This window comes from Pristis pectinata, chromosome 14, assembly GCF_009764475.1.
Source record: "Pristis pectinata isolate sPriPec2 chromosome 14, sPriPec2.1.pri, whole genome shotgun sequence".
Lineage (NCBI taxonomy): Eukaryota > Metazoa > Chordata > Chondrichthyes > Rhinopristiformes > Pristidae > Pristis > Pristis pectinata.
In genome coordinates this window covers 48,832,549-48,958,757 of record NC_067418.1, presented here as the reverse complement: position 1 = coordinate 48,958,757, position 126,209 = coordinate 48,832,549, and the positions used below count along the sequence as shown (strand labels likewise).

The following is a 126,209-nucleotide window of genomic DNA, read 5'->3' as shown; positions in this document are numbered from 1 at the left end:
TGCAAGCCAATGTGATATTGGAACCAACCAAACCAAACACATCAGTTCTGTGCCCCAGTGTTATACAGAGACCCATGCCCACTCAAACTGTATCCGTGAGATAATACAATCCTAGACCTGTACCCAACAGTACTGCATCTCAGTGCTACACATTGACAGACTTGTACTATCACTGTACCATTATACACTGACAACCCCATGCCCAGTAACGCTGCACCTCTTTGTTATGTGGTGAGACGTCTGTAACCTCCAGCATTGAACCCCAGCACCTCAATGACCTATACTGTAATGACCTATACTATAATGACCAATGACCTATTCATACTGTTTGACAGTAAATGGTGTGTGCCTACCAGCGTTATTCAGTGAGATCCATGTCCAGCATAGTGTTCCACACGAGCTATGCAATGACTGACTGTCCACCAGTGTTATATACAGTGACAGACCATCCACCAGTATTGTACCCTAGTTATACACCAAGAAACCTGTCACCGGTATTACATTACCCAGTGTTATAGATCTGTGTCCACATGTATTGTACCAGTTGCAGAGTGGCAAATCTCTGCCTCTAGAACCATACCTCAAGCTATATAGTGCCAGCTGAGGACCCATTTGTACTAGATCCATGTTATCATAACATTGCAATACTGTACAATGTTATACAGCAACATAGCAGAGCCCACAAGTACTGCACTAGTGTTATACAGTAACAGACCTGTTCCCACTAGTAATGTACCTGTGTTATATGGAGTCAGACCTGTACTCCAGTGTTGTACAGTGTCAGTCTCGTGGCTATCAATTCTGTCCCACGGGGTGACTTACGCTCACCCACCAATACTGTACACCTGGGTTCAGAGCTGCATCTGGATAGGACCCAACTGGTCCTGACACGGTGCACGGAACTCTAGTCAGAAGCGCAGACTGAACCAATCCCAGACCCTGATGGGTCTCAGGCAGTGCCTTGAGCCTGGCAACAAATGGGCCTCAAAGACCTGGTGGACAGTGGGGGGGGGGGGGGGGGTGGTGGTGGGAGGGGGAGGCATTACCTCTAGTCTCCTTGGTTCCTGTGTGCGTTTCCCCTGACATCACGGGCCACTCTTCAAAGAGTTGGGACTCTCCCAAGGATTTCCGGGAACCACTGGCAAACGTGTGGCAGGGATAGCCGGAGTGGTGAGCGACTTGGTGGGACCGGAGCAGCCCACAGGCCATTCATTCTGCCCATGAGCGAGCATGTTCTACCCCTACTGTTCCAGTCCTCTCAATATAAAGACTTAGTGGTGTTCACAATGATGCCCCAAGTCTGTTTGGATTCCACTGTTGGTAGCATTTCAGCATTTTTAGAAATTATTCTGTTCTATCCTTTTTAGGTCCAAAGTGACTGACTGCACATTTGCCTACATTAAAGTTTTGAAAATCTATTTAATCTAATCGCATTTCTTAGTAACGTACATTCCTTATAACTCCGTCCACCTTTGCGGCCTCGGCAACCTGGGATGTGGCTTTCCCAATGACGTTACATAAGCAGCCTGCCAACTCGAGTGCTGCCCACTAGCACAACACTGTCTCAGCTGCTTGGCCAACTACACAGGCAGCTCTTCCATTCTATGTTACAACTTTAACCAACATGAGAGTCCACTGAGGGCTCTCAACAGCCAATGAAAAGTACGTCCATGGACTATTTTATTCACCTCTTCACCAACCACTGAAGCAGGTTCATTGGGCACTCACCTGCCTTTTTCAAATTCACGTTGGCTCAATGATCAAATAAACAAGATTGAGGCTCTTTCACTCTAACATTTCTCTGCTGATGAGCGCTCTGGATCAACCCTTACCCATTTCACCATGTGCCTCTCCCTAGAATGCCAGTCTTAATACCCTCCTCCCAGTGTAATGTGTTTAAACCTCACCCACAAGGCCAGGTATACCTGGTACACTGGGAATAAATCTCTCTTGGTATCGCCGGGTTTAAATCCTCCCCACCCACCGTACCACTACGTATAAATCCCAGCCAGGACCACTGGGTTTCACTCTTCCCACGACCCTCTTCCCTACCACAGAGGCAGGTTTAATTCCCTCCAGGTTTAATATCACCGGCATCGCCTGGTTTAATACCCTGGGTTTAATTCCCCTGGGTACAGTCCGATTTAATTCCCTGGGTTTAACTCCCTGGTACCACGCAGTTTAATCCCTCAGTGATGACCTGTTTAATTCCCCTGGTATTGCCCACTTAATTCACTGATTTAATCCCCTGACGCTACTGGGTTTATTTCCTCCAGGTTAATCCCCCACGGGTTTATTCCCCCTGGTACTGCCTGGGTTAATCCCCCCGGTACTGCCCCGGTTAATCCCTCTGGTACTGCCTGGTTAATCCCCCACGGGTTAATCCCCCACGGGTTTATTCCCCCTGGTACTGCCTGGGTTAATCCCGCCGGTACCGCCCCGGTTAATCCCTCTGGTACCGCCCGGGTTAATCCCCCATGGGTTTATTCCCCCGGTACCACCCAGGTTAATCCCCCACGGATTTAATCCCCCCAGTACCACCCGGTTAATTCCCCATGGGTTAATCCCACCGATATCGCCCCGGTTAATCTCTCCCTTTACCGGATACGTGTCGCCCGGACCGCGGTAAGTACCGCCTTCTTCATTGAAGGCCAATCGGAAGGAAGGGGGGGTGGATCCCTTTCGGCGGGACTGACGGTGATTGGCGATGGGGCCCAGTGGGTGGGCGGCCTGCTCTCCCTGTCCTGGGCCGGGGGCCTCCCTCCCTCTCCCCGCCCCGGACTCGGCCTGTTGCCCCCCCCCCCCCCCACCTCCCATGACTGTCCGAGTCCCGGGCTGTGGAAATCCAGCCGCACCACTGCCCACAGTTCCCGCCTGGGCTGGGCTGGGGAGCAAGAGGAACGAGCCATTCGGCCCCTCATGCCAGCCCTGTCCTTCAATAAACCTGGCTGATCTTTTACCTCAGCACCATCTTCCTGCAGTAACCCCATGCCCCTGATCCCCTTAATAAAACAATTCAATAGCTCATGGAGTCAGACAACACAGAAACAGGCCCTTCGGCCCACCACGTCTATGCTGACCTTTTTTGCCTGTCTACACTAATCCCATTTACCCACAGTAGAACCATACCCGTCTATGTCTTACCTATTGACATAGAGGCTATCTAAATGCCTCTCAAATGTAGTAGTGTAGTAATCTACCACCTCCTCTGGCAGTGAGTTCCAGATAACAACCACTCTGCAAAAAAAAACCTACCCTCGAATCCTCTTTTAAGACTTCTTTCTCTTAAACTTGTGCCGTTGTGTTTTTATACTCCTACCATGGGAAAGATATTCTGACTAACCCTATCTATGGCTCACAAATTATGAACTTCTGTCAGATCACTCCTCAGCTTCCTTTGCTCCAGGGGAAACAAGCCCAGCCTATCCAATCTCTCCCCAGAACTAAAACCTTCCAATCCAGGCAACACCCTGGTGAATCTCATCCGCACTTTCTTCAGCACAACTACATCCTTCCTATAGTGTGGCAACCCGAGCTACACACAATGCTCCACGCGCGCTCCAACTAGTGTTTTGTAAATTTGGAACATGACGTCCCAACTTTTATATTGTATGCCCCAACCTATGAAGGCCAGTATGCCATAAGCCTTCTTTACCACCCTATGGAACTGTGTTGCCACTTTCAGGGAACTATGAACGTAAACACCAAGGTCTCGCTGTTCATCAACCAGGTGCAAGAAGAGCTACTTCCCTTCAATCATTCGGTTCTTGAACCAACCTGCTGAACCCTATTCACTACCTCAGTATAACAACACTATGACCACTTTGCACTACAGTGGACTTTGTTTTATTTTGTTCTAATTGTGTTCTTTCTTGTGTAATTTATGTATAATTTATGTTGTTAATTTATGTTGTGAATGTTGTGTATCTGATGCTCTGTGCCTGTGATGCTGCCACAAGTAAGTCCTTCATTGCACCTGTGTGTACATGGACGTGCATCTGACAATGAACTCGACCTTGATATTCCTCTGTGCTCTACGCTCTCTGTCTTTATTTTACTTGATGACTCTGCCACCACAGCCCTCTTGGGGTGAAAGTCCCAAAGATTTACCATCCATGGGTGAGAAATTTCTTATTATCTCTGTCCTGAATCTCTGTCCTACCCATTCATCTGAACCCTCACCCCCGACCCTCTCCCCAGATCGATAACCCAGCCAGGGAGAACAGTTTTTCCCTACTCCCTGTTCTCTGCCTAAATCTTTCCTATTTATAAATCTATGGCACCATTTTCCCTGCTGTAACCCTAATTGGAGGTATGCACTTGCGTCCATTTTATGCACTCTCAGACCTTCATTACCTGTCACTATCTCTTTGACCTTTTTTCCATTTCATATTTCCTCTCAGGAGAAATATTCCACACCCCCAACCCTTCCACCATTTACATTATAGCCCCGGTTATTTGATTTGCCCAGACACTGGTTCCAGACTGATTCAATGGAACAGCCCCCTCTTCGCCAGTGCTGGTGCCAGTGCCCCATGAGTTGACACCCATTTTTCTAGCACTAATCTTTGAGCCACGCATTCAACTCTCTGACCTCCTTCACCCAATGCCAACCTGCACATGGCTCAGGCCGTAATCTATAGATCACAAGATCGCAAGACAAGGGAGCAGAAGTAGGCCATTTGGCCCATCGAGTATGCTCATTGAGCTAAACTAAAACTATTCCTATCTAGCCCCAATTTCCAGCCTTATCCCCATATCCCTTGATACCTTGACTAATTAGATGCTTATCAATCTCCTCCTTAAATGCCCCCAATGATTGGGCCTCCACAGCTGTACGTGGCAAAGAATTCCATAATTTCACCACCCTCTGGCTAAAGAAATTTCTCTTCATTTCTGTTTTAAACCGGTACCCTCTAATTCTAAGACTGTGCCCTCTAGTCCTGGACTCACCCACCAAGGGAAACAACTCAGCCACATCTACTCTGTCCAGTCCTTTCAATATTCTACATGTTTCTATGAGGTCCCCTCTCATTCTTCTGTACTCCAGTGAGTACAGTCCAAGAGCCATAAGTAAGCCCTTTCATTCTGGGAATCATCCTCGTAAATCTTCTCTGAACTCTCTCTAACATCAGCACATCCTTCCTAAGATAAGGGGCCCAAAACTGTGCACAGTATTCCAAATGAGGCCTCACCAGTGCCTCATAGAGCCTCATCAACACTTCCTTACTTTTATACTTTATACTTCTCGAAATGAATGCCAACATAGCATTCACTTTCTTTACCGCCGATCCAACCTGGTGGTTAACCTTTAGGGTATCCTGCACGAGTACCCCCAAGTCCCTTTGTACTTCTGTACTTTGAATTTTCTCCCCATCTAAATAATAATCTGCCCGTTTATTTCTGTTTCCAAAGTGTACAACGGCACATTTCTCAACATTGAATCTCATCTGAACAGAGAACCTTTGTGAATTTTGCTTTCTAATTTGGAGCATAACTGTTCATATTATTTTAGTAGAACCCCCTTCTTTGTCCTGTCTACATAACAAATTCTCATTTGGATCCTAACAACAAAACCTTCTCTCCTCCCATCCCAACCTTGTCCATCTCCAAATGGACGGCCTTAACCCTGGTACTTGCAACATCACCTTCTGGATCCTCAGACCTGCCTTACACCCTCCTCACTAACCATTTCTACAGTCCTTAGTCTAAGGGGCACGACTGATTCTTGGAACAAAGTGCCCAGGTAATTTCACCCTTCCCTGATACTTCACAGCGTCTGGATCTCAGACTCCAGCTTAGGGCAGGCATGGTAGTGTAGCGGTTAGCGTAACGCTATTACAGCGCCAGCGACCCGGGTTCAATTCCCGCCGCTGTCTGTCAGGAGTTTGTATGTTCTCCCCGTGTGTCTGCGTGGGTTTCCTCCGGGTGCTCTGGTTTCCTCCCAGATTCCAAAGACATGCGGGTTAGGAAGTTGTGAGTGTTCTACGTTGGCACCAGAAGTGTGGCGACACTTGCGGGCTGCCCCCCAGAACACTCTACGCAAAAGATGCATTTCACTGTGTGTTTCGATGTACATGTGACTAATAAAGATATCTTATCAACTCTGAGTCAAAAGCCAGGTATTAATTAGTCACCATGGATCCCAATAATTTCCAATAAACTCCCACATACTGCAGTTGTAGTACATCACCTGAAAAACATCGCCAGTCCTGCTGAGCTCCTCCAGCATCACCGTGTTTTTCTTCTAGATTCCAGCGTCTGCAGTCCTTTGTTTCTCTAGTAATACATCACCTGTTCTGTCATGCCACATCTGCATTAAAGTTATTACTTAGTTTGATCAATTTATTTAATTCTGTCACTGTCATTTTAAGCTTACTGCAGTCTTTCACCAAAGTCCGCACTCCATGGACACTGTCCCCACAGGACACTGTGTTTCAGCTGGGCCCACAGATTTATATGGAGACATAAGGGAAGAGATGCTGGGATCTAGAGCAAAAAAAAAGCTGTTGGAGGAACTCAGTGAGTCAGGCAGTCAACAGTAAAGCTCAAGACCCTTCACCTGGGCTGAAAGAGTAGAGGGGAGATAACTAGCTAGACCCATGTCGACTGTCCATATCCCTCTACAGACACTGTCTGACCCACTTAGTTCCTCCAGCAGCTCGTTTTGTTGGCACAGATTTCTATCCCCAGGTAACCACACGTCACCTGACTTTGTTAGCCTCTCCAGATGGTTACCCAGTTACCTGGGAGACCAAGGCTCCTTGTTGAAAGCTACAAAGTAAAGAGAATTTAACTGCCAAACTAAATTAAACCAAGAAGTTTAAAAGGAAAGTAAGATCACTCCATTTCTCATCATCATCCACGCTCTGTGGACATTGCACTCAGAGGATTCTGTGCTAAAAACATTCCGTGTTTTAGCTGGACCCACAGGTTTATAGTCCCAGGAGAGAGAATTAGACGCCTGATTTCAATTACAGCAACTAGTTCCAGGTACTTACCCAGTGACTGCTTGCAACTGGCTGGAGCAGTTCGAACTAGCCTGGGTTACCCCAGTGCCCAGTTCAAGCTGGCCTGGGTTACCCCAGTGCCCAGTTTGTACTGTTCTGATTACCCCAGTGCCCAGTTTGAGCTGGCCTGGGTTACCCCAGTGCCCAGTTTGTACTGTCCTGGGTTACACCAGTGCCCAGTTTACACCTGTAACCAGTTTGCAATACCTACTGATCCCAATTGGATATCTGACAGGAAATGAAAATCAAAAGAACTACAGATTCTGGAAATCTGAAATAAAAACAGAAAATGCTGGAAACACTGAACAGGTTGGGCAGCATCTGTGGAAAGAGAAACAGAGTTAAGGTTTCAGATTAAATACCCTATGTCAGTTCTAATGAAGGTTATTTGATCGGAAACCTTAGCGCCTTCTCTTCCAAAAGACACTTCCTGACCTGATGAGTGCTTTTCCAGCCTTTTTTTTGTCTTTTTTATTTTGGATTTCTCACAAGATTTTCTTTGAGATTTGAAGCGCCTGCCACATATTAGATCCTGTCTCAGGAGAGCCATCTGCCTCTGAATCTGTTGGATATTGTCCCAGAGGACTTCATTGTGTAGAAACTCTTGTCTGATATGCTAAACAGGACCCTGGCTAGCATCACTACCACCCAACCAGGTGACCGGCAATAAATGAGGAAATTGGCAAAGATAAAAAAGCCTGAAAGCACGTACCACCAGGCTCAAGGACAGCTTCTATCCCGCTGTTGTAAGACTATTGAACGGTATCCTAGTACAATAGGATGGACTCTTGACCTCACGGTCTACCTCGTTATGACTTTACACCTTATTGTCTACCTGCAATGCACTTCCTCTGTAGTTGTGACACTTTACTCTGTATTCTGTTATTGTTTTTACCCTGTACTACCTGAATGCACTGTGTAATGAATTGACCTGTATGAACATTATGCAAGACAACTTTTTCACTGTACCTCGGTACAAGAGATAATAATAATAAACCAATTCATTAAAGAGACTTTCACCCTCACTTATGTGTGAAAACTACCTACAGGTGTGAGTTCAGATGTGCAACAATCTCAGGTGCATGCACACAGGCCCAAATTCAGGTGTGTGCATACAGGCCCCAGTTCAGGTGTGTGCATACAGGCCCAAGTTCAGGTGTGTGCATACAGGCCCAATTTCTAGTGTATGCACACAGGCCCAAATTCAGGTGTGTGTATACAGGCACAAGTTCTGGTATGTGCATACAAGCCCAATTTCTGGTGTATGCACACAGGCCCAAATTCAGGTGTGTGCATACAGGCCCAGGTTCAGGGGTGTGTACACACAGATCCAAGTGGAGATGTGTGCAGATGCATCTAAGTTCAGTTTTATGTTTACATGCTTGCATTCAGGTACATGCAGACCTGCTTGAATGTGCATGTGTTCTCACAGACCTGAGTTCAGCTGCACACAGACAGACCTGAGTTCAGTTGCACACACACAGACCTGGGTTCAGTTACACACACACAGACCTGAGTTCAGTTACACACACACAGACCTGGGTTCAGTTACACACACACAGACCTGAATTCAGTTGCACACACACAGACCTGAGTTCAGTTGCACACACACAGACCTGGGTTCAGTTACACACACACAGACCTGAATTCAGTTGCACGCACACAGACCTGGGTTCAGTTACACACACACACAGACCTGAGTTCAGTTGCACACACACAGAGCTGGGTTCAGTTGCACACACGCAGACCTGAATTCAGTTGTACACACACAGACCTGGGTTCAGTTGCGCACACACAGACCTGGGTTCAGTTGCGCACACACAGACCTGAGTTCAGGTGAGACCCGAGCTGAGGTGTGTACACAGAAACTCAAGTTGAAATATGTGCATGCAGATCTGGGGTCAGATGTATATACATACATTCAAGCTTAACCGTGCTTCCAGAAGCTTGCAATGAGGCGTGCATACAGTCCCGCTTTCAGAAGCTCATACAGATAGCCTGAGCCCACACAGGTACAATGCCATTTATTATTTGAACTCAGTGGAAGGAAGAAAAGTGAGTTAAGGTGCTGAATTTATCACATATAAAACCAGGAAACCAATTAACTTGGCAAGGGAAGTGCTTGGGACTTATCCCATTAATTATTAAATTAGACTTACTGTAAAAGAGAAGCAGAAGTAGAAGAGAGTGGTTACTAAACCCGTGCAGTGGGAACAGGCAGTTAACAATTTTAACTCAATGCAACTTTACAGCTTTCCCTCTGTGTTACTGTACTGGTTTATCTGCAAATGTTATACACGGGTCTTGATATTATACCTCCCCGATTTTGCTGTCTGCCTGTAACTCTTTGCACCACTGATTTTACATTCTGTGCATTGTACATAAACCTCTCCCTCAATGACAGCAAAACAAAAGAGCTGGTCATTGACTTCAGGGAGCAGAGCAGAGTCTGTATCAATGGGGCTGAGGTGGGGATGGTTGAGACCTTCAAGCTCCTTGGTGTAAATGTCGCCAACAACTTGTCCTGGTTCAGCCATGTAGACGCTATGGCCAAGAAAGCAGACCAGTGCTTCTACTTCCTCAGAAGGCTAAGGAAATTTGGCATGTCCCTGATGACCCTCACCAATTTCTACAGATGCATCGTAGAAAGCATCCTATCCAGAAGCGCCATGGCTTGGTACGACAACTGCTGCCCGAGACCACAGGAAACTGCAGAGAGTAGTGGACACAGCCCACTCCATCATACAAACCAGCGTCCCCACCCCTTGACTCTGTCTACACTTCCTGCTACCTCGGGAAAGCAGCCAATGTGATCAAGGACACCTCCAACCCTTCCTCTCTCTTCCTCCCCTGTCCATCAGGCAAAAGGTACAAAAGCTTGAGAACATGTACCACCAGGCTCAAAAACAGCTTCCAGCCTGCGTTATAAGACTCTTGAACGGACCTTTTGCTTGATAAAGATGAACTCTTGATTTACCAATCTACCTCATCGTGACTCTTGCACCTTATTGTCTACGTGCACTGAACTTTCTCTGTAACTGTAAAGCTATATTCTGCATTCTGTTTCCCTTTTGTACTACCTCGATGTACGTGTGTATAGAATGATCTGTCTGGATGGCACGCAAACTAAAGCTATTCACTGCATCTTGGTTAGCGTAACACTATTTCAGTGTCAGCGACCCGGGTTCAATTCTGGCTGCTGTCTGTTCTCCCTGAGTTTGTACGTTCTCCCTGTGTGACTGTGTGGGTTTCCTCCGGGTGCTCCAGTTTCCTCCCACATTCCAAAGACGTATGGGTTAGGAAGTTGTGGACGTGCTATGTTGGCGCCAGATGCATGGTGACACTTGCGGGCTGCCCCCAGAACACTCTATGCAAAAGATGCATTTCACGACATGTTTCGATTTACGTGACTAATAAAGATACATTTTCTTATCTTAATAAACCAATTATCAATTACCAGTTACTATTATAAATCCAAGCCTGATTATGCTCTTTGCCAGTTTGATTACCACTCTGCTCTGACTCCACGTCCATTATAAATGCCACCCTGAATTTACCTGTCTTCTATTCTAGACAGCACATTGGTGCGGCTAGCAGAGTCACTGTTTCCCAGCTCACACACATCCTGACCTCAGGTGCAGTCTGTTCTTGCACATTCTCCCTGTGACTGCATGGGTTTCCTCCGGGTGCTCCCAAATCCAAAGGTGTGCAGGTTGAATGGTTAACTGGCTGCTGTAAATTACTCCTAGTGTGTGGGTGAGCGGTGGAATCTGGGGAGAGTTGTTGGGAATGCGGGAAAATAAAATGGGATTAGTGTAAGATAAGATCTCTTTATTAGTCCCATGTGCATCGAAACACACAGTGAAATGCATCTTTTGCGTTGAGTGTTCTGCAGGCAGCCCACAAGTTTCGCCACACTTCCGGCACCAACATAGCACGCCCACAACTTCCTAACCCGTACGTCTTTGGAATGTGGGAGGAAACCGGAGCACCCGGAGGAAACCCACGCAGACACACGGGGAGAACGTACAAACTCCTTACAGACAGCGGCGGGAATTGAACTCGGGTTGCTGGCACTATAAAGCGTTGCGCTAACTGCTACACTACCATGAATTGGGTGGTTGATGTCCTGGAACCCCCTCCCTCAACAGCAATGTAAGAGCAACTTTACCAAAGGGACTGTGGTCATTCAAGAAGGCAGCTCGTCATCACATTCCCAAGGGCAATTAGGGACAGGCAATAACTGCTGGCATTGCCAGTGATGCACAGATCCTGAAAATTAATATTTAAAAAAAAAAGAAAGCACTATGGAAGAGCAGCGTGCAAGGGACCAGTGTTCAGGAAAGTACCAGGCAGGATGCAGGGGGCTGTTTGCAGGAGAACAGTGTGTGAGGGACCTGTGTGTATGGAGGTAACATGCCGGGGGTAAACGTGCAAGATGAATTGTAGAAGAAAGCAGAATGGAGAGTGAGGAAATGTGGAAAGGGGCCACATGCAAGGAGGCAATATTGTAAACATAGCCACGTGCAAGGAAGCAGGGTGAGGGGAGGCGGGACGCAGTTGAAGAACGTGAAGGAGGAGCGTGGAGGTGTGGGAGAAGGCAGCCGGAGGGTTGCCAATAGGGCAGTCACCAGAGAAGTCTTGAGAGGTCGTGAGATATCATCCTTTAGGTATCCCTCAGGTCAGTCGTCTGGTGGGGTGGAGCTGAGATCAGCTCAGCTGAAAACTGGGAGGTGCGCGGATGTGTCAGTTATCTTTCGGCCAAACATACATTTCACTTTTCAGCTCTATCTGCTTAAACATCTGTTTTATCTTTGGTATTTGTAAAAAAGAATAAAAATACATACAGTATGCAAACGAGTGCATGTTTAACCAATGGCAGCTCACTGACACAACAGTTATATTTTTAAAAAAGCCTATGGATTATATTAAGCATAATAACAATAAACAAAGGCAAACATTTGGAAAAAGGTTCCACATAAATAATGTTATATTGCTAATTATATTAGAAGATTTACTGTATTCTATGTTAAAATTAGCCAACTGCCAGAAAGATGGAAAGATGTAGTTCTACTTAAAGCAAAATAGACAACAAAGCAGGGTCACTGTTATGTCGGAGGAGGGAAAGAGGCCATTCAGCCAGTTGAGTCCATACTGGAAACATGGAAGAGAGATCCAGTAGCCTCGCTGCCTCCCTTCTCTCCCCAGCCCTGCAATTCCATTCCTTTCTCATACTTTTCCATCTCACCTTTAGAACATGACACTTGAATTTTTCCTCATGTTACTTTTGGTTCTTTTGTTAACCACTCTCATTCCACGTCTCCTGGTTCCTGTCTCCTCCACCAATGGGAGCACTTTCCCTCTGCCTACACCCCTCATGAGTTTAACTACCTTTATCGGAACCCCTCATAAACTCCTCTTTTCTGAGGAAAACAACCCCAGCTTCCTTGATCTATTCATGTAACTGAAGTCCCTTGTCCCTGGAATCATTGTGGTAAATCTGTTCTGCACCCCCTCTCAAGCCTTTACATCCTTCCTAAAGTGTAGCACTCAGATCTGGCAACCATACTCCAACTGTGGCCAAGCCAGTGTTTTATAAAAGTTTATAATGACTTCCTTGCTTTAGAGCTCTATGACTCTATTAAATATGCCCAGGCTCCCATCTACCTATAGAAAACTTCCTCAAACTCCCTGGCCACTTTCAATGAACTGTGCACACAGCATCTCTCTACTTCTGTATCCTTTTTAGTGTTGTCCTCTCTGGTTTATATTGCCTCTCGTCCTCCCACAATATAAGATTCCTCTGCATTAAATCTCATCTGCCACCTATCCACCCATTCACCAGCCTGAGCATATCTCCTTGAAGTCTATTATCCTCCTCACAGTTCACAAAGCCTCCAAATTTTCTGTCTACTGCAACCTGGGAAATTGTGCCCTGCACACCCATGTTAAAATAGCTTAAGAGACCCTTGTACACCTCCTTCTACTCTGAGAAACAGCCTTTCACCACTATTCTGTTTCTTGTTACTCAGTGTTTTTATCCATGCTGCTACAGCCCTTTTTATTCAATTTTAATGACAAGGTTACTACATGGCACCTTATCACTTTATTAGATTGGCCTTCTGAAAATTCATACCCACTACTTCAACCGCATTTCCCTCTCGGTGAATGAATCCAGAAACTCTATAAATTAGTTAGACACAAGTTGCCTTTAACAAATGCGCGCTGACATTCTCTAAGCAATCCACACCCGTCCAAGTGACAGCTAATTCTGATCCTGATTATTGCCCCTAGAACTCTCTTAGTACAGTGATTAAACTGACTGGTCTGCAGTTACTGGTCTACACCCCTTTTGGAACAAGGAAGTAACATCTGCAATTTTCCAGTCCTATCTCGATAGTTTCACAAGAAGGATTAATTTTGATTTTAATTTACACCACCAGCATAAATAAATCGACCAGAGAACTTGTTTGTGCTGATGGCACCGCTTCTCAGGAAGTTAACTGATTTTTGATGGAATGTTTGAACACAGTTATGGTGTACAGTGCTACGGGTGTGGATTGCTTAGAGAATGTCAGCGTGCATTTGTTATAGGCAACTTGTGTCTAACTAATTTATAGAGTTTCTGGATTCATTCACCGAGAGGGAAATGTGGTTGATGTAGTGGGTATGAATTCTCAGAAGGCCAATATAATAAAGTGATAAAGGATAAATTACGATGAAGGTTGTCTAAGGTTACAACAGGATTGAGATCAACTGGCAAAGTGGGCCAAAGATGGAATTTAACTCGGACAAGTGCAAAGGGATGCATTTTAAGATATTAGTCATATGTACATCGGAACACACAGTGAAATGCATCTGTTGTGTAGAGTGTTCTGGGGGGCAGCCCGCAAGTGTCGCCACGCTTCCGGTGCCAACATGGCACGCCCACAACTTCCTAACCCCTACGTCTTTGGGATGTGGGAGGAAACCAGAGCACCCGGAGGAAACCCACGCAGACACACGGGGAGAACGTACAAGCTCCTTACAGACAGTGGCCAGAATTGAACACGGGTCGCTGGCGCTGTAATAATGTTACGCTAACCGCTACACTACAGTGGGACCAGGGCAGGCCGTACAGAGTGAATGGTAAGACACTGGGGAGTACGTGTATAAAGTTCCCTGAAAGCGGTGACACAGGTAGAGATAGTGACGAAGAAGGTGCATGGGATGCTTGCCTTCATCGATGAGGCATTGAGTACAGGAGTTGGAATGTCATGCCACAGTGGTACAAATCGTTGGTTAGGCTGCAGTTAGAATATTGTCTGCAGTTCTGGTCACCACACAATGGGAAGGATGTGGTTAAAATAGAGATTCACAAGGATGTTGCCGGGACTGGATGGCTTGAGCTATAAGGAGAGATTGGATGGACTGGGACTGTTTTCCCTGGAGCGAAGGAGGCTGAGGGGTGACCTGGTAGAGGTTTATAAAATTATGAGGGGCAAAGGTAAAGTGGATGGTCGCAGTTTTTCTCTCAGGCTAGAGGAGACTAAAACTAAAGGGAAAAGGTCTAAGGTGAGAGGGGAAAGATTTAAAGGGGATCTGAGAGGCCAGTTTTTCACACAGAGGGTGGTGGGTACATGGACGGAACGGCCGGAGGAACCGGTAGAGGTGGGTACAATTATGTTTAGAAGACACTTAGAGAGGTACATGGATAGGAATGGTTAAGAGGAAAATGAGCCAAACGCAGGCAAATGGAACTAGCATAGATGGGCACCTCAATCGGCATGGATGTGTTGGGCCAATGGGCCTGTTTCTGTGCTGTATTCCTCTGGATTAAATCTGAAACTCATGGAGAACAGAGCCAACTTTTGCTTCAAAGCTTGATCGTCATTTCCAAAGCTTGAAAATAGCTCACACGAGGGGGCATAATTTTAAGGTGATTGGAGGGGGGATGTCAGGGGTAAGTTTTTTACCAGAGAGCGGTGGGTGCGTGAAACACACTGCGGGCAGAGGTTGTGGGGGCAGATACATTATGGATATTTAAGAGACTCTTAGCCACATGAATGATAGAAAAACACAGGGCTATGTGGGAGGGAAGGGGTACATAGGAGAGAGCTTTTGAGGGCAGGGGGAAACCTCCAGGATTTAGACCCACAAATGATGAAGGACCAATGATATTTTTTGAAAATCAAGGTGGTTTTCAACTTGGAGGGGAACCTGGAGGGGGGGGCGGTGGTGTTCCCATGCACCTGCTGCTCCTGTTCATCATAGTCGGAAGAGATCAAGGGCTAGGGAGGTGCTGTCGGAGTAGCCCGGGTGGGTAACTGCAGCGCATTTTGTGACCGGTGCACACTGCAGCCACTGGGCACTGGTGGCGGTGGCTTTGAGTATCTAGTGGTGCCAATCAAGTGGGCCAGCTGGTGTCAAACTTCTTGGACTCATCCAGGCAGGTAGAGAGAAATCCCATCAAGCTCCCGACTTGCGCTTTGTAGATGGTGGAAAGGTTTTAGGGTGTCCGGGAAGTGAGTCACTCACCGCAGGTTACTCAGCTCTTGGAACCATGGTATTTACGTCACTGTTCTAGTTGAGTATGTCGTGATTGATGACTCCCAAGATATTGACGGCGAAAGACTTGGAGACGGTGATACCATGACTCGATTGTTGCAGATAATCATTGCCCAGCACTCTTTTTGCATGAATGCCGTGTACCACTTATCAGCCTATGCCTGAAAGTTGGCTAGGTCTTGCTGTGTGCAAGCAAGGTCTGCTACATTTGCTGAGGAGTTGCAAATAGAATTAAACATTGCACAATCGTCAAAGAATATCCCCACCCTGACCTTATGGTGGATTGAAGATCATTGATTAAGCAGCTGATAATGGTTGGCTTTTTGTTTCAGGTTTCGAGCATCTGCAGGGTTTTTGTTTTGGCTCTGATTTACGACTGGTGAGTTTGCCAAATTCCTTAGAAGGAATGGATTCAGACATACGCACCCTGCCTCAAACCACTTGGCAGAAAGGGGTGCTTCAGGCTGTGGCAAGTGCACCGAAAAAGATGGAAAGAGGTGAAATTGAGACAATTGAAACTGGTCCATTAATGTAGTGGGCTAATTAGGATAATGGCGGGCAAAGAATTAGGTATTTATTACATGAAGGTAATAATTACACAGTCCAGTAGTAGCGGTCTAGGTGTTAAGGGAGGAAACAGTAGAAGAAAATATAAAATCAGAGAAATATTTGAGGCAGCATTCTTCAAATTAAAAGATAAGTTACTTATTTATCAGTCATATGTACATCGAAACACACAGTGAAATGTATCTTTTTGTGTAGAGTGTTCTGGGGGCAGCCCACAAGTGTCGCCACGCTTCCGGCGCCAACATAGCACGTCCACAACTTCCTAACTTGCACATCTTTGGAATGTGGGAGGAAACCGGAGCACCCTGAGGAAACCCACACAGACACACGGGGAGAATGTACAAAGTCCTCACAGGCAGCGGCCGAATTGAACCCGGATTGCTGGCGCTGTAATAGCGTTACGCTAACCACTACATTATTGCCTTTAGCTCCAGCAGACTGTATCCCTGATACCTAGACAAGACCAGGACACATTCCCATGAGAAGATAAACACGCTATGGATGTAGTAAGGGAAAGAGAAAGCTGGTGTATGTACTATTAGATATACAAGAAAGCAGAGTCAATGAAGGTTTGCAGCCCAGACAGGTCATGGCGTAGTAGCAGTTTAAACAGGAAATACCTTTGAGTTTGAGTTAAGGCCAGTGACAAGGAAAACATGACTGCCACATTGTTTATCAGCGAAGGATAATTTAGGGTACTTGTCTGTTTGTGATCAGTCCAATAATGTGGCGGGCTAATTAGGATAATGGCGGACCAGGTGCAGTTACCAACACCTCGATATAGGGGGTTTAAAATTCTGCTGAAGAAGATGAAGACCAAGAGAAAATTAAGACCACTGGTGCCTACAGCCAACCCTGGGACATCTTGCGTCACAATATTGAACCAACTGCAAACAGACAAGATCCCTAAATTATCTTTTCCTCATCATTGGCTTTTATGCAAATGCATTTGGTGTTTCCTGTTTAAAACTACTACCCTACGATCTCTCTGGGCGGAACAACTTCATTAACTCTCTCAACTATCTAAAAGTACTGACAACAGCTTTCTCTTTGCCTTATCTGGATCCCAGTTAGCATAGTGTGTTTATCTTCTCAGTGAATGTGGCACTTAACTGACCAATCTATGGCTAGTGAGTTGTCATATTTGTTGCATGCTTTATGTCTGTTTTATGTTGTTAAACCATCATTGGTACTGATACCATCATTTATTAATCAATAAACTACCCATTTCCTTTGCCCTCCAGCAACCCGTGATCCTTGAAAAAAGTTAAAATTTTACTGAATGCAATGTGCCAGAATTAGAATTATTATCACTGACTTATATGACATAAAATTTGTTGTTTTGCAGCAGCATTAAAGTGCAAAGACATAAAATTACTATAAATTACAAAAATAAATAAATAATGCAAAGAAAAGGAATAATGAGGTAGTGTTCATGGGGTCATGGACCGTTCAGAAATCTAATGACAGAGGGGAAGAAGCTGTTCCTGAGTTGTTGAGTGTGGGTCTTCAGGCTCCTGTACCTCCTCCCCGATGGTAGTAACGAGAAGAGGGCATGTCCCAGGTGGTGAGGGTCCTTAGTGATGGATGCTGCCTTCTTGAGGCACCGCCTCTTGAAGATATCCTCGATGGTGAGGAGGGTTGTGCCTGTGATGGAGCCGGCTGAGTCTGCAACCCTCTGCAGCCTCTTGTGATCTTGTGCATTGGAGCCTCCATACCAGGCTGTGATGCAACCAGTCAGAATGCTCTCCGTTGCACATTTGTAGAAATTTGTAAGTCTTTGATGTGTTCAAATTAGATTTACTGAAGACAGGGCTTAGTGATTCTGTGTTCCAAAACAAAAATCAGGAGGAATAACATGACAGTGGAGCTTGTGATCACCGACTTGAAGTATATATTCTGTATTTGTACAAATCGTCACATCATTGATTACACTGGACTGGTTTTATTCGTTGCTTGTCTAGATGACGGTCGGGTGATGAAATGTCCTCAAGAACACACTACCACGGTCATTAAGTGAACCAGGTGAGGACTTGCTGGAGCCAGAGGCTTCCTCACCTGCTGCTAGAAGGAGGGTGCACCACTGTGCTCCAGCACAGCCCGACCTCTGTCATTGCACTGGGATGAAATTGTTGGATTGGGCGACTTGTGAATGTGGGAAGATTACACTTTTGTTGCCATTATGGTCATTGGTTTATTATTGTCACATGTAGTATGAAGTGAAAAACTTTGTTTGCATGCCATCCAGACAGAGCATTCCAAACATAAATACATCAAGGTGGTACAAAGGGGAAAGCAAAAACGGAATGCAGAATGTAGTGTTTCACTTACAGAAGGGCCATGGCAAGGTAGGCTGAGAGATCAAGAGTTAATTTTAAGTCTTACAACAGCGGGATAGAAGCTGTCCTTGAGCCTGGTGGTATGTGTTTTCAAGCTTTTGTATCTTCTGCCCGATGGAAAGGCGGTGGGGGTGGGGAGAAGAGAGAATGACTGAGGTGGGAGGGGTCTTTGACCAAGATGGAAGGGGTCCATATGATTGTATTTTTATATATTTTCATCCAAGAGGAAGAACTTTGATAATCTATGTTGAGGACACTTTAAGAATGGTGAAAATGTTTCATTCCCGTTGTTAGCAATGCTCTTGAATGGACGTGGTGCACGAGAGCAGCCTCTTACAGAGTACAATACATTAAACGCTGAATAACAAGTGTTGTTCCTTGATGTTTGAGTACATTAAACAGTGCTGTTGTACTAGGAGTCCCATCACCAATTAAGAAGCAGGATTACAACTGTTCAAAAGCATCACACTGCAGGCAGCTAAAGTGGACTCCAGAGGTTGCTGCTGATCTGCTAAGGGAGACCACTTTGGGTGTTCAAGTGTCTTTGTGCAGACTGGAAATGCCTTAAGAAGTTCCAAGCACCTGCACACAGTTTCTGCTGTGTTGATGGGCACAGTAAAGCTGGTGTTTCTCAAGATCTGAGCACTGATGTTGACATTGCCATTCTCTAGTCCTCCTTGGCCTAACCGTAGAAATGTGACTTTGCAAACAATGCTTCATTGATTGGGTAGGTCCTGAGTGACTTAAAAGGAAACTACACCTCCCATCCTCAAAGGGAAAACCAAAGGAAGCTCAGCCAGTGACTCAGCTAATGCCAGAGTAAATATCTCCTGCACATAAAATTAAATTGGCAAATTGGTTTATTATTGTCACATGTACCGAGGTACAGTGACAAAGTTTGTTTTGCCTGCCATCCATACACATCATTTCATCACATTAGTGCATCGAGGTCGTACAAGGGAAAACAATAACAGAATGCAGACTAAAGTGTTACAGTTACAGAGAAAGCACAGTGCAGGCAGACAATAAAGTGCAAGGTCACAACGAGGTAGATTGTGAGGTCAGGCGTCCATCTTATCAAACCAGGGGACAGTTCCATAGTCTTGTAACAGCAGGATGGAAGCTGTCCTTGAGCCTGGTGGTATGTGCTTTCAAGCTTTTGTATCTTCTGCCTGATGGGAGGAATATGAACATGTTTTTCCTTACACCCCCCATATCCTGTGCCCAGCACTTTGAATCACTGTCCACTTGTCTTTGAGGCATCTGTTACTGTGTGCTTCCCTCTATTTATCCCATCCCAACCCCTTATGGTCCAGTAGGACTCTATCAAATCACCTTTCAACATTTTATGCTCCACAGATTGTCCGGTGTAATCATGCAGATGGGAATCCACATCACAGGAGTCATTCCAGTAAAGTTCTTTGGCACCCTCTCCAAAACCTTCACATCCTTCCCAAAGTGAAGTGTCTAGAACTGGGTGCAACGCCCCATTCTTTGCCTAACCATTATCTTAAGGTTCACCTTTTATACTCTTTATGAATCCGAGTATTCCAAATGTTTTATTAACTGCTCTTTTAACATGCATAAATTCAGAGATTTATGCATATGTACATCAAGATCTTTCCATCCTGACACACCATTTAGAACTGTGTTTTTTTACCCTACATCGTCCTTGTTTTTCTAACACTTTTCCACATGTCAGCTCTCTGTGGCCCCCCACTGGCTTTTCAAGAATACCTTCACATGGGCTTCACAGCCAGCAAGCCCAAAATACTGGCCCTCAAGCCAAAGTGGTGGATATGGAGAGGATCTTTCCTCTCGTGGGAGAATCTAGAACTAGGGGCCGCTCTTTAAAAGAGGTCACCCATTTAAGACAAAGATGATTTTTTTTCTCTCTGAGTATTGCACGCCTTTGGAACGCTCTTCCATAAAGGGGTGATAGAAGCAATGTCTGAATATCTTTAAGGCACAGGTAGATAGATATTTGATATGCAAGGGGGTGAAAGATTACTGTGGAATAGAGGGGAATATAGAGCTGAGGTTAATCAGATTGACCATGATTTTATTGTAAGGCACAGCAGACTTGAAGGACAAAGTGGCCCACTCTGGCTCCGAATTAGTATGTTCAGTTTGCAAAATACATTTTCTCTAGTGATAGTGATTGATTTAGGTTTCACCTTCTCCTTTGCCCAGGAATTTTTTTACTATTATTGACATTCTTTTGGCATCTTCTATGGTGAAGACATATGCAAAATATTTCTTCAAAGTCTCTGACCCATTATATATGCAGCAGACGTTATGTCTGTGTTTGTATTTCTTGCTAGTTTACTCTCTCAATCTGTTTTCTTTTACTTTTTCTTAGTTATGCTTCACTGGTTTATATAATTTCTCCAATTTTCAGACCAACACTCATTTGATCCTAAATTTCCTTGGTTAGTCACGGGTGGATTATCATTCTCTGTGTCTCTACTTATAAATTCAGTGCATTGTTATTGGAAGTTGTAGGAAATCTCTTTAAATGTCTTCCACTGCTTGTCTGCATTCTTAATTTATTTTCCGTCCACTATAACCAACTCTGCCTTTGCAACTACCTTTATTTAAGTTTAAGTCACCAGTTAAAGGTTTGATTCTCACACTCAAACTGAATATGAACTTTCTTGTTACCATCAGAGAAAGATACCATTGGTTAATCCTGTTTCATGGCTAAATCTAAAATAGTCCATTTCTTGGTTGGTTTTACAATCGATTATTCTAAATATTGCCCTAAATATGGTATGGTATTGGTTTATTGTCACATGTACTGAGATACAGTGAAAAACTTTGTTTGCGTGCTATCCAGGCAGATCATGCTGTATGTAAGTACACTGAAGTAGTAAAAGGAAAACAGAATCCAGAATATAATGTTGCCGCTACAGAGAAAGTGCAGAGCAGGTGAGTTCAAGGGCCATGACGAGGTAGATTGGGGTATCAAGAATTCACCTTAGTGTATGAGAAGTCCATTCAAGATTCTGATAACAGCGGGACAGAAGCTGTCCCTGAGCCCGATGGTATGCGCTCTCAAGCATTTGTATCTTCTGCCATTGGGGAGGGGAGAGAAGAGCGAATGACTGCGAAGGGAGGGGTCCTTGATTATGTTGGCTGCTTCCCCAAGGCGGCGGGAAGCGTAGACAGAGTCAATGGAGGGGAGGCTGGTTTTGGTGATAGACTGGGCTGCGTTCACAATTCTCTGCAATTCCTTGCGGTCTTGGGCAGAGCAGTTGCCATAGCAAGCTGTGATGCATTCAATTAGGATGCTTTCTCAGGTGCAGCTGTAAAAATTGGTAAGAGTCATCGGGGAGAATGCTAAATTTCCTTGGCCTTCTGAGGAAGTAGAGGTACTGTGTGCTTTCAACATGATTGGACCAGGACAAACTGTTGGTGATATTTACACCAAGAAACTTGAAGCTCTCAACCATCTTCACCTTAGTACCACTGATACAGTCAAGGCTGCGTACTCCACCCCACTTCCTGAAGTCAATGACTAGCTCCTTTGCTGATGTTGAGGGAGAGGTTGTTGTCTTGACACCATGCCACCAGGCTCCCTGTCTTCTTCCTGTTCTCCGTCTCTGTTGTTTGAGATACAGCCCATTATGGTGCTGTCATCTGCAAATTTTTAAATGGAATTAGAGCAGAATTTGGCCACACAGTCAAAAAAAAAGTAGATTTATTGCCATACGCACAAGTCCATGTGTGCACGGGTACAATGAAAAGCTTACTTGCAGCAGCATCACAGGCACAGAGCATCAGATAAGCAGCATTCACATGAACAACATAAATTATACACAATTTTTACAGGAAAGAACACAATTAGAACAAAAAAGAAACGAGGTCCATTTTAGTGCAAAGTGATCAAAACTGCAGTTGATCAAAACAAGTGTTGCTGAACTGTAGTGATACGGGTTGTGCTGGATGGTTCAGGAACCGAGTGGTTGAAGGGAAGTAGCTGTTCTTGAACCTGGTGGTGTGGGGACTTCAGGCTTCTGTACCTCCTGCCCGATGGTAGCTGCGAGAAGATGGCGTGGCCTGGATGGTGGGGATCTTTGATGATAGATGCTGCCTTCATGAGTCAGCACCTCTTGTAGATGGTAGGGAGGGATGTGCCCTTGATATATTGGATAGAGTTCACGACTCTCTGCAGCTTCTTACATTCTTATGCATTCGAGTTATCATATCAGACCATGACGCAACCAATCAGGATACTTTCAACGATACATCGGTAGAAGTTTATTAGAGTGTTTGGTGACAAGCCGAACCTCCTTAACCTCCTGAGTGTGTACAGGGAGTAAAGTAAAGCGGCTGAGGACGCAGCCTTGTGGGGCACTGGTGTTGAGGGTAATCTCGGAGGAGATGCTGTCGCCTATCCTTACCGATTGCGGTTGTTGGTCAGGAAATCAAGAATCCAGTCGTAGAGGCAGGTGCAGAGTCCTAGGTCTAGGAGCTTGGAGATGTGTTGGTTTGGAATTATGGTGCTAAGATGGAGCTACGGTCAATAAATAGGAGTCTGACGTAAATGTCTTTGTTATCTGGATGTTCCAGAGATGAGTGCAAGGCCTGGAAGATGGCATCTGCCATGGACCTGTTTTGGTGGTAGGTGAATTGCAGTGGGTTGAGGTTGACTGGAGTTGATATGTGCCACAACCAGCCCCTTGAAGCATTTCATGATGATGAATAGCAAAGCCACCGGTTGGTAGTCGTTAAGGCACGTTACCTTGTTTCTCTTTGGCACTGGGATGACGGTGGTCCTCTAAGTGCAGCTGGGAACCTCAGATTGGAGTAGGGAGAAGCTAAAGATGGCTGTGGATACCCCCGCCAGCTGATCCACACAGGATCTGAGGACACAGCCGGGGACACCATCCAGGCCAGACACTTTCCGTGGGTCCCTCTCAGAAAGGCTGATCTGATGTCTGTGATGGTGACCATGGGTACAGGTGCATCAGTCGGGACAGGTGACATCATTTCACTGACCTTCTCTTCACACTCTGTGAACTCAGCCTCAAGACTACCTCTGCCAAGTTGATTTGTCCAAACTATTTCTAGATAAGAGTTGCCCATAATAATTGTAATACTTCTGTGGAAGCTGCAATTCTTTGACTTATACTCTATCATAAAGTGCTATCATGACATATAATTACAACCAAAACAATTCTACACTTTGCTCTTCTGAACCAAGATAAGTTTTTTAACTACTGTACTGATTTACATTCATTAACAGAACTATCCACCCCTTCAGGAAGCAAAACAAAAATGTAGAGGTTGGAAATTGTAAATACAAACCAGAAGACGCTGAAAGTACTCAGAGAATATGGTGGATATACTCAGTGGTCAGGCAGCATACTGTGGAGAGGGAAACAGAGTTAAGAGTATAGGTCTGTTGAAAGGTCAGACCTGAAACATTAACTGTGTTTCTCTCTCCATAGATGCTGCCTGACTACTGAGTATTTCCACAATCTTCCATTTCACTCTGCCTACGTTGTTGTATTTTCTTATGATGTAAGAGGCCATTTGGCCCACTGACTCTATGCCAGCTTTCAGAGCAACTGCCATCAGTCGCAATCCCTTTGCCTCACTTATTTCCCTGTAACCTAGTCTCTCTCCTAACTTTATAAATTGCACCTTGACTCTTCTACCACCCACATGGACTAAAGGCAATTTACAGTAATCAATTAACCTACTAACACCTTTGGAGTGTGGGTGGAAACCGGAGCATCACGTGGCGAAAGGAAGGGTGTGCAAACTCCACAGACAGCACCAGAGGTCAGGATTGAACCTAGCTCGCTGGGCTGTGACAGAATAACACTAGCTATTCACCCACTATTCACTCTCTGCTTATCCTTCAAAAGTGTCAAGGACTCCAGAGTATTTAGCTCTCAGACTTGGTCACAATGGCAACCATATTTCTGCATTAGCTCTCAGATCATCTCCATTTATTTCTATTCGAGCATTAATTCAATAATTCCTCCAGCATGATTATTCTCAACACTGGTGCACCTCAAGGCTACATCCTCAGCCCTCTACTCTACTCCCTATACACTCATGACTGTTGTGGCCAGATTCTGCTCTAACTCCATCTACAAGTTTGCAGATGATACCACTATTGTAGGCCGTATCTCAAACAGCAATGAGTCGGAGTACAGGAAGGACATAGAGAGCTTAGTGGAATGGTGTCATGACAACAACCCTTCCCTCAATGTCAACAAAACTAAACTGGTCATTGACTTCAGGAAAGGGGGTGGTGTACATGCACCTGTCTACATCAATGGTGCTGAGGTCGAGAGGGTTGACAGCTTCAAGTTCCTGGGAGTGAACATCACCAACAACCTGTCCTGGACAAACTACGTGGATGCCATGGCCAAGAAAGCTCACCAGCGCCTCTACTTCCTCAGGAGGCTAAAGAAATTTGGTTTGTCCCCTTTGACTCTCATCAACTTTTACCGATGCACCATAGAAAGCATCCTATCAGGATGTATCACGGCTTGGTACGGCAACTGCACTGCCCAGGACCTCAAGAAGCTGCAGAGAGTTGTGGACACAGCCCAGCGCATCACGGACACCAGTCTCCCATTCTTGGACTCTGTCTTTACCTCTCATTGTCTTGGTGAAGCAGCCAGCATAATCAAAGACCCCACCCACCCGGGACATCCTCTCTTTTCTCCTCTTCCATCGGGTAGAAGATACAGATGCCTGAGAGCACGTACCACCAGGCTTAAGGACAGCTTCTATCCCACTGTGATAAGACTATTGAACGGTTCCCTTATACACTGAGATGGACTATGACCTATGACCTCATGACCTCACAATCTACCTTGTTGTGACCTTGCACCTTATTGCACTGCACTTTCTCTGTAGCTGTGACACTTTACTCTGTACTGTTATTGTTTTTACCTGTACTACATCAATGCACTCTGTACTAACTCAATGTAACTGCACTGTGTAATGAATTGACCTGTACGAATGGTTTGTAAGACAAGTTTTTCACTGTACCTCGGTACAAGTGACAATAATAAACCAATACCAATGTCTGCTCCTTCCTTTCTTGGGTTGTTATCATGATCCATGCCACTACTCTTGTTCCTCAGTTTTGTAAATTTCCCCCTCACCAGAACTCTCCCCTCAATATTTTAGTTTAAAGGCTTATCTACAGCCTCAGTTATTCAAGTTGCCAGGAAACTGTTCCTAACTCCGTTCAAGTGAAGGCTATCCCAGCTGAATGGATCCCCTTTTCCCCAGTACTGGTGCCGATGCCTTATGAATTAAAACTCATTTTTTGTTTAGTAACCTTTAAGACATTCAGCTCTCCGACCTTTTAACCCTTTACTAATTTGCAAGTGGCTTTACGCAGATGCAGGACTCTAAAAGTGCTGACATCTGCTCGGGCAGAGTATGCAAAACAAACACACCAGCTAAAAACAATTGATAAAGGGCCTCTACAGATGTTGCCTGACCCACTGAGTTCTTCCAGCTCAATATTCCGGTTCAAATCCGGCCGCTGTCTGTAAGGAGTTTGTATGTTCTCCCCGTGTCTGCGTGGGTGCTCCAGTTTCCTCCCACATTCCAAAGACGTACGGGTCAGGAAGTTGTGGGCGTGCTATGTTGGCGCCGGAAGCGTGGTGACACTTGCGGGCTGCCCCCAGAACACTCTACGCAAAAAGATACATTTCACTGTGTGTTTCGATGTACATGTGACTAATAAAGATATCCTCTCCTATCTCTGTCTGTAATAAAAGAATGACAATTAGTAAACCAGACCACCAGCTTAGCCATCCATAAAACCAGTCAAACATTTCTTTCTGATTGCTTCATTCAAAAGCTATTAAAAGAATTTAAACTGTTTAAATTTTAAAGATTGCACCAATAAAGATGAACAAAAGAAGATAACTAGTCCACTTCTCCTCAAGAACGGTTCCTCTTCATTCAGATCAATGGTCCTGGTGTTCCAGCTCCAGACAACCCAGCTGTTGCCAATTTCCAACAGCAGGAAAACTAGCGGTGATGACCAGCCTGCAAACCCAGGACTGCTGCACTCATACAGCGAACGCAAACTTTATGGCAATGATACAATTAAACGCTGACCACTCACGGCAAGGGAACCCAGAACTCGGAGGGAAGCGGCACGCTGCCGAGGCCTAGGCTGAGCAAGACCGATGGAAGGAGACACAAGAGACTGCAGATGTTGGAATTTGGAGCTAAGCATCTCAGCAGGTCAAGTACCATCTGTGGACATGCTGCATCAGGACTGAGAATGTGGCAGGAAGATAGCCAGAACATCGAAGTAAGAAGGAGGGGTGAGGCAGGGGCTGGTAGGTGATAGGCGGAATCGGGTAAGGGAGGGGCGATGGGCAGATGGAGCTGGGTGAGGGAGGGGTTGGGCAAGAGGAAGAAATCCCGGTGGACAGGTATGTGGGTGAGGGGGCAGGTGGAACAGATGCGGGGCAGGGGGGTAACATGGGGGGGAGGGAGAGATGGAAGAGGTGAAGGCAGGGACGGACCGGGTTTCCCTGTGGAACACATTTTGCAATTTCAAGTAATCATTTACCCCTGTGGCTTCCCCATTGCCACTGGCTGCGGGCTGGGGCTACGGTCAGTGGGCGCGGCTGAAGGCAGGGGGAGGGGCAGAGCAGGGGCGGGGCCTAAGGCAGGGGGCGTGGCTGAGGGCTGGGATGCACCCAGTGGGCGTGGCCACAGACAGGGGAGCGTGGCTGGGGCTGGAATAGTGGTCAGCGGGCGTGGTCTAAGACAGGGGGGTGGGCTGAGGGCTGTGACGCACTCAGTGGGCGTGGCTGGGGCTTGAGCTGCGGTCAGTGGGCGTTGCCTAAGGCAAGGGGGCGTGGCTGAGGGCTGTGACGCGCACAGTGGGCGTGGCTGGGGCTGGAGCTGCGGTCAGCGGGCGTGGTCTAAGACAGGGGGTGCGGCTGAGGGCTGCGACGCACACAGTGGGCGTGGCTGCGGCTGGAGCTGCGGTCAGTGGGCGTGGCTGAGCGCCGGGGTTGTTGTCGGTGGTCGAGGCGCAGGGTCGGTGTGGCGGCTGGTTGGCATCCGGATCCGTTGCGGGACGATGATGCCGGCGGTGACCAGAGGGGATGGGATGCGAGGCTTGGCTGTCTTTATATCGGACATCAGGAACTGTGAGTACCCACGGCAGCCAGAGGCTCAGCACCGTAACGGGGAGGGAGGAGGGAGGAGGGAGAGGAGGGAGGAGGGAGAGGGGAGGGAGAGAGGAGGGAGGGAGGGGGAGAGGAGGGGAGAGGAGGAGGGGAGAGGAGGGGGAGGGAGGAGGGAGAGGAGGGGGAGGGAGGAGGGAGAGGAGGGGGAGGGAGGAGGGAGAGGAGGGGGAGGGAGGAGGGGGAGGAGGGGGAGAGGAGGAGAGGAGGAAGAGGAGGAGGAGGAAGAGGGAGGGGGAAGGGAGGAGGAAGAGGAGGGGGAGGGAGGAGGACGAGGAGGGGGAGGGAGGAGGAGAGAGGAGGGGGGAGGAGGGAGGGAAGGGAGGGAGAGGGAGGAGGAGGAGGAGGGAGGAGGGAGGAGGGAGGAGGGAGGGCGCGCGCGCGCGCTACTCCCTGACTCCCGCCCGGGACGCGTGAGCGCCGTCCCTCCAACGGTCATCAGCAGCGCGTGCCGGGCTCGCGCTCACCCCCCCCCGGGGTTCCTTTTCTCCCCCCTCACCCCCTCCCCCCCTCTTTCCCTCTCCCCCTCCCCCTCTCTCCCCCTCTCTCCCCCCCCTCTCTCCCCCCCCCCCTTCCCCCCCTCTCCCCCCCTCCCTCTCCCCCCCTCCTCCCCCCCTCCCCCTCCTCCCCCCCCTCCCCCCCTCCCCCCCTCCCCTTCTCCCCCCCCTCCCCTTCTCCCCCCCCTCCCCCTTCTCCCCCCCTCCCCCCCTCCCCTTCTCCCCCCCTCCCCTTCTCCCCCCCTCCCCTTCTCCCCCCCTCCCCCCCTCCCTTCTCCCCCCCTCCCCCCCTCCCCTTCTCCCCCCCTCCCCCCCTCCCCTTCTCCCCCCCTCCCCCCCCTCCCCTTCTCCCCCCTCCCCTTCTCCCCCCTCCCCTTCTCCCCCCTCCCCTTCTTCCCCCATCCCCTTCTCCCCCCTCCCCTTCTCCCCCCTCCCCTTCTCCCTCCCTCCCCTTCTCCACCCCCTCCCCTTCTCCACCCCTCCCCTTCTCCACCCCCTCCCCTTCTCCACCCCCTCCCCCTCCCCTTCTCCACCCCTCCCCTCTCCCCCCTCCCCTCCCTTCTCCCCCCCCCTCCCCCTCCCCTTCTCCCCCCCTCCCCTTCTCCCCCCTCCCCCCCTCCCTCCCCCCCTCCCCCCCTCCCCCCTCCCCTTCTCCCCCCCTCCCCCCCTCCCCCCCTCCCTTCCCCTTCCCCCCCTCGCCCCTCCTCCCCTTCTCCCCCCCCCTCCCCCTGCTCCCCCCCTCCCCCTTCTCCCCCCTCCCCTTCTCCCCTTCTCCCCCCTCCCCCCCTCCCCTTCTCCCCCTCCCCTTCTCCCCTCCCCTTCTCCCCCCTCCCCTTCTCCCCCCTCCCCTTCTCCCCCCTCCCCTTCTTCCCCCCCTCCCCTTCTCCCCCCCCGCCCCTTCTCCCCCCCTCCCCTTCTCCCCCCCTCCCCTATCTCCCCCCCCTCCCCTCGCCCCCCCGACCCCCTTCTCCCACCCTCCCCTTCTCCCCCCCTCCCCTTCTCCCCCCTCCCCTTCTCCCCCCCTCGCCCTTCTCCCCCCTACCCCCCATCCCCACCTCCCCCCTCCCCTCTCCCCCCTCCCCTCCTCCCCACCATCCACTCTACCCACCTCCCCTCTCCCCCCCTCCCCTATCCCCCCACTCCCCTCTCCCCCCCTCCCCTTCTCCCCGCTCCCCCCCTCCCCCCCCTCCCCCCCTCCCCCCCTCCCCCCCTCCCCCCTCTCCCCCCTCCCCCCTCTCCCCCCCTCCCCTTCTCCCCCCCTCCCCTTCTCCCCCCTCACCTTCTCCCCCCATCCCCTTCTCCCCCCTCCCCCCCTCCCCCTTCTCCCCCTCCCCCCTCCCCTTCTCCCCCCTCCCCCCCCTCTCCCCCTTCTCCCCCCTCCCCCCCTCCCCTTCTCCCCCCTCCCCCCCTCCCTTCTCCCCCCCTCCCCCCCTCCCCTTCTCCCCCTCCCCCCTCCCCTTCTCCCCCCTCCCTCCCCCTCTCCCCCCTCCCCCCCCTCCCTTCTCCCCCCTCCCCCCCTCCCTTCTCCCCCTCCCCCCCTCCCCTTCTCCCCCCTCCCCCCCTCCCCTTCTCCCCCCCTCCCCCCCTCCCCTTCTCCCCCCTCCCCCCCTCCCCCCCTCCCCTTCTCCCCCCCTCCCCCCCTCCCCTTCTCCCCCCTCCCCCCCTCCCCTTCTCCCCCCCTCCCCTTCCCCCCCTCCCCTTCTCCCCCCCCCTCCCCTTCTCCCCCCCTCCCCTTCCTCCCCCCTCCCCTTCTCCCCCCTCCCCTTCCTCCCCCCTCCCCTCCTCCCCCCTCCCCTCCTCCCCCCTCACACGCCTCACCCCCCCTCCCCCCACACGCCTCACCCCCCCTCCCCACCCACCTAATCTGTCCCATCTCGCCCATATCCACCACGTTCTCCTGCTCCTCCCCCTAGCTTCCCACCCTTTTCCATCCACATCTCAGCACCCACCAGCAATGTGCTCCCTTGACACCCGCTCCTCACCTGTTTCATGGTGCAAATTCTGATCAGGTAGCATATACTTCTCATTATATTCCACCTTGTAGGTAAAAGTAAAGAAGCAGAAATAAAGAGAATCAACAAAGAGCTGGCAAACATCCGCTCCAAATTTAATGGTAAGTATTTCAGTCTCTAGCTTGGGAGTATTCAGGGTGATGTGAGAATGTGCTGGCAGCGGCATAGGTCACTAAAGTTCAGAAATAAGTATAACGTGAGATTATGGAAGAGTACATGCTGGTTTGGGCCCATGACTAATGGTCTGTGGATGTGTCCCTAAAAAGGTTAAGAATTTTGCTGTTCATTTTGCACTACAGAGAGCTAGTGATTGCCATGATAGATTAGCATCTCAGAGGTAAAGAGTGCAAATTTGAAGCACCACGAGGAAGAAAACTGAAAACTCTCTGACATCCTTGAATTTAGTTGGGGAAGGTACTCTGGTGTGTGTGATTGTGCTTTTCTACATATGGTTCTAGTCCTATGTCTTGGGGTACCCTTTCTTTATCCTTTAGGCACAAAGTGGAATCCCCTCTGCAATGTGCCATTAAATACTCTTGGGCAGGTGCAATATATATTAAATGTAGAATAAAGCTCAGTAACTGCTTTTACATTTTAATTTTTAAAAAATTGTTAGGTGGGAGCTGAAGGATGGAAGGATTTTGGAATTTTTTTCTGCAAACAACAATATCTTGGTCAGTCGTTCATTTTGATTGTCAACCAAAGTTATTCAAGAACAAAAGGTTTTTAGGTCTCTGGTCAATCATAACCTCAATGAATGGTGGAATAGTCTTAAGAAGTGAGGATCACAAGATCACAAGACAAGGGAGCAGAAGTAGGCCATTTGGCCCATTGAATCTGCTCCAAGGAAAAGGGAGAAAAGAAAAAGAAATGAGAAATTGGCGGGGGGGGGGGGGGGAGGGTGAAAAAAAAACTATTCTAACCCCAATTTCCGGCCTTATCCCCATATCCCTTGATACCCCAACTATTTAGATATCTATCTATCTCTTCCTTAAACACCTCCAATGATCTGGCCTCCACTGCTGTACCTGGCAAGGAATTCCACAAATTCACCACCCTCTGGCTAAAGAAATTTCTCCTCATCTCTGTTTTAAACCTGTACCCTCTTAATTCTAAGATTGTGCCCTCTGGTCCTGGACTCACCCACCAAGGGAAACAGCCTAGCCACATCTACTCTGTCCAGTCCTTTCAACATTTTAAATGTCTCTATGAGGTCCCCTCTCATTCTTCTGTACTCCAGTGAGTACAGTCCAAGAGCTGACAAACGCTCATCATACGTAAGCCCTTTCATTCCGGGAATCGTCCTCGTAAATCTCCTCTGAACCCTTTCCAACATCAGCACATCTACAGTATTCCAAATGAGGCCTCACTATTGCCCCGTAGAGCCTCATCAACACTTCCTTACTTTTGTACACTATACCTCTCAAAATGAATGCCAACATAGCATTCGCTTTCTTTACCACCGATCCAACCTAGTGGTTAACCTTTAAGGTATCCTGCATGAGTACCCCCAAGTCCCTTTGTACTTCTGTACTTTGAATTTTCTCTCCTTTTAGATAATAATCTGCCCATTTATTTCTGTTTCCAAAGTGTACAACTGCACATTTCTCAACATTGAATCTCATCTGCCATTTCCTTGCCCATTCTCCTAAACTATCTAGGTCTCTCTGCAACCTTCCTGTCTCCTCAATACTCTCTACTCCTCCACCTATCTTGATGTTATCCACAAACTTAGCCACAAAACCATTTACTCCATCATCCAAATCGTTAATGTACAAGGTAAAAAGAAGCGGCCCCCACACCGACCCCTGCGGAGCACCACTAGTAACCGGTAGCTGACCAGAACAAGATCCTTTTATTCCCACACTTTGCTTCCTGCCAACCAGCCAATGCTCCACCCATTCAGTTATTCTACCTGTAATTCCATGACCTCCCAATCAGTCTCTTATGCGGCACCTTGTTGAAGGCCTTTTGAAAGTCTAAATACACAACATCTACCGCCTCTCCCTTATCCACCCTACCTGTGATTTCTTCAAAAAACTCCAATAGGTTGGTCAGGCAGGATCTTCCCTTCACAAAACCATGTTGGCTAGGACCTATCTTGCCTTGCACATCTAGGTATTCCATAACCTCATCCTTGAGAATCGATTCCAATAACTTTCCCACCACTGACGTCAGACTAATAGGTCTGTAATTTCCTTTATGCTGCCTCCCACCCTTTTTATACAGTGGAACTACATTTGCGACCCTCCAGTCCTCCGGAACCATGCCGGAGTCTATCGATTCCTGGAAAATTATCACCAGTGCCTTCGCTATCTCTAAAGCCACTTCCTTCAGAACCCGGGGATGCACCTCATCCAGTCTGGGAGACTTATCAGTCTTTAGCCCATTTAGTTTTCCTAGCGCCTTCTCTCTAGTAATCTTAACTGAACTCAGTTCCATTCGGTGAGACCCCTGACTAACCGGTATATTGCTGATGTCCTCCACAGTGAAGACCGATGCAAAATACTCATTTAGTTCTTCTGCCATCTCTTTATCATCCATTATAATCTCTCCCGCACCATTATCGATTGGTCCTATATCAACCCGTGTCTGTCTTTTACTCCTCATATATTTTAAAAAACTCTTCGTATCCTTTCAATGTTATCTGCCAACTTCCTTTCATAATTCATCTTTTCTTTCCTAACGACCTTCTTAGTTTCTTTCTGCAGGTTTTTAAAAGTTTCCCAGTCTTCTGTTTTCCCACTAATTTTTGCTTCCTTGTATGCCCTCCCTTTTGCTTTTATTTTAGCCTTCACCTCGTTATCCACATTTGTGCCTTTTTTCCATTCAAAACCTTTTTTCTTGGAATATATCTATCCTGCATTTTCCTTATTACGTGTAGAAATTCCTTCCATTTCTGCTCCGCCGTCCCTCCAGCTAGCTTACTCTTCCAATCAATTTGGGCCAACTCTTCTCTCACCCCTGTAATTTCCTTTGTTTCACTGAAATATCGATACACCAGTTATCAGCTTCTCCTTCTCAGATTTGAAACTGAACTCAATCATATTGTGATCCCTAGTTCCCAATGGTTCCTGTACCTTTAGTTCCCTAATCACCTCTGGCTCATTACACATCACCCAATCCAAAACAGCCTGGTGGGTTCATCAACAAGTTGCTCCAAAAAACTGTCCCGTAGACATTCCACAAACTCACTCTCCTGAGATCTACTGCCTTGCTGGATTTCCCAGTCCACCTTCATGTTAAAGTCCCCCATAATTATCTTCACGTTTTCACTCTGGCATGCTTTTTCTATTTCAAACTGCAACTTATGGTCCACTTCCTGACTGCTATTAGGGGGCCTATATATAAGTGCTTTTATTGTCCTTTTACCCTTGCTATTTCTTAGCTCCACCCATAAGGATTCCGCCTCTTCTGACCCAATGTCCTTCCTTTCTATTGATTTTATATCACTACTAACCATCATGGCCACACCTCCCCCTCTGCCTACCCGCCTATCCTTCCTGTACACTGTGTACCCCTGGACATTCAGTTCCCAATCACATCCGTCATAAAGCCATAACTCGGTGATTGCCACAATGTCGTATTTATTAACCTGCAGTTGTGCCACTAGGTCATCTACTTTATTCCTAATGCTATGTGCATTTAAATATAGTACATTTAGTGCAGTATCTACTATTGATTTTGTTGTACTCCTATTGTTCAGCAAATTATCCTGACTTTTCACCTGCCTGTCCTTCTTACCATCCTCACTACACACTATCTTAGACATGTTTCTATATACCTCGTCCTCCATCCTAACATCCTGTATCCTAACATCCTGATTTGTTGTACTTCTGTTGTTCAGCAAATTATCCTGACTTCTCACCTGCCTGTCCTTCTTGCCATCCTCACTGCACACTGTCTTGGACTTGTTTCTATAAACTTCCTCCCTTACCCTAACATATTGTATCCCAACATCCTGGTTTCCATCCCCCTGCCAGATTAGTTTAAACCCTCCCCAACAGCTAAATTAAATATTCCCGCCAGGATATTGGACCCCTTGGAGTTTAGGTGCAACCCATCCTTAGCGAATAGGTCATGCCTCCCCCAAAAAAAGGTCCCAATGATCCAGAAACCTGAAGCCCTGCCCCCTGCACCAGTCACTCAGCCACGCATTCATCAATAGACGCCAGAGCTGTCTATTCTTTCTACCATTGGCACATGGCACAGGTAGTAATCCTGAAATTACCACCCTTGAGGTCCTACTTCTCAACTTTCTCCCTAACTCCTTGTATTCCTCCTTCAGGACCTCTTCTCTTTTTCTACCTATGTCGTTGGTACCTACATGTACCAAGACTTTTGGCTGTTCACCCTTTCTCCTCAGAATATTCTGGACCCGGTCCGTGACATCCTGTACCCTGGCACCAGGGAGGCAACGCACCATCCGAGATTCATTGTTGGTTTTGCAGAATCTGTTATCTGTACCCCTTACTATAGAATCCCCAATAACCACTGCATTTCTCTTTCCCCGCTGGACCACAGTACCAGGCACAGTGCCAAGGTCTTGGTTGCCGTGGCCTTCCTCTGTCAGGTCATCCTCTCCAACAGAATCTAAAATGAGATACCGATTTTCAAGGGGGACCGCCACAGATGTACTCTCTACAAACTCTTTATAACTCCTGTCTATTTCCTGCTCGCTCTCCCTAATCAGCACTCATTTGCTTCGATGTTTAAACTTGGGCATGACCTTGGGCAGCGGTTCATGTGTATGGTTGGCGATTTTTCAGATGTTGCAATGCCTTGACCACTGCTCCCTTGTTCAAGCAACAAGAAAGGTCCTCGGTAAAATTTTCACTGACGAGTTATTCATCCTTTCATGTGATTTGGAACATCTGCAGGTTGCAGGAGATGCAGAATACACAAGGGCTGAGAAATTCTGTTTCAACTTCAGATCGGTAAATAAGCATTATGCTAGTTTTTAACAAGTTTTGAGAGAATTGTAATCTTCCTTCCCTGACTTCCTTACGGAACATTGCCCCTCTTTTTACAATGCTCTGGCTTATATGGCAACTGGTGCATGCAAATAAACTAATCGAGAGGAATATCATGCAGCTGTTGGGACTTGTGACCTTAGGCTCCAGGTAACCTGCATCATATACTGCTGCAACTTCTAAATGTGGATTTGTCTGGAAATGGGTAACAGAGAGGAAATGAGAAGGAATGGTTTTGCCAGGACTAGTCACTTCCAGACTTTATCATAGCAGGAATCCAAATGTGGACCAAGAAGCTGAATTACAGAGATGAAGTGAGAGTCACTGGTCTTGAGATCAAGGCAGCATTTCATTGAATGTGGTATCGAGGAGCCCTGGTAAAACTGGGGAACAAGGGGAAGGCTCTACAGTGGTTGGAGTCATAACTAGCACAATTGAAGCTTATTGTTGTTCTTGGGCATCAGTCATCCCAGCCCCTCTACATCATGCAAGAGTTCCTCAGGGCAGTGTCCTAGACCCAACCATGTATATTTATTTGTCAATGACCTTTCTTCCATTCTGAGGCTAGAGGTGGAAATGTTTGTTTAAAATTGCAGTGTTCAAATGGGTTTTCAACTCTAGAATATAGAGCGGTCCATACCTGTATGCAGCAAGACCGAAACAATATTCAAATGTGACTAGCATTTGCGTCAGGCACGACCACATTCAACAAGAGAGAGTCTAGTCACTTATCCTTGATGTTTAATGGCATTACTGAGTCATTCTGCAGTGCATCACCATTGACCAGAAACTCAGCTCAGACTAGCTAGAAAAATATAGCCACAGAAGTCTACACAAGCAAATCAGAGATTCTGTATTCTGTGCTGAGTGACTCACCTGATGGAAGCCTTTCCATCATCTACAAGGCACAAGTAAGGAGCATGTTGGAACACTCTTTTTGCCTGGACAGGTGGAACTCCGACAACAGTCAGGAAGTTCAACGTCATCGAAGATGCTGCTTGATTGAAGCTCCCACTCAGTTCCTGTTGGAAAAGTAAGTTGTGAGGGGACCTGACTGAAATAGTTAAATGATAAAGATTCAAGGCAAAGTAGATAGGGGGAAGCTGTTCAGAATAAGTATCAGATTTATTATTACTGACGTATGATATGAAATTTGTTGTTTAGTGCAGCAGTACAGTGCAAAGACATAAAAAATCTATAGCTTATAAAAATAAATAGTGCAAAAAAAAAAATGAGGTAGTGTTCATGCATCGTTCAGAAATCTGATGGTGGAGGGGAAGAAACTATTCATGAATTGCTGAGTGTGGGTCTTCAGGCTCCTGTACCTCCTCCCCAGTGGTAGAAACGAGAAGAGGGCGTGTCCTGGATGGTGAGGGTCCTTTAATGATAGATGCCGCCTTCTTGAGGCATCACCTCTTAAAGATGTCCTTGATGGTGGGGAGGGTTGTGCCGTGATGGAGCTGGCTGAGTCTATAAACCCTCCGTGGCCTCTTGCAATCCTGTGCATTGGAGCCTCCATACCAGGTGGTGATGAAACCAGTCCGAATGCTCTCCGTCGTACATCTATAGAAATTTGTGAGATCCAAATCTCTTCAAACTTGTAAAGAAGTAGAGCTGCTGGCGTGCTGCCTTTGTGATTACATCAATGTGTTGGGCCCAGGATAGATGCTCTGAGATGTTGATGCCCGGGAAGGGCCATTAATGGAAGGGCAAAGAAACCGAGTTATTTGCAAAAGAAAAGAACTAAAAGTAACAAATGGTAAAACTCTTTTATCTGCAGGTGGTTAGGATCTGGTATGCATTGGTGGGGTGAAGGGTGGTGGTAGAAGTGATGGAAGTGAATGGTTATGCAGACAGTTCCATCAGTGTTCAAAAGGGAGTTGTTACCCCTTGAGAGGAGAAAAGATTGCCGGGTTATTGAGAAAGGGCAGGGCCCTTTTGCATTTGTACAGGGCCCTGGTGAGACCACTTCTGGAGTATTGTGTACAGTTTTGGTCTCCAGGGTTAAGGAAGGATATCCTGGCTATAGAGGGCGTGCAGCGTAGGTTTACGAGGTTAATTCCGGGGATGTCGGGACTGTCTTATGCTGAGAGGTTGGAGAGACTGGGATTGTACACGCTGGAATTGAGAAGATTGAGAGGGGATCTGATTGAAACATACAGGATTATTAAGGGATTGGACAAGATAGAGACAGGAAATATGTTCCAGATGTTGGGGAAGTCCAGGACCAGGGGGCATGATTTAAGAATAAGGGCTAGGCCATTTAGGACAGAGGTGAGGAAAAACTTCTTCTCCCAGAGGGTTGTGAATTTGTGGAATGCACTGCCTCAGAGGGCAGTGGAGGCCGATTCTCTGGGCACTTTCAAGATGGAGCTAGATAGGTTTCTTATAGATAGGGGAATCAAGGGATATGGGGACAAGGCAGGAACAAGATATTGATTGTTGAGGATCAGCCATGATCTCAAAATGGCGGTGCAGACTCGAAGGGCCGAATGGTCTACTTCTGCTCCTATTGTCTATTGTCTAAATGGGACTAACTGAATTGCTCATGCACAGGACCAGCAAAACTTGATGTGCCAAATAGTTTCTTTCAGTACTTTAACCTTTATGAAATTCTGTTAAGGCTTGCAATGTAGAGAGATGACAAATTATGGAAGCACTGTTTCGAGTCATTTGATTTCATCCCAGTAAGTGAGGTGCTGACTGAATGATAAGGATAGTGCTCTGGCTGATGTCTGCACATTAACCATCGTTGGGGAAATTGCTCTCGCCTCTTATTGCACTGGACTATGGAAGGTTGCCCTCTGTCAATGGAAAATATGTTCTTTCACAAAAAAAAGACTCTTGGTGACTCTGATAGTCAAAGAGCTGCCTATCAGGAATGGTTTTTCATGTTTGGAAGAAGTACAACTCTCATGTATTATTGTTAAAGACAGCAAATGCATGATTACTATAGAAATGAGAGCTGTTTGTAGTTTGACCTGGGGATTGTGTACCTTGAATGAGACTCTGCCTTGTTGCATTATATCTCCTTAGCATGACCTTCTCTATTTTGATAAATGGTTCTTAAGACCTAACCATCATCTTGAAAGGTCCATGGCCACCACAATGGCTTCACTCAATGGTGTGTCATTATTATTGCTCTAAAGAAAGGTCAGACATTTAGTCAAGTGTACCAGTTGAAAGATGGACTTTATAAACACACATCCGATGAACACCAAAGTGATTTCTCTTGTTGCCATATTAGCTCAGCACAACTGTCTGAGTGTGTGGTCTCTTGCGTGTAACCTTTCAATTCTGCATGAAGAAAATGAAGACCCATATGGCATAAAGTCTTAGGACTTATCCTAGGGTAAGCAAATGGGTGAAGTTATTGGTGGTAGTTGGGAATGTGGAGTTAGAAACATAGAAAATCTACAGCACAATACAGGCCCTTTGGCCCACAAAGTTGTGCCGAACATGTCCCTACCTTAGAAAATACTAGGCTTACCCATGGCCCTCTATTTTTCTCAGCTCAATGGCTCCATGTACCTATCCAAAAGTCTCTTAAACGACCCTATCGTATCTGCCTCCACCACTGTTGCCAGCAGCCCATTCCACGCACTCACCACTCTGAGTAAAAAAAACTTACCCCTGACATCTCCTCTGTACCTACACCCCAGCACCTTAAACCTGTGTCCTCTTGTGGCAACCATTTCAGCCCTGGGAAAAAACCTCTGACTATCCACACGATCAATGCCTCTCATGATCTTATACACCTCTGTCAGGTCCCCCCTCATCCTCCGTCGCTCCAAGGAGAAAAGGCTGAGTTCACTCAACCTGTTGATTTGATAATCAGATCAACCATAATCTAATTGAATGGCAGAGCAGACTCAAAGGGGAGGGTGGCCTACCTCTGCTTTTAATTTGTATGTTCGTATTTATCTTGGTGATCCCATGCAGTCACTGAGGTTAAATGTTGCTGTTTAAGAGATCAGCATTCATCCATTGGGACTGAATCTAGTTGGACAGAAAGTGCCATTATTACAGTTCATTATTTGTTCCTTGTGTGGATTTAATATGGCCAGAGATTTATTAAGCTAATTGATTACATGGTCTTAGAGCTGACCATGTGGTCACCATCTGGAAGTCTGGTTCATGGAATGAGCGGCTTGCCATGTGGGTATTTAGTCTGTCAGGAGATTATTTATATCATCAGCAAGTGATATATTTGTCCCGGTTGTTGTGAATGCAATCTTGTATTCCGAGTAGCCGTCACAGAGAGCACCAAAGTGTTTGGAGAGTAGAAATAGGACAACAAGGCAGATGAATGTGTGGCTGAAGAGCTGGTGGAAGTGGGAGGGCTTCAGCCACTTGGACCATTGGGATCTCGTCTGGGGCAGAGGTGACCGTACAAGAGGGATGGGTTGCATCTGAACTAGAGGGGGACTGATATCCTTGCAGTGAGGTTTGTTCGTGCTCCTTGGGAGGGTTTAAACTAGTTTTGGCAGTGGGGTGGGACCCAAAGTAGTAGTGTATCAGATGAGGAAGTTGAAGCAAACATAGAAGTTGAAGTAAGCAAGTCTAGTGGTCAGGACAGAGAGCGTGGAAGATCTGATGGGCTAAACTGCATTTACTTGAATGCAAGAAGCTTCACCGATAAGGCAGATGAACTCGGAGCATGGATTGGCACATGGGATTGTGATATTATAGTTATTACGGAAATATGTTTGAGGGATGGGCAGGACTGGCAGCTCAATGTTCTAGAGTACTGGTGTTTTCGGCATGACAGAGGTAAGAGAGGAGGGGGAGTTGCACTATTGATTAAGGAGAACATCAAAGCCCCCATGAGATATCCTTGACAGATAAGATCAAGGAGAATCCTAAAAGATTTTGTGTATTGAGAGCAAAGGGGTAACTAGGGAGACAGGTCCCCTTAAAGATCAGTGTGTTAACCTATATGTGGAGCCACGGGAAATGGGCGAGGCCTTAAATGAATACTACTTGTCTGGTTTTACCATGGAGAAGTACGTGGAAGCTAGTGAGTTCAGAGGAGGGAACAGTGCTATCTTGGAGCATATCAACATTACGAAGGAGGACATGCTGGATCTCATGAAATGCACAAAGGTGGATAAATCCCCAGGGTCTGACCAAGTGTATCCAAGGATGTTAAGGGAAGCAAGGAAGGAGATTGCTTGAGCCCCGGCAAAGATTTTTGTATTTTTTTGTTAGCTAATTAGGTCCTGGAAGGCTGGAGGGTAGCTAATGTTGTACCTTTATTTAAGAAGGGCAGCAGGGATAAGCCACGGAACTGCAGCCTAATGAGCCTTATATCGGTGGTGGGAAGGTTATTGGAAGGGATTCTGAGGGACAATTTATTTGCATTTAGAAAGGCAGGGACTGATTAGAGATAGTCAGCATGGCCTTTTACATAGGAGATCCTGTCTTACGAATTTGAGATTTTTTGAAGAGGTGACCAGGAGGATTGATGAGGGCAAGGTGGACTTTAGCAAGGCTTTTGATGAGGTCGTGGTAGGCTGGTCTGGAAGGATAGAACACATGGGATCCAGGGTGAGCGAGCCAATTGGATACAAAATTGGGCTTGGTGGTAGGAGGCAGAGGGTAGTAGTGGAAAGTAGTTTCTCTGATTGGAGACCTGTGACTAGTGGTGTGTCGCAGGGATTGGTGCTTGCTCCCCTGTTGTTTGTTATACGTATATATTAATGATTTGGATGAGAATGTAGGTGATATGATTAGTAAGTTTGTGGATGACACTAAAATTGGTAGCATAGTGGACAGTGAAGAAGGTTGTCTAAAGTTACAAGAGGATATAGATCAACTGGGAAAGTGGGCAAAGGAATGGCAGAAGGAATTTAATTGTCTGAAGTGCAAAGTGATGCATTTTGGGAAGTTAAACCAGGGCAGAACATGCACAATGAATGGCAGGGCCCTGGGGAGTGTTATTGAACAGAGGACTAGGGGCACAAGTACATAGTTCCCTGTAAGTGGCAACACAGGTAGACAAGGTGATGCAGAAGGCATATGGCATGCTTGCCTTCATTGGTCAAGGCATTGAGTACAGGAGTGGGGACGCCATGTTGTAGTTGTACAAAATGTCAGTTAGGCTGCACTAGGAGTATTGTGTGCCGTTCTGGTCACCACACTATAGTAAAGATGTGATTCAGCTTGAGAGGGTTCAGAAAAAATTCACAAGTATGTTTCTGGGACTGGAGGGCTTGAGCTATAAAGAGATTGGATAGGCTGGGATTGTTTTCCCTGGAGCGTAGGAGGCTGAGAGGTGACATGAGGTTTATAAAATCATGAGAGACATAGATGAGGTGGATGGTCACAGTTTTTTTTACATGGGTAGGGGAGTCTCTACATGGTTAGTGGTGCATTTTCTCAGGTGAGGCTCAAAGCAAAGGCCCCATCTGCTTCATAATGTGGATTTTAAATATCCATGACACTACTTGAGCACAATTGTAAGAACCATTGTTTGCAGAGCAATTTGATAATCTTTTGAACCTAAAATATAATTCTTGAAATAGTTTTATTTTAAATTTGACCTCTTAATAATATTTTTGGTTCAATCAAGCTGACTGTCCTACCTGTTAAATTTCTGGGATCATGGTGTAAATGTGATTTCCACATTAGCATAGCTGGTAGTGACCATTTGAAGTGTAACACTGTTCAATCATCTCTTGGATGTGTAACGCAGAGGCCTCTGGTTGAACAGTTATCCATTCATTAAATAATTGGAATGTGAGTAAACTCAAAATAATAGGTATCAGCCCCATCAATACAGCTTTTAAATGACAATGACTGAACATTTTACAGCATCAATCCATGTACTCATCTTTGAGAAGTATTTGGAGTCTTTAATAATTCATGAGGATGGATTTTAATGTGGCCAAGAGGGATGACCCCCTCATGCACTGAAACCACCTTCTCTATAATTGGACCAATAAATCCTTAAATGGTGGAAGCCTGTAGTAATGTAGTGCTGTAGTAATGTCCAGTGATGCAATAAGACACAATATTGGAATGTTACTGCATTCATTTGCGAGATCACAGGACTTAGAAGCAAGACCACTTGATGGAGGCACACTGACCACATGCAGGTTTGCTTGTCACTATGGTTGGAAGGAAGTTGCTGACTTGGAGCCAACCCAGACCAACAGCTGAGAGAGGTTGTATGTAAACCAAATGCATAGTTATTGTGATTTTTGTTAAGATACTGGGCATATTTAATTTTCCTCTTTATTAAAATAGTGGATGTAAACGTTGCTATTTTCATTAACATTTTTGGTGTAATTATTACTGATTACTAACTTTGTACAAATAACCTATGTTTTATTCATTGAAAAATAAAGATTGAATTGATGGATTTAACTCTTTGAATCATTATCTTAATAATTCTTGGCCTTGACCTAAATGAGACAAATGTTATGCTATCCTGGAAAAGATGTCCTTTCTTTCAAAGTACCTTGATCCAAAAGCAAACTAATTGATCATTTATATCACTGCTTTCCGTATGATCTTAATGTACACAAATTGGCTGCAATATCTTTCTGTAAAAACCTCTAACTGAGATTGCAATTTTCCACTTGTTCAATGGTCTAGAAAAATACTAGGGCAACCAAACAATATGGAGCAACACACACAAAATGCTGGAGGAACTCAGTAGGTCAGACAGCACCTATGGAGAGAAATGAACAATTGATGTTTTGGGTCGAGACCCTTCATCAGGGCTGGAAAGAAAGGGGCCAGAAGCCAGAATAAAAGAGTGGGGCTGGGGGGAGGAGCACAAGCTGGCAGGTGATAGATGAATCCAGGGGGGAGAGGGTGGGGGAAGATGGAGAAAGTGGGAATGATGTGAGAAGCTGGGAGGTGATAGGTGGAAGAGACAAAGTGCTGAAGAAGACAGAATCTGATAGGAGAGGACAGTAGACCATGGAATAAAGGGAAGGAGGTGGGGGAACCAGAGGGAGGAAGGTGTGGGTGATGGGCATGTCGTGAGGGCAGGGGAGGGGATAGAGAAGGAGTAAAGGGGCCGGAGGGATAAGAGAAAACAAAAGAGGGGGGGAAGTGGTTACTGGAAGTTAGAGAAATTGATGTTGATGCCGGCATCAAGGCCCAGCATTTGAAGACAGTGGCAAAACGATAGTTTCCTTCCAACCATGAAAGAAGATCTGCTCCAAACCTAGTAACTCCCTCTTGTGGGAATTTCCCTTTTCCATCAAAGATTTATTGACACTCAGAGAAAATAGGTGGCCTCATTGCCTTAAATTGGTGACCGCTTATTTTAAACAGAAACCCTCGGAGTCTTATTTTTCAATGAACATGCCTCACATTCTTCTGACCTCCAGCCAGTCCAATCTTTTCTCATAAGACAATTTTCCAATTCCAGATGTTAGCCTAGGAAACTTCTGGACTGCTTCCAATGCATGAACATCTTTACTTGCATAGGACTTGGTGAGACCATAGTGTTATTTAACTCATTAACCTCTATATTTGTATTCAATTCCATTCTCAAATGATCACTTTGTGTTACCCTTCCCTATTACTTTCTGTATCTGCAAAGTAGCTATTTGCAAATCTTGCACGAGGACAACCAGATCCCCCTGCATCTGAGTTCTACAGTTTCTCACTATTTAGATAATATGCTTTTTCATTTTCCTGCCATAATGGACAACTTCAGTTTCCCACATTATCCTCCACTTGCCAAATCTTCGCTGACTGGCAACTAACCTCTACCCTTTTGTACCTGCCTTACATCCTCTTTACAAGTTACTTCCACCCATCTTTGAGTTATCAGCAAATTTAACAATTATACCTTTGGTCCCTATGTCCAAATCATTTATATAAATTGTTAAAACAAAAATTGGGGCCCAGCGCCAATTCGTATGTAACACGTCTGGTTAGATCTAAAAAGATAAATTTCTGCCTACTCCCTTTTAGTCAGTCAATATCCATCCAGATATGCTACCCCCTACAACATGAGCTTTTATTTTCCATAATGACCATTGATGCAGCAGCTTATTAAATATTTTCTGGAAAACTAAATTTTTTGTACATTCGCCAGTTCCCCTTTATATACAGCGCATGTTACTTGTCCAAGGATTTCCTATCAGTTGGCTTAACATTATCTTTCTTTCACAAAACCATGTTGACCTCGGCTGATTGCCTTGAATATTTCTAAGTGCCCTGCAATTACTTCTAACATTTTCCCTTTGACAGGTGTTAAGATAACTGTCAAGTAATTTCCTGCTTTTCATTTCTCGTTTCGATTAAAGGAGCTACATTTGCTATTTTCCCAATTTTCCTGAAGTTTGGGAAATAAAAGCCGATGCATCAACTGTCTCACTAGCCACATTTAAGATTCCCATGATGAATTGCATGAGATCTGTGGAATTGTCCTCCAACAATTTGCTCAGTACGATGTCCCTAGTGATGCTTCCAATTCCTGATTTATAGCTACTTCCTCAATGTATGCATTTCAGAAATTCCTTCTCCACTTTGTCCAGCCAACAGTTCTACAAACTCAGTTTTGTATTATCATTATTGATGACCCCATTATCACTTCTATTTTTGTTTTAGACCTTTCCTTAATCTGCCTGCAAATTTGCTCCTCCATCTCATTTCTACCTGCTGATGGTCATTTCCTAGTGGCATAATTGGTCCCCTGTTCTCAATTCAAAACAAACTTTGATTCTTCACACATTATATCTCACCAGCATGGCAATAGTTCCTCTCATCAGTAACTTTTCCTTAATTTTGCATTTAGACTCTAGTGGATCTTGCTGGCTATAATAATGGAACTCAAAATAAATCATTCTATGCCTGATAGAGCAAGACCTAGACAATATTAAGACATGGCTTGATGATGAGCATGGAACATTTGTGCCATTAAAGTGTCAGGCAATGAGTTTCTCCAACCAGAGTCCAACCACCCACAGTGGACAATCAATCGCCTTGCCATCATCCCCACCATCAACATCTTGGGAGCTGCTCTTGACCAGAAACTCATTCAGACCAACCATATAAATACTATGGCTCCAAGAGCAAGCTGGGGTAACCTGTGGCAAGTGACTCACTTATTGGCACCCCATCGCCTTTTCACCATCCACAAAACACAAGTCAGGACTGTGATGGAAGACCCTCCACTTGCTTGGATGAGTATGTATTCAAGCAGCCTGATGGCATGCCATTCAACTTCCTAAACATTTGTTCCCTCCGTCACTGGTGACCAATGTTTAATGTCCATCCTTGAGAGGAGGTTGTGGTGAGTTGACTCTGAACCATTGGGTGGGCCAGCTGCCTTTGACATGAGCACTAAATTTAGACACACCAAGGTCGCTCCTAGCTAAGTCAACATCTAGTGTGTCAGGTTGCTCCATTGTAATTCTGGATACGTCTTATCACAGTGGTAGGTCAGAACCACCAGAGGTGGTGGCATAGGGGTATAAAGGCAAGAAGGAGCCATTGGAATCCAGGTCAGAAATGGGCAAGGGAATCCCTTGATTACCACTAACTGTCCTCCAGCTGATGAATCATTGTTTCATCATTTTGGACGATACTTGGAAGTAGCATTGAAAGCAGTAAGGGCATAGAACGTATTCTGGCTGGTGGACTTCTATGTCCATCACCAAGAGTGCTGGAGTCCTAAAGGACATGCCTGTCGTAGACCCAGTGTGGCAGCAGGTGAATAAACCAACATGAGAGGCCATTAAGCTGGAAAGAGTGCAGAAAAAATTTACAAGTATGTTGCTGGGACTTGAGGGACTGACTTGTGGAGAGATGTTAAGCAGGCTAGGACTTTAATCACTGGAGCGTAGGAGAATGAGGGGTGATCTTGTCGAAGTGTATAAAATCATGAGGGGCAGAGACAGGGTGAATGCACACGTCTTTTTCCCAGGGTTGGGGAATCAAAGAACTGGAGGACTGGTTTAGGGTGAGAGGGGAGAGATTTAATAGGAACCTGGGGGCAACTTTTTCACCCAGAGGGTGGTCAGTATAAGGAAATGGTTGAGGCAGGTACATTAACAATATTTAAAATACAGTTGGACTGGTACATGGATAGAAAGAATTTAGAGGGATATGGGCCAAATGTGGACAAATGGAATGAGCTTAGATGGGAATCTTGGTTAGCATAGACTAGTTGGGCTGAAGGCCTCTTTCTGTGCTGTATTACACTATGACTCAATGAGGAATAAACTTAATCTTGTTCTCACCAGTCTACCTGCGCAGGTGCATTCTGTCTAGGATAGCAATTGTAAAAATGATCCCCACAGAGTTGTGGGTATAAAGACCCATCTTAACCTAATGGAGGGTGTTTCAGTGTGGTTTGGTACTACTGGCATGCTCAATATTTAACATAAGACCTGGCAGCTCAAAACTGGGCACTAATTAGGTGTTGCGGACTATCAGCAGCTGCAGAAGTGTAGACCCTCAATCTATAACCTCATGGCTCAGCATATGCCTCACTCTCCTGTTACTGTCAAACCAGGGGATCACCCCTGGTTCCTTCAGGAGCACAGGAGGGCATGCTTGGAGCAACACCAAGAACACCTAAAAATGATTAAGTGCTAATCTAGTTAGAGCTGAATTAAAAGATGATATGAATGTTGAATCGCTGGAACAGCACACAGTAGACAACTAAGAGACCTCAGCTAGCAGCTGAAGTGGAAGCTCTGCACTCCTACCACATCTAGTTTTAAGTGGTAGACAATTAAGCTGCTGGTGGGAAGTGGTGACTCCAAGAACAGCCTCACCCTCAGTGATACTGAGACCCAGCATTCGTGTACTAAAGATGAGGCTGAAACATTTACAACCATCTTCAGCCAGAAGTGCCCAACAGATGATCCATCTTGGCTTCCCTCTAAGATTCCCCCATCACAGAAGTTTGTCTTCAGCCAGTTCTCAATGTGATATAAAGAAATAGCTGAGAATACTCTATGTATAATCAAAGGCTACAAGACCAGATGACATCACAGTTGTAGTTTTGAATCAGCTCCAGAACTAGCAGCTGTAATAGCCAAGCTGTTTTAGTAAAAACACTGGCACCTACCCAAAAGTGTGGAAAATTGCCCAGTCTGGTCTTGTTCACAAAAGGCAAGACAAATTCAATCTGGCTAATTACCACCCAATGTCTATTCTCAATCATCAGTGTTATCAAGAGGCATTCACTCACCAATAACCTGCTCACTGAAGCCAATTTGGTGTTTTGCCAGGACTTTTTGATTCCAGACTCATTTACAGCTCTGGTCCAAACATATATAGAGAGTTGAATTCCAGAAGTACAGTGAGAGTGAGTGTCTTGATATCAAGATAACATTTGAGCAAGTGTAGTATCAATACATCCTGGTAAAATTGAACTCATTGGACATCAAAAGGAAGGCACTCCAATGGCTGGAGTCGTACCTCGTACTGTGGAAGAAGGCTGCGATTGTTAGAAGTCAAACATCCCAGCCCCAGGACCTCACTGCAAGAATTCCTCGGGGCAATGCCCCAGGTGCAACCATCATCAGCTGCTTCATCGATATCCTTCCTTCCATCAGAATATCACAAGTGGGAATGTTCAATAATGATTGAAGAATGTTCATTTCCATTTGCAATTCATCAGCAAACAAAGCCGTGCATGCCTGCGTGCACCAAGGCCGAGGCAACATTCAGGCATGGGTGACAAAGGAGCAAGTAACATTTGTGTCACAAAAGTGTCAGATGGCCATTTCCAGCAGGTTGGTGTAATCATCCATCCTTGTCATTTATTGGCAGTATCATTGCTGAGTCCCCCACCAATAACCTGAAACTGAACACATAAATACCATGGCTAGAAGACTAAGTCAGAGGTTGGGTAACCTCACCGCTTGATACCTCAAGGCTTTTCCATTTCTGCGAGGCACATCAGGATCATGGTGCAATACTCTCTCATTGCCTGTATGAAGCGCGACACCATCCAGGACAAAGCAGCCTTCTTGATTGCCATCCCGAACTTTCAGTCTTCCACCATCAGTGCAACTGGCTGCAATGTGTGCCATCTACAAATGCACTGCATCTTCTCGCCCAAGCCACTCCTATAGCAACTCCTGATCCATGACCTCCAGCACCAAGAAGTATAATGGCAGCAGTCTCTTGGGAACACCAGCAGCAGCAGGTTTTCCTCCAAGTTGCACACCATCCTGACTTGGAAATATATCACGAGACCTACGTCGTTGCCAAGTCTAAATCCTGAAACACCCTCCCCAACAGCATTGTTGGGAGCACCTTCACCAGAAGGACTACAATGGTTTCAAGAGGTCGGCTCACCAACACCTTCTCAAGGGCCTTTTCAATGATGCTCAAATTACAAAAATGGATTTAAAAAATAGCTGCAGTCCTTTAAGTGAATGTAGTACTTCAGTCCCGTAAGGCAAGGAGTTATAAAACTTAGACCCAGCAATGATAAAAGAACAGCCATGTATTTCCAAGTCAGGATGATATGTGTCTTGCAGGTATTGGTGTTCTCATGTGGCTGCTGTCCTGCCTTCTCACTGGTAAAGATTTCAGGTCGGGGAGGTGCTGTTGGAGTGACTTTGGCTAGAAACTGCAGTGCATTTTGTAAATGATATGCCCAGAAGTCACAGTACATCTATGATGGAGGAAATTAATATATAAGATTCTACATGTTAAAGGACTGATTTGGGTTATTGCAGGATTCTTTAGGGTAGATTTGTGTCAACTCCCACAAGTTTCAAATGGTTGTTTTGCATTTATTGTAGCAAGTATTATTACTAATCAGAGGGTTGATAATTAAATGTGAAATTATCAAGAAAATGTAGATTTGGACCTCAGTAGAATAAACATATTGGCCTGTTGGCTTTGATGGTGCCCTACATGTGCTGAGAAAAGGGAACTCACCCATGCTCAAGTCTGTAACAGCTTGCTTGTGGTGTTCTTAGGAGAAATCTGTTTTAAAAAAAGAAGAATATATCAGAACTTGGTATAGAAACCACTAACTAATAAGTCCTATGAGATCAATGGCTCAGTTTTTGTTTTGTGACATTGTGATTTATTTAACCACAGACCTTGGCCTGGTTTGTCCATTTAGCTGCAGTGGCTTTTTTTTAATGAAGTTTACTTGAAGTTCGCAAAATCAGTGCAAAGGTTTGTTGAGTTTTAACTGGAATTACTTTCAGCATTGATTTTTCTTCTGTGATTTTTGCATTGTTATAAAATATTGTGCTAGAATCAACCCATATCCAGGAAACAAGCAACGTCCCAGATCAAATAAGTCATCATGAGAAATTTCTATTACCTGCACTTGATTGGAGGCCCACAAGGAAGCTCTAAAAATTAAACCATTTTTATTTGTAAGGATATTAATGGGTCTGTTTCAAAGGTATACATACTTAAATTAGCAAGGGATAATAGCTGTAACTAGTAAATGAATTGGTAACTTATTAAAATCATTTAATTACTTTTAAGTGAATTACTGTTCAATAATGGCCGGAAACTCTGATTAAAATGTCTGTTGTCATCAACTCGTATCAGATTGCCACTCTGAATGATATCAAAGAGTAAACTTTGAAACAACAATATAAAAAAGACCGTATTGCTGATTCAATGCAGATTTGACATTTGGCCATAAGTTTGAACAGAAAAACAAGGGAAAAGACACTTCTTAAAACTACTAACATTTTGGGTGAAGTTTGTGCCTGAGCTGCTGGTTGCGCATATGGCAGAAACAAAGTAGAATTACGTACATTGATCATAGAACAGTACAGCACAGGAACAGGCCCTTTGGCCCACGATGTTGTGCCGAACTAATTAATCTAAAGACAACTAATCCCTTCTGTCTGCACATGGCCCATTTCCCCCTATTCTCTGCATATTCATGTGCCTATCTAAGAGCCTCTTAAGCACCTCTATTGTATCTGTCTCCACCACCACCATGCCTGGCAGCGCATTCCAGGCACCCACCACTCTCTGTGTAAACAAAAAACTTGCCCCGCACATCTCCTTTGAAATTTTCCCCCTCACCTTAAATGCATGCCCTCTAGTATTAGACATTTCTGCCTTGGGAGAAAGATACCAGCTGTCTACTCTATCAATGCCTCTCATAATCTTATAAATGTCTATCAGGTCTCCCCTCAACCTCCACTGCTCCAGAGAAAACAACCCTAGTTTGTCCAACCTCTCCTCATGCCCTTTAACCCAGGCAGCATCCCGGTTAACCTCTTCCACACCCTCTCCAAAGCCTCCACATCCTTCCTGTAATGGGATGACCAGAACTGAAAGCAATACTCCAGATGCGGCCTAACTAGAGCTTTATAAAGCTGCAACATTACTTCCTGACTCTTGAATTCAATGCCTTGACTAATACAGGCAAGCATGCCTTACGCCTTCTTTAACACCATATCGACTTGTGCGGTTACTTTTAGGGAGCTATGGACTTGGACCTCAAGATCACTTTGTACATCAATGCTGTTAAGGATCCTGCCATTAACTGTGCACTTTCACTTTACATTTGATCTCCTAAAGTGCAACACCTCACACTTGCATAGATTAAACTGCATCTGCCATTTCTCCACCCATATCCACACTGTATATCACAAATAACAGAAGTCCCAGTATGGATCCCTGCGGAACACCACTAGTCACGGATCTCCATCCAGAATAAGTCCCATCGACCACTACCTTGTCTTCTACGGGCAAGCCAATTCTGAATTCAAACAAACAGCTAAGTCACCATGGATCCCATGCATCTTAATCTCCTGGATGAGCCTACCATCAGGGACCTTGAATGCCTTACTAAAATCTATGTGGACAACACCCACAGCTCTACCTTCATCAATAACCTCCTCAAAAAACATGTACGTGGAATATATATTGTAGAAACAACCCATTTGGACCAACCTTTGTGGGTTCCTTGTGGCAATCTGAACAGCCTGAACAGCACCTTTTCTCACAAAATGCTGGAGGAACTCAGCAGGTCAGGCAGCATCTATGGAGGGAAATAAATAGTCAACATTTCAGGTAGAGACCCTTCATCAGGAATAAACCCTTCCGTTCCTGATGAAGGGTTTCGACCCGAAACGTCAACTGTTTATTTCCCTCCGTAGATGCTGCCTGACCTGCTGAGTTCCTCCAGCATTTTCTGTGTGTTGCTCCAGATTCCAGCATCTGCAGAATCTCTCGTTTGACACCTTTTCTCAGTTTTTTTTGTTTGTTTTCATTTTTCTTGTTCCCTGCCTCTGCATTAATCTATTGTGTGGCACTTGGGTAAATTGCATGCAGCCCTGACTGATCTTTCTGTTAGGTCTTATAAAACATTCCGTTGATCAAAAAAAACAATTTTTTGTGTGGTATCAGTGCTGTTTATTCATTACAATAATTATGATTTCTGGATGCTTTTCCATTTGAATATTTTTCCAGGATATTTTTGCTGCCCTGACCATGTTTAATCACCTTCTTGAATATTGGCATGCTGTCTAGCTGTACCCTGGAATTATACCTTTCTCTGACTAATTATTCAACATTATTCTCATATGACCTTGGATACAGATTCATTGATAAATCTCAATTTCATGTTCTTTTTGTTGCTCTTGGTTGCAAAGTATATTCGATTGGTTTGTCCCAGAAAGCAGTGGATGCCTGTAGGGCAGTAGATCAATGTATACTTATCACCTAAATCTTAATATCAGAAACTAGCACTGCATTCCAAACCCTTGACAGAAATCCATATCACAAAACAGGACTCCACCTTCAGGTAGACCCTATTGCCATCTCTTTGTTTCTTGGTCTCCACTGCATCTGTTCTCAAGATACTTTCTCCAGGATACCTGAAAAGAAATATGGCTTTCCTTCTACTGTGGTTGATGGAGCCCTCATTCACATCTCCATTTCCTGGACCTGCTCTCACCCCACCTCTTTACCACCAACCGCTCCCCCCAGACAGAACAAAGAGTTCCCTTGGTCCTCACCTTTCACCTCCCAGCCTCCGCATCCAGCACATCATACTTTGTTATAGCCGACAGCTGCAATGGGATCTCACCACTGGTCACATCTTCCCCTCTCCCCACCCCTTTTTGCTTTCTGCAGGGACCATTCCCTCTGTGACTCACTGGTCTGTTCATCCCTCCCCACCCACTCCTCCCCATCCCCTGGCACTTTCCCCTGCAACCACAGGAGGTGTAACACTTGTTCCTACAGTTCCTCCTTCACCACCGTCCAAGGACATAAACAGCCCTTCCAGGTGAGGCAGAGATTCACGTGCATCTCCACCGACCCTGTCTATTGCTCTTGATGTGGCCTCCTCCTCGTCGGTGAGACCAAGCATAGACCAGGCGACCGTTTTGCAGATCACCTGTGCTCTGTCTACAATGGCCACCTTGAGCTCCCAGTTTCATGTCATTTCAATTCCCCTCCCCATTCCCACGCTGACCTGTCAGTCCTCGGCCTCCTCCACTGCCACAGTGAGACCAAATGCAAACTAGAAGTATAGCACTACATATTCCGCCTGGGTAGTCTACAACCCAATGGTATGACCACTTCAGGTAACCCACACCCCCTGTGTTCCTTTCCCACTCCTAGTGGTCCACCCAGCCCCTCTCTCTCTTTCTTCACCTTTTTCATTTCCACCCTCTTTCCTGTTTGTTATCTAGATCCCTTACCCACCCCCACCTGGTTTCATCTGCCTAATCCTTTTTCTTTCCTTTTTTTCCCTTCTCTGTTTGGTCTACCACCCTCTCTCTCTAAACTTCCCACCTACCCCTACCTCCCTCCGCCCCACCAGCTCCATCTGCCAACTGTCCCTCCCTTATTTGATTTCACCTGTCACCTACGAGCCCCTTCTCACTTGTTTAAAACTTCATTTATATAGCACAGTAACAGGCCCTTCCGGCCCAATTACACCCATGATAACCTACTAACCCATACGTCTTTGGAATGTGGGAGGAAACCGGAGTACCCGGAGGAAACCCACACAGTCACGGGGAGAACGTACAAACTCCTTACAGATGGCGGCAGGAATTGAACCCCGATCGCTGGCGCTGTAATAGCATTACGCCAACCGCTGCGCTACTGTGCCGCCCTTATACTGGCTATCCTTCTTCTACGCTGATGGAGGGTCCCAAACTGAAACATCGACCATCTCTTTGCCTCTACAGAGGATGCTTGACCTGCTGAGTTCCTCCAGCAGTTTGTTTTTTCTCTACCTTAAAGTTTTCCATTTCAACCCTCATTGCTTGTAACCACTCCACTACCGACACACAGGAGCAGCAGTTTGTACCATCCACGAGACGCACTGCTGCAACTCACCGAGACTCCTCAGACAGCACCTTCCAAACCCACCACCTCTACCAGCTGGAAGAACAAGGGCAGCAGAAGCACGGGGAACACCACCGCCGGGAAGTTGCCCTCCAAGTCACACACCATCCAGACTTGGAAATGTATCCCCGTTCCTTCACTGTAGCCTGGTCATAATCCTGGAACTCCCTCCTGACAGCACTGTGGGTATACCCACACTTCAAGGACTGCAGTGGTTCAAGAAGGCAACTTATCATCACCTTCTCAAGGGCAACCTGGGATGGGCAGTTAAATGCTGGCTCTGCCTGCAAAGCCCACTTCCCTTGAATGAACATAAAAAAACTCTGCAAAAGTCACATGAAAATGGTCTTCTCCCTTCCCTTAGCACCCTCGGTTAGCTCACGTGCGCATTGTCTCTTTTCAACCTTCATTGCTATTCCTCCTCCCCACACCCCAGCCAGTGACATTTTGATTGGCCTAAATTGATGGCCATTGAGTTGAATTGTGTGGGAACTGAAGTTCAGACAAACACAATTTTTATGGTTCAGCAGTAGGTTGATTTATGCACTGTGTTTGATTGTTGATTGTGGGTAAGAGGTCTTCAGACTGAGATAAAACTTACCTAATAAATCATCAGGTGCACATGGTTAGCAGGCAGGCAGGTACATGCAGACTTACAGAGTGCATGCATGCACCTGCCTCAATATGGTTATTAAATTCCATATTATACCTTCTTCCTTCCTCACACTTGCTCACAGTTTTGAAATTAAGACCAACTGGTGCTATTCTTTTCACAGTTTTTCATTGCCCTGACAATTTCCAGGTTATTCGAATTCAAGCTTGTAGGCCACATAGTCATCACCTCCAGTTTGCCTTAATTTCTCTCATGCTTGTTGTGAAAAGAAAAGGAGTGCATTTGCATGATGTTCAAAAATTGAAGGGTAGCAAACTGATACTGTTTGTCATGGAAGCAAAGGAATATCTTGTACTTCCAGGTACTTCTTTATTACGAGTTCCATATGGAGAAGACTCAAACCAAGAAAGGTGAAGGCAAAACTTCTTGATGTCATTTGGAGTGAAGCTTTGGGAGTCTCATATGTTAAAGCATGGAGAGTTTGTGAGACCTATGTGACCATGCCCTAGACCTGAGTTAGTGAGTGAGTGGAAGGACAAGGTGCATGAGACATGAAGAGTTCCTAAGAGGGTTTAAAAACCAGCTCAGGAGGGCAAAGTCTGTGAAAGAGTTTATGAAGGATTTGTAATCCTGTTGAATATAAAACAATGTTGCTAATGAAAGATCACAAGATCACAAGATAAAGCAGAAATAGGTCATTCAGCCCATCGAGTCTGCTCCACCACTTCACCATGAGCTAAATTATTCTCCCATTTTTCCCCATATCCCATTTTATTGGTAGAATTTGGATTGCTTAATTGCTTGGAGGAGGTATCTGCTGAAGAATGAAGAATGAATGAGCTGTGGACTATCAGCTATAAAGGTTTTTTCTCATCGTCTCCTACAGGAATTGTGGAACATCTGGTGTAAGACATCTCCACGCAATCCACTGCTGTAAGTTTTACTTTGATTTATTTTTAGGGTCTGAGCAACATTGGCAGGGCCGGCGTTTGTTGCCCATTCCTAATTGCCCTTGAGAAGGTGCTACTGAACAGCCATCTTGAACTGCTGCATCCTTCTAGTGAAGATAGTCCCCCAATGTTGTCGAGGAGGGATTAGGACCCAGCAACAATGAAAGGACAGAAATGTGTTCCTGTATTAAAATGGTGTGTGACTTGGAGGGGAACAATGTGGTAGTGAACTTTAATTCGAATAACCTGGAAATTGTCGGGACAATGAAAAACTGAGAAAACAATAGCACCAGTTGATCTTAATTTCAAAACTGCGAGCATGTGTGAGGAAGGAAAAAGGTATAATGTGGAACTTAATGGTAGAGATCAGGGATTTGGGCGACGCAGTTGGAGTAGCCCAGGTGAGAACTTCCATGTCATATACTGGAGGCATCGTGTCTAGAGGTAGAAATTTAAGGTGGTGGCTGGGTTGCCAATCAAGCTTCTAGTGTATGGTTAGAGCTGCAGGTACATGGGAGTATTCCATCATATCTGTGCCTTGTGGTGAAGGAGAGGGTTTAGGGTTTCAAGATGTGAGTTACTCGCTGCAGAAAATACTTGTCCTATAGCCACAGTACTTATAGCTGGTCTAGTCAGTTTCTGGACAATGATGATCCCCAGGATGAGGATGGTAATGGTAGTGAGTGTCAGGGGTAGGTCGTTAGACTTTGTCTTGTTGCAATAGTTATTGTTTGGCACTTCAGTGATGTGAATGTTACCTGCCACTTTTTAGCCCATGCCTGAGCATCGTCCAGGATTTGCTGCATGCAGGTATGAATTGTGTCATTTGCTGATGACAAACATCCTCACTTTCGACCATCTAGTGGAAAGAAGGTCATTGTTGAAGCAATGTGGACCATCTGGAGTAAAGGAACCTCCATGCCATCTACTGCAAACTAAGGAACAATGGGTAAAGGATCTTCATACCATCTCCATCTGAAGTTGCGGTACTTGTGATATAAATCAGATTTCTTGTGTTTTTTACTTTTACCTTAACAATCATCATACACAGATCACTCCACAATTCAGGTTTTTTTTCCATGAAGTTCCACTTGAAACTTTTACAATGGTGTGCTTCAGGATGGAGGTTCAACCTTTGCATTAGTAAGTTAACATGTGAAAATAGTGCAGACTGCCAATACTAAGTTGTAGGTTGCTTTAAACCAAGAAAATCACCGCATATAGTTTGGCTTAAAACGTAGTTGAAGTAGGGCATGCAATTGGTAGTCTGTGTGGTATGGGATTGAGTTTAATTGAAGTGCTTAGTATTGTTTAGTATTGTGATGAAAATTACAGTTCTGCACAAGAATTTGGGAAATCTTGGCATTCCAGTATTCCAAAGTCACATGCACATAATCCCCTTTCAAGCAGATTGAGAGAAAGTATTGACTCGTGGGAGGTACACCTGCTATGCTTTTCATATAGTATATAATATGAACAGGGAATATGGTTAAGAATATGTTTGTTAAATGTTGCTTGCTTTGATTTGCAGGTGACAAGGCTTTGGATGGCTACAGTAAGAAAAAATATGTCTGCAAACTACTCTTCATCTTCCTCCTTGGTCATGACATTGACTTTGGTCACATGGAGGCAATTAACCTGCTTAGTTCCAACAAATACACAGAGAAACAAATTGTAAGTAGGACAGTAGTTACCATCTTGGTATAATTTAACAAATGAACTTCTGTTTTGATTCTTGAATCTAAATTGACAGTGGTGTTCCAACAGAATTGTTGTGTCCTTGACATGCACAAGAATAATAGGATTTTGAAGGGAATCTTTACTGTATAAAGTCCTAATAGATATGTGGTCTGAGCATGACAACCCGATCTAGCCAGTTTTGATCAAAAACAAATCGTCAGACTGTGTGGCAGTGGGACGAGAAAAAAAAGATGCGTATGGAGAATGGAGTTGACTGAGTTGTCAGAAGTACGGGTCCTCCCCAGGTTACAACAGGGTTCTGTTCCTGAGAACTGTTCATAACCCAAACAGTTTGCAAGTTGGAAATGCGGCCACCCAGTAATATATTTAAATAAGAGCATAGGCCAACCAAGGGCAACATGTAGTTAAACCAGGGCGATTAACTCAACAATTCAGATATTGCTGCAAGCCAAGTTCTCATACAGCAACCAGCAAATCCATCCTGCCAATCTCCCAGATGCTCATTCGTATCTATGGACTGTACATGTTGGGTTTTCATAACCTGGGGAGGACCTGCAATTTGAATACCAATATTGGTAATAGTATCGTAATAGTGAACCTAATTTGAGCTGCAAGATAAATGCTGCACAGAATGGACCTTACTGGGTTTACCTTTATTGCTTTAGTGGCATTTAGTGAAGGTTTTGCAGTACTTTGTCCATTGCTGTGGACGTTTGTACTAGCAGTTATAGAATTACGAAAAATTTACAGCAGAGAAGGAGGCTATTTGGTCCATCATGTCTACGTCGGTTGAAAAAGTGCTTTCCAGACTAATCCTACCTTCTAGCACTGGATCTATAGCCCTGTACATCACAACTCTTCGAGCACACATCCAAGTGACTTTTTTGTATACTGTATGTTTCTGCTTCCACCACCCTTTGGTGAGTTCCAGAATGCAGCTACTCTCTAGATGATTTTTTTTCTGCATCTCCCCCCTCCCCCACCAATCCTTCTACCAAAATTTTAAAACCTTTGCCTGCTGGTTTTTGCCCCTCTGCTAAAGGAAATAGGGCTTTCTTATTTATCTACCTGAATTCTCCCTTAGCTTCTTCTGTTCAATACTGCTAGCTTATCCAATTATTTCCCCACTTCTAAAATTTTCCAGTTGTGTCAATTTTCCCAATCCTCAAGCTTCCCAGCAACATTATAAACCATTTCCCAAGATCTAATACTGTCTTTAACTGCACTTAATGGCCACAGCTAAACCACTTTTCTTGCATTTATTTTTACTTTGAAGGGATATATTATGGTTGCTGTTCCCTAAAGGTCCATTAACAGCGATCAATTAGCCTTCTCATTACACAACACTAGATCTAAAATATCCTTAATATGCATTGCTTTTCACTTCCTGGTTTGAATGGTGTCCTGTACCACGAAGCTGTGGTTAGCTTGCACTCCCACCCTGCGGTCATTCCCATAGGCTGCAAACTCTCGCTTCATTCATACTCGTACCATGCTGTTCTGCAGTACTTAATCTAGGGGTCGTGACAGTGGGTGCTTGATGGTCAGCACAGACATGCTGGGCCAAAGGTCCTGTTTCTGTGCTGTATGACTCAATGAATGACTACCTGCAGAAAACAGATAACTTACGCATCCCTTATGCATCACATTGTGTGAAGCTTTGGCTCCAGCTCAGCAGCTTTGAGTCGAAAGTAACTTCATCATACCCCCTCCATTTTGATCTAAATTGAAGATAATTCTACAGTACTATTGGGTGGGGTGTTCCAGGATTTAGACCGAGCAACAATGAAGCAATAATGACATATTTCCATGCCAGGATGGCATGTGATGAAAGTAGTGGCATTCCCATGCACCTATTCCCCTTGTCCTTATGTTGGTAGAGACCACAGGTTTGGGAAGCACAGGTGGAGTAGAATGGGTGGATAACTGCAGTGCATTTGGTAGATGGTGCACACAGCAGCCATGGTGCTTCAGGGGTGGAGGGAATAAATGCTTACAGTGGGTGAATGAGGTGCTAATCAAGCTTCATCTAGAATGGCACTGAGCTTCTTGAGTTCTGTTGAAGTTACATTCATCAGACAAGTGGAGAGTGTTCCATAACAGTCTTGACATGCCTTATAAATAGTGGAAAGACATTGGGCTGTCACTAAGTGAGTTACTCACTGTTGAATACCCAGCCCCTAACCTCCTTCAACCACCACTGCTGGCATCGCACTCCAGGCACCCACCACTCTGTAAAGAACTTGCCCCATACATCTCCTTTGAACTTTTCCCCTCTTACCTTAAATGCATGCCCTCTAGCATTAGACATTTTGACCCTGGGGAGAAAGATACTGGCTGTCTACTTTAACTATGCCTCTCATGATTTCATAAACTTCTGTCAGATCTCCCCTCAGCCTCTACCACTCCAGGGAAAGTAACCCTAGTTTGTCCAACCTCTCCTATAGCACATGCCCTCTAATCCAAGCAGTATCCTGGTGAACCTCTTCTGAATGCTCTCCAAAGCCTCCACATCCTTCCTATAATGGGATGACCAGAACTGAATGCAATACTTCATATGCAGCCTAACCAAAGATATGTACAGCTGCAAAATAATTTCCTGACTCTTGAACTAATAAAGGCAAGCATGCCAATATGCTGCCTTTACCACCCTATCAACATGTGTGGCCACATTCAGGGAACTATGTACCTGGACCCCAAGATCCCTCTGTACATCAATGCTGTTAAGGATCCTGCTATTAACTGTGTACTTTCCCTTTACATTTGATTTCCCAAAGTGCAACACCTCACACTTGCCAGCATTAAACTCCATACGCCATTTCTCTGCCCACATTTGCAACTGATCTATATCTTGCTGTAACTTTTGGCAATCTTCTACACTATCCACCGCACCACCAATCTTTGTGTCATCTGCAGACTTACTAACCCACCCATCTACATTTTCATCCGTCATTTTTTTATATATATACACCACAAACACCAGAGGTTCACAGCGCTGTACCACCATTAACTATGACTAAATTGATAGCACTCTTGCCCCTGAATTAGAAGACTGTAGGCTCAAGTTGTTCTCCAGCACTTGAACACACAAATATTTGCTGATGTTCTTGTTGAGTGCTGAGGGAATGCTCCATCTTTGGAAGTACCATTGTCCAGATGAGGTGTTAAATTATTGGTTCTCTAAGGTGGATGTAAAGGCTCCCAAGGGGTTATTTTATAGAAGTGAGGAGGTATCCCTGCTTTCTTGACTAATATTCATTCCTCAGTTAATGTCTTTAAATAAAAATTATCAGATCATTATTACATTGCTGTTTTTTGGGAAGTTGCTGTAAACAAATAGGCTGCCCTGTTTCATACAATAGAGCAAAACCACACTTAAAGAAAACTTTGTTGGGTGTAAACGTTTTGGGATGCTCTGAAAGGCATATAAAAGCTACTATATAGATATAGACAGAGAGATACAGCATGAAACAGGCCCTTTGGCCCACTGAGACCATGCTGACTGTCAACCACCCATGTACACTAATCCTACATTAATCTCACTGTATTCTCCCCACATTCTCATGAGCTCCCCACATTCTCATCAGCTCCCCCCAGATTCTACACTCACCTACACATTACAATTTACAGTGGCCAATTAACCTACCAACCTGCATGCCTTTGGAATGTGGGAGGAAACCAGAGCACTTGGAGATGTGCGAAGCCCACAAAGACAACCCCAGAGATCGGGATTGAACCCGGGTCTCTGGTGCTATGAGGCAGTGAATTTACCAGTTGCACCACTGTGCCACCCAAATTATATAAAAGTCTTTCAATTTCCCTCCAGTGATCTGTATTTTGCATGATTGGACAGGGGGTTGTTGTACTCCCTCCAGGTGCTATTTTCTGTGATATTCGTCCAGCTGAGATCAAATATCTTTCCAAAGCATAAAGCATTTAAGTGTGGAGTAAAGGAGGTGGGTGTTGGGGGTATGATATCACAGAAATTTCCCGTTTGAACCACAGATGATATTAGCCCGATGTTTGGTAGTATTTTGGTGGCTGTCAGTCTGAGTCTTTCTTTACCACCATTTCGGACAATCTGTCTCCTTCGTTCACTCTCACTGGTCCCAGCCCCCTTCCCTGCCTCCTGTTCTTCTCCCTTTCTGGTGACTTGGGACACTATAACTCAAACATACTGCCATTCTTTCTCATCCTGTAAATCACTTACATGTTCTTAGCCAGTAATCTTCTCCAGCACCCCATCCTCACCTTGTTTCTCCATCAATTTTTGCCACCTTCCCGACGCTGACCCACCCAGAAGTCCCTTCCCATATATCCCAAAGGCTTGGATCTTGTTCCATGCCCCACAGCTTCAGCTAATAACGCAGTTGCATGAAAAACTTTTTGCTATTCTGGTACTCCCAGCCGAAAGTTCCAGATTCCACAATGCTGGAGTTGTACTTTCTGCATCACTTCCCACATGTTCTCAACTTCCATTTGTCTGAAGACCCAGGACCACCATCTAATCACACCATTTTGTCACCACAGCTTACCAGTATAACACAGAACTATCATCCTTCTCTTCTAGCATTGTGCTCTAAGTCTAGAGAAAAAGGAACAGGAAGATTAACATAAACATAAACAAGATTAATTTAGCAAGATTAAGTGAATGCAATTCTGCAATTAGCAGGAAATCACCCCACTCACTGTGGGTTTTACATTTGGGATCTGGTGGTGAGTGCATCACATTGATTGCAGAAAAATGGGGAGATAAAGTGCAGAAAAATGGGGAGGTAGAGTGTATCTGTTGTTAAATCTGAGTGACGCACTTCACAATTCTGTGATGACTAATGGTCATCCAGCTATTAGCCGATGTGTTTGTTGGAGGAGAGAATCAGATGGTGTTTGTGTCAGTGCCACATGCTTTTATACAAGTTCTATATTTATTATCCCTTGTAACTCATTTACAGGGTTATCTTTTCATCTCGGTCTTAATGAATTCAAACAGTGAGCTGATGCGTTTAATAAACAATGCTCTGAAGAATGACCTAGCCAGCCGCAACCCTGTCTTCATGGGCCTGGCCCTGCACTGCATAGCAAATGTTGGAAGTCAGGAAATGGCAGAAGCTTTTGTTGGTGAGGTTCCAAAAATACTTGTTGCTGGGTAAGTGTTAGCATGACAAGAAAAATTGCATATTTAAAAGATGAGATGATTCCTTTTATGAAACAGTTTCCAATAGTGCTATCATAGCACATCAACACAGGAGCAGGAAGGCCGTAATATTTCCTAGGGACAAACCAGGTTGAACATAACAAGTGATAAAGAGGCAGTCAGTGACCTGGATTATTGAGTCTTGCAGTTTTTTTTGCTGCTCAGCTCCAAAATATATTTATGATTTAAGCAAAAAATATTGCCTGCCTTTGACTTCTTGACCACCATTTGAAAGTCCTGGTGCTTGCTGGCCTACAATTCAACAGCAAATGAAAACCACAAAAAAGACTGCAGGTGCTGGATATCTCAAATTTAAAGAGAAAATGATGGAAACAGTCAGTGCCTCAGGCAGCATCCGTGGAGGGAGGAACATAGTTAACATTTCAGGTTGAAGATGCTTTTATTTCTGTTTTTATACTTGGAATTGGAATTGGCTTATTATTGTCACTTGTACCGGGGTACAGTGAAAATCTTGTCTTGCATACCGTTTATACAGATCAATTCATTACACAGTGCGTTGAGGTAGTAAATTCTTTGTTCCTGGTAATCCAGAGGCTTGAGTAAATGATCTGGTATTCCAGTTCAAGTCCCTATGGAATTTGAATTCAGTTTTAATTAATTAAATGGTGATTACCAAATTGTCATTAAAAACTCCTACCTGCTTTGGCATAACTGTGATTCCAGCTCCATAAAAGAATGATTGCCACTTAACTAACTATTGCAATGGCCTAAACCATCAAGGAAAATAACTAAATATTTAAGAGTATTAAGAAATGGGATTAAGGTAGGATGAGTGTAAATGTGTGGTTGATAATCAGTGCTGACTCGATGGGCCAAAGGGCCTGCTTCCGTGCTGTATATCTCTTTGGCTCTATTAATTAGGATGGCTACACAAGATAGACCAAGGCATTGGAACTGGACACCACAAATGCACACCCAGAGAAGGACTACACTCCCATTGATGATGAGCTGAACACAAGCAGCACAGTGCACGCATAAAAACGAGGTGCCAAATTTGTGAAGATACAACTGAGGTCTACATGTACTGTATGTTAGGCAGAGGACACAGCTGCTATGGTCAGAGAAAAGTAGTCCCACAACTAATTGGTGAAATCAAAGTCCTAAAGTCCTGCAATATCTGACTATGACTAGTGGTAGACAGATATCTAACAGGAGGAGGAGGCTCTGAGCATCTCCATCCTCAATCCATACTTCTAACTAAACTACTCCACTCAATGGCAGCAGAACCCAACTAATGAGTGCAAAAGACAAAGCTGAACATTGCAGCCATCTTCAACCAGAAATGCTGTGTGAATGATTCAATTCTCCAAGTTCTCCACAGTGGCCAATCTACAGCCAGTGCAATTTATAGAAAAGACTACGGGCCTGATTACAGTTGGGTTGTGGAGTTGGACATTTGTGCACCAGAACCATCCATACTTCTAACCAAACTATTAGACAACAGGTAAAATGCTTGGAATCAAGCCAATAAAGTGAAAATTGCTGTGGTATGCTCTTTCTATGAAAAGGACAAATCCAATCAAGCCAATATGCATTCCATTGACCTACCTAATCATCAAGAACAGTATTGTCAGGTAACAGTTAATCACCATTGCTCTGTTTGCCTTCTACCAAGACCACCTAACTCCAGACTTATTGAAGCTGTGCTCAAGCATAGACAAGGGGCAAATTCAACTGCACTCAACATCAAAGCAGCATATGGAAGTAAACGTGAAGTCAGTGTGAATTGGCAAAGACTATCACTGGCTGGTTTCATTCATTCTACAACGGAAGATGTGTGTAATTGGTTGAAGAAAATATATGTCAGCCCAGCAGGAATTCTCAATGCAGCGGCCTTAAAGGACTCAGTGAACTTCCCTCATTCATATTGAAAATGGGCGTGCTCATTGATTGCAGTGTTCAGTTCCTATTGTAGCTGCTCACATTCCGTGTCTGCTAGCAGCAGTTCCTGGACAAATTTCAAACTTGACAAAGTAGCATTCAAATGGCAGATGAGGACCACTTCCAACAATAGCCATCCCTCCTATCGACAATCAATAATCTTGCTGTTATTGTCCAGTTCTTGTCCAGAAATTAATTTTGACTACAAGAGGCTGAGTACTCTGAGGGGAGTGACTTCACTTCCTCCCAGAGCCACCTTACCATCTGTGAGTCATAGGTCAGGAATGTGATGGAATACCATATACTTGCTTGGATGAATGTAATTCCAACAGCAATGAGGAATGTTGATATATCCAGGTCAATGCAGCCTTGTTAATTGGCACTCCATCTATCAAGTTAAACATTTTCTCTCTTGAACATCAGCACACCGTAAATACATTTGTATCATCTCCAAAATGTCTGACACCTGTAATCTGATAGGTATCAGAATCAGATTTATTACTACTGACATGTATGACGTGAAATTTGTTGTTTTGCAGCAGCAGTAATGCAAAGATATAAAATCACTAAAAATTACAGAAGTAGATAAATAGTGCAAAAAAAAGGAATAACAAGGTAGTGTTCATGAGTTCATGGAGCGTTCAGAAATCTGATAGCGGACGGGAAGAAGCTGTTTCTGAATCGTTGTGGGTCTTCAGGCTCCTGTACCACCTCCCCGATGGTAGTAATGAGAAGAGGGTAAGTCCTGGATGGTGAGGGTCCTTGGTGTTGGATGCCACCTTCTTGAGGCACCACCTCTTGAAGATGTCCTCGATGGTGGGGAGGGTTGTGCCTGTGATGGAGCTAGCTGAGTCTGCAACCCTCTGCAGCCTCTTGCGATCCTGTGCATTGGAGGCTCCATACCAGGCTGTGATGCAACCAGAATGCTCTCCATTGTACATCTATAGAAATTTGTAAGAATCTTCGTTGACATACCAAACCTCCTCAAACTCCTAATGAAGTAGCGCCGCTGGTGTGCCGCCTTTTTGCATCAATGTGTTGTGCCCAGGAAAGATCCTCTGAGATGTTGACGCCAAGGAACTTGAAGCTGTTCACCCTTTCCACTACTGACCCCTCAATGAGGACTGGTGTGTGTTTTCCTGACTTCCCCTTCCTGAAGTCCACAATCAATTCCTTGGTCTTGCTGATGTTGAGTGCGAGGTTATTGTTGAAACACCACTCAACCAGCCGATCTATCTCATTCCTGTATGCCTCCTCATCGCCTTCTGAGACTCTACCAACAACAGTGGTATCCTTTCTCGATTACCTTAGAAACTCTAGCAGGTCTGTGGTTACCTGCTAGATACAACCTGGGATAGCTGTGTGTAGTCTCCCAATGCACTGCATTTGAGTAATCCCTTAGCCTGTTGGTGCTAGATCTGTCCTCAAGCTCGGCATGTGATGCACACCTCCACCATGACCAGAAGCTGACTGGAACTGACTGGGCTTCTGCTTTGACCTCAATAAAACCATAGACAACCCGATTGTCCTGAGCAACTTCATTGTCAGGGTCAGAAAAGACACAAAGTTCTGGAAAGCCATGCTTGGCAAGAAGAGAGATGGGAAAGTTAACTCCAACAGAATCTTCCTCTAGACAAAATGCTTGGGGACAGTCTGGTCACAACCAAAACATTATTTTGTCAGAGAGATGCATGAAAGACTTCATCATAACACTCGCAATCTAGGCACCAGCATCTGTTATATTACATCATCATCCAAATGAATGACTGCAAGGATGTCCATACTAGTTGTAGCGTGACAGGTACCAGTGACTAATTTACTGAACATCCCCTAATCTGCTCTGTCACCTTCATCTAACTGAAAAGATCTGGTACATGACCCTTTTCTGACCTCGTTCCTCTTAAATCTGGCTGAGTGCAAACTGGTGACGAGCAAGGCTGTGTTATTGGCTCAGTTCTTTTTTTCTCAGTCATTCCTGTCGCAGGGCTGATCATCACCTTCAAAAAATTGCCTGTTGGAGCTAATCCATAGGACAAATGGGTAAGTAATGTCCATCATCTCCACTCCAGGACCATGGTCACTCTAACCTCAGTCATCGAGCTGTAGTACGCAGATGACACTTACATATGTGCATGCTTGGAGAGTGAGCACCACGTTATCTTGACACATTCACTCAAGTGCACAACAGTTTGGGCCGTGCACCTAACATTGCAAAACAAAAGTCCTCTACTAACCTTGTAATCTTAATGTTTAATAATTGAAAATCGCCCAGTGAAAGTACAAACAAGTCTGAGAGGCGGGCTGAAGGCTCTGCACAATAAGCTTTAAACTTGTAACTTGAACTTTTGTCTTAGGCTACCTCAGAGACAGGGAGTCTTAAACAGTGGAAGAAAGAAAGTTGAGGGAGAAAGTCTGACAGTTAGCCAAGTATAGCAAAGGAAGTTGCAGAAAAGAAGGGCTCACAGAATTTCTTAGCTCGGGACCATCTGAATCATGCTGGGATCGTGGGCCGAGATATTGGCAACTAGTCCAATTTATTTCAAATAAAATCTGAACACATAAAGATGCTAGATTGACAACTAGAACAACTTGACTGAAGGTTTGAGCATTACGAAGTACTATACTTGAAGAATGTCGTTACTTGTGACATTGCCACAGCTGATAATCACCAACTTTTAATAAGAGAGGAAGTAAATCAAACACCAACTCTCATAGATGTAGGAAATGCTATCAAAGAGATTGTGCCTGAGGAAAGGAGCAGTCAATAATTAGATCCCTTAGGGGAATTAAAGGCATTGGAGGGGAAACTTACCATTAAAATTCAAGCATCCTCTGTGCCTGGTTACATACTCCATCTAAAAGGCATTAAGATAATTACACTATACAAGTAGAGAGGACAGAGCCAACTGCAGGAGCTACCAAAGAAGTACCCATGGAAGGCAAAGCGTTTGCAATGGTTCTGCTGTAAAGACTCTGACTTTGCTAAAAGAATTTACCCTGAAAGCCACAATTTAGAACAAGATGCCTCAAGACTGATGTGTCCTTTAACACTGCACTTGTAAGAGTAAAGCTGCAAATAACAGGATTTGTTCACCTTCTAAAGGGATCAGCAGTAATAGCATCTATAAGATTCTGTTGAAAATTGGCTGTGCACAAAAATACACCGCCTGTTCAAGGTGTTCCATGAGGTAACCATCTGTGATAAAAATAAAGTACCTTTTGAATTTAACATTGATGCTAATATGAAACAAGATTACATCTTGGTGCCTATCAGCTTTGGTGTTTCCCTGAGTTTTTAAATGGATTGTGATTAACAGAGGAGGTAATGAGGAACCAGTATACAAATGTTTAAGGATTTTCAAAAAGGATTTAAAAAGAGATCACACAAAAACTTGTTAAATAATATAAGAGCTTATGGGTTATGGAGAATATATTAACATGGATAAAGTACAGAGAAGGCAGAACAGGAATAACTGGGTCATTTTCAGGTTTGCAGGCTATTATTAGGAGGGTGTCAAATGGATTGGGACTGGCCCGACTATTTATATTCCATATTAAGGACTTAGATGAAAGACAGAAGGTAGCATATTCAAGATCGCTGGCAAAACAAAAGCTGGGTGGGAACAGGAGTTGGGATTAAAACAGAAATTGTCTGCAAGTAAGTGTGTAAGAAAGCAGCAGCTAGAGTATCAAATGGGAAAATGTGAGGTTATTACTTTGATTAGGAAGAACAGAATTTGCAATTTTTTTTTAAAGGATAAACCAGTAATTATGTACACAGGAATCGGGGTACTTTCAGAGACCACACCTACTCTATAGTTTGTGGTTTTGGTCTCTACACCGAAGAAATGGTGTTCTTAGTTTGGAGGTGGTGCAATGATTGATTCCTGGGATAAGGACCTGTACTAAAAATAGAACTTGAGGAGGTGGCGGCTATATTCATTGGAGTTTAGAAGAATGAGATACAGTATCTAAGGTTCTGAAAGAGCTTGATGGGGTAAGATGCTGGGAGGCTTTTTCTTTGGGATGGAGCATCTGGAACTATGCGGATAAGGAATTGGCCATATAGGATTGAACTGAGCCATTACTTTGCTTAAGAGAATTGTGAATTTTTAAAGAATCTTTATGAATCTTTCTCTACCCAACAACCTATGGATGCTCAGTCTCTGAATGTAGTCAAGCAGAGATACTTAGATTTTTGGATACTATGGGGATTAGGCAGGAAAATGAATGAAGTAAAGGATCACTGCTGATTGCTGATTTATTTGTCTGACCTAGCTCAAGAGCTTTATGGTCTACTTCTGCTCTTAGTTATGTTCCTGTGTTTCAGGGATACTATGGAAAGTGCAAAGCAAAGTGCTGCCCTGTGTCTGCTGCGGTTATACAGGACATCTCCTGATCTAGTACCCATGGGGGACTGGACTTTGCGCGTGGTTCATCTTCTGAATGACCAGCATCTGGTAACGTAAAGCAAGATTTCCTTTCAATAATGTCCATTCATTGGAAATTTTCTTCCATAATTCCATTCCTAATTGTCCCTTTGCTTCTTCCATCCAGGGTGTTGTAACTGCTGCTACAAGTCTGATCACTGCACTTGCACAAAAGAATCCTGAAGAGTTTAAAATGTCTGTTTCCCTGGCAGTTTCAAGGTTGAGTCGGGTAATATTTATTATGTTCATGTGTAATACTTAAGCTTCAGCTGATGTAGGTGAATGAAAACTTTGGAATAATGAATCACAACTGCATATATCTTGTGGAACTGCATGCATTCTGGGAGCAGAAATGTTATAAGGTGGAAAAGTCCTGTACAATTGGTGCAAGATTTCATTACTTTTGTTCTCATCCCACTTGCACTATAGACCACCATATCGTTTCACCTTCGTAATTGTTTTATGCATCTGAAAAATAACTTCCTGCCTTTCATGAAGCAGCCGTATCAAGAATTCTTTGTCTATCAACATTTATTAGTTTTCCATGAAAAAGCTTTTCTATCTTTCTTCCCAAGGTAATAACTTCACATTCCACTCTTATTTGCCACCTTCTTCCCCACTCATTTCACATGTCGATGTGTCTTTGCAGGTGCTTTACATCCTCCTCACAGCTCATTTTCCTACTCAACTTTATATTGTTGGTAGACTGTTATGTCACACCCTGTCTTTTCATCAATGTCATGAATATAGATTGTAAACAGCAAGTACTAAGACTTGTGACACCCCATTTGGAACAGTCTATCAGCCTGAAAATGAATCATTTTTTTCTGTGGGTTTCTGTCCTTTAATTAATACTCTCCCCATTCTCTCACCCCACCCATGCAATACACAAAAAGTGCTGGAGGAACTCAGCAGGTCAGGCAGCATCTATGGAGCGAAATAAACAGTTGACATTCCGGGCTGAGACCCATCATCAGGACTGGAAGGGAAGAGGGCAGAAGCCAGAATAAGAAGGTGGGGGGCTTCTGACTTTTGCCTCGACTGTTTATTTCCCTCCATAGATGCTGCCTGACCTGCTGAGTTCCTCCAGCACTTTTTGTGTATTGCTCCAGATTCCAGAACCTGCAGAATTTCTTGTGTCTCTATTCTTAAACAGTCTTCCATAGTTCAAGAGCATGAAAAATCTAGTAAGTTTCTCTTCAAGAAATATTTATCTGTGCTAACTAATCCAGTTAATAATTTATGAATTTTAATATTGTTCCATATTCTGTTTTGAAAAAAATGAATACTATAAACTACAAATAACATATAAAAATTACATCAGGAGCATAGAACAGTACAGTACAGAAACAGGACCTTTGGCCCACCATGTCTGCACTGACTGTGATGCCATTCTAACTATTCCCATCTGCCTGCACATGGTCTGTATCCCTCTATTCCCTGCCTGTTCAGTCTAGATGCCTCTTAAACATTGCTATCATATCAGCTTCCATCACCTACACTGGCAGCACATTCCAGGCACCCACCACTCTCTGTGTAAACAAAAAAAAATTTCCATCACACATCTCCTTTAAACTTTCCCCCTCTCACCTTAAACCTATGCTCTCTAGTATTTCACATTTCCACCCTGGGAAAAAGACTCTGTCTATCTACCCTATTTTTGCCTCTCATAATTTTATTAACTTCTACCAGATTACCCTTCAGCTGCTGGTATAATTCAAATTTACCCATATTCTGAATACTGCTGCATCTGAAGGGATTTAGAGTAAACATCTTCCACTGTACTGTGTTTACTCTGCCTTATTTTGATTTTCAAAGTACAGAATCCTTATAGATTCTCGCACTTGAAAATCAAAGAACTATTATTGACAGTTGCCAGCAATTTCCCAATAGCAAACTACCATACAATCCCACCTTTTCTCTCTCTCTTGTCTTAAATAGTGGGTTTAAATTTGTTACCTTCCGATCAATCTACTGGGAATCTTGGAAATTTTACAAGCTCACCACTGATGCATCCAGTCTTTGCTGCCAGCTCTTCATGTCCGGGAATGTGTATATTTTTAGTCCCTGTAATTTCTATGGTATTTTCTCTTTACTAATATTAATTATGTCAAATTCCTCACTCTAATTATGCCTTGTTTTCCCAATATTTCTGATCCCTTTATTGTGTCTTCTGTGTTGAAAACCTATGACACAATTGTTTTTGCATTCTCTGTTCAGTTCTGGTCGCCTCATTATAGGAAGGATGTGGAGGCATTGGAGAGGGTTCAGAGGAGATTTACCAGGATGCTGCCTGGATTAGAGAGTATTGAATATGAGGAGAGGCTTAAGGTGCTAGGGCTTTATTCACTGGAAAGGAGGAGGATGAGAGGAGACATGATAGAGGTATATAAAATATTCAGGGGAATAGATAGGGTAGACAGTCAGCGCCTCCTTCCCAGGGCACCAATGCTCAAGTCGAGAGGGCATGGCTTTAAGGTTATGGGTGGGAGGTTCAGGGGAGATGTCAGGGGGAGGTTTTTCACCCAGAGAGTGGTTGGTGCATGGAATGCACTGCCTGGGGTGGTGGTGGAGGCAGATACATTGGACAGGTTCAAGAGCTTGTTGGATAGGCATATGGAGGAGTGTGGGATGGGGGGATATGCGGGAGGAAGGGGTTAGGTAGTGTGAGGGTGGTTTGATGGACGGCACAACATGGTGGACCGAAGGGCCTGTTTTGTGCTGTATGGTTCTATGGTTCATGGACATTGACTCCACTGTTACAGAGTTTTTTCAATGTATCTACTTTTTCTTCCACCCACTCAAAGCAAATGGTCAGCCACTTGTGTTATTTCTGCATTGAGTATGTAATTAAAATTATAGGAACAGAAACAACTCATTCAACCCAAGTCAATTCTGGCATTCAATTAGATCATAACTTGTGTGTATATCTGTCTTGGTTCTGCAGCCCTTAATACTCTTCAAGTAGCAGAAATCTATCAATCTCACTTTTACAATTATTAATAGACTACAGCCTCAACAGCAATTTTGTGGAAGCTTTGTCCCATTAAAGGTAGTTTTCACTGCTCTTTCTCTGAAGAAATATCTCCTAACATCATCCCTGAAAGTCTAAGCCGTAATTGAAGACTATTTCTTCTGGTTCTGGACTTTAATGCAAGGGGAAATAATTTTTCTTTGCCTACCCAATCAACTCCTTTGATTACCTTGATTAGGTCATCCTTTTATTTCCTATTATCAAGGGATATCTGAAAACTGGCATGGCAGATTCAAGTTTGAATGAAGGTTTATGAAAACCTCCTTTAGAGAAACTGATGGCAAAGTAGAGTCTGGGATTCATATATTGCTGGTGACATCACAAGGCAGTGCACTTTCAATGAAATGGGTAGGTAAACTAGTGTGGTGGAGCTATGGGTTAGAATTCATAAAAAGACATTATGGTTATTACTGTTCATTAGTGATATTTAAAGAAAAGAGAAGAGCCTTTGTATGCTGCCATTATTCCTAGTGTCCCTCAGTCAGTGTGTATAGGCCACGTGATGCGTCCTGTATTGAATTGATCTTGTCCTTTTTTCAGATTGTATCATCTGCATCAGCTGACCTCCAGGATTACACTTACTACTTCATCCCGGCTCCGTGGCTTTCTGTGAAGCTGCTTCGACTCTTGCAGTGCTATCCCCCTCCAGGTGGGCTAAGCTGCCGTACAGAATTGGATAGAACTATAATCAACATTGCTGTGGGGAGAAAATATCATCCACCATATTATCAGTCTATGTATAGTAGAAGATTAACGTTTCTACCCTTGATTCACCCTCTGGTGAACAACTTGTTGCGCATGGCATCTTGACTGCAGCAAAGAGTTGAGCCTACTCTATTCAGGAGCAACACACAGAACAGTAGACGAACTCAGCAGGTCAGGCAGCATCTTTGGAGGGAAATGGACAGTCGACATTTTGGGTTGAGACCCTCCATCAGGACTGGAAAGAAAGAGGGGAGACGCCAGTATAAAAGGGTGGGGGGGGAGGGGGGGGAGTAAGAGCTGGCAGGTGATAGGTGGATCCAGGTGAGGGTGGGGGGAAGAGTGAAAGTGATGCAAAAAGCTGGGAGGTGATAGGTGGAAATGACAAAAGGGCTGAAGAAGAATCTGATAGGAGAGGATGTGGACCATGGAATAAAGTGAAGGAGGTGGGGAGGGGAATTTTGGGGTGGTGGTGGGGGGGGAGTGAGGAATATGTGGCTGATGGGCAGATGGAGAGGGTGGGGAGGGGAAGCAGATGGGGTGATGGGACCAGTGGAATAAGGGATAAGGAATAAGGAAATTGGAGACTTGTGTCTCCAGCCTACTCTCATCGTATGCTTATTTTATGTGTACGTGCACCTTTTCCGGAAAAGGTCACTAAACCGGAATCTCTGGTTAATATTCTGCTCCCAGTTCGGGATCACAGATTCTGGGATAAGTTACCTTCATATATCAGGATGTGAAGCTAGGACTTAGATGTTTCCTACTAATTTTTTTCTGTACTATGTGGATCATTGAACCTGTATTGTAACATTTCCAGTGATAGTTTAAGACAGGAAGTGTGGTATTCATTAAAGGAACATCTCTGTCTTACAGAGGACCCTGCTATCCGCAGGCGTCTGACTGAATGCCTTGAAACTATCATGAACAAGGTTCAAGAGCCACCCAAATCACGGAAGGTGCAGTATTCAAACGCCAAGAATGCTGTACTGTTTGAGGCTATTAACCTCATCATTCACCATGATAGGTGAGTGGAATGTGTTTGAAAGACTGTCGTGGGGTCAGGCTGTGGAGGTAGCTAGGGGCGAGCCTCTTTTAACTTCTGGAGGCCACTGACTGATAATTCCCTTATCAGTCAGTGGGATGTATTTTATGCACATAAGTTGTATGTATCCTTCATTGACTTAACATTGTGGGAGAAATCATCTTGCTTTTATCAGGAGGAATTGCTAAGTTTTATTTGCTGCAGTTAATAGATTGTCTCTTTAAATATCTGTGTGTTTGCTGAGTGAAAGCTGTAAATCCTGTCTTTACCAAATTATATCTGACAGAATGCCGTCAACGGACATTCCATTTAAAGAGCAGTGATATCTTGGGGGAAGAAAAGAAGTAACTTTATTTAACATTGTCAGAGCCCGTCACCAGTCCCAGCTGTCATGCTCCAGGGTTACTTTCAAAGGTGATGTCTTGCATCTTCCCAAATAAATACAATACCGGCTTATCAAGATGCTAGCTCTTCAACTGGATCTGTAAATCTTCTACTTGAATAATGAGAACAATATCCAGACATTAGTGATTGGCTTAATCAACAGAAATAATCTTTCATTCTGTAGTCTTTCTTATCCCAGCTCATGTGTCCGATTATTACAGCTTTTCTACAATTGTAGATATCTTGTTAATTTCACTAATCAATGATACATAATGTTCTTTCCATTTATTAATAGATTCCTTATTATTTCTTGATTCACATGTTCAAATTTCATCTGCCATTATTTACCCAGTTACATATATTGTTCAAGTCATTATTTAATTCTCTGAGCTTCCATCGCTTTCATTGTTCATGTTGGATTTCAAGTCAACCAATTTGGATCAGGTACATCATTAATGTAAACCAGCAGCATAGGGTTCCCAGAACAGAATTGTGAGGCATTTTTCCCCTCATCACTTCCAACAAATATCTCCAGATTTCCAGCTTCAACCAATTTCTCATCTATTTGAGTTTGAGTTACTTTGCGGCATTTTGACTCCTGTTGCAAGTTGAGGCACAGCATGCAAAGCTTACAGTAATCGCAAGTTGTTAGGATGTCATTTTCTTAAAGAAGTCAAGCAGTTCAGTTGGAATTATCTTTCTGAATCCATACTTTGAAGTTCAATGTCGAAATTTGTGGGCTGCATGAAATTGGCAAGAGTGGGGTGGATGGGAGAGGTAAGAATAATACTGAGAAAAGCTAAATTGATAAAATGGAATGTATAGTAACACTGATAATCTGGCACACGTAGGACTTTCATGGTGCCGAATTAGCAGATTTTCCAGACTATTGGATGCTATTCCTGTAAGTACCCCAACGCTTTTTTTAAATTCACTTTTTTAATATGTTACACAGTATTTTAATAAGCTTCCCAGTGAACCTGGTAAGTTTAAAGGGAGCGCAGGAATTGGGACCCTGTTGGAGTGCAGGAAACAGCATCCCCATGAGTCAGAAGAGTGTATGTGAACCGGGACCCTGGTGAGTGGAAAGAGACTGCAGGAGCTGGGTCCCCAGCAAGCTGGAAAAGAAGCATGGAAACTGGGACCCCATTGAATGGGAGTGCAGGAACCGTGGCCCTGGTGAGTGGAAAAGGAGCACATGAGCTGGGCCCTGGTGAATGGATGGGAGTGCGAGAATCAGCACGTGGTGAGTGGAAGGGAGTGCAGGAACCTCAGGCTATGGTGAATTTGGAAAGGAGTGCGGCAAACACTATCTGGTGGGCCAGATGCAGAACCATCGGGATTTCCAAATGTTTGGATAGGAGATTATTGGTGTTTTTATGTAATTAGCTAATTTAGGTAATTGTAAGCTGTTTTGTTTTGGTTGGAAGGATTAGGAGGCAAGAAATTGCTTAAAGGAGAAAGAGGAGAAATAGGGTTGAGGGATGCAAATATAAAGTAGTGACATGGATTTAATAAGGACTTAAAATGCAAAGCACTGGAAGTCATTTTGTAGCCAAATAGAATTGAAATTCAGGAAAGCTAACTTTCTTGGTACTTATACCCTGCCTATATATGCCTATGACAATAAACTTGAAAGCTATATTGTACATCTGGAATCTCAGAAAGGCCATACTGCGAACACTGTAAAGACCCCTAGTCCCCATGTCATAAAATGATAAACTGGCATTTGAGAAAGCGCAGAAAGTAACTGCAAAGTCAATATCAGAGATATGAGGTTATAACGATCAATAATGGCATTTTAGACTGCAGCTCTTGTCTCCAGAAAAGAAGATGAATGTGACCTAGGAAAACTTTTATGGTTATAGATGTAGTGATATTCCCATTTCTGAGGAGACGTTATTTATATAAATGATTTGGATGCAAATGCACAATACACAAGTCTTGATCAGTAAGTTTGCAGATGACGTGAAATTAGGAAGTGTTGATAGTGAAGAAGGTTATTGTAGATTACAAGGGGATCTTGATCAGTTAGGGAAGTGGGCCAAGGGTTTCAATACAGATAAATGTGAGGTGATGCATTTTGGAAAAGTCAAACTAGCATAGGACTTATACTATGAGTGGTAGGGCATTAGGGAGTGTAATGGAACAGAGGGATCTAAGAGGATGTGCATAGTTTATTGAAAGCGGCATCACAGGTAGACAGGATAGTGAAAAAGGCATTTAGCATGTTCGTGTTCATCAGTTAAGGCATTGAGTACAGGAGCTGGGACATTACATTGCAGTTGTATGAGTCATTGGTGAGGCCGCACTTGGAGTACTGTGAACAGTTTTGGTCACCCTGTTATAGGACAGATGTGGTTATGAATGGTGAGTATATGGATTGAGCTGCCAGAGGAAGTGGGTGAAGCAGATACAGTAGTATAATTTAAGAAGCACTTGGAGAGGTGGGGCTTAGAGGGATATGGGCCGAACGCAGGAAAATGGTGTGCAGTTCTGGTCAGCCCATTATAAGGAGGATGTATGTGGATGCTTTGGAGAGGGTGCACCAGGATGCTGCCTAGATTAGAGAGTATTAACTATAAGGAGAGGTTGGACAAATTTGTATTGTTTTCTCTGGAGTGTTGGAGGCTGAGGGGAAACCTGATGGAGGTTTATAACATTACTTGAGGCACAGATAGGGTAGATAGTCAGTCCTTTTCCCAAGGTAGAAATACTAAAAGACATAGTTTTAAGGTGAGAGGGAGAAAGTTAAAAGGACATGTGTAAGGTAAGTTTTTTTATACAGAGAGTGGTAGGTGCCTGGAACGGGCTGAAAGGGGTAGTAGTGGAGCCAGACACAGCAGTGGCGTTTAAGGGGAAGTTAGACAAGCACATGAACAGGCAGGGAATGGAGGGTATGGATCATGTGCAGGCAGATAGGTCTAGTTTAATTTGGCATCATGGTCGGCACAGACACTGTGGGCCCTTAATTATATAATGTGAAATTCTAATCTGTGTGTCCAGGTTCCTCCGTAAACTTACCCCTCTCCACCCCCCACATCCCTATATATCTTCCTCCAGTCCCACAGCCCTTAAATCTCTCTATCCCTACAATTCTGACCTGTTCTGCATTCCTGATTTATCTGCCCCACCACTAGTGATCACTGTCAAATATATTACACTCAAGCTTGATTACGCAACCAACCACTTAGCACTGAAAAATCAAACTCAGCAGTGGAGTTTTAAAATAAAGATAGAAAATGCTGGGAATATCCAGCAGGTCAAGCAGCATCTGCAAAGAGAATCTTCTCCTGCCAGAATGGGGAGGGGCAAAACTGTTGGGCAGGACATGTCAGCAGGTGAATCAGGCAGGGCCCTGTTCCAGACATCTTGGTCTAGTTATTTGTTTGAGCTCTACCTCCAGCGGTAGAGCTAAACTCCAAGCTCAACAATGGAGTTTTAAAATTTGTGCTGGAAGTACTCAACAGTTTAGGCAGCACCTGTGGAGAAAAGCAGAGTTAATATTTCAAGTCAAGGTCGAGTTTATTGTCATATGCACAAGTCCATGTATGCACAGGTGTAATGAAGGACTTACTTGCAGCAGCATCACAGGCACAGAGCATCAGATAAGCAGCATTTGCAAGAAAAGCATAACTTAAACATAAATTATACACAATTTTTACAAGAAAGAACACAATTAGAACAAAAAATAAGGAAGTCCATTGTAGTGCAAAGTGTTTAAGTTGGTCATAGTGTTGCTAAACTGCAGTGATACAGGTTGTGCTTGTTGGTTCAAGAACCGAATGGTTGAAGGGAAGTAGCTGTTCTTGAACTTGGTGGTGTGGGACTTCAGGCTTCTGTACTTTCTGCCCCATGTTAGCTGCAAGAAGATGGCATGTCCCGGATGGTGGGGATCTTTGATGATAGATGTTGCCTTCTTGAGGCAGCGCCTCCTATAGATACTTTCGATGGTGGGGAGGGATGTGCCCGTGATGTATTGGGCAGAGTCCACTACTCTCTGCAGCCTCTTATGTTACTGCACATTCAAATTGCTGTACCAGACCATGATGCAACCAGTCAGGATACTTTCAACAGCACATCTGTAGAAGTTTGTCAGAGTGTTCAGTGACAAGCTGAACCTTCTAAGAAAGTAAAGACACTGGTGTGCCTTCCTTGTAATTGTATCTATGTGCTGGGCCCAGGTCACCCAATATGTTAACACCCAGGAATTTAAAGCTGCTGACTCTCTCCACCACTGATTCCCCAATGTAGACTGCATCATGTTCGCCCTCCTTCTCCTTCCTGAAGTCAACAGTCAGCTCTGTCAGCGATCCTTCATCAGAACTTCATGAGAAAACAAGCATGTTTTAAGTTACCGGTTTGGGGAGGGATGCAGAGAACAAAGGGAATGCCTGTGATGGGATGGACACCAAGTGTGACACGGTGTTTTCAGGTCTGTAATAGGTGAATGAGTGCAGTTGGAGAGCAAAAAATGAGCAAAAAACATGCTGGAACTGTAGATGCAGAACACAACAGTTGCTGGAAATCTGAAACAAAAATAAAATGGGGATTACCCAGCTGATCAGGCAACATCTGCGGAGCGCACAGGCAGGAAAGACTTCTGAAGTCAAATCCCAAGGCTGCAATGTGCCCAGATGGAAGATGAGGTGCTACTCCTCTAGCCTACATGGGACATTGGTGGAACAGTATCAGGGCTTCATTCCTTTCATCTGACTGGATCAGGAATTCCGGAGTTGGATCTGCAGTCAGGGTCAAAGACTGTCTAAAGAAGTGGAGTTTTAGAGCTTAACTCGGGTCACAGGGGAGGAGAAGGAGCATGATTGGTGAAAGCCGTGACACAATAAAAGGAGCCAGTGAACAGGTGAGGCGACTGCCTGCACAACTTCAACGATTGTATTCCTGCCAAGACAGAGGGGACGCTGATCTGAGCGATGGTTGTTACCTGAAGTCCATGTGGATGGATATCACCAGCTGCAGCATTTTGGAGATGTAGTAGCAGGGCTCTGCACTTTGCTGCCAGTCTTGTAATTCTTACCATGGCTTTAGACCCAGCTCTGTCTCACTGTCTTAATAGGGTGAGAAGGAGAAGGGACGTGCAGTTGTTTGACTGCTTGTCCCTGGATTTTAAGGTGTCATGGTTTGGACTCCATTACAAACCACAGAATCAAGTCACCGTCACGTTTCTTCACTCAGGAGCCTCTGATAAGTCTGCACACGTTCCTTCTACCATTTACATCTCACAAACCAGCCACTTCCCTGAACCATCAGGTGTGACCTGGCCCATGTGTGGGAGAGTCTTCGGTTCTCACATTGGTCTCATCAGTCACCTCGGAACCTAACATGACCGGAGTGGAAGCTAGTTATCCTCAATCCCAAGGGAATGCCTAAGTGAGAGGTCTAAGCCTGAACCAGGTCAGAGTTATCCATACGTGGGTAGAATGCTCCATTCAATCGCATCACACCCTGTTCCAGGCTGTTGGTTACAATTGTGACCAGCTTTGAATTGCTTGGTTGAAGCATTGAAAAATTATTTTAAATCCATTTTGTGCTGTTGTATGCAATGAATGTACTTTTTTAAAAGTCTAAATTTAGGTTAGTGTTAATCACTCATGTTAATGACAATTAATTGACCACCCTAGTCTATGTATGTATTGAATGCAAGATTACACAAATCTTTTGTTCATTTTGCATAGGGCTCCACCTACCTTCCTAGTGTTGAATAACTGCTTCAGTGATAATGTCTCACAAGTCTGCTCTCTGGTCTATCTTAGTACTTGGGATAAAGACCTTTTACCTTTACTGATTTTAATGTAGAACAGTGCAGAACAGGAACAGGCCCTTCGGCCCATGATGTCTGTGCCAAACAGAATGCCAAATTAAACTAAATCTCTTTGCCTGCACATGATCCGTACCCCTCCACTCCCTGCATATTCATGTGCCTATCTAAAAACTTTGTAAACGCGACTGTCGTATCTACTTGCACCTCTGCCCATTCCAGGCACCAACCACTCTTATTTTGAGATTTTATGTATATAGGGACTCTGGTACAAATTATGCCCAAGTCATTGATTTTTCTTTCAATTTCATGTTGCTCATAACTTCAATTATGAATATGTGGAGCAAGTAATAATTCAGAATATTTACATTCTTGTGTTAATTATTTATAATGAGGACATGTATCTTTTACAGTGTTTCAAGTATGACGTCTTGAACTCTTTCATCTTGAAATACTGTTTCTTTCCTCTCAGTGAACCATGTTCCAGTAAGGTGTTCATGTATTTATAAATAGAGAGGAAGGGAATAGCAGGAGTATAAAGAGAAGAAAAGATAAGGAATGATTAGACACCAGTTGTAGCCAACAATAGTACTCATTTAGAATCTTCCTGGCTAATTTTGAAAGATTATCTGCCCTTGCATAAATGTATAGCAGATGTCATTTTCTGGCAGATCAGCCATGGGTCTGAGTTGACCCTGCAATAATTTCCTTTACTCTCTGGTGTCTTGTAGACTATTTTATTCTTTGGCAGATGTTCTTTGGCACCTGTGATAACTGCTTCCCTCCCTATCAGATTAAAGTCACAGTCTCCTGATTAGTTTTCAATTCAGGCAGTTCAGTGAAACTTAACTTTCTGAGGTTATTCTTTTCAAATACAGTTACATGTTGAATTTGAAATCATTAACTGTGAAATTTATCACAGAATACCCAACTTACTTATACATGCTAATAACTAATTAGGACCAATCAAGGTTTACAGAGCATTTTCTGTGTCAGATGCAAAACTAATTCCACAGCCCTGCATTTCCCCATTGTCCTGGATCCTGTATTTTCTTTAAATATTTATCCTTTTCCTTGAGCCTTACTAAACATTAAGTACTCTGTGCGGCTTGACCTTCCAGAACGAAGTCATCCTGTATTAGAAATTCCTATCAATCCATCAAAACAATTCATTTTATTTTTAAAAGAATTACTGTTAATTGCTTCATAAGCTTCATGATATGTTCAAGCCGACAAGAGAATCGGACTGTTTATATGACATTTGTAAAGGTGATCCTTTTAACTTGTGTTTGTACAGTGAACCCAACCTACTTGTCCGTGCCTGTAATCAGCTGGGGCAGTTCCTGCAGCATCGTGAGACCAACCTGCGATACCTGGCGCTGGAGAGCATGTGGCTGTTGGCCAGCTCCGAATTCTCCCACGAAGCGGTGAAGATGCACATTGAAACTGTAATTAATGCTCTCAAGGTAACTGCCATTACTCCCCTTTGCATTCTTGTTGGCTTTATCCGCCTATCCATATTTATGATAAGATGTCCTATCACAGTATTTTTTATATGGGCATCAAAGGGGATGCAGGGCACGTGTTAAATACAGTGAAGTAATTTACCTTTAAACAGTCCCAGGGCAATTACAGCCTGAGTAAGATACAAAGTAAAGCTTCTATCCCATCAAATACAGCCTAGATACTTGCAGCATTTGTTAGATACAGCATTTATTGGACATTTCTAATTGCCCTTGGGAAGATGGTGGTAGTGAGCTGTCGTTTTAAATCTCTGCAGTCCATGCGATAAAGGGATTTCTTCAAAGCTCTGGGGTGGGGTGTTCCATGACTTTTAGATCCAATGACAATGAAAGAATAGTAAGAATTGGCCAAGTCTGGTTAGTGTGTGACTTGGAATATAGTGTTCCCAGTATGCCTGCTGACCTTATCTTTCTGGTCACGGTTTGGAAGATGGACAAAGAAGCCTTGGTGAATTGCTACAGTGCATTTTGTAGATGGCGTGCACTCCTACCAGATGCACTGATGATGGAATGAGTGAAGGTTTAGGGTGGCACTCAACTGTGCTGCTTTGTTCTGAATCGTTGAACTTTGAGTGTTATTAAAGCTGTGCACATCCAGGCAAGTCGACAGTGTCTTGATGTGTGTTATAGAAAAGGCTTTGGAAGCCAGGAGATGAGTTGCTCATTGCAGGATACCCAGTCTCTGACCTGCTCTTGTAACCACAGTATTTATGTGGCCAGTCCATCTGAGTTTCTGGTCAGTGATGACCCCAGGATGATGAGGATGGGGGACTCAGCCATGATATTGCCATTGAACATGAAAGTAATTTGACTTTTGAGATGGAGATGGTCATTGTGTGGCATGAATGATACTTGCCATCAAGGTCTTGTATGTTATCAAGGTCTTGTTGCATGCAGGCATGGGCTGAATGTGCCAGAGAGCTACAGTATTCATGTGGCTGGTCCAGGTATTTTTCTGAACAATGGTGACCCCAAGGACCTAAAAGGTGACATCCCTGGAATGTGAATTTTGAATGTCAAGGCAAGGCTTTAGACTTTCTCAGTGAAGATGGTCATCATTTGATACTTCTGTGCCATGAATGTTACTCGGCACTAATGGCAGAAAGTTTCCAAGCTCTTGTTGTATGCATGCACAGTCTACTTCGTTATCAGTAGAAATGGAAATGGAATTAAAAATTATGATGGATTTGCAAACATCCCTGTTTCTGTCTCCCTCTGTGGGAATGTCATTGATAAAATAGCTGAACATGTTTAGGCCCCCTGATGAAAACCTGCAGTGATTTCCTTGAACTTAAGGTGATCGACTTCCAGTAACCAAAGTCCCAAGTGCTCTTCCTTTGTGCTGGGTATGACTCTGATGAATGGCAAGTTTCCTCCTTCATTTCAAGCAACTTCAGTGTTTCTAAAACAGCCTGATACCACAATTGGTCAAGTGTTTTCTTGACATCAAGGACAATCACCCATACATTTAAGAGGCACTTAAGCAGACACTTAAATAGGCAAGGCATAGAAGGATAAGGACCTAATGCAGACATGTATGTGGTGGCTCTTCTGTGTCCACCTTAGAACCAAGGTTGTTTTGATGTTTGACGATGAATGTTTTTGCCGAAACCTAAACTTTGTAGTAGTCTTTCATTATGTCTCTGACACTAGGTCATTGTTGGTGCGGTCATATACTTGTTAAGTCATAGAGTCATACAGCACAGGAACAGGCAATTCAGCCACCACATGTCTGCATTAGGTCCTTATCCTTCTATGCCTTGCCTATTTAAGTGTCTGCTTAAATGCCTCTGAAACGTAGTAATTATATCTGATTTCACCATCTCCTCTGGCAGTTCCAGATATCAACCCCTCAGATCCCCTTTAAAACTACTTCCTCTCACCTTAAACCAATTCCCTCTTTATTCTTGATACCCCCTACCATGGGAAAAAGATTTTGACTACCCTAGCTATGCCTCTCATAATCTTATATGTTTCTATTAGGTCATCCCTCAGCCTCTTTTGCTCCAGAGAAAACAAGCCTATTATATAATTATAAATTAAATAGAAGTTCATAAAAGTACAAGGGGCATAGATAGGATGGTTTTCCCAAGGCAGAGGAGTCTAGAACTAGAGGGCACAGGTTTAAGGTGAGGGGGGGGGAACATTTAAAGGAGATCTGAGGGGTAAGTTTTTCCACACAGAGGGTGGTGAATATCGGGAATGAGCTGCCATTGGAGGTGGTGGAGGCAGACATAATGACAGCATTTAAAAGGCATTTGGACAGCAACTCACCAAGATTCCTTACCAGCTAGTAGGACACAAGGGCTGCAAAAGCATGGGAACAACACTATCTGATTTCATCAGAAAATTGTAAATGTAACGAGACTGTTTGAAGAATAGTGACTGAGAAACTTCACTGCATCTTAGTGTGAAGAAATTTATTGCCCTGTAGATCAGAGTCATTATAACATATCCCAGTGAGTGCAAAGACTCATTAATTTTGGCATATCTGTGTTGCAGACCGAGAGGGATATAAGTGTGCGTCAGAGGGCAATGGACCTGTTATATGGCATGTGTGACTGGAGCAATGCCCAACAGATAGTGGCAGAAATGCTGAATTACTTGGAAAATGCTGACTATTCTATTCGAGAAGAAATTGTGAGTCCTACTTATGTTTGAATAAGTATTTATGCTATATTCTGGAAAAAAGGCAGAGTAATCTGTTCTTAGCGATGTTAGTTGGGAGTAAGTTGTGGCCAGGTACCAGGAAGTGCTTCCCTCCTGCTCTTTAAAATAGTAATTTACATCCATCTGAGGGAGTAAATGAGGCCTCCGTTTAATATCTCATCTGAATGATGGCATCATCGATGGTGCAGCAGTCCCGCAGTTTTAACTGAGTGGCAGTGAGATTTTGTGCTCAAGTCTTCAAATGTAGTCAGTCAGATCACTGAGCATTCTTGTACATTTCATCAGTTGATTTCATTACTCTAGGTACTGAAAGTAGCAATCCTGGCTGAGAAGTATGCTGTGGACTACACTTGGTATGTTGACACTATCTTGAACTTGATTAGAATTGCTGGGGATTACGTGAGTGAGGAGGTGTGGCATCGAGTCATTCAGATCATCATCAATCGCGATGACGTGCAGGGATACGCAGCCAAGACGGTATTTGAGGCAAGTTCCTTATGAGATCCAAGCTGTTAAATTCCATGGTGTGAGTAGCTGATTTCTCCTTGAAGTTTGCATAACACAGAGTGCATTTCAACGGTGAATAACATAGTTACATAACATCTCACATATCTCCACATTCCCTGTGTATATTAATAATGATTTGTGGATGTTGTGTGTCCAGCAACCTGCACTGTAACACTCAATCATTGACATATAGTAACAAATAATATTTAATTAATTTTTGTGAAAACCTTTGTCAGCTGAGAAGCAGTTTCGTGGGCCCACGTGACTCTCTAAAATTCCTTAGATTCTGGAGTGGTCTCAGCAGATTGGGTTATGAAATGTAACACTGCTACTTAAGAAGAGAGAGCAAGAAACAAAAAGGAAAGTACAAAGCACATGCGATTATTGGTGGGAATAAAGAAATACCGTTTAAATACAGTGGGGGTTTCTGCCTCTTCCACTTTTGCAGGCAGTGAGTCTTTTGGATTTTTTTTATCATCTCCATTTTAATCCTTCTAATAATTAATTTAAATCAATGTCCCCTGGTTTTTCACCCTTCTGCCAATGGAAATAGGTCTTTTCTATTTTCTGTCTAGGCCCCTCGTAATTTTTTCCCTTCAGCCTCCTCTGTTTCAAAGATGATAATCCATCCTACCCATTCTATCCTCATAGCTACAATTTTCCTGTTCCAGCAACATTTCTCATAAACCTTTTCCGTATCCGGTCTAGTGGAATCAAATCATTCCTGTATTGTGGTAACTAGCACTATATGTAGTACTCAAACTGTGGCCTAACTAATGTTCATAGAATCATAGACTCATACAGCACAGGCCCATGTCTATGCCGACCATCAAGTACCCATCTACACTGATTCCATTTATCAGCACTTGGTCTGTAGCCCTCTATACCCTGATGATTCAGGTGCTCATCCAGATACTTGTTAAGTGTTGTGAGTACCTACCTCCATCACCTTTTCAGGCAGTATGTTCCATATTACATCCACTCTCTGGGTGAAAAATTTTCCTTGCATAGCCTCTGAACCTCTTACTCAGTTTAAACATATGGCCTCTGCTTTATGGGGAAAAACTTTTCATTATCCACTCTATCTATGCCTCTCATAATTTTGTACATCTCTATCAGGTAACCCTCAGCTTCCTCCACTCTAAGGAAAACGAAAACAGTTTTTCAGTTGTATATGGTTTAAGCATAACCTCCCTGCTCTTGCATTCTATGCCTCGGCTAATGAAGGAAAGCATCCTGTGTGTCCTTTTAACCATCTTATCAACCTGATGTGTTACACTTAAAGATTTATGGGTGTATACTCTTTTCCTCCACACCTCTCTTTATCCTCACATGTACTGTGTATTCACTTGGTTTATTGCATTTCCCTAAATGCATTACTTAATACTTCTCTGGATTAAATTCATTATGCCAATTTTAAACCCAATGAGCCAACCCATCTATGTCCTGCTGCAGTCTAAAGCTTTCATCCTCACCGTCAACCACTTGGCCAATTTTTGTATCATTTGCCAATTGCTTTATTGTGCCCCCTTCATTTAAGTCTACATCATTAATCAATATTACAAAGAACAAGGGGCTGGTTGCTGGCCTCTGAAGACTTCTTGGTAATACCCCTGAACCCCATTACCCCTTGCTTCCTACCATGGAGTCAATTTGATATCCAATTTACCACTCTCCCTTAGATCCCATTAGCTATGTTCTTAGTTGACCAGCCCGTCATGTGGGACCTTGTCCAAAGTCTTGCTAAAATCCACGAAGATCACATCAACTGCCCTCATCGACCTTCCTTGTTACTTTCACAAAATATTCAGTTAAGTTAATCAGGCAGGACCTTCCCTTAACAAACTCGCACTGACTGCTGCAGATTAATCTGGCTCTTTCTAATTAAAGGTTTATATGGTCTCCAAGATGTTAAACCAAATGGCCTATAATGACACAATTGATTCCTTTCTCTGCATTGTCCACAACATCTCTTGTATTTTACGTTGAAGTTTACGTCATTAGGCATAGTCTACGGTCTTTCATTTATGACAGATGATGAGAAATTTCTTTTTCTTTGGAATTCACTATCTCATTGGCCTGTGGATGCTCAGACTCAATGAAGATATATAGTGCTGAGGCCGTTAAAGTTTTAGATCCTGAGGATGTGGTTATTGGATAGAGAAGTGGAAAAGGCATGAGGCAACAGTTGGGAGATCAGGTTCAAAGGCTGTATGAGCAGTACTTCTGGTTTCATATATTTTCTTGAAAGTGGACTTGAAAGTCTGGGGGGAGGGAGTTAATGGTGGGTTGCTGTTGGTGGGTAGTATGTACCCCTCAGTGCTGCAGAGTCTTTAGTAGAACTTACCTCATGGGCAAGAGTATCAGCTGCCAAGAAACACTGATAAGCTCGCAGGTATTGGTTGTGTCTGAGAGTAATGGAGAACTGTTAAACTAGAAACCATGAATCAGTGTGTCTTCTGATCTTTCAAAGAAGTGGATGTAAAATATTTATTTCCTAAATTCCATTGTCAACCATATTCAAACTCATAATGTAATCGTCAACATTTTTTAACAAATGTTACTTTTTACTGGGTAATTTGTGGACTATTGTTTTATGCAACATTCACCATTCTGAAGTATGCCTATTTTTATCATTTTCCCCACTAGTCACCCTCAATGTTTTTTTGCAAACATTTTCATCTGAAAAATATATTTTCTTCAGTAACTGAAATTTCTAATGTACAAAATAAGCTTTAAAATCAAGAAAAACGTGGAATAAATTACATTTCAAAATAATGTCAAATTTATACATTCAATTGTCTTTTAATGCATTCATCTACAACTTTATAATAAAGCACCTTTAAAATGGAAAAAACAACGTCGCTTCAGAAAGGTGCAAGGAAAATGGATGTTATGCCAGGTAAAATTTATTTCTCATTTATTTTATTAAACATTATGTGTTTAGGAAGAGCATGCTATAAACTTAGAGAATTTGTGTTCTTTAAGGTGGATTAGGCTGCTTTTTCAACTTATTCATTCAACAAAAAATGGTAATAAAAATGTCACATTTTTTGAAACAGATATAAATTGGAGGCACATCTAAAAGTACACATTGAAAGGTGAATTAGAATTTAATGTGCTTTGTTGCAAATCCTCTCGCTTGCATCCTTTTTTCATCAGAATAGTGAATGTTTACAATTTTTATTGACAGAGTAGATAAGAACAGGCGTTTTCTGATGACTGGAATCCAAATCCATCTGCCTCACTGGCCACAATTTCAGGCTGTACCAGACTTTGAACAGAGCATTCAGCCCAAGATTTCCTCTAACATAAAAATGGATTTCTTTCAACTCCAGAGCATTGTCTGTCCATGTCCCTTTTAACCATTGCAGCTAGCCACATCTCTGTTCCCAACTGACCAACTATTCCAGTGCTTTCTTGAATAGCCTTTCAGAAAGTTGAGACCATCTAAACTACTGCTCCCCAAATCCAAGTATCATCCTTGACCTATGTAATTTCCCAGTCCACTAACTTGAAACTTATTATTCTTATCTTCAGATCCATCCAAGACCACTGCCCTTCCCCATCCATAATTTACTGCAGCTCTGTAACCTTATAAAACTCTTCGTTCCTTCATTTCTGGCTTCTTGTAAATTTCTCAGTTCCTGATCATTGAAACACATATTTTCTGCTGTCCGGGTACTTGGTTATGAATTTCTTCCTTGAAGATGCGTAAAACTCATCTCTGACCAAGTTTTTGATCATCTGTCCTAATCTTCTTCTGTGGCCCAATGTCAATATTTGTCTGCTTACCTTGCAGTTGGGCACCTTGGGACATTTCAATGCACGTGTGGTGTTTTATTTAACAATTCTTTAAATGTATGCTTGGAGGTAAAGGAACGGAGTAGAAAAGTAAACACTCTGCCTTTAAGGGGATTAGTGAGGCTGAACTAGCTACTTCTTATTTCAATTTCTGTAATTCCTTGTGGAACAGTGAGTCCATTTTGCATTATTCCTTGACAGGCCCTCCAAGCCTCTGCCTGCCATGAGAATCTGGTGAAAGTGGGTGGATATATCCTGGGAGAGTTTGGTAATCTTATTGCTGGCGATCCAAGATCCAGGTTAGTTCAATTCACTCCACTGACTCACCTTTATAAATCTATTTGCTGTGGCTTTATGCTTTATGACTACCGACCAGTGGCTCTGACATCCACCATCATGACGTGCTTTGAGAGGTTGGTCATGGCATGCATCAACTCCAGCCTACCAGACAACCTGGACCCATTGCAATTCGCCTATCGGCGAAACAGGTCTACAGCGGACGCCATCTCCCTGGCCCTACACTCAGCTCTGGAGCATCTGGACAGTAAAGACACATACGTTAGACTATTGTTTATTGACTACAGCTCTGCCTTCAATACAATAATTCCAAGCAAGCTTGTCACCAAACTCCGAGACCTAGGACTCAACACCTCCCTCTGTAACTGGATCCTTGACTTTCTAACAAACAGACCGCAATCAGTGAGGATAGGCAGCAATACCTCCAGCACGATTATTCTCAACACTGGTGCCCCACAAGGCTGTGTCCTCAGCACTCTACTCTACTCCCTATACACTCATGGCTGTGTGGCCAGATTCTGCTCTAACTCCATCTACAAGTTTGCAGATGATACCACTATTGTAGGCCGTATCTCAAACAGCGATGAGTCGGAGTACAGGAAGGAGATAGAGAGCTTAGTGGAATGGTGTCATGACAACAACCTTTCCCTCAATGTCAACAAAACAAAAGAGCTGGTCATTGACTTCAGGAAAGGGGGTGGTGTACATGCACCTGTTTACGTCAATGGTGCTGAGGTTGAGAGGGTTGAGAGCTTCAGGTTCCTGGGAGTGAACATCACCAACAGCCTGTCCTGGTCAAATCACGTAGATGCCATGGCCAAGAAAGCTCACCAGCGCCTCTACTTCCTCAGGAGGCTAAAGAAATTTGGTTTGTCCCCTTTGACTATCTCCAACTTTTACCGATGCACCAGAGAAAGCATCCTATCTGGATGTATCAGGGCTTGGCACGGCAACGGCTCTGCCCAGGATTGCAAGAAGCTGCAGAGAGTTGTGGACACAGCCCAGCACATCACAGACACAGCCTCCTCTCCTTGGACTCTGTCTTTACCTCTCGTTGTCTTGGTGTAGCAGCCAGCATAATCAAAGACCCCACCCACCCGGGACATTCTCCCTTCTCTCCTCTTCCATCGGGTAGAAGATACAGGAGCCCGAGGGCACGTACCACCAGGCTTAAGGACAGCTTCTACCCCACTGTGATAAGACTATTGAACGGTTCCTTCATACAATGAGATGGACTCTGACTTCACGATCTACCTTGTTGTGCCTTGCACCTTATTGCACTGCACTTTCTCTGTAGCTGTGACACTTTACTCTGTACTGTTACTGTTTTTACCTGTACTACCTCAATGCACTTTGTACTAACTCAATGTAACTGCACTGTGTAATGAATTGACCTGTATGATCGGTTTGTAAGACAAGTTTTTCACTGTACCTTGGTACAAGTGACAATAATAAACCAATACCAATATGCTTTATCCATGGGCACCACTATCTATGTAGCAGAGGCACATATTACCAGACCTTACAATCCAAGGCATATTCTGAATTTGCTTTGAATTGTAAACTCTGGTAATTTATGGAAATTGTCAGAGCACCAATGATTGATGTTGCCAAGACTTGAGGGACTGACTTATGGAGAGAAGTTGAGCAGGTTGGGACAGTTTTTATTGGAGCATACAGTAGGAGAATGAGGGATGATCTTACGGAGGTGTATAAAATCATGAGGGGCATAGATAGGGTCAATGTGCACTGTCTTTTTCCCAGGGTTGGGGAATCAAGAACTAGAGGGCATAGGTTTATGGTGAGAGGGGAGAGATTTAATAGGAACCTGAGGAGCAACTTTTTCACCTAGAGGGTGGTCCGTATATGGAATGAGCTGCCAGAGGAAGTGGTTGAGGCAGGTACATTAACAACACTTAAAAGATACTTGGACAGGTACATGGATTGGAAAGGTTTAGAGGGATATGGGCCAAACACAGACAAATGGGACTAGCTTGGATGGGAATCTTGGCCGGCATGGACCAGCTGGGCCAAAGGGCCCGTTTCCGTTCTCAGTGACTTGGGCCTGACTATTGGATCACTGCACTTGAGTATCCAACAAATTTTGTTATTGTTGACCTGGACTTCTTCCTGTATTCTGTCAGACATGTTTCCATTTGCTGGCACAAGCTACTCAGCATTGGATTGTAGTATCAGTGTCAGCTGGCTGCGTGTGGTCACCCAGGGTAGCTCTGCCATCAATGGATTATGGGAAGTGTAGTTCCCTTTATCCCCACCCTCCTTTTACACGTGCCAATGCATTGCTGTGACAATGCATTCCCCAGAATGCAAGGAGCCATCCCCCTCCTCTCATTTGACATAAAGCTTCAGTGGAAACATTGGCAATGATAGTGGTTAATGTGTGCTCTGAAACAAGTCAATAAAAACAACACAACAGATAACATGGCAATTTAGACAATGGTTGCCTCGAAAAAATTACCATCTTTAGCTGATAGGAACTATGGAAAGATTAAGCCTGAGGATGAACTCTATTTGATCTCTCATTTCGTTGTAATAGAATGGGAAGGTTATAATCAAGCAGTGAATCTGCTGCATGTATAATGCTGTTTGAGTCACATTGTCAAAGATTAAAGATCATCCCATTTTGTTTTGATTGACCTAAGTAAGGAAAATTGAAGCAAGTGTTCTTCTTCCCTGGATATCTCTACAGAAGGAGCCACCTGGCGATCCAGCTGGGCATTTTCTCATCTTTTTAGTTATTGCAGCAATACACATGTGTGTTTCAATTAACAATAGTTTAGACGTGTTGTGGGAAGTAGAGGACTGCGGTAGCAGAGTGGGCTTTGTACACAGTAAGCATTGAAGCTTTTTGGCGTGTAATATTTTATAGGACTGGTTTGATGTTTAAGTTCAACAGTATGTGTTGTGACTAAAATGCCATTGTTTGTGCCAGCTCTGCCATTTTATTCTGATCCAATTGAACAAGGCTTTAACTATATATGCTTACTGGAACAAGCAGCCCAGAAATTGTTAATTTCTCTCTGTCCTTGTGCTGTGAACGCTATAAAATTATAGTTCTGTTATAATATTTTCAAGTTACTTTTTACTTTGTCAGTTGCTGTCAGGAAATTGGTCCTTGTTGGATTATGGCTCTTGGCTGAATTCTTGTCTCTAATTCTGGGTCACTGAGGTCACATCGCACCCCAACAACAAGCTCAGACCTGGCTGACTAACAACATAGGTAGTATTGACTTTTGGACATCTCTCTGTTCTGGATCAGTCAACTACCCACTCCTTTCAGAATTACAGATAGGGTTGTTGTAGGTACTGCAGTTTGATGGTACGTGTAAAGCTCTGGTAGGATACTTATCAGGTGATAAGGGGTTGCTGAGTAACTGGACACTCATAACCTTCGAAGAGTGTTTTACAAGTCAGCTTTCTTTCATCTCAACATTGCTTCATTTGGTCAGAAGGTTATGAGTTGAGGTCTCACTATGAGCACATAATCTATAATGGCACATCTGTTCAATGCTGAACTGCCAAGGTTCAATTTCTGGTTAAAACATTAAACCTGGATCCTGTCTATCTACTAAATTGGATGTGAAAATTCTGCAATGCTTTTAGAAAAAGAGCAGTTTTTCCTCGTGGCCTGGCCAATACATATTTCACAGCTAGTAATTAAAATAATTTATCTCATAGTTGACTATGGGATCTTGATATGTGATCATGCTTGCAACCCTGTGAATATCACTACACTACAAAATGTACGTCATTGACTGTAAAGGACTTTAAATATTCCGTGATGATGAAAGTTATTTTTCTTTATTTTCAGCCCTTTAGTACAGTTCAGCCTACTTCACTCCAAGTTTCACCTGTGCAGTGTGGCCACACGAGCTCTGCTGCTTTCCACTTACATTAAGTTTGTGAACCTGTTTCCTGAGATTAAGTCTACCATTCAAGACGTGCTTCGCAGTGACAGCCAGCTGAGGAACGCAGATGTAGAACTGCAGCAACGGGCTGTCGAGTACCTGAGGCTCAGTTCTATAGCAAGCACTGACATTCTGGTAGGTGGAACACTAAATATGTGATTCTCATTGCATCCAAGTATATATAAAAAAATATATATATAAAATAAAACAAAAAATGTTTTTTTAATATATATATATATATAAAAATATATATATATGTAAAAGTAATTATTTCCTCCTTTTGTTTACATGCTGCTTTTCTATTTTGATTTTGTGAAATTTACACTTTCAAGACTTAAATTCGTAACTTCCAAAGCTGTTATCCTTTCTAGTGTTCAGACAGTTATTGTAATTCCTTATCTAACTGCGTGCACATATTGGCTGCTTTCTGACTTCCTCCAGTCTATTTTGCTTTGCTGGCCCTGTTTCCATATGTCTGCTCTCCCTGCTTCCACTGCCTGTTCAAGTCGGTAGTAAATTCTTGAGTGCATTCAAGTTAGTTTTCTGGAGCAAAGTGATCTCAAAAAGGATGTGATTAAGCTAGTGTGGGCACAGAAAAAATTCACAAAGATGTTTCCAGAATTGGAGGGCTTGATTTATAAGGAGAGACTGGATAGGCTGGGGCTGTTTTCCCTGGACCGAAGGAGGCTGAGGTTTATAAAATCATGAGGGGCATGGATAAGGTGAATGGTCACAATCTTTTTCCTATGGTAGGGGAGTCTAAAATTAGCGAGCATAGGTTTAACGTGAGAGGGGAAAGATTTGAAAGGGACCTGAGGGGCAAGTTTTTTGACACAGAAGGGGTTGGGTGTGTGGAATGACCTGCCAGAGGAAGTGGTAGAGGTGGGTACAATTACAGCCTTTAAACGACATTTAGACAGGTACATGGATAGGAAAGGGATATGGGCCAAACACAGGCAAATGGGGCTTGGTCAGCATGGGTGAGTTGGGCCGAAGGGCCGGTTTCCATGCTGAATGACTTTGACTCAAAATAACAGAGTTCAAATTCATGTCAATAATGGATGTTGAGCCTGACTTGATTAATATCTTAAAATTGAAGAAACAATTTTAGTCATAATGTGGTCAAACGTTTGAAAATGAAGAAATTTAACATAGTTAACATACTTCTAGGTTATCATAAGACTAACTAACTGAACGATCATAAGAAATAAGAGCAGAGGAAGGCGTATGTCTTCTTGATCCTGCCGCTGCCTCCTGGCTGATCTGATCTTTGCAAACATTTCATATCCTCCTCCCAACTTAATTTCCCAGGCTTCTTTGTAACATTGGTAAACTTGGGCACATTACACTCGGAAAGCTGATCTATGTCAATGTAAATGGTTAATCAGCTGAGGGCCTGGGACTGATCCCTGAAGCACTCCTCTAGTTATAATTTGCCAAATTGAAAATGACCTGGTTATAAAAAGAAAATTAACATTTTTTGAGGATGGAATTAGTAGATTGGATAAAGGAGAACCAGTAGGTGTAGCTGGGAAAACTGGTGATGAGCCCTGGCCCTAACTGGTGATGAGAGAACTATATGAGAGTTAAATCCGCTCGACCTATCAATCTATCTAGTTCAGGCATGTCTGATCATTACAGAATTGGTAGATGACAAAACCCATCTAAACACTGAGGGACCCCCTTCATCGTGGAGTGTGACACTACCACTGTGCTAAATGGGATAGATCCTGAACTGATTTGGCAGCTAAAATCTGATAATTCGTGAAAACACTATGTGTGCAGCTAGAGGGGACCAGGAGTGGGACCTGGTATGCAGCTTGGTGCAGGAACTGGTGACCAGAACATAGCAAGGAGTGTGGGAAAGAAGGGAATGAGATGCTAGGAAAGAGGCCGTGGGCAAGGGCTCCTGTGCCTGAGAGTTTGTGTGTGTGTGCGCGCGCGTGCAAGCGAGCAACTGTGCACATGCAGGGTAGTACCTATAGGTGAGCCCAATAATGTTTGAGTGTTAATACCTATCCAGTAGAGCCTGACTTCCAGTCATCTTGGGCGCACTTGCCACTGGATCAAGACCTTGCTCTGTAAAATGGACAAAAGACTGCAGATGCTAGAATCTGGAGCAAAAAACAAACTGCTGGAGGAACTCAACAGATCAGGCAGTATCTGGGGAGGAAAATGGATAGTGGACCCTGCATCGAGACCCTTCATCTAGACTTGTCGATTTTTCCCTCTACAGACACTGCCTGACCCACTGAGTCCCTCCAGCAGTTTGTTTTTTACTCCCTGCTCTATGAAGCCTGTGTGATAACTGATGTACAACAGCTGCCCTGTATTTAAAAAAAACACGCTCAGGCAAATTTCACTCCACATTATGAAATTCAGGGCCCTCATGGAGGATACTGACAGTGACAATGCTGCTCCACTATCATAAATCAGGAACTTAGACACTTTGACTTTCATTGGCTTCAATAGCTACCTAAGTTCTCTCAAAATCAGAGTGGAATTTAGTCCACCTTATTCCTGAGGGACTGCCTAAGAAGAAATAGGCCATTAGCAGCAAAAGTACTGTTTGCACTGGGAATCTCTGATCTCATGGCCGACATATCTCTTGAATTACTTTTACCATCAAGCCAGGTGCCAAGCCTGGTTCAGTGAGGAGTGTAGAAAAGCATGCCATGAGTGCTGAAAGAAAGTGATTTTAACCTTACAGATTTACCACACAGGAACACAGAATCAAGCGATCAGATGGACAACCAGCACTCCTACTAATCGAGCCATGTATGGTGGTGGACAATTTAATCAACTAATAGCAAGAGGAAGTTTCAGGACCAGTCAATGGCAGATCCCATAACATGAGTTATTGTCACAGAGTCATACAGCACTGAAACGGGCCCTTCGGCCCAACTGGTTCATGCCGACCAAGATTCCCATTTGCCCGCGTTTGGCCCATATCCCTCCAAACCTTTCCTGTCCAAGTATCTTTTAGATATTGTTAATAACAAAAGTGGGTTGAAGTCACAATCCTAAGAGGTCTTCAAAGGATATAGAGAAGATGTTTCCTCTTGAGGGAGAATCTAGAACTAGGGATTACTGTTTAAAAAAAAGGTTGGCCTTTTAAGGCAACGATGAAGTGAAAACTTTACTTTGAGAGTCATGAATTCTCTTCCTTAAAAAGTGGTGGAATCAGAGTCTGAATATTTTTAAGGCAGAGTTAGATAGACTGTGAAATGCAAGGGGACGAAAAGAGGGTAGATGGAAATGCAGAGCTGAGGTTAAAATCAGATCAGCCATGATCTTATTGAATGGTGGAGCAAGCTCAAGGGGCTGAGTAGTTTACTCCTGCTCCTAATTCGTGTATTTGAATCTATGTTCATATTTTCAAGGCTGAAGAGTTGTCATTTAACTTCATCTAGAAGTGTTGAGGAGATGGTCCAACCTTGCCTCCCTCTGAGGACTGGCACCATCACAGAAACCAGTTGTCAGCTAATTCAATTTACTTCAATCCAAGTCAAGAAATATTCTGACCACAGTGGATACAGAAAAAGCTAAAGGCCCTGACAACATCCCAGTTGTGGTGTTGAAGTCTTGCACCCAGGGCTGACTGCACCCTAGCTAAGCTATTCCAGTATAACAATGAATCACATGGGGGACCTTGCAAAAAGCTTTGTGAAACCTGAGTGGGTTATATTGAACACAGCGTTCTCATCACCCCATCTTGTCACCTCCTTAAAAACTCAATCAGTCTAGTCAGATATAAGCTTACCTTGACAATTCCATTTTATCTATTTTTGCTTTCCTAAGTGATGATTAATAGCGTCCCTCGAAGTTTTCATCAGCAATTTGCTTACCATTGAGATTCGGTTGGATGGGTTGGAATTACTTGGTCTAATTCTTCCTTTTTGAATGGTTCTTCAATGTTTATGTTCCTTATATTGAGCCAAAGAGTAATAGAGATGCTCACTCTCTTCTGATTAAATGTCTCTACCTGGCATTGAGTTACCTTAAAACATCTGTTACCACTTCACTTTTGTTAAATCACTGCTCAGTTTTGTAAAGATAGGTCTATTCCCAGTTGAGAACTATATTTTGCTCTATCCATATCCTTTCCCTGAATGAAAATTATCATCACTGCTATCAAGGTTTTTTTCCCACTGATGTCCGATCCATATTTCCATCTTCATTCCTAAATAAAAATTGTTTTGTTATCCAGATTGATTCCCAGGGTAGTTTTTTGTCCTGTGAGGAGAGATTAAACATACTGAGTTGAGAGAACTGGGAGATGACCTCACTGAAACATACAAAATTCTTATGGGGGATGTCAAGGTAGACACAGGAATGATGTTTTCCCTCACTGGAGTGTGTAGCACCAGGGGTCACCATCTTAAAATTAGGGGTCAGCCATTCAAGACTGAGATGAGAGAAAAGTCTTCAACCAGAGGTGGTGGGTCTTTGGAATTGTCTAGCCAAGATGAGCACAAGTCAGGGATCAATAGATTTTAGGATGTTAAGGAAATCAAAGGATACGGGGTTAGTGCAGTAAAGTGCAGCTTCGGTCAAAGATCGGACATAATTTATTGAATGGCAGAGAAAGCATGAGGGGCAGAATGGTCTACCACTGCTTCTGAATCTAAGTTCAGATTCCCTGTTGATTCAAAGGGCCTGGGGCTGTGCTGGAGCACAGTAGGAAGGAGGGAACTGATGGAGCTTGCAGTGGGAGCCAGAGGAAGGTAATGTTGGGAATTGGTACTGAAACTTGGGATGGAGTACCAGAGAGCAAAGAATGAGCAATGGTAGTTTTGATTTGAGTTTTGAATAAAAGTTGGAGTAATTCATGGGGACATGGGCTGAAGTTGGAGGAATGGATCGAGTGGAAGAGATGGGTTTTGTAATCATCAAAAACGTTTAAACAGGAGGCACTGAGTAATAATCAAGGTCCATAGGTTGAAGCCAAATGTGGTGCGTCAGTTTCTGTTTCAGCACAGTTTTGGCTTGAAGCAGTGATCTGTGGTTTATTGAACTTGATGTAATGTCCGCCTGAGAGGATTCAGATCTCAATGCAAAGGTTACTGATTGGTAACCTTCATTATTAAGGGTCCATCATTGAGGACCCTCACCATCTGGGACATGCCCTTTTCTCGTTACTACCATCAGGTAGGAGGTATAGAAGTCTGAAGACCCAAACTCAACAATTCAGGAACGGCTTCTTCCCCTCCGCCATTTGAATGGTCCATGAACCCATGAACACTACCTTATTATTCCTTTTTTTTGCACTATTTATTTTTGTAATTTATAGATTTTTATGTCTTTCCACTGTACAGCTGCCTCAAAACAACAAATTTCATGTCATGTGTAAGTGAGAATAAACCTGATTCTGATATCTAACGTTTACTGACTTTACCATGTATTTGCAGTAATTTGGGTAAATTTGCAGATTTTGACTCTCATCGGCTGACTGGTCTGTTTGCTGCTAGGCTACTGTATTGGAGGAGATGCCACCATTCCCTGAGAGAGAATCTTCAATACTTACTAAGCTGAAAAAGAAGAAGGGATCCAGCCCTCTAACTGACCTTGAAGAAGCTAAAAAGGAGCGTAGTTCTGATGTCAATGCTGGCTCTGAACCCAATGTAGCAAATAGGAGCCTGGTATGTTGTCAATGTGGTAATATCAACAGTCTGTCATAGTGTTCTGGCATCTGATTCAAATAGAAATTTTCTGAACTATGAGAAGAAATAGGAGCAAGAGTAGACTGTTCAGCTCTTCCCACTTGCTCAACCATTCAACAAGATCATGGCTGATCCACCTCAATGCTGTTTCCCTTCCCTATCCACATAAACCTTGATTCCTTTAATATCCAGAAATCGATCAACTTTCTTCTCACTTCAGTCCTAAATGCCCCAGAGACTCCAACCCATGGACTATGGACCTTTTAGCTCTGGAACACATCTAACCTATATCTAGCCTGTTGAATCCTTCAAGCTATAGCCCACTTAATTTGACAAAACAATGCAAAATAAGGAAATTTATCTGTAAGGAGGATGTAGAAGAATGTAAACAGGTTGACTGAGAGATTGAGGTGGAGAGTGTGTAAAGTTATGCCCTTTGATAGGAAGAATAGCAAACAGAATATTTTTATAAGATCAAAAACGTTGTGCATGGATTTGTAAATCGCAGAAAGCTAACGTGCTGATATATGATGCAATTAGGAAGGCAAATGAGGTGAAGCAACAGAGTGTAGAAGTCTTGTTGCAGCTATATAGTACTTTGCTGATACTGCAGCAGTGGAGTCCTGTGACCAGTTTTAGTCTCTTTTGTGAAGAAGGATATATTTAACTTAAAAAGCACTGCAATTAGAGGCTCGTCAAATTAACTACTGGGACAAGCAGGCAAAGAGATGGAATAGAATAGGCTTGTATTCTCTGGATTTAAAAATGAGGTATTCTTATTGAAACCTATTCACTTTCAAGGGGTTTAACAGGGGCATTGAGAGTATTTCTATTGGTTAGCGGGTCTAGATCTGAGAGTCCTAGCCTCGTGGTAAGGCGTTGGTCACTGAAGAGTAGATTAATTTCTTCACGCAAAGGGGTGCACATTTTAGGAATTCCCTGCCCCAGAGAGGGCAGATGCTAAATTGTTGAGTATGTTAATAGATTTCTGAAATTTAGGGGAATTGAGGAGTGCAGGAACTAAGAGAGTGCAGGAAAGTGGAGTTGAGGTCAGGGAGAATCAGGATCGTATTGAATTGTGGAACAAGATTGATGAGGGATAATAGATGCAGTACGTTTTGATTTTCAAAAGGCATTCAGTTAAGGTGTCACAAGTTATTGTACAAAACAAGTCCTAACGGGATTGGGGATAGAATATTGTCATTGATCGAAGATAAGTTAAAGGATAGAAAAAATAGAAGAGAATAGTGGGTATTTTTTGACTTATTTTTTGGTAACATGATACAACGTACAGCATCCCCTGACACCTCCAACTTGGCACTGAATCCATCCTGCATTGATAAAGAAGAACTTTTATCTCTCATATTGTGTGAAGTTAATTTTAGCCTTGCCAGTACTGTGTTGTGGAGCTGTGGACTACAAATTCATGAACAAGAATCTTGTCTGATGTGCTGAAAGGAAGTTCGGGGGTGGTGTCTGAGGACTGAAAAAAATGCAAATATTACACCCTTGTTCGAACAGTGTCTGAGTAAATCCAACAACGACACCAGTCAGTTTAACCTCGGTGATGGGAAAAATTCTACAACAAGTTATCAGGAACAGAATTAACAATGTGGATGTATTAGAGAAAGACAGTGTGGACTTGATAATGGCAAATCTTGTCTAGCTAAGTTGATAGAGTTTTTTGATGAGTGACAAATGGAGTTGATGAGGGAAATGTGGCTGATTAATTATATCCAGACTTCCAAGAATCATTTGATAAGATGTCACAGGATCGGCTCGGCGTTAAGATAAAGACTGTGGAATAAAAGGGGTGGTAGTTGCATGGATAGAAAATTAGCTCAGTAGACAAAGAACATTAGTTATGAGTTGTTTAATGGATTGGAGGGTAGTGTATAGTGGAACTCCCCCCCATGTTAAGAGCTGGAACCACCATTTGTCTTAATATAAACATGGTTTTCAGCCCAGTCTCAGAAGGAGACTGAGATCCATCAAACAATCCAACTCCAATCCATTAAACAACTCATAACTAATGTTCTTTGTCTACTGAGCTAATTTTCTATCCATGCAACTACCACCCCTTTTATTCCATAGGCCACTCGGCCCTTCAAGCCTGCCCCGCCATTCTGTATGATCATGGCTGATATATGCTGACCTCAACTCCTTTTCTATGCCAGTTCCCTATACACCTCAATTCCCCGATCTTTCAAAAATTTAGCTACTTCACCTTAAGTACTTCTAATAATCTAACTTCCACAACCTTCTGGGGAAGAGAGGGTTACTATTAACCAAAAACTCACTGAACCAGCCACTGAAATACAGTGGCTACAAGAGCAGGTCAGAGGTTGGGCAACAAGTCACTTATTTTCTGACACCTCTAAGTATCATCTACAAGGCACAAATCAGAAATATGATGGAATGCCCTTCACTTGGCTGCATAGATGAGACTTCAACAGCACATAACGACTTGATACTCTCCAGGGCAAAGCAGCCTATCATTGCTACCCCATCCACTGCACTGAATATTCATTCCCTCCATTACCAGCACTTCATGGCTGCAGTGTGTACCTTCTACAAATACACTGAAGTTACACATGCAATCTCCTCTGACAGCACCTCCCAAACCCAAAACCGCCACGATCAACAAGGGTAAAGGCTTCAGACATATGGAAACACTACCAACTTGAATTCTCCAAGCTGCAAACCCTCCTGACTTGGTAATATATTGCTGTTCCTTCATCATTGCTGGGTCTAAATCCTGGTACTCCCTCCCCAATAGCAGTTTGAACCTGCTGTAGAGGTTCAAGAAGACAGCTCACCACCACCTTTGCAAAGGCAATTAAAGATGAGCAATAAATGCTGGCCTTTCAACAACACCCAGACCCTAAAACTTGAAAAAAATTAAACTTGGTTGTACAGGGTGCAATTTCCAAATTTACAGATGGCAGAAACCTGGGAATGGAGTTAACCTTGAGGGGGATAGTAATAGACTTCAAGGAGGTATAGACAGGTTGATGCAATGGGCAGCTTGAAGACAGATGGAACTTAACAATGAAAAAAGTGGTGTTACATTTTTGTAGGAAGGATCGAGAAATTTTGGGGTGGGTGCTGAAGAGGTTTACCAAAATGATTCCAGGAATGAGTGATGTGGATAGACTGCAAAGCTGGAATTCTTCTTCTTGGAATAGAGGAAGCTGCAAGCGGATTAATTAGAGGTGTTTTTAAAATCATTAAAGCTATTGACAGACGACGTGGAGAAAAACTGTTGGTGGAGGAGTCAAGAACAAGGGAAATGAAGGTGAGTGGGAAGAGAACCAAAGTGACACAAGGATTTTTTTACATAACACTTAGATGGGGTTTGGTATACATAGCCTGGAGTAGTAGTGGAGGAAGACTCAATAGTACCATTCAGAAAGGAGCTAGATAAATATATGAACAAGAAGAATTACAGGACTTTGGGCTGAAGGCTAGCTGGTGGTCTCAACAGGTCAAATAACTGAAAGACTTTTAGATATTAAATGGATCAAGGGAAATGAGATTAACACAGGAAAGTGGCACTGATGTAAGACATGAGGCATGACCTTATGGAACAGTGGAACAGCAGGCGAGGCTGAATGATCTTCTCCTGCACCTTTTTTAATGAGCTCCTTCCTGCTGTAACCATTCTGTGATTCCATGAAGAAACCCGAGAGTGGAATGGCTGAATGAAAATAAAAGCTTATAATGTTGGGGTTGCAGCTACGCTTCTGAATCTGGCTGATAAATATTGTTGAGGCAGTTTGAAGGGAGCTTTCCTCAGTCTCTAACTTTGCTGCATCTGGCCCAAGAGTGTTCAAGAGAACAGCTTATCCTATATCTGAAATAAACATGGTTGTATATTAATTTCTCGGCTCTTTTGAAGTCTTGTAAAGTTGACTTTTCCCTACTAATGCTTGTGGCTCACGTTTTAATTGTTTTGTTTGTTCCATTAGAACAACCCCCAGCCTCGATCTCATGAGCTCCTGACTCTGCAGTTGGCTGCTATGAACAGACCTCGCCCCAGCCCTCACAGGAACACCCCTCTCTCATTAGCTTCACCATTTCTTTACCCAGGAGTACATCTGGACTCTTTTGAGGTTCTCTTTAAGTTTTGTGTCTGCATGAATTTTGCAGAAACCTGGTTGACTGGTTTGGATTTGTCAGACTGACTCTCACACAAACTGCCTGGCCCTCTGAAACAAAAACATGAATGTCGGAGATATTCGGCAGGTCAGGAAAGAGAATGAGAATTATTGTTTCAGATCGATGACTTTTCATTAGAACTGGAAAAACCTGTCTGGCTCTGTACTGCCCTTCTAAAGTTATTTTGGGGGGGGGACTGTAATTTGTACTACTAACAGTGGTCTTGGCCATGTGATGTGTCTTGCTTGCTTTGTTTGCTGGCTTTTGGAAATAACTGATATTCCTCAAGTAGGAAGCAATCTTGAATCTGATGGTTGAGGGTTCAAACCACCTCACAGGTTCTGAGCTGTTAGGAGTAGTACACAGTCCGAGAGCCCATCTTTTGGCCACCCCCCCCCCCCCCCCCCCCCAGCTGCCTACTTATGCGGTCCAGGTATTTGTTACAGACCCCCTTTGAAGCGCTGCAGAGACTTCTTATTGTTTGATGGCCAACGTTTCTCCCTTATTCAAAATTGCTGAAAGTAGATTATTTAGTCGTTCAGTAATTTGATTATCTGATCCTACTCTGTACATGTGGTCTCCTTCATGTAGTGGTGATTAAATGTATATACAACATTTCCAGATATTTCAAAGCTCTGACAAATCACTGTATAAATCTGAGCTTTTAAAACTGGCTGTGTAGATTGTACTACTTTGCAACTGGAAAGTTTTTCCAGTTTCTCTTTTCAAATAGTGAATTTTGTGTGATCTTTTGTAATGCTCAGTGTGTTTCTACTACAGGCCTCCCATTCCTCATCTTCTGATCTTCTGGACCTTAGAGCAGTTCATCTGGTCAATTCAGATCCCTCGCATCAGTCTGCAGGTGACTTATTGGTGGACGTATTCTCAGACGTAGACGGTGGGATCACCTCTCATGTGCCTGGTACTGAAGCTAATTTTTTGAGGTATCGGTTCTCGACTATCCACTCAATTATTAGGATTGTAGGTTAAGAGTTACTTGCATCTCATCACACACATTCTTTCTGAATGGGTTAATTTGGAACTTCTGTCCTGGAATTTCCCTTAGACTCGTTTAGCATGGAAACAGGCCCTTTAGCCCACCATGTCTGCACCAACCATCAAGCACTCATCTTACACTAACTCCATCTTATGCTTGCATCCCCATTAATTTTAAAACTCCATGCCCTCCCTTAGCTTTTCCTGCCACCCATCTACACTCAGGGACCTTTACAATAGCCAATGTCTTTAGAATGTGGGAGGAAACCAGAGCACCCAGAGGAAATCCACGCAGTCACAAAGGGAATGTGCAAATTCCACACAGACAGTACTCAAGGTTAGGACTGAACCCTGGGTCTTTGAGGTTGTAAGGCAGCAACACTAACCACTGTGCCACTATGTTTCCAGCAGACACCAGCAAAGCCACCTTGCCTGTAATGCTCTCAGTGACTATGCTTCATTGCTGATGCCTGCTGCAGTTAATGTACTTAATGTGCTTTAGCCACATCCAGTCTCTTCAGTAGGAACTTCCTTGCATACAGCTGTGCCTGGGTAAGTATATTTCATGCAAGTACTGTATATATTGAAGATACATTTAAGTTATTAAAGCACAAAAAACTGTTCACAATTTCTTTGTTTTATCCTACCTTTGGAACATATTTTCAAAACTGGTGCAAACATCGTCACTGTATTGAGATAAAGATTAGTCACAAACGACAAGTGCTTAACACGTTGGACAACACCAGTCTAGGTTCCTGGGAAGAACAGTTACTTTGGCTGAGGTCCGGAAGAGTGTTAACAACTACTGAAACTGGAGCTACCTCCTGATGCAATCAACACCTTCAAGCAAAGTTTGGGGGAGGGTGGGTTTAGAGAAAATGAATCCATGTTCAGAATCTAAGTCGTTGTTTTGGTAGTCAGGAAGGAAGGGAAACAGTGCAGTTTTCTGCCTTGCAACACCATTCTCAGGACTCAGACCTGGAGGCCTGTGAGGATCAGTCAGTCTGATCACGTGTCCTTTCTAGAATTCACAATTTTCCAATAAAACACTTAGATAAGGAAGGAGATTTGTTCCTGTGCATACTCTATTTCTCTGTCCCTTCCCACTCTCTTTCTATTTTTCAGGTTTGTTTGTAAAAATAGCGGTGTCTTGTTTGAGAACCAACTTTTACAGATTGGTCTGAGATCTGAGTTCAGACAAAACTTGGGTAAGTCTGTTTTTCTCCCCTTTTTTCTCTTCCCCAATATCCACCCTTCCCCTGCTCCCCTCATAGTGCACCCTGCGGATATTTTAAGGATTTTCCATGCCGTATTCCGTTTTTCTGCGTGCTTTGAGTGGAATTGCATGCCAGATTCAACAACATCTAAAGAAAGTGACTGGTAAGCCCTTCAACACTGCTCAACATAGCTGTGCAGCAGTTAGTGTTGCAGCCTCATGGCTCCAGAGAACTGGGTTTGATCCTGACCTCTGGTGCTGTGTGGAGTTTGTGCGTTCTCCCTGTGACCATGTGGGTTTCTGCCTGGTGCTCTGGTTTCCTCCCAAAGGTGTGCTGGCAGGTTAATTGGCTGTCGTAAATGTAGTGGCAAAGGGGAGTTGGTGGGCATGTGAGAGAGGTGAAGTTGTAGAGCTACAGGGAAATAAGGAGTGTGCTCACGGAACTGATGGGATTACTTTGCTGGGTGCCAATATTGACCCAATGGACTGAATGGTCTCTTTCTGAGTTGTAGTAAGTAGGTAAGCTCAGGAAGTGCTTTGGAGGAGCAACTTGAGATGTTAGTCAGGTGCTGATGGTCTGTGCATTCTTTTTGAATTATTTTGGTTTGTGGCCTTTTCGGTTCATTATCATCTCGTTTTTTATCCAAGAAATCGGTGACTATGTGGTACATATGGGTCAGCGCTGTTAGCAGTTTCTGGTGATGTTTGAGTGCGACTGTGCATAAATCTTTGGGGTGGCAGGATAATTTGTAAAAGTGCTTTAAAAAGGAAGCATTGTGGTCTTTATTGTTAGGCATTCACTTGGGAGAAAAGGTGGCTTCCTTTCACTCTAGTTTTGTGGGTTCTGAGGTGGCTAATGTCATCATTAGGATATTACAGCCAATTCACTACACTGTAGGGGGATGTGAAGGCCCAACGCATGATAGACAGCAGCATGTTCCTGGGGATGAGGGACTAGTGCCATGCCGATAGACTGGAGAGGCTACAATGTTTTTCTGAGAGCTGAAGGTAGAATCATAGCATCATACAGCATAGAAACAGGACATTCGGCCCAACTCATCCATGACAACCAGTGAGCACCCTTTCATATTAATCCCATCTCCCATCACTTGGTCCATAGCCTCCTATTCCTCATGCTCATCTTAAATGCTGTCTGTGACCCAGCTTCAACCGCTCTCTCAGGCAGCGCATTTCAGGTACTCGCCACTCTCTGGGTGAAGGAGGTCTCCCTCAGATCCCATCTAAATCTCTTACCTCAAATCTATGTCTTCTAGTTTTGTCTGACTCTAATATGGGATATCTTTCCTGCAGTCTACCCTATTTATATCTCTCGTAATTTTATATTCCTTTGACTCTAAAGAATTATTCAGCATGGAAATAGGCCCTTCAGCCCATCTCATCCATGTTGACCAAAATGCCCATCTAAGCAAGTCCCATCTGCCTGCATTTGGCCCATGTCCCTCTAAACCTTTCCTATCCATGTACCTCTCCAAATGTCTTTTAAGCATTGTAATTGTACCTGTATCATGTCCCCTCTTAACCTCCTCCACTCCAGGGAAGACAGACCCAGTTTCTCCACTCTCTCCTCATAACTGAACTGCTCTGTCCCAGGCAACATCCTGGTGAAACTCCTCTGCACCCTCTCCAGTGCTATTGCATCTTTCCTATAGCACTGTGACCAGAACTGCACGTAGCACTGCAGCTGAGGTACTGTATAACCAAAATTTTAAAAAGTTGGAGCATAATCTCCCTACTTCTATGTTCAATGCCCTGACTAATGAAGGCCAGTATCCCATCTGTCTTCTTAATCACGTTATCTACCTGCATTGCCTCCTTCAAGGATCTATGGACTTGTGGACAATGGTTCCTCTGTTCCTTAATATTCCCTAAGACTCTACCGTTCATGCTGTATGTCCCAGAACCATTAGTATTCTTAAAATGCATCACCTCACATTAGTCTAGATTAAAATCCATTTGCCATTTTTCAGTACATTTCAACAACACGTTGCTATCTCTCTGTAGTCTAAGACTACCTTCCACACTGTCAACTACTCTGTTAATCTTCATGTCATCCACAAACATACTGAGCTTGTCTTCCACATCCACCTCCAAGTCACTCACGTATATTACAAACAGCAAGGGTCCCAGCACCAGTCCCTGTAGAACATCACTGATCACAGGCATCCAGTTGCAGAAAAACCCTCTACTATCACCCTCTGAGTCCTATTGCCAAGCCAATATTGAATCCAGTTTGCCAACTTGACCTGAATCACATGGGCCCAAACATTTTAAACCAGTCTCCCATGTGGGACTTTGTCAAAGGCCTTACTAAAGTCCATGTAAGTCACGTCTATTGTCCTGCCCTCATTGATACACTTTCTTACCTCTTTGAAGAATTCAATCAAATTGGTCAGACGGTCCCTTCCTTTCCAAGTTATCATTAATCCAGTATTTTTCCTACTGCTGATGTTAGGCTCTCAGGTTCATGGTTACCAGGCTTTTCCCTGCTGCATTTCTTGAAAAGAGGACCACGTTTGCTGCCCTCCAGTCATCTGGTACCTCACATGTGTCCAGCGAAGATTTAAAAACCTCAGCCAGAGCCCCAGCAATCTCACCCCTTGCCTACCGTAGTGGGCTAAGATGAATCCTGCCTTTTCCTGTGTATTTATCCACATTTAAGCCTGCCAAAGCATTAAATACCATCTCTTTATTATGGAGACTTGCACTACCTTTCACCTAACCCTTCACTGAATTCTCCAACCACAAAGTCTTTTTCCTTCATGAATATCAATGGAAAGTATTCATTGAGGACCTCACCTATACCTCCTGGCTCCACTCACAGATTGCCCATGTTGTCGCTAATGTACCCTACTTTTTCCCAGGTTACTCTTTTGCCCTTAATATACTTCTAAGACGGTTTTGGATTTACCTTAAACTCATCTGCCAGTGATTTTTTTTTGTGTGACCCTCCCAGCCTTAATAATTTCCTTTTTAAGCACCTCCCTACACTTTTTATGCTCTTCATGGGCATCCCATGTCATTAGTTCCCTAATACAGTCATATATTTCCTTTCTATCCAACCCTAAATATCCCTCAACATCCAGGGTTCCCTGTACTTGTTACCCTTGGCTTTTATCCTTACAGGATGCCTCCCACAGTGCATATGTAGACTTACCTGCAAGTAGATGTTCCCAGTCTACCTTTGCCAGATCTTCCCTTATGTTAATGAAATTGGCCTTCCCCCAATTTAAGATCTTTATTGCTGGTCCATCCCTATCCTTTTGCATAACCACTTTAAAATATACTGAATTATGGTCACTATTTCCACAATGCTCTCCCACTAACACTCCTTCCACTTGACCAGCTACATTCCCCAAGGTAAGGTCCAGTCATGTCCTTTCTGGTGGTCCCCATCTCTTTTTCTATACCTGTGGAGTGACCTGCTCACTGAACATACCATCTACTGCATTTTCTACATCTTGGATACTCCATAGTGAGTCCATCCCCAGCTCTAGCTGCTCCATGTGGTCAGACAGGAGCTGCAGCTGGACACACTTCCTGCAGGTGTAGTCACCAGGAACGTTGGGAATGTCCCCAATCTCCCACATCCTCAGGAGGAGCAGACCACTACCCTCATCTCCATATCCTTTATGACTACTCCCTTCAACCAAGACAGTACAATAGAAGAAAAAGTATCTTACCTTGTCACTACACACCCTAGTCACCCACGTTAATCAAAGCCCACACTTTGACCTCAATGGCATCACTTCCACATCAAGACAGCCCCTCTCAAAATGGCCACCCCTGCTAGAACACCTCCCTTTTATATGCTCTCTTACATGGACCCTGCCTTTTTAAACTGTTGCCGCTAAACCTACCACTGCTGCTCCTTGCTGTTAGGCCTACCATTAGTTAAAACGAGAGATGATTTGATAAAGATGTTCAAAATAAGGAACAACGCACACAAATTGCTGGAGGAACTCAGCAGGTCAGGCAGCATCTATGGAGGGAAATAAACAGTCGACGTTTCGGGTTGAGACTTCTTCAGGACTGGTGAAGCACTGGACATTGAATCCTGATGAAGGGTCTCGACCCGAAATGTCCTGACCTGCTGAGTTCCTCCAGTATTTTGTGTGTGTTGCTCCAGATTCCAGCATCTGCAGAATCTCTTGTGCCTTCAAAATAAGGAAGAGTCTAGACAAAGTGAATAAAGAAACGCTGTTTCCCTTGTTGGAAGGGTCAAGGACCAGAGGACAGACGTGATGAACTTGGAGTGCTGTGAGGAAAGACATTTTCACGCAGAAATTGGGATGCCTGTCTGTAAAGGTGCTGGAAATTCCCACTTCTCACTGAGTTTGTTGTAGGCTGTCGGTTTCCAGCGGAGGCAGTAGACAGGGTACGTCGCCATTGTCTTTGGGCCAGACATGCAGGCAAAGTGGCTTGGCTTCTCATTGCTTGTACTGCAAATGAAACTGGAAGTAGCAGTTCATAGATGTCATGACGAGACTGGGTTGAGTATCAGTTGTCAGTATCCCACCACCATACACTGTCTATGTTTGTTTGGAACAGATGGCTGTTTATGTTCATGGAACTATGTGCCCAGAACTTGTGAGGGGAAAGAATTGACATTAAAAAAGAGAAAATGTAAGGTTTACTACTGGATGCGTAAAATAGTACCTACAATTTAAGTAGACTGCTTCCGCTAATAATTGTACCTCAGCTGCTAGCTGCTTCAAGTGAGGTATCCACTAATTCTACATGATGACTAGATTAAGTCATTAAGTCCCTGTCCAGTTCCCTATGCTGAAGACATAACATTACTGAATTGCTGCAGTATTTTAATGGGTGTCCTGGAAATGTTTTGTGCCCTAGCAGCAGGTGTATTTTGACAGAACGGTTGAACAAAGAGTCATGAAGTGTGGTGAGCTCGTTATAACTTGGTGCAAACTTGATTGGGGAGCGAGGGGTTTGTGGTACGTGTGCTAACATCACCACTCTTACTGTCTGCAGGTCGAATGTACGTCTTTTATGGAAACAAAACTTCTGATCAGTTCAGCAGTTTTACCTCAGTAGTCATCTGTCCTGAAAATCTTCCAGCTCATATCCTTTGTGTGAAAATCAATGCTTGAAAGCCAAGCCTGGAGTAATGAATGGCTTTGCAGACCCTTTCTATTTATACACTGTTATGTACAGAAAGTGGTTGTTTCCATTTAAGTCAGCTGTATATTATCTGAATTTCCAATAATTGTAGGTGGATGTCCTAGTTCTGACCAAATAATGTAGACTGACAGGCACAAGATTCCGGTAGGAACTGCCACTTACAAAACTTGGTATGGCCCCTATTGTCTGTCTCTCCCCTCAAAATGTATTCTATACTGCATTACCCAGGACATACTGGTCTTCATAAGTCAGGGCATTGAGTATAAAAGTTTGGAGGTCATTGTGTTCAGTTTTGGTCGCCTTACTCTAAGAAAGATGTTATTTAAACTGGAAAGAGTGCAGAAAAGATTTACAAGGATATTGTGAGGACTTGAGGGACTGAGTTATAGGGAGAGGTTGGACAGGCCATGACTTTATTTACTAAGACAAGCTGCACTGTCCCCAGTTCCTGGCACATAAGCTAAATAATGTGAATGCTGGAAATATGAAATAAAAACTTCTGGAGACAGAGATAATGTTTGTAGTCAGAGACCTTTAAGCAATGCTGCCTGATCTACTGATTGTGTCCAGCATTTGTTGTTTTTACTTTGGTATTGATGCCTTCTAACAGAACAGTTGGTTAATATGTTCTTTCTAAGACAAGTAAGAATCACAATGAAGAAGATTTCTATAAAGGGGAAGTCAAATGTTTAGACTGCACTGAAACACACAGTCAAGTATACATCCTTGGGTAAGAAAACCAAATACAATCATTGAGACTGAGTTGCCTGTACATGGTCTTTGACTTTGGTGGTATGGACAAGCAAGGGCTCTGTGATAGGTAGTGGTTGGCAGGTCTATGTTGCATTGGGAGAGACCACAATCTTTACTTACCCTGAGGGGAAAATTTGTTTAATTTCTTCCACGGTCCAGTGAAAAGATCAGTGCACTGAAGTTTACTGGTGTTAAACAGACGTTTGCAATCATCTCGGTGAATAATTACAGGATCATGTCCTTAACTATTTTTGCACAACTGAGTATTCAAACCAAGCCTGTGGATCCCATTCTTGAAGGTGGGGCCCAGGTTCAACAGGTGTTAAACATCGAGTGCATCTCCGACTTTGCCATTGTACCAGTTCTCAATGTTCAGTTCAGGTATACGTCTTATGTTTCAATGGGGATAGTTGCAGGTGTTGTTGTTGAAAGAATTGCAGCAGTATTTGCTATTTCACTTTCTTGTTCTGGTTTCTTTTATAACAGATATGGTAGAGATCTTCAAAATATCTCTGTCAAGCTTCCCATTACAGTGAATAAATTTTTCCAGCCCACAGATATGTCAGCTAAAGATTTTTTTCGCCGATGGAAGCAGTTAAGCAGGTAAAATCTCTTCTTCTCTAAACACTGTAACAAAATTGGCTAGTGAAGTGCTGAAATTGGTATTGGTTTATTATTGCCACTTGTACAGTGAAAAACTTGTCTTGCATACTGTCCATATAGGTCAATTCATTACACAGTGCATTGAGGTAGTACAGAGTAAAAACAATAATAGAATACAGAATAAAATGTAACAGCTACAGGGAAGTGCATTGCAGGTAGACAATAAGGTGCAAGGTCATAACAAGGTAGATTGTGAGGTCAAGAATCCATCTCATCATATAAGGGAACCATTCAGTAGTCTTATAACAGCAGGATAGAAACTGTCCTCGAGCATGGTGGTCTGTGCCCTCAGGCTCCTGTATCTTCTGCCTGATGGGAGAAGAGAGAATGTCCCGGGTGGGTGGGGTCTTTGATTATGCTGGCTGCTTCACCAAGGCAGCGAGAGGTATAGACAGAGTCCATGGAGGGTAAGCTGGTTTCCGTGATGCGTTGGGCGGTTATGACAATTCTCTGCAGTTTCTTGCAGTCCTGGGTAGAGCAGTTGCCATACCAAGCCATGATGCATCCAGATAGGATGCTTTCTATGGTGCATCAATAAAAGTTGGTGTGTGTCAAAGGGGACATGCCAAATTTCTTTAGCCTCCCGAGGAAGTAAAGGCATTGGTGGGCTTTCTTGGCCATGGCATCTACGTGGTTGGACCAGAACAGGCTATTGGTGATGTTCACTCCTAGGAACTTGAAGCTCTCAACCCTCTCGACCTCAGCACCATTGATGTAGACAGGTGCATGTGCACTGCCCCCTTTCCTGAAGTCAATGACCAGCTGTCTTGTTTTGCTGACATTGAGGGAAAGGTTGTTGCCATGACACCATGTTACTTAGCTCTCTATCTCCTTCCTGTACTCTGACTCATCGTTATTTGAGATACGGCCCACTACGGTGGTATCATCTGCAAACTTGTAGATGGAGTTAGAGCAGAATCTGGCCACGCAGTCATGAGTGTATAGGGAGTAGAGGGCTGAGGACGCAGCCTTGTGGGGCACCAGTGTTGAGAATAATTGTGCTGGAGATGTTGCTGCCTATCCTTACTGATTGCGGTCTGTTAGTCAGGAAGTCAAGGATCGGTTGCAAAGGGAGGCGTTGAGTCTCAGGTCTCGAGTTTGGTAATGAGTTTGCTTGGAATTACAGTATTGAAGGCAGAGCTGTAATCAATAAACAGTAGTCTAATGTAGGGGTCTTTACTGTCCAGATGCTCCAGAGATGAGTGTAGGGTCAGGGAGATAGTGTCCACTGTAGACCTATTTCGGCGGTAGGCAAATTGCAATGGGTCAAGGTTTTCTGGGAGGCTGGAGTTGATGCATGCCATGACCAGCCTCTTGAAGCACTTCATGATGGTGGATGTCAGAGCCACGTTGGTAGTCATTAAGTCACGTTACCTTGTTTTTCTTAGGTACCGAGATGATAGTGGTCTTCTTAAAACAGGTGGGAACCTCAGATTGAAGCAGGGAGAGGTGCGACTGTTTTAAGCCTATTGTGGGCACGTGGTAAATGCATACCTGAGCATTCACTTTTGGAAAATGATGATTAGCTACCCCATGTCAATGCACACACTGCCTAACTGGTACTTATCCACATGGACCCATTGGGTCTTAGTACACTATCAGCTGATCTCAGTTCAGTCAGTGATGACACTGGAGCCTGGTCAATGATGAGGATACTGTAGTTAGCTGGAGTGATGGGAAAGGTAGATGAAAAAACTAGACAGATGTTCAGCAATTGTTCCTTGTGTAACTGTAAGATCTAGGTGTCAGGTTTTAGTTGTTACATGCTAAAGTGTTAAGGTGTTGCCTTGACTCACTGCAGTCTATGTGGTAATGGTGCTGCTATGGTGGGATTAGACAGAGAACGGCAAGATTTAGACCCAGTGCTAATGAAGAAATGACTGTATACATCAGGGTGAGGTTTGATTTGGAGCCAAGTTTACAGATTTAGATCTTTCCGTGCAGTGGAACTTATAGGTTTGAGGGTTACTTTAAAAAAGCCTTGGGTGAGTTACTAAGATGCATGTTGTGCTAAAGATGGAGGGAGTGTTCTTTTAAGCTGCGAGATAGATGCTAGTCAACTAGGCTGCTTTGTTCCAGATAGTGATGAGGTTACTGAACGTTATTGAACTGTAGTGATTCTGGTGCATGGACAGCATTGCATCACACTTGTGACTTGTGGCTTGTGATTTGTAAATGGTTCAAGGCTTTGAGAAGCTGGGAGGTTAACCACTTGCCATAGGATTTCTAACCTCTCGCCTGCTCTTGTGGCCCCAATATTTGTTCGGGCTGAACCAGTTAAGTTTCTGGTCAATGGTGACCCCCATTGATGATGATAGATTTTAATGACAGATGCCATTGACTATAGATTATTATTGAAGGTCGTCATTTTATGCATGATATCTACATTTATCAGCTCAAACCCAAGTGTTTTCCAGATCTCCACTCACTTCACACCAATCCCAACCTTGTCATCAAACCACAGACAAGGCTGGTGCCATTGTGGTCTGGCAACTGACCTCTACTTTGCAGAGGCTAGACTGCATTCTCGGACACCTTCTCCTACCAACCCCTGGACCATGACCCCACCAATGAACACGTCCGCTATCTCCCAGACCATCACAGATCTCATCATATCAGGAGATCTCCTGTCCACAGCCTCCATCCTATAGTGCCCATTGTTTCTGCCTGCCCTTGCCACACTAAACTTATCTCCTCATACCTCGACTCTTTCCTGTCTCCCGTTGTCCAGTCCCTTCCCATCTATATTTGGGACACCTCGCGTGCCTTCCACCATTTGGATAACTTCTGATTCCCTGGCCCCACCACCTCATCCACCATGGACATCCAGTCTTTATACACTTCCATCCCCCATCAAGAAATATCTGAGGGCCCCCCCACTTCTTTCTGGAACAAATATCCAACCAGCTCCCCTCCAATGACACCCTCATCTGCCTAGCAAAACTTGTTCTTACCCTGAGTAACTTCCCTTTTGATTCCTCTCACTTTCTACAAATCAGAGGTGTAGCCATGGGCACTCGCATGGGCCCCAGCTATTCCTATCTTTTCGTTGGCTATGTGGAACAACCCTTGTTCCAAACCTTCTCTGGCATCACAACCCAACTCCTTCTCTGCTACATTGGTGCTGCCTCCTGTACTTGTGCAGAACTCATCAATTTTATCACCTTTGCTATTAACTTCCACCCCGCCCTCAAATTCACTTAGACCATTTCTGACACTTTTCTGGATCTCTGTCTTCATCTCAGAAGACAGACTATCCACTGACATTTACTCTAAACCCACTGACTCCCACAGCTACCTTGACTACACACCCTCCCACTTGGTCACTTGTAAGGATGCCATTCCTTTCTCTCAGTTTCTCCATCTCCACTGCATCTGTTCTCAAGATAAGGCCTTCCATTCCAGTACATCTGAAAAGTCCCCTTGTTTGCAAGAAATGTAGCTTCCCCCCTGTTGTGGTCGATGAAGCCCTCACCCACATCTCCTCCATGTCCTGGTCTTCTGTTCTCACCACCCCTCAGACAGAGCAGAGGTGGAGTTCCCTTATTCTTCACCTTGACCCTACCAGCCTCCGCGTCTAGCACATCATCCAGCTGCAACAAGATCCCAGCACCAGCCATATCTTCCCCCTCCTCACCCATTTCTGCTTTCCACAGGGGCCACTCTCTCCCTGACTCTCTGGTTCACTCATCCCTTCCCACCCACTCCTCCCTGACCCCTGGCACTTTCTCCTGCAACTGTGGTAGGTGCAACTCTTGTCACTACACCTCCTCACTCACCATCATCCAAGGACCTAAGCAGTCGTTCCGGGTCAGGCAAAGATTCACATGCATCTCCTCCAACCTCATCTACCACATTCAGTGCTCTCAATGTGGCCTCCCCTACACCGGCGAGACCAACTGAAGATTAGGCAACCACTTTGCAGAGGAGACACAAAACACTACAGATGCTGGAATCTGGAGCAGCAAACAATCTGCTGGAGGAACTCAGCAGGTCGAGCAGCATCTGCGGGAGGAAAGGAACTGTTGACATTTTGAGCTGAAACCCTGTATCAGGACCCAGAGCACCTGTCCTTTGTCTGCAGTGGCCATCTGGAGCTTCTGGTTACATGCCATTCCCACACCGACCTGTCCATCCTCAGCCTTCTCCACCTCCAGGTTGTGGCCAGACACAAACAAGAAAAGTGATACCTCATATTCCACCTGGGTAGTGTACAACCCAATGGTATGAACATTGAATGTTCCAACTTCAGGTAACCCACCCCCTCTGTGTTTCTTTCTCACTCCACCACTCCGACTGGTCCATCTGGGTTTCCTCTCCCTTTATTCACCTTTTCCATTTCCACCCCCCCCACCCCCCCCCACCCCCCCGCCATTACCTAGATCCATCACCCTCCCCCACCTGCTTCCTGCACACCCTGAATTCCTTTCTCTCTTTCGGTTCCCCCTGCCTATCATCCCGCCCTTATCTGGTTCCACTTATCATCTTCAGTTTCAGAGATGCTATCTCCATGACTGAATGGGAAATTAGGTAGTGTTTTTGTAAAGATCTGAGCTATGGAAACCTTTACTAAATATTTTTTTCCTGTGTCCCATAGCTCACTGCAAGAAGTGCAGCAGATATTTAAAGCTAAGTGTCCAATGGATTCAGAGATAACAAAAGCAAAGGTATACACAAATTAGGCAGCATAATATGTTAAGAAATATTGTCCATATTCCACTCCATAATGCAATGTTTGTTTGTGCTTGCTTTGAATTCACTGTCAGTCCTGGCATTGGTTGCATTATCACCTTCAGTGACATGGTTGAGGGTTCAAACCTCGTTCCCGATCTCCAAGCAGTCAATGTAGACCAACTCTGCAAAGAAAAATTGAGGAAACATTGCACTGTTAACAAGGCAGTCCCGAGAATGCATTGCACTGTCAGTGTGGCACCTCCAAGGATGAGTTGTACTGTCAGAGAGGTAGCAGTGAGGGGGTGCAATACTTTCAAAAGGGCAACAGTGTAGGGTTGGTGCACAAATGGAGGGGCACCAAATATACTACGTCAACTGATAACATACATTATCCACCCTCTTAGTTACAACTTCAAAGAATTTTGTCAAAAATGATTTCCCTTTCATAAAACCATGTTGACTGCCTGATTGTGTTATGATTAATCTTGTTATTAGTAATGGGATTCCAGCATTTTTGCAGTGACAGATGTTAGGCTAACGGGCCTATTGATTCCTACTCTCTGCTTTCCTGAAAGTGGCATTCCATTTTCAGGCTTCCAATCCTCTAGGACCTCTCCAGGATTCAGGGAATTTTGGCAGATTACAACCAAAGCATCCACTATCTCTGCAGCCACTTCCCAAGAACCTAGGATGCATGCCATCAGATCCAGGGGATTTGTTGACTTTTAGCCTAGTACTTCTTCTCTAGTGACTAAGAGAAATTCATATCCTTCCCTCCCTGTAGCCCTTCCTTTATGTATTATTATTGAGATGTTTTGGATGTCTTCCACCTTGAAGACCATCCAAAATAATTACATAGATACTATGTCATTTCTCTATATCCCATGACTAATTCCCCATTCTCACACTTTAAGGAACTTTAAGTTATATTAGCTCTTCTATTTTTATATACTTGCAGAAGCTCTTCCTATCTTTATATTATTTGCTAGTTTACTCTCATATTCTTTATAAATCTTTAGTCATCCTTTGCTGGTTTCTAAAAATCTCCCAATCTTCTTGCATCACACTAATCTTCTCAATGTCATGTACATTTTCTTTCAGTTTCATACCACGCTAAACCTCCTTACTTAGCCTTTCTTTCTCACTGGAATGTATCTTTGCTGAGATTGATAAATATCTCCTTAAATGTCTGCCACTGCTGATCTACCATTTTAAATTTTAATCCATTTCCCTGCTTCAGCCAACTCTGCCCTCATACCATTGGAACTGCCTTTATTTAAATTTAGGGCTATAGTTTAAGATTCACGTTTCTCAACCTCAAACTGAATTTGAAATTCTACCATGCCATGAACATCCTTCCTTGGGGATCCTTTACTATAAAATCATTAATTAATCCTGTCTCATTACATGGTACCAAATCTGAAATAGCTTGCTCCCTGGTTGGTCCCTCAATGTCTTTATCTAAGAAACTGCCCCACATACACACTGTGAACTTTTCCAAGGCTTCCCTTGCCTCATTGATTTGTCCAATCTGCACAATTATTAAAATCACCTATAATTATTGCAGTATCTTGTTTTTGCAAGCCCCATTCTTTCTTGATTTATACTCTGTTCTGCAGTAAAGTTTCTGTTACAGGGGACTATATATTACTCCCACCAGTAACTTCTTCCCCTTCTAATTAAAATCTCCACCCAACCTGATGCTACATCCTCACCACTGCAGTGATCTCATCGCTTGTGAGTTGATCCACCCCATCTCCTCTTTTCTGCCTGTCCTTACAAAATGATGAATATCCTTAAATATTCATTTCTCATCCTTGGTCATCTTGTTATCATATTTCTGTGGCTATCATAGTCATACTCATTTAATTTTACTTGTGTTGTCAACTCATCTATCTTATTACAAATCCTATGTTTATTCACAAAAAGAGCCTTTAATGTTACCATGTTTTTTCACTCTCCATTTGCTGAACAACAATTTGACGCTTCCGGATGTCTTCTGGTTACATTTACCCTTCTCATTGACTTGCACTACTGCTTTCTCCTTTCTCTTTGCCTTCCAAAATACCCTTTCACATTAACCCCTTCCTATTAGTAGCTGAGATTTTCACCCTTCTGGTTCTACTGTCAGAATCTCATCCCCCTGTCACTAGTTTAAACCCTCCACAACAGCAGTAGGAAAACCCCCTTCGAGGATATTGGTCCCAATCCCATTGATGTTTCATAGAAGTCTCTTAGTCCCAGTTCCTCAGAAATCTAAAGCCCTTCCTTCTACACCATCCCTCAAACCACTCATTCATCTGCTCTATCTTTTTGTTTCCATTCTTGCTTACAAATGGCACTAGTAGCAATTCAGAGATTATTATCTTTGAAGTCTTGTTTTTCAACCTCTTTCCTAGTTCCCTAATCCTCAAGGCAGAAGATCTCATTTGTCTTTCTACCCAAATCATTGGTATTAACTTCTGGCTATTCACTGACCCCTTCAGAATGCCTTGCAGCCATTCAGTGACATCCTTGACCTTTTAACCAGGGAGGCAACCTCCCATATTGGAGAAAGCTCTATCTTGGATTCTTTTATGAAAAATTCATTACTTACTCAAGCAGTGTCTCTGTTGTTTGCAGGATGTTAACGTAAGGAATTACATTAATAGGTGCTGTCTTTTGGTCAGTGATTGGCTGTAAATGTCCTCAGGGGCTTTGTCAGAACTTGGAGTAAATAGTGGTGAATGAGAAACCAGTCACGTAAAGAAAGGTAGCATCTGCTCTAGTGCAGCGGTTATGCAATAAATGTTTGCGGAATTGACCAAACTCCATTCAATCTACTGCAATCCAGTTACATCAGAATTTATGGACCCTTTCTTCCATTGTGATTCAATACTAGAACGTTACATTGAATTGTGGATTTAAAGTTTGCAATCATCTTGGAAATGAAAACTAGTGGGTAAACATATAATTTTGGGGGCAAGATTAAGATGGCACCACATGTAAAATGTTGCCTTCATTCCCTATCAACCCATTTAATCCCTTGCCACAGACTCTATTCCCTCTCCATTGTCATATTCACCCTGCTCCTTTCCAATCACGGACTCTACCCTCCCACTTAATCTCCTTACACCCTCATGTATATCCTGCGCTACGTCACACCTGAAAGTAATCATGATCGTTGCGTGCACAGGTAAATGAAACCATTGCCAAATAAATGGAATGAATGCAAAGTTTATCAGCCACCCACTAACTACTTTCACCCTGAATGATGTTAGAGTAATGATGCGCCATATTGAGGACTACTCTGTTCATCAACCTTTAGAGGGAAAATCCTGAATTAACAATCAGTTAACCAAGTTACTTAGAATGGAATTGAACAAAATTTGTCTATTGATGCTTAAATCTTGCTGTTTGCCCATGCTGATGAAATTTCCAGTATTCAGCAGTGGAGCAGACTCTTTTCCAGATTGTGTTTTGACTGCCTTTGCATATCTCTTTAATATTCTGTTGGCTCTTTCCTTGAGTGGCCATATGCATGCTTGAAATGAAATTCTTCAGCTAGTGCTATGAGGAGCTGTTCTTTAATGGATTCTTAGGATGATTGGTGGTAGATACTTAATATACTTAATTTATATTTCAGTCCATATTAGACTGATAATGTACTTCTCATTTGGCAGCTTCTGGGATTTGGTGTGGCACTTCTGGATGGAGTGGATCCCAACACTACCAACTTTGTGGGAAGTGGAATTATTCAGACGAAAACCATACAAGTTGGATGTTTACTTCGTCTGGAACCAAACGTTCAAGCACAGGTAAGAAACGGAAGAGACTACATAACTTGAGGTGCAAGGCAATGACGGTATTAGACAGAGAGATGGATCAAAGATCCCCTTGGTGCAACCTACAGTGCTCAAAGATTTCTACCATCAAACTTTGGAGATTTTTGTTCTGTGATTTGTAATTTTTCCTCTGCATCCACACCAGCTTAGTAGGACAAGGGAGTGTTGTATTTTCAGTATCAGCAAACAATATTTTCAGCTGAATATCTGGCAAGGTTTCTTAAATAAGTATGTCAGTTCATAGAACATAGAACAGTACAGCACAGGAACAAGCCCTTCAGCCCACGATGCAGAACATGACGCTAATTTAAACTAATCCCACCTGCCTGCACATAGTCTATATCCCTCCGCTCCCTGTCTGTTCATGTCCCTGTCTAAGTGCCGCTTAAAGGTTGCTATCATGTCTGCTTCCACGACTTCCTCTGGTAGTACGTTCCAGGTACCTACCACTCTCTGTAAATAACTTGCCTCACAAATGGAGATAGGAGACTGCAGACGCTGGAGTCTGAAGCAACAAACAATCTGCTGGAGGAACTCAGCGAATCGAGCAGCATCTGGGGGAGAAAGGAATTGTCGTCGTTCCTGGTCAAGACCCTGTGTTAGGACTGCCTTGCAAATCCCTTTTAAACTTTCTCCTTCTCACCTTAAAGCTATGCTCGCTAGTATTTGACGTTTCCACCGTGGGAGAAAGCCTCTGACTATATACCCTATCTATGCCTCTCATAATTTTATAAACCTATCAGGTCTCCCCTCAACCTCCTACACTCCAGAGAAAACAATCCAAGTTTGTCCAGCCTCTTCTTAAAGCTAGTACTCTCTAATCCAGGCAGCATCCTGGTGAACCTCTTCTGCCCTCTCTCTAAAGCCTCCACAACCTTCCTATAGTGTGACAACCAGACCTGTACACAATGCTCCAAATGTGGCCTAACCAAAGTTTTATACATTTGCAACAAGACTTGCCAACATTTATACTTACTGACCTGACTGATAAACACAGGTATGCCATACACTTTTCTTACTGCCCTATCTACTTGCGTTGCCACTTTCAGGGAGCTAAGGACTTGGACCCCAGGATCCCTCTGAACATCAGTGCTCCTAAGGGTCCTGCCATTTACTGTGTACTTTCCTCTTGCAGTTGACCTCCCAAAGTGCAACACGTCACACTTGTTCAGATTAAACTCCTCCTGCCATTTCTCTGCCCATATTTCCAGCTGACCTGTATCCTGCTGTTTTCTTTGATGACCTTCCTCACTATCCACATCTCCAGTTTTTGTGTCACCTTCCAAGTTACTAATCAGCCCACCTACATTTTCATCCAAGTCATTTATATGTGTGTGTATATGGTCCCAGCACTGATCCCTGCAGAATACCACTGGTCACAGACCTCCAAGTCAGAATAATACCCCTCCATCAACACCCTCTGTCTTCTATGGCCAAGCCAATTTTGAATCCAATCTACCAAGTCTCCATGGATCTTAATCTTCTGCTTCAGCCTACCATGGGGGAACCTTGTTGATTGCTCAGTCTACTCTTTACCCACGAGCCTCAGACTGTCCCCTCCTGATTCCTACTCACTCGGCCCTCCGTGGCCAGTTCCAGGCTCTCCTCAGCCTCAGGATCTGTGGCATCTTGGAAAAGCAGACCACAGCTCCTAAACTGAATTCTGTTTATATTCTTTAAGAGTTACTACAGATCTAGTTGAACTTTGACCATTACACAGACCACTACAAGTGAGCATTGTTCTGTATATGATGTGTATTGGCCAGCTCTTCCGTGTTATGTAGGAAGGCACGGTCATGTTTGTTAACACCCGTAGATGTGGAAACCTAGCACTACACTATCCCAGTAACTGTACGGTCAGCTCCATCAGTCACCAGTCAGGTTTAAAACCACTTCCCCCACGTAAGTGTTAACTGGTACTGCAGTCGAGGCATCTCAGCCCTTACCGTGTGACTCTTGTGTCTTTTTCAGATGTATCGTCTCACATTACGAACTAGCAACGGCGAAGTATCAAAGAGGCTGTGTGAACTGCTGTCAGAACAGTTCTAAATATCTGACCCTTAAACCCATTCTGCACGTATCTGGACTGTGACTCTTTAGAATATGTGTAGATACAATGTGAAAGCTAGTTATTTCATATTCAGTGTTAATATTAATGTTTCATTTGTTTGCCATACAATGTCATGCCCTTTACAGAATTTCTGAGTACAAAGTGTGCAGGGCAAGATAATGAAGATATTTGAAGTCATCCGTGATTGGATGTTTGACACTGGAGTGCTCGGCTTTGCTCTGGCCCATTGTTACAGAACTTGCACTTCACCCTGGTTAATCTGGAAAAGGGAAACTGAATCCAACTGTGCCATTCTCAGAGTCTACCTCTTCTCTGAAGCTGGCAACTGCACATTGCAGCCAGCAGTGACTTTGGTAGCTTTGCCGAAAAGATGTGAGGATCTTTTACAATAACTCTGAATGTTCAGTCTGTTTAAATTAAAATATTCTTATTCTTCTGCTTATTCACTATATTGTCTGGAGGGATGAGGTGAAGGGGGTGGGAGGGGGAGACTAGGGAAAAATGAAGTGTTCATTCAGAATTTCCTCACCTTTTTGAGCAGATCCCATACAATGATTACTCCTAAGTTAAAAGTGCTGTAGGCCAGGAGCAGAGCACCAACCAGGCTGTCTCAGCACATTTAATTGTGGGTCATTGTTGTAGACCTTTCTCTGGTTTGGATCAGGCCAGTCTCACTTCGTGGGTTGATGCCATGTTGAAGAAAACAATGAGGGAGATTAAGATAATTCATCATCGGCTATGAATTAAAATTGCTTCATGTCACAGTTTAATTTTCTTCAGTATACAGGAATAACATGAAACGTATCAAGATCAATTAATCCAAATTTTACCTGTGGATGCAATTTGGGTGTCTGATATAGAAAGGCTGATTAAGTTCGTGTTGTGGCATGGTATAGTACTGTACAAGGCCACTGAAGTCTCAGGGGAGATTTATTAAAGTTATTTCATAAAACTGCAACTCCACCATGGAATTGAGCAGGAGGGGTTTCCCCAATTTTCAGGGTTTTGAAGATTAGTTAATCTCAGTTAACACATGATCAGGTAATGCATGTTAGAGAATACTGCACATAAGATTTTATTAGGGAATTAGGTAATGTGTAAGAAAATTCTGCACTGGTACCTTGTTCAATTTATTATTTTTAAGATGGGTCCAATCATCACACAAAATCTACTCAAAAACTGAATTTGCAGTCTCAGAGTGAACAAACCTACTTAATCTCTTCCTCTGATCATCTCATTGCCTGAGTGCCCTCCAAAGCAGCTCTCCCCTTTTAAAACAAACTATCTGCTTCCCTTTGAAATGATTGCTGGTCCACCAATGTCTCTAGCATTGACACAGAAAGGATTAGCGTTGGACAGGATAAGGGTGAGAGGCAGGCAGAGTAGTGAGGACAGGGCGAGGAAGAGACATTCACAGAATACTAGAGACAGAGAAAGACATACAGAGCAGGGGAGGCAAGGAAAGGGAGGGCTGCATGCAGAGAAAGACGTACAGAGGAGCAGGGATTGAGGAGAGGAGAGTGCAGGTGGAACAGAACGAACAGGAAAAGGGGAGCAGGCAGAGCAAGAGGGAAAGGTACAGGCAGAGCAGTTGTGACGAGAAAAAGGAGAGAGGCATACAGGAAAACTAGGACTGGGAGAGAAACGCGCAGCAGAGGCGGAGAGAAGGGGCACCCACACAGAAATAGGAAGGGGGGGGGAAGAAGCTTGCAGACCAGCAGCCACAGAGGGTGGGGGAAATGTAGGTGTTCATCCTGGCCAGTTGTAGTTGAGGTGAAAGACCAGGCTGAGAATGCACGGGCGTTAAATGATGCGGAGTGAACATGCGACAGGTAACAGGGAATGAGACAGCAGCAGACTGAGGCATTGAATCATGCAGGGCAGCAGGGGACGGGAGGGTGGGAGGGAAGAGAGAAGCAGGGGAAGGGAAAAGCTTAGACCCACACAGGCAACAGCAAGAGAAAAAGAGAGGCACAGAGAGCAACGGGAGAGACAGATACAGAACTGAAGGGGCAGGGAATGGGAAAGGCGTGCGGAGCAACAGAGAGAGGGAGGGAGGCATACTGAGCGGCAGGGGAGGGAGAGGAATGTGGAGCGGCAGTATTAGTGAGTAGAGTAGCAGAGATAGCGAGAGAGGCACAGACAACTGCATGGGAAGGGAAGCCAACTGAGGGAATGGCAGCAAAATACAAAGAGGGAGAGCTACAGGTGGAGCAACAGGGCACGTCGGAGAGGGGGAGCTGGATAACATCACTGCAGCAAATGTCACTTGTCCCCAACTCCAAAGGGTCACACCTAGATGCAAGGTTAACTCTTGCAGTATCTGTAGTTGGAAGATCATTCCAAGTAATCATCACTGTCCAACAACAACTTCTGCAAGATCATTTAGAAACGAACCTTTCATTTATTTGAATGACAACGTTGAGGTAGGTGGCGTGACTTTTTGGGTGTGGTGTGAGATTACAATCGGTGCGTGATAGAGTAGGGCTGCGGAGAGGAACGTCAGATCAGAAGCAGTCAGGTTGTAGATAAGGAATGTCTGTGGGTGTCGCTGTTGTTGCAAAACTGGAAATGTGGTGTGTCTGAGTTAGTGCGAATGATGTTGGAGACCATAGCTAGAGAGTGAGAGAAGGGTTGTCCTCTGAGGATGTCTGAGTAGAATGTGTTTTCTGCCGTTTGGAAAGGTAGGTGGTCTCATTGATCCTGAGAGGAGTTGCCAGGGTATTTGCAGTTAGGATCTATTCCTGAGTGCAGAAGTCTGGAATATTGGGGTGCAATCCGTATTGCAGTGTCCGGGAACACAATTTGAAAACGGGTGTGCAAAGAGGATGGTGTGGGGTGAGAATGTAAATGTATTTGGAATCTGGAGCTAATGAGTGACAGATTCACAGGATGCTACAGCACAGGGGGCTGTTTACCTGATTCCTGCACTGGATCGCCAGCAGATCTGGCCAATTAGTCCCACTTCCCTGCTCTTTTCCCACAGCCCTGACAATACCCATCCTTCTCAGAACTTGTCCACTCACTCGGTGATCTATAATTTAATATTTTCCATCATTTGTAATATTTTTCAAATTTTTAATTGCTTTATTATTTTTAGATGTTTTTATGCTCTTCTGCATGTCCCTGTTCAGAAGTAAACAAAAGTCTTGATGGTTTTGACAGCAGGGGCCATATTTCCCACTGGCTGCCAACGTTTCTTCAGCTCTTGCATGGGTGGGCTTGTGCTGGGGCACCAGGGGATGACAATGTCTCATAAGGCTCTGCCACTGTACAAGACCTCAGCAGCTGGACCTGAGAACCTTTCATTAAGATTCTATCAAAGGTAAGTTTGAACATTTTATGTATGTCAATGGTGAGCAAGTGTGGGGAGCCACTCACAGCAGGTTTCAGACCATCAACACAGCTTCCAGAGCTGACTAGCTGGAGACCTCCAAAGATGCACACCCCGCTCAGAGAAGAAGTTCCTCCTCAGCCCAGCCAAGTGACGGCACCTTCTCCACAGACTGCACCCCACATTCCACCACCCCGCCACCTGAGAAAGTATCCACACAGCCCCCACCCTGTCAACTCCTCCCAGGATCTTCTGCTCTCGTGAGACCACCTCTTGTTCTTCAAACCTCCAGAGAGCTGAGGCTCATTCTGCTCACTTTCCTCTTCAGACAGCCTCCGATGCCACCGAACACTCATTGAACATCTCCAAAACAACTTTTCTTTCCTTAAATAAGGCCAAAACTGTATGCAGTACTCCAGATGCTGTCTCAACAAATACAAACTGAAAATACCCAGCACAAACCAATCCTCTTGTCCATGCTAATACATCACCTTCAACCACATGAACCCTTATTGACTGACGTTTTGAAATCCATGCACACTATATCCACTGACTCCCTACTATCTACCCTGCTAATTACACCCTGAAAGAAAGCATAAATATGTTGAACATTAATTCCTCTCATAAAACCACATTGACTCTTGCCTAATCCTGTTATGCTTTTCTGAGTGCTCTGTTATCGCTTCCTCAGTAATAGATTCCTGCATTCGGGGAGCATTTAATGATGCTAGCTCATCACAAGATCACAAGATAAGGGAGCAGAAGCAGGCCATTCGGCCCATCGAGTCTGCTCCAAGGAAAAGGGAAAAAGAAATGGGGTGGGAAAAAAAGAGAGAGAAAAAAAAAACTATTCTAATCCCATTTGCCAGCCTTATCCCCATATCCCTTGATACCCTGACTATTTAGATATCTGTCTATCTCCTCCTTGAATACCCCCACTGATCTGGCCTCCACTGCTGTGCGTGGCAAGGAGTTCCACAATTTCACCACCCTCTGGGTAAAGAAACTTCTCCTCATCTCTGTCTTGAAACTGTACCCTCTAATTCTAAGATTGTGCCCTCTGGTCCTGGACACGCCCACCAAGGGAAACAGCCTAGCCACATCTACTCTATCCTTACCTGTCAACATTTTAAATGTCGCTACGAGGTCCCCTCTCATCCTTCTGTACTCCAGCGAGTACAGTCCAAGAGCCGACAAACGCTCATCATACTTAAGCCCTTTCATTCCTGGAATCATTCTCGTAAATCTCCTCTGAACCCTCTCCAATGTCAGCACATCCTTCCTAAGATGCGGGGCCCAAAACTGCGCACAGTATTCCAAATGAGGCCTCACTAGCGCCCCGTAGAGCCTCATCAACACTTCCTTACTTTTATACACTATACCTCTCGAGATGAATGCCAACATAGCATTCGCTTTCTTAACCACCGATCCAACCTGGTGGTTAACTTTTAAGGTATCTTGTATAAGTACACCCAAGTCCCATGGGTCATAAGGAGTACTGAGGAACAGAGGGACCTTGGTGTACAAGTCTGTAGATCCTTGAAGGTGGCAGCGCAGGTAGATGTACATGGTTAGGAAGGCAGGTGGGATACTGGCCTTCATTAATCAGGGCACTGAATACAGAAGCAGGAAGGTTATGCTTCAACTTTATAAACCTTGGTCAGACCTCAGCTGGAGTACAGCATGCAGTTCTGGTCACCGAGGTGTAGGAAGGATGTGATAGAGCTGGAGAGGGTGCAGAGGAGATTCACCAGGATGTTGCCTGGGACGGAGCAGTTCAGTTTTGAGGAGGCGCTGGGT

General features: G+C 43.9%; 1 protein-coding gene across 1 annotated transcript; it reads left to right on the top strand.

Moving 5' to 3' along the window:
- Window positions 1-27,504: 27,504 nt before the first annotated feature.
- Window positions 27,505-121,454, top strand: LOC127577906 (AP-2 complex subunit alpha-2-like). Its single transcript, XM_052029555.1, has 22 exons — window positions 27,505-27,624; window positions 30,202-30,270; window positions 56,525-56,667; window positions 61,647-61,840; window positions 68,121-68,250; window positions 68,348-68,449; window positions 71,795-71,903; window positions 72,833-72,983; window positions 80,462-80,630; window positions 83,190-83,327; window positions 83,661-83,843; window positions 87,870-87,967; window positions 91,798-92,029; window positions 97,366-97,536; window positions 102,499-102,662; window positions 103,840-103,922; window positions 108,941-109,031; window positions 110,102-110,224; window positions 110,330-110,446; window positions 115,104-115,173; window positions 118,843-118,977; window positions 120,976-121,454. Exons 1-22 carry the CDS (start codon window positions 27,555-27,557, stop codon window positions 121,051-121,053), a joined length of 2,820 nt encoding a protein of 939 aa, XP_051885515.1. The 5' UTR covers window positions 27,505-27,554; the 3' UTR covers window positions 121,054-121,454.
- The last annotated feature ends 4,755 nt before the right edge of the window (window positions 121,455-126,209 follow it).

What these genes read in the sequence shown, in the direction of transcription:
- LOC127577906 (XM_052029555.1), top strand. Translation starts at nt 27,555, where the DNA reads ATGATGCCGGCGGTGACCAGAGGGGATGGGATGCGAGGCTTGGCTGTC. An exon ending in CGATGGAAGCAGTTAAGCAG is followed by an intron (nt 110,447 to 115,103) that starts GTAAAATCTCTT and finishes TGTGTCCCATAG; the next exon opens with CTCACTGCAAGAAGTGCAGC. An exon ending in AACCAAACGTTCAAGCACAG is followed by an intron (nt 118,978 to 120,975) that starts GTAAGAAACGGA and finishes TGTCTTTTTCAG; the next exon opens with ATGTATCGTCTCACATTACG.